This window comes from Chamaea fasciata, unplaced genomic scaffold, assembly GCF_029207755.1.
Source record: "Chamaea fasciata isolate MVZ Bird 193981 ecotype frontalis unplaced genomic scaffold, bChaFas1.0.hap1 SCAF_9, whole genome shotgun sequence".
NCBI lineage: Eukaryota > Metazoa > Chordata > Aves > Passeriformes > Sylviidae > Chamaea > Chamaea fasciata.
The window spans coordinates 19,090,038-19,234,216 of NW_027094094.1; the positions used below are offsets into that span (position 1 = coordinate 19,090,038).

A 144,179-nucleotide genomic window follows, 5' to 3' on the forward strand; every position below is an offset into this window, starting at 1 on the left:
CACAGATGTTAAGTACGAGAAGAGGTAGTAAAAAGAAGTTTAAAGTCTCTATTAGGAAGAATCAGAGACTACAAAGGTTTTGAGCTGAAAAAAGTATCCAAACTGTAAAGGGAAGAAGAAGGGGAAAGGGAATGTTCTTAATCTCTCCATCAAATTTTGTCTGACCAGGAATCCTCCACTGATCCTAGGAAAGGGTTTTCAATATTGATTTCAAAGACAACAGAAGTGGAACGCATCCTAACTGCCAACACTTCCCAAAATATTAAACTCTTACCTTGCAAGTATTTATTGAGCTCTCATGGTGAAAAACACTGAGGAGTGTAGGCTTTTAGATAATCTTTCTAATTCTTGACTGCAGTCAGGCTACAAACCAACAGTGTCAAGAACCTCAAGTAGTTGTTTGATTGGACCCTTCAGGCCTCTGTTTGCAACATCAACTCTCAAAAAAACCCCACAAACCTCCAGAGGAAGTGCAGAGGGCTGCAGTGGCTCTGTGGGATAAGCAAAGACATCTGCAAGGGAAGCACAAGGGCCAGCTGTGCACTCATGGAGAACAAGCCAGGGGCCAAGGGCAGCCCCAGCACAGGCACGCAGTGGTGGGGCAGGATTGCACAGTGCCTGAGCACAGCAGGCACAGCCAAGAGCTGCCAGCAGCCCCCATAGACAGGGTCAGACAGGACTGGGAAAAACGCTGCAATGTGGGCCTAAAGACCATGCAAAAGTCACAGCTAGCAGACATAACTGGAGGTAAACTGTGAGATGTATAAGAGGGACAGCCAGGAAAAAAGCTACTTACAGTGCAAGGCTAAAGTCTATCCAAAGGGTCAGGGAAACAGATCCACCTACTGCATAAACAGAGCAAGGCTCAGGTCTGAGCTTAAATAGACCTCCTGGGCCCCAGCCTACGGGATGTAGGGTGTGGGGCATGTGGAGGCTACAGGTGAGATTGGTCAGAGCATTAAAATCCACTGGGACATTTGACATCGTTTCTTAGGAAAAGGTACTTTGTTGAAGTAGGATGCAAGCAGCCTAACATCAAAGACCAGTTCAGAACAGAGTGCTCTATAGCGTGTGCCACCTCACAGACATCCCAAGAACTGCTGGAGTGCTTCTGCCAAGAGGAGCTCCTACTCTGTGGGATTCAGGAAACCTGGTGTGACCTGCTGGTCTCTACACGAGAGAAGATCAAACCTGCTCCTTATTTTGTCCAAGCCTGAGGAGGCAACCTAAACGCTTTGTTCTTTACCAAATTAGCAATAACCTGGTTCCCAAACCTGCTACTCTTTTTCTCTGTGCCTTCCATCTATTTTTGCCTTTGCTTCTAACCAATAACACAGAAACCCCAATGTTTTTCCTATTTATCTGCTCTGTGCTAACTTCGAACAGCATTTCTGAAAAGTATCCCATAAGGTTCTCAAGTAGGTGCTTTGAAGAAAAATTCTTTCCAAAATGAAGATTTTAGAGAAAAGACTAATCTGTATCTTTGCCTTCCAAGGTGACACCTGAGTATTAACTAGCTAAATAATGACATTTCTATTAAAATAATCTAGCCTACCTGAACCATTTTATTTTTGAAGAGAAAGTTGCATCTATTGGACTTGTTTACCTTTAAAAAATAAATTTCAAAAGGAATAGTATAACTGAAAAACATTTTTTAAAAATTAAGGGGGTTTTATTTGTGTGTTTTGGTTTCAAGTTATTCTTTAACACTGGACCATATGAATTCATGTGATTACCCAGCTGTAGACTTCTAAGAGAAAAATTATACTCAGAAATTACTAGTAATCCTGTTGTGTGTTTTTAAAGAAGAAAAATGTTTTGATTCATAAAATACACACAATTCCCATGGTCATCCTCAAACCCTATGTCAGTCATGGATCAGTTATAACATGAGATACAAACAAATTTACAAACTTTACATCCTTCTCATTTTATTGTTAAGGGTTGAGCTAGACTTTTCCTCACAAACTGTATTAGTTGAAAATACATCAAAGCTGAGAGTTGCATTTAAGCACTTGACTCCAGGAGATGGGACTGAGCCAAATTGCTCTTAGGGTGATCTAGGGGCCAGTATTCCAAGAGCTGTCAGGGCAGCTTCTGAAGGTAGCTGGTAGATAAAGCTTAGAGGCAGCCCTCACATATGCCCTGCAATGAATGCAGAAACTCCTTCAGTATTTCATTGACACAAGACTCAGGCTGAGCCTCAGACAAAGTTTTAAATGCTAGCAACCAAGGGAAATAGCTGCATCCAATCCTTGTTCAAAATGCAGCCCCTCAGCTAACAGGCACTCAGTTCATTGCTACTGTATGATTCCTTTTTCTGCTGGTTGATGATCATTCCTGCTTGCAAGTCTGATTAATTTTTATGGGCATCTAGAAGTTGGAGAACTTGTGGGGGTGAGGGGGAGGTGATTTCCAGCTTTATTTACATCCAAAGGGATTTATTTCATTAGAAAACCATCTGAGTGTATTTTCTTGACATGTACCTCTTCTAGATGCATCTCAGACTACTCAGCAAAACAAACAGCTAGGACTTGGGCACCTCCAGCCCAGCTGAGGTCAACAGAAACCAGAGAGCCAGTTGAGCTCAACTGACTGACACCAGCAGGACTTGCTCTAAAGCTGCTGCTCTGCGGAGCATCTCAATCAACCCACAGACAGAATTATGGATAAAGAGGGAAAATAAGTGCCTTACTTTCCCGTCTTGTGGACAGCCCTGAGAAGGCCTCCTGCTCACACCTGCTGCACTGCCAGCTTCCAGGCTGCCAGCAGAATACAGCAGCAAAGGTGGGCGTGGGGGGCAGAGGGACCAGAGCTGGGCAGGCTATAGCCCCATCCCCAGTGAAGTGAGCAGGGCTGGGCGATCACCACCCCTGGCCCACCTCCAGCTCTGCCAGAGGCACACCCAAGGAGCACAGCAGGGGGGCAGGGGCTGGGGACTCCCAAGGCATCACCCCCTCCCCGAAAAGGGAATCTGAAATAAAAGGCAGAGGGAGCCTTGTGTGTGTTTTTATTATTATTATTTCTGATTAAAGAGGAATTCATTTCATCTTTGCCTCCTGCCAGGGGCTGAGGTGCCGCCATTGAGGTTAACGGTGCGGAAGAATACAAAAAAATTTCATTGAGGAGGATTATAAAAGTTACTAGCTGGAACATTAACAGAAGAGTAACTTGTAAAAAATGCAATATTACAATATTCACAAGGACGGTAGAGCGTGGTAAAGCTATAAAATTCAACATTAAAATCTTCTACAGCCTAGATAACCTAGTTAACAAACATTGTATTGGAACTACTTTTTTCCGCGGTGCCGAGGTGCGCGGGGCCGCGGGCGGCGGGGCCGGGGCCCGGGGCCGGGGCAGAGCCGCTCCGCGCTGCCGGTCCCTGCGCGCCAGCAGCGCATCTGCGGAGGGGATGCACGAAGGCGTGGAGCCGGCGCGGCTCCAGCCCCTGATTCAGCACTGATGAACTTTATGTCATTAGCAAAGCGTGGGAAGTGATTTGTCTCATCCAAACCCGCAAACAGGAAGCGCAGATTCGTGTCATTTGTCACCAACCAGCACCTAGTGCCCACACAAATAACAGCCAATATCTTTCCCTGTGCTGATGGAATTCTACGGGGGGGGGGGGGGGGGGGGGGATGGAAAGCCAAACCAAAAAACAAACAACCCCCCCACACACACCACCAACCACACAAAAAACCACCGCAAAAAGAACCCCACAAAACCCAAAACAACCAAAGACCAGAAAAAAACCCAAAACTCCTACCAAACTAGCGAGGATCAGAAATTATTATTACTATTACTATTATTACTAATATTGTGCTCCTAATAATGGTCTCGTGCAAAGACATCAACCTCAAAGATAAACCGATGCCATTCTCTCAAAATCAGCATAGATAGTTTTAATCTTTAGAGTCTCCTATATCAGGCGAAACTTATTTCTCTTGCAAGAAGTAGGGACGCATTTCCCCTTGTTGTGTGTTATTTTAATGTTGTTTGTCGCCGCATCCTTTTCCCCCCACCCCCTTCCCTCTGCGTCCTCGCTCCCTCTGTTCTGGGGGCTGCGGAGTCGCGGGAAGCAGATAGTGTGAAAGGGCCGGGAGAGAGGGAGAGGGAGCGAGAATTGCTCTGAGCGACTGCGGAGTGGAATTCAGTTCCCTGGGGAGTTAGCAGACAGTTTGTGGAGATGTTACTCCAGAGTTTCAGACTATGATAAATATGATAATTTGTATAAAATTTGAATGGGTTCTTGTTTTCAGGGAGAATGCCTCCGATGATGAATGTTCATGATTTTCAGATAGATGGCTGATAAAAAGTGTATTGAATTGTTGAAAGCGATTTTAATTTTAATTCTCTACCTGCAGATGTCTGATAATAATAATGTCTCCTAATAAAATAGGAAGGTGTCAGTTTAAGCAGCAGTATTTCGCTTCACTTCATCCTTCCCATCCCCAGACTGTGGCAACATTAACCTCTTCTTATAAAAAGGCACATAAAATTATTATAATTACAGAGTTATTAATTTTAAAAAGAGGGTTAGCAGGATTTTTTATTATTATTAATAGAGCTCGCAGAGAACCCCTGCAAGTAAATCCCCGTGTGAAATGATGGATCCGATTGCTAATTCTATTATTAGGTATTGCCTAGGAATTGCCTTTCGGGTTTTTAATTAGAGTAATTGAAACTAGAAGAGGCGGGGCTGATTATTTTTATTTTTTTCCTCTTTGTTATTATTTAAAAGTCATTGATAATGCTGCCTGCATTCAGATATCGTCTTGAGAAGGAGACTTACAACAAAGCAACAAAGGGAAAACAGACAGACCCGCGGGTCTGGAGCTTAAAACTCCCAAGCCAGCAGTGTGCGTGTATTAGGTTAATTGGGTTTTGGGGGTCTGGGGGATCTCTGAGACTATCCCCAACCCAGCTCTTACTGTCTCTGAGCTGGGCTGATATTTCATGTGTGGGAGGAAAAAAAAAAAAAAAAAAAAAAAAAAAAAAGCCAACAACAACAACAACTCTGGTAACATGAAATCAATGACCTGGCAGTTACACTCTAATTAGCGCCTCCTGCGAAGCAGCCCTAAGCCAGCCCAGGAAAACCGCACACAGGCACCGCACGCCGGGGAGCGGAGGCAGGCGCGTCCTCGGCGGGCTGCGACTCTCGGTGCCGGGGGCAGCCTGGCTCCCGTCCGAGCCTTCCCCGGTGCGGCTCCCACCCGCGGCCGCAGCCGCGGATCACCCACGCGCGGCGCGGAGGGGGCTCGGCCGAGAAGCGGGGACCGGCCCCGCTCCACTCCCTGCGGGGCAGCCGCCGAGAAGCCCCCGGCTTCGCTCTCGTTTGCCCGAGCTATTTTTCTCTCGCCCTGAAAAGAGCAGACAATATTGTCCATTCATCAGAAAGGCAGGAATTTGGTGCTTCTGGTTGACTCCGAGACGGGTAATTCAGGGAGAAATGAAAGCTGGATAAATGACTCGGTAGTGTGAATTAGTGCGGAGGGTGCAAGCCGCCTGGCAGAGAAGTGCGATTTTATAAACAACGGCATCATCTGGCAAAAGGGTAAAGAACTGTGCAGAGCTCACAGCTTTTCCAAAGCATCACATTGATATTTTATAAATGGAGAAGAAGGGGGAGAGAGATACATGTGAAATATGTTCATAAGCACAGGCTATGCAAGCACAAGGGAACATTCCCGCTCAGATCCCCACACAGGTGCATCTTGCCATGTACTAAATGCTCCCTAGCTGTCTCCAAAAGAAATAGTTATATGCAATAAATATATATACATTAAAGTCTCCTCATTTTGATATAAAGATTCGGGTTTATATTATAGATTTCTGATATATTGCCACGTATTCCTCTCCACAGACGAATCTATTTCGGGCATGTGTGCGTAGTTGTGAACATAACATATATACTTATAGTTACACAGGGAATTGGAGAGTTGGCAATACGTCTAGCAACGAGAGCGCTCGTTATATATATGGTTGCATAAAGGATCGTATGCAGTTACATTAAGTCCCATTAAGATAGTGAATGTCGGTCCGCACCGTTTCGCACACAAAATTACAATTACAAGTTCTTGACTAAAGAGCAGGAGGAAATTGTCAGAAGCTGGGGTGGTCCGGTCCCCCGGCCTGGTGCCTGCGACCTCCTTCCCACTGGGGTGCCGTTGGACGTAGGAAACTGGAGATGGGGGGAAAGGTATTTATTCAGGGCAATTAGAAAGCAGGTACCGCTTCAGAAAATGGATTTATTAAGGGGAAAATAAGTCGAAATTATTGTTTAAAAATGCGCATAAACGAGTCTAACAAAGTAGGGAAGCAGAAGCATATTGGCGTGCAAGGTATCACACTGGAACTGCTTCCACTTCAGACCTCGGGATTAATCAAAGAAATCGGTGCGGCTGATGAGGAGTTATTCAGCAGCTGAGCTCTGGAAAACTGCATCCCTGCTTTCTTTATACATTTTATTATTTTCAATTGGTTTGAAAAATTAGAAGTGTTTAGAAAAAAGAAATACACATTTCTTCTTCCAGCGGGCTGGAAAGCTTTGATTTTATTCCCCCCCCCCCCCCCCCTCCCCATCCCCTCTCTCTTATCCTTCCTTCCCTTTCTATTTTTTCTTCCTCTCAAGTTTGTGATGGGGACCGCAAGGAAGGATGCTTTTGAGAAAGAAACTGAAGCGCCTTTTTAGAGGGCACTGCTCTCCTTCGCCCCACCCTCAGTATTCCTAACTCCTGTTTTTACCGACAATGCCAGCCCTGGAAGCCAGCAGCCCGGGCGTTCTGTAACCTCCGACGCCAGGCAGGGGAGAGACAGATCAGGGCTCTTCTTGACAGTTTCCCTTCATTGTGCTTTTAAACCTCCCCCTGGCAGGGCTCGGCAAACGCTTCTTTGTCCGCTTAGGAGTGGCCATGGCAGGGGGAGGCCAATGCTCCCCCTTTACACGGACATCCGTCGATGCCAAAACTTTCTTAGGAAACTTGGCGGAAGACTCGACTTCTGACAATCGGGTAGAGATGACAACTGCCAGAGATGCCCGTGGCCATTCGCTTTAACTTTCTCTGCTTTCAAAGCAGTTGGGAAAACGCCTCTTTTGAGAATGGCCATCTCCTCCATCGATTATTCTTAAGTGTAAATCTTTAATGCTGTTGAATCAGTACCTCTGTCTCTTGCCTGGCTGGCAGGCAAAGCTGACAAGCTAAGGGGATGGTGGGGAGCGAAAGTTACTGACTTGGGTGGGACAAGGCAGGAGTGGCCGCACCCCTCCGCACTCTCTCGCTGGGGTGTCACGCTTGGCCCTGTCCAGGCTCACATGGACAGCTCGGGAAAACATCCCCCGAGAGCGATTCCTATTGATCGCCGGGCGAAGGGCAGCGGATTGCATCTCTCCCCTGACGGTCGGCGACGTGTGACGGTGGAGGGTATAGGGCGGGGAGGGGACTGGGGGCGGGGGGGGGGGGGGGGGGAAGGGGCGGAGGGAAAGAGGGGAAGAGTGGAAGAGGGAGTTCTTGGGCCAATTTATCAGTTATTAAAGGACCCTTCCTGGACCTACAGAGCCCAGGGGCATTTCTCATCTCAACTCCAAATAGAAAAAAAAAATGTAGTCAGCTATCTTTAATCATTGACTCGAGGGCACATTTCACATCATCTCTCAAATCTGCATTTTTTATGAAGTGGCCAAAACGTGTGCTGTGTGCCTAATTTTCTCTCCCTTACAGGCGTTAAGAAGAGTAATGAGAAATCGGCTGGAAATTAACTTGCTTCTGCCCCTGCAGCCTTCTCCCCTCATGAGAGACTGGAACTTTTATCCCACTCACACACACTTTTATATCAACTGGTTCAGAGCCCGGGGGCTGCCGGGGTTGCGGGACAAGGAGGGGAGGCGGAGGGAGCTGCCCGCAGCAGAGTTAGGAGACAGACCTGCAAAGTTCCCTTTTCTCTACAGCTCCCAGACCATAACAGAGATTCTTGTCACAAGGACAATGGTTGTGCTCCCGGAGAAAGGTGAAAGGCACACGAGTTACATCTTCCCCGGCTTTTACTCTTACATTCAATGTTCCTCTCTCAAACATACTCCAGCCTCCAAAATACTGAAAACTCAGCGCGTTCAAGAGATCCGGGGACCAGGGAGGCAGCGGATGTAGGAGGATATTTATTTTCTGCGCGTTAATATACGGAAATACATTATCATTGTTGTCATTATTGCTCCTCTTATCATTACTAGTGCCTGGAGTCTTGGAGTTTTCCACCGAGGTTTGGAGTTTTCCACCGACGTGGACACGACGTGTAAGGGCAGGCTAACGGGCAAGGGAGAAGAACTGCTTCCTCACTTCTTGCACCTTGAGGACTATTTTTTGCTGTTCCCTTAGCCGTTGCCCAACACTCGCCCCCGCGTCCGGCAAGAGCCGCGGAGCAAGGCAGCCCAGCCGTGCCACCGCTTGCTCCCTCCCCATCCTGGGGAAAGCCATGCCCCGGGGAAGAGCGGGTTCATCCCTTCCCTCGACGCGCCGGGGAACTGTTGCTTCTGTGCACTGGCCCACACCGGCGCCTGCCAGGCAGCTGCGAGCCGCTCCTGCTGCTACCCCCGGGACCCCGGGGCTGCCGAGGGTGGCCAGGGCCGGAGAGCCGGGAGTCGCCGCGACCCCTACGGTGCGGAGGAGCCAGCGCCCGCTGCCCGCTGCCCGTCGGCCCGGCGGGAGGCGCTTGCTCCGGGGACAGCTGCTCCGGGGCACTCGCAATGGAAACTGGAAGTGAACCTAAAAAAGAAAAGGGCGGCGGAAAATAATTCTTAGAGCTCAAAACAGCGTAAAGCTGAGATTTAGGAGCTCCATAAAATGCCAATGGGGAAATCACCTCAGCGCAGGCTGCCATAAATGTTTCAGCTTTTCTATTCTAATTTTCATGTCTACCAAGTGTTTGACGGCTCTTTAAAACCTCTTTACTCTTTACTTATTTTCCTTCCTTTTCTTTTTCTTTTCTTTTTCTCCTTTTCTCTATTATTCTTTCCCTTCCTCTTCCCCCACATTCACTACTTCTGTCCACAAACGCTAGAAAGGTGGGGGGGGGGGGGGGTGGATTTTTTCCCTCTTCTCATATTTTCTTATTTTCGCCCATCCTGTCCATTTATCCATTTATCCATTTATCCATTTATCCATCCATCCATCCATCCATCCATCCCTCCCCATTTCATCATCAAATTAAACGTCCCTTTCTTTATTCAGACTTTTTTCTCTAATATTAGTAAAGATCAATGTCTCTCTCTCCGTCTACTCATTCGTCCTGATTTCCATCTTCTCACTTAGTTCTATGCTTCTTTTATTTTCACCTTCTTTGGCACATTGGCACAGGCCGTGTTCTGCTGCCGCAGTCTCTCATGGTTTTTACGTGATCTTCCATTTTTCCTTTCCTTTTCTCCGATTCTGGCAACGACGAGTGAAAGTCCCCCTCCTACGTGTCCACTTCCCTCATTCCCATCCTAATCCACGCTGGGACTCCCCAGATTCTCCAGGCCCTCCAAATTGCCGGGGCCCAGTGGACCCAGGCTGTCCCGAAGCACAGTGCGCCCACAGGCCGTCTGGCTGCCGGGTCCCCTTCCTTGAGATAGAAACTTGTGTTGAACTACCTGGAGAAGGAATAAGAGATCACACCGACGTCTCCCCAACTCTCGGGAGAGCATTGCCGCCCGCCCGGCCGCTCCCAGCCCCGCGTAGGAGGTGCGGTAGCCCCGACCCGGGGACACTTCTCATTTTGCCAGCCACCGCCTCCAAGAGGGACCACCGGCCGAGGCCGGGGAAACGCTCTGGGAAGCGCTTTTGAATCTAAACGTCAGCACAGGGCAGCGACGGATTAACACTTCCCGGCTGCAGGGCCGGAGCAGCACCCCGCGGCCGGGCCGGGGCCCGGCACCGCCGATCTGCACTGCCCCCTCTGGCGGGACGCGCGGCCCGGCCGCCCTGCCGGGAACGGGGCTGTGGCCGCCCTGCCGGGAACGGGGCCGTGCCCGCCCCGCTGCTGGGGCGTCGGGAGCCCCGAGCCAACGGAACTGTTCCCTCCTGCCGGCTGCTCCCGAGCCGGTGCAGGAGCTCCCGGCCAGACCTTGGCGGGGGACCACGCTTGCCGCAGCCGGCCTGGTTTCGTGGCCCGGGGCGCCACCGGCACGCCCGCCCAGCCCGCTCGTCCCCGCGCCGCGTCCCGGTCGGCAACTTCACGCCAAGGCCCCTGCACCGACGTGGCCTGGTGCAGCTACGCCTGGCTCCATCCCTCCTTCCCGCCCACCTCCCACCCCCGCCAGCACCCGAGCACCCCGTCGGAGAGACCCGAAGGCAGCGAGAGCCCCTGTGGCTGCGTCCCGCGGGCGGCCGGGCGGATTCCATCTCACGACAACCGCAACCCACCGCCCCCAGGCATTCACCCCACCCACCCCAAACTTCGCGCAAACCCCTTCCCACTCCGCTGCTCTGACACCAGCTCAGCTACTGGAAATTCAGCCTTTTTCCGTGCCAGCAGCATCCCTGCAACTTTGGGAGTTCAGAGAACTCTTGCTCATCTCACAGCCTCTACGGACAGCCCCGGAACAGGGGAGAGGCTCACTCCTTGCTCACTCCTTGCTCCTCACCTCTCCCTTTGTCCTCCCCCGTTCCGCCATCACCATGAAAAAGCACCAGGTGGCCAGCACAACACTAAGGCAATAGTGCGGGGCAGAGTGGCAGCGGCACAGACATCCCGCAACTCTGAAGTCACCTCGAAACTCTCGGGAAAGAGCTGGATCTGTCTGTGCACGGCTGCCGGCCGGACGAACCGCAGGGAGAGGGCTCCGAGTGCTGAAGCCCCCGGCCGGGGTCTAGCCTCTGTCCTTGCCTCTCCCTTGTCCGCTCCTCTGCAGGTCCCCTTTTCAATATCCTCTCCACCCTTCAAAGAACACCCTGCCTCAGAGACGGGGAAAGGAGACGTTGGACAAAGGGAAAGGCACCCATTTCCTTACAATGCTCTCAAGCCGAACAGCCAAGCAATGTGCATTTTCACCCCCACCCCCCCCCCCGCCCCCACTGGAAATTGTCCCTGCTCCCCGTGTCGCTAGTGTCTGCCCTATTACCTGTTGCACCACTTTCTGTCTCGGACTATGGGGAAAGAGCCTGTCAGTCTCCCTTTTGCACACCACAGCCCCATGAGGAGTTTATTCCTTAAAACACTTCGTCCTGGTGTTTCCCCTCCTAAAAGTGCAGGCAGACAAAGCCCGAGCCCGCAGCGGAGGAGCGGGGGGATTTTACCGAGTGGTACGAGCGGCCGGGGCCAGCGGGACGCGGCGGCCGGTGCTAGCTGGGAGCGGGGAGAGCCGCGCTCCCTCTGCCTCCGCATTTTCCTGGGAACTTTCTGTTGCGAAGTTAACTATTAACTGCAGGAAAGCAGGCAATTTTCTTCGGAATGCGAACTATTTCCTTTATGCAGCAGATAGATGTTTGAGGTGATTGATTAATATGGAAATTGATATTAAAATATGTGTCGTAGAACACTTTCCCCGTAGTCTCAGTCGCACGGCTACTGCCGCAAGGAGGAACAGGCGTCCAGGGCAAGCAACGCACCGAGCTGCTGCCGAGAGTTTTCCCGGTTGGCCAAGAAATGTTTTAATCGTGAAATACATGCAGATATAGTTACAATAGCTCGCATTAATACATCTAAACAGTGCTGAGTGAAAGGGCACACTGAGGGCGCACAGCAGCACTAGCGGGGGAAGAAACGCCGGGGGTCCCGCCACAGAAGGGGAAGGTGTTCGGATAATGCTTGGCGCTCCTCTCGGGAGCAAAGGCGAGGGTGGGCGACCAACGTGTAGGCAGGGTAATTACAGAGATTGTGTAGAGCCAAACAGGTACGCTATAACCATTCGTGGAGCACCAGTTTGCTGCAAGGGGAGAAACAAGAAATGTTACCAGGGAAGTCCGTAATTCTAGACTCGCGCTAGATTGTACTTCAGCACAGCTTTAAGGTAGGAAGAGTCGTGTGTCCGTTGAGGTACTCATAATTGTTCACTCTTTTTATCTGTAGCAGCACCTGCGCTCCTTGGTTCAGGGTCGCACCAAAGAGGACTGGCACCAAAGAGGAGTGTTACATACCGGGAAACCGGAAAAAGTCCGGTTCCCGTTTATCCCGGCTCCACCATGTGTTGCTGTTCTCCCTCGGCTAGCCTCGTGCTAATTAACCTGTGCCCCTTTTAATTAAGAGAGAACTCTCTCGGCGGTGCCCCCCGCTCTGCCCGACGGCGCGCAGCCGCACGTCGCCCCTGCCGCCCTTCCAGGGGCTGAACCCCCGGGCAGCCCCGGCCCTGCCGCCCAGCCCGCCCCAAGCCCCCGGGCCGCCCGCCGACCCGCCCCACAGCCCGTAGAGGCGCCTGGCATGGGCACCTGCCCTTCTCGACCCGCTCGGCTCAGCCTCCTGACGATATTTTTCACGCTTCGCCCCCCCCCCACCCCCCTTCCCTTCTCTGCCGATTCTCACAAACGTTTTATACAAGGAAGGGAGAATTTTCCAGTCTCTTTTACTGCTTCCCCCCCACCCCCCTCACCCCTTTCCTGGGTTTTCCCCTCTCCCCCTTGTTCCCTTCCCTTCTGTTTCCTTGCCCCTCGCCTCCCCCCCACCGCCGCTTGTTTGTCCCAATGCCCGGCCGATCATCGCGGTGTATGAAGTTCTAACTGGTTTGTGTCAGGCAGCTCTCTCTAAGCAGTCTGGCGTGACGGATTAAACATCAACTAGTTAAATAAAAATTAATATCAACTGCCTCCTAACTTCTAATGTCATGTTGTTTATAACTAATGAACTGATTAGGGGATAAACACATCAGGAAGACATTTCTGCTTCCCTGCTCTTTCGAGAGAGATTTGCAGAATTCAAAGTAAATCACCCAGAGTCCTTTCTGGGCTTCTCCCGCACCAGTCTGAGGAGGGAGGACGGGGATTCCGTGGGGTTTGTTGGGGTGAGGTCGGAGGAATCTGGTGCATGTGTCAGGGTTAGCTGGACTTATTTAAACATCTCACCGAGGAAGCATTTCAGCGCGGCTGAGAGCAGGGCTCGGGCTGCAGGGAGGTGAGGAACCACTCTAGACAGATCCGGCGGCTGCTGCACACCGGACTGGAGACGGCGTCTGAGGCAAATACTCGTTGCTGCAATTATTGACTTTTGGTCTCCCATTTTAATATTTAAAATGAAACTTTTTTTTCCCCTTTGCTTGAAGAGGCAATCGATGATTTTTAAGTGATATGAAAGAAAGCGTTCCCCCCGCCTTCCTTATTTTTATAGTTCTCCACTTATCTGGGGCGTGCTTTTCGCCAGTCCGCGTTGTTAACATTTTCCTAAACACTTTAGAAAAAGAAACACATGCACACACATAACCCCCAACAGCCTCATCTTGGAGAGGTCCCAAGCTTTTAAATACTGTTTGCCCAGCACCGCCGGCTCTGACAAGACAATAATAACAGGGGAAGCTTTTTAAAACCAATTTAGCAAATGCAGAAATGTAATTTTAATGAAGAATCGATAGCAGAATGGTTCATTTTTCCTGGGACTCCTTGTTGGAGCTGAGAGAGACTTTCAATCAATGGGGAGATATAAGGGGGGGAGTAGAAACAGAGAAAGAAAAATATTCATTCAGTGATGTCTTTAGCACTGGGAATTTTTCTTCTTTTCTTTAGATCTTTGTTCTATTTATTATTTATTTCTTTTCAGTCGCAAAGCCTTTATCAAAACGTGGTCGTAAGAGCAAGAAAGGAGACGAGTGGACAGATAAATGGATGGATGGATGGATGGATGGATGGATGGATGGATGGATGGATAAATAATCTCTCAGAGGCGAAAAGATAGGCGCTCACAGAGGTAGATTTCACAGGATTACCTTCTGCCACCTCCAAACTAAACGGCGGAATCCCTGTCCCCCGCCACCCCACCTGGAGTCTGCCCGGACCCCGAGCTGAGAGGTATCAGCTCCCGGGTGGGCTGCGCCACCATCCAGACCAATCCCCCGCCCGTCCCCGCTGCGCTCCCCCCACCCCCAGCCTGAGCCCACCGCCTCCCTTTTCAACTTGGAGGAAGTTCCTCCTCTGTCCCGCGTCCCCCTCTCCCTTGCCAGCCCCTCTCCGAGAACATTTTTATGGTAATAAGACAACAAATTAATCTGGTGTTGCAACAAGACTTCCCTACAGGTAGCCAGCTTGAGGGAGGGGGGCAAGGGGAAGCAGATTCAAAGTCCAGGCGTTGTCCCCCCTCCCGCAGGATCCCCGCGGGACCCCCCCAGCCCCTTTCCTCCCTGGCTGCACAGCCCTGGTACACTGGAGCAGGTGAGCCCCTCTCCAATTTTATAAGCAGCAGCGCTGCATTTGCTTTGATTGTTATTTATTTTCCCCTCCTTTTAGCCTGTCCCGGCTCAGTAGAGCGGCGTTTCTTTCTCTGTGGCTGGCGCTTTTTTTTTTTTTTTTTTTTTTTTTTTTTTTTTTTTTTTTTGGTGGTGGTGGTGGTAGTGCTCTGGTGTGTGTGTGTTGTTATCTAAACCGTTTAGTTTTGGGTGGTTGCGCCTAGATCTCGAAAGTCAGCGGGGGAAAGCAAGACACCCAAGCGGGGAGGAGAGAAACGAAGAAAAGGCCGCGGCGGATCTACTGGCTTGCAGCCGTCCCGGGGAGACGGGCCATTAGGCAGAGGAGCCATGGCTCAGAGCTCAGGGAGAGCAGGTAAGGCGGGGGGGGCGCTGAATATTCAGCAGGGAGGGATGAGACCGTCACCCCCAACTCCCTCCTTTGGCAGGAGGCAGCCTGCTTCTGCTCTCCTCCACGCACACCCTCCTCGCCTTGCCAGATCCCCCTCTAACACTTGCTATCTCACCTGCTAAATACCCCTTTTCCTTACGGGTGTCCGCTCCAGCACCCCTTGAAAACATAAGCTGGGTTCCCGTCGTGTTTATCGTGGCAACTTCGCAAGGAACCGCGGCGGAGCCCCAGACGCGAGCGAGAGCCGGGCCAAGCCGCGGTCCCTTCCCTTCCCTCCCGGCCCGGTCCGGCCCCCAGCGGCCCCGGGCGCTTTGCCTCGCCGAGCTCCAGGGGCCCCGGGCGGCCGAAACAGCCCGCTCCATCGGCCTTTGTCTATTTGCCCCAATCCAGGAGGTCCCTCCCGTCCGTAGAAAGTTCAGGGCATTGCTTAAACTCTTCTTCCACCGACTCCCTCCCCACCTCGGGAAACTTTGCTCGCCGTGCTGGCTCTAGATCTGCGTTGTCCCCGCCTCGGGGCCCTCGGGCAACCCAGCGCCTTGCCCGGGATCTGCGGGGCCGAAGCGCGGGGTTGAGGCGGGCGATGGCCGGGACTGCCTCGCCCCCGAGCGGGGGCCGCCTCTGAGCCCCCCAAACCTGCTCCGCCGACGGACGCGTCTCCGGATCGCCCCCGTCTCCCAGACAGCAATTTTATGATTTGCAAACAAAGCTTCAAACAAACCCCGCCGGAGAGGTTTTCCTCGGCGCTGCCGCTCGCGGTAAAAGCACAATTACGCGGTTTGGTTCCCTCAAATTAAGTATATAAACAGAGCTTTTAATTTAGGGATTTTTTTTGTGGGGGAAAGAATACAGAGGTTTAAAATACAAACCTCACCGACTGCTAGCATGGAGCCGCGCCGTTGCCCCGGCTGCCAGTCGTTTGCTGCAGGGGAGGCTTGGAAAAGAAAGGCTGCGGCGGGCGCTGGGAACCGAGGCTAGGAACCGGAGCTAATAGCGCTGGTTTTCCTTTGTCATTTCTGATGGAGTCGCAGGGTGAAATATCCCCCACCTAGAGAGGGCTTCAAGTGCACAAACAGAGAGACACGTACAGGAGGCAAATAAAAATATTCGCCCTTCAGAAAACCACATCTCTTCTGTCGATAGTTTCCCCATATATAAATGTGTGTGCACCATCTCTGTAAATCTCAATATTAAACACGATGTGTGTGAATATATATATATATGCATATACACGTACAAGCTTATGTTTTCATAATCGAACCAATTAAATCTATTATATATGCTGTATACTACATATAAATATGACAAAGATTCACCAAAACGTAAAAGAAAATTACAAAGGCAACGAAAAAGGCCTCCTAAACGAAAAGGCCACAGAGGCAGTTTTTTGCTATTCCGGACCAAAAATCTTCTAAGTCAAAACTGGAAAAAAAACCTTCAGAAAGTTTGTAAACCCCTCTGTTCGTTTTCCCTTCTGTGTTTTTAAAGGATCTGCCGAAGTCCCTTTGCATCTGAGGTTTAAATAGGGAGATCAATAGAAAACAGTTGTAATGATCTAATTAATTATGGCAAAATTAAAAGCGAGTAGAAAATCAATCTCTGATGGTGTTGAAGATGGAATTAAATTGATAGTCCATCTGTTCACCTCCTAGACCGTATAAATATGCAACCCAAGGACGGAGCTAATGGGATCGAGCTGCCTGGGAGACTCTCATTCTCTCTCTTCTTTTTACTTCATTCCTTCCCGAAGTTCAGCCCCATAGCCCCCGTGTTCCCGCTCGCAGCCCTCTGTTCACCCAGCGTTCCCCCTCTCGCTGGAGACACGCAAAACGCTGCTTGTGTCGGGCAACTCAAACCGGCAGCAGCAGACCGCAAATCTGAGGGTACAAAGCCGTGTGGCTGGGAGGAAAAAAAGAAAGCTGAGGAGACAGCGTTCAGTGAGAGCGTGCTCCCTTATCGTGCCGTTTTTAAATCAAACGGACAAGATGATGATGACGATGAAAACGGAGTAGTTTGAGGATGTTCTCCTCCTTCTAAGCGTCTTTTTTACATTGGTCGTGGGTTCAGGAAAGTCAGCCCTTTCTGTAGCCGGATTTCTATAAAATACTGTGTGTGTTCTGTCAGGGAGAAGCGACACATTGAATTAGTTCTGTTTGTCCGGTTTTCCGGACTGTGAAGCTCTAAGGGCAGAGACCCGACGGGAGGCCCTCGGTGCCGCCCTGTCCCGGCGCTGTCCTCCTTCCCCACACCTGCCCTGTCCCCGCCGGGCCAACTTTCCCCAAGTGGGCACCGCGCCGGGCTGTCCTCGGGCTTCCACCCGCCTGCCCACGACGGTGACATTCTGCTGAACGACCAGCGCCACTTGAAAATAAAGGAGAATCGGTGTAATTGCTAAATTAGAGGCTTTACTGAATTTGCTCGTTAAAAAAAAAAAATAGTAATAAGTACCCTTTCCCCCCTCTTTCCGCGGTAATTTCTAGGTGCGGAGCATACGCTAACAGCAGGGAGAGCTAGGGCGAGCTGTCAGGCTTGGAGGAGTTCCCCGCCATCCCGGCCGCTTTTTAATTGTGAAAAATTAAAGCTAGGTGCTGCCGTTCCGTTGGAAAATAACCAATGAAACCGATGATACTATTGCCCAGGTTAGAGCTGCGTGGGGTGGGACGGTGGGGGAGGGCCGCTTAAGTAAGTGAAGCCTAAATATAAATCAACTAAGACGGGGGGTCTCGGGCCCAGATCTAACCGCGTGTGCACACCCCCAGTATGGGGGCGAAAAAAATTGACCGTATCTCACCAAGTTGTGTCAATTTAGCTCTGCGAAACCCCGAGAGCCGACGGAGGGAGTCCCGCCGGCTTCGCCTGCCGCCCCCAGCGCCGCGCCGAGGCTGGAGCCGGTCCCGGAGCCCCGCGCAGGGTCGGAGCGGGGGAGAAGGGGAGGGGGGGAGGGCGGGTCGGGTCGGGCTCTGCCTGCGGGGACTTCCCTGCCAAAGTTTGCCTTCCCCTCACACTTCCCCATCCGGCCAAAAAGAGTGCCCCGGGGGCGGGGGGGGGTGGGGGGTAAGCAGCCTGCAGTACCAATCGGATTTATTAATTGATGTATTGAAAAGAAAGATTGATTGACATCTCCTAATGGAAATTACAACCTCACTTTCCTGCTGTACGCTGCCCTCCCGGCTATCCCTTCATAAAGAAACCCTTGAGGCGAAAGGTAGATTTTCATTTAAAGTGCCCCAGTCCTCAATTTCACAGATTAGATACATTTTAAACACAGACGCACATATTGCAAATTAGAAGCTAATTTAATTATAAATCAAAACTGGGCATAAATCTGCACTCACCACAAAGGATCCATTTAGCAAAATGCAACCACCTCCCCTAACCCTGGAAAACTGCCTTGCAGAAATAACACTACATATACATTGCCAAAGTTATGGATTGTGCACAGTTTAAAGACATCCACGGGACATATTTTTCCCCACGCTGGGGGAGGGGTAAAGCCCCGTGTGTCAGCAATCAGCCGTTCACACGATGACAATTTATTTTTCTCCTAGAGAAAGGAATTATCCGACAAATAAAAGTTTGCGTAGATGTAGAAGGTTGTAATTCTGAACTTACAGGCTGGGATGGAGTCAGAAGAGGCAGATTTTTGAAGTCCAGCAGGTCAGGATCAACAACCACGCTCACACACGCTCACACACGCACACACACCCACACACGCACCCACAGAGCCGGGGTTCGTATTGATTGGTGACATTTGGTTTGCAAACCTCAGAGAGGAGAGTAAGGAGGAAAGTACCAGGGTCCGAGTGAGGAGGAGGAGGAAAGGCAGGCACCCGGGAACTACGCTCCGCGCTCGCAAAACCTCGCTCCCTCTGTCCGTCCCTCCATCCCGGATCCGCTCGTCCTCTCTCCTCTCTGCGTGCCACTCTCCCTCGCCCGCACAGTTGCTCCCTGACTCCGCATCCCGCCCGAGCTGCCCAGATGAGGCAGCCGGGGAAACTGGAGAGATTTGGTGTCGGCACACAGTTCAGTCCTTCCCCGCCCTCTCCACCTTCTAGCTCCTTTTTATAAGTTAGAATTCCCCATTTCCCCCACCCTTCCTTAATATCTCTCTCTTCTCCCCCACTACGGTGAGAGACCCCGCCACTTCTTTCAGCCCCTCCGTTTCCCCGCACACTTCATCCCTCTCCCTCTGTGTCTTCCTCCTCAGAGGCAGTAAACTCCGAGGTCATTAACAGCTGATGTTAAAGAGGCATGAGTCTTCCTGCCACTTTTTTTAATTAGGCGCCTAACTTGAGCTTTGGCGGCTCCCAGCCAGGGGAAGGGAAGGGAAGGAGCGAGCCCGTCTTTGCGAACGGCACAGGAGGAGAGAGAGCTAAATCCGCCCGTTTTCCCGGCTTTCCCACTAAGAGGGGAAGGGGGAAGAAAGTTTCCCCACCAACTTACGACCAGTTTCTCCTGAAGCCCTGCAGACTCGCATTTTCCCTCCCGCCGCCGATTCAAGCATTGGTCCGCAGGCAGGACCCCCCGCGTTCGGCCGGGCAAGCCCCAGCCCTCACCTGCGGCTCTCGCACGGGGCGGAGGGGCCGCGGCAGGTCCTTTGTTGGTGCGTTTCCAGCCTTTGTTTAGCAGTGGAAACGAGCCTGCCTTCCCCAACCCAGCTCCCGGCGCATCCCATCCGACCGGAGAGCCTTCCGTGGTGGAGAGAAGCGTGGGGCAGGGGCAGGGCTCGCAACAGGGCTTGGGAACCACTGCCAGAAACGCGACCGCAGCAACTTTCTCTGGGGAGCTGGATTTGTGTGTGTGTAGAAATTGCTCGGACTCAGCTTGGCTGGGAAGAAAAAGAAGGAAAATAAGGAAAGGAGGGAAGGGAAGGAAGGGAGGGAGAGAGGAAGGAAGGAAGGAAGGAAGGAAGGAAGGAAGGAAGGAAGGAAGGAAGGAAGGAAGGAAGGAAGGAAGGAAGGAAGGAAGGAAGGAAGGAAGGAAGGAAGGAAGGAAGGAAGGAAGGAAGGAAGGAAGGAAGGAAGGAAGGAAGGAAGGAAGGAAGGAAGGAAGGAAGGAAGGAAGGAAGTCTTGAGGCATATCTATCACTTTCCAGTGCATGTATGAAGAAGTCTGCTTCCAGCTTTCCCCGCCGGCCCTGCGGAGGGAGTGGAGCGAAGCGGTCGCCCCTCTCCCCGGCGGGTCTTTTTGTGCGATCATTTTTGGAGATGTGAATCCCAGGCAGCCATTACCACACTTTGGCCCCTCTGACTGCTGGAATTACCCTTTCCGGGGACTTTAATGGGCAAGCCATAGGGTTTTTCGCTGATCCACAGCAGTTTTCGCTGCCTCCCCGTTTTTATGGGTGTATTATAGTTAGGGGTTATATAAATGTTTTTGCGTGTGATAACTGTAAATCCTAACATTTGCAAATCGCCCTGAGGCAAACTAACCTTGGACGGGCAGATAGAGGGAGGGAGGATCTCCCACTACTGCTGATTAAAAGGAGACTTTAATAAGCGTCTAATTCACTCATCGGGAGTTTTATGGAGAAATTAGAGGACAAAAAAGAAGACATCTCCAGCATGGGGGGGAGGAGGCAATAGAGGGGGGCTCCCACGCCTCTACCCCAGCGGCAGCCCAGGGCAAAAGCAAGAGACAGCTGGGCCTTGCCAGTGGCCCAGTCTCCTATCACGAAAGAAGCAGGGTTCACATCTGGGCCCGTTCGTTTCTGGGTCAGGGGAGCAACACGAAAGCCCCCGGGCCTCACCCCTGCTCCGCTGCTCCGGGGCAAAGAAATGAGCAGGCAGACAACCGGAGGGACTCTGGGACTGCGGGACAGACAAAAGGAGAGATCGGTGGCAGGAGTTTTGTGGCGAGCAGGAGAAGCCGGCCCGTGGAGGCCGCCTCGACACGAAACAGGTCTGGGGACCCCGCTTGCAGCGGGGCTCCTCCAGCCCGCACTGGGTGCCATGTTCCGGGGCAGGGATGGACCAAGGCCCCAGCTCGGTGCTGGGAGCCGTGTGCCCCCTCCCTGCCTGCCTCCTTAGGGTGGGAAGGGGCAGGCTGGGGTGGCCTGTGCGGAGGCCGCCCCTGTCCCCATACGTCTGTGGCCCGGGAGGCTTGGAGACTCGCCCCAGCTCCGGCCGTCCCGGTGCGCTAAGAGGCGGCTTTGTTGCAGAAGTGTCTCTTCACATTGTTGCCTCTCCCCCCCCCCCCCCCCTTCACTCTTTCTTTTTTCTTTTTTTCTTTTTTTTTTTTCTTTCCTTTTTATTCTTTTTTTTTTTTCCCCTCAATGAGGCTGCAAAAGGTCTTCGGCTTGTCTCGTTTTTGTGGCAAACGCTCTCTTGTAAAGAGGAGAGGTTAAAGTGTCGGTGACTGAATAAAGAGCAGCACACGTGGGCTATTACCATTCAGGGCAAACAAATGCAGAGAAGGGAAAAGCCAGCAGCAGGCAGGGCGAGGGGGAGCGCAGCCCCCCCGGTACACACACGCATCCGCCCCGCTGGCAGGGCCCGGCCGCCGGCCTCCTCGCGGCCCCGGCGTCCCCCAGACATGCAACCCACCCATGGCTCACAAAAGAGCTAGAAAAAGAGAGAGGGGGAGACATGAGGGGGTCTTAGATGGGAAAAAAAGAAAGTAGCTTTAGGGGGAATGTGCTGTGGAGTGTGAAATTGCAGCCCGTGGTGCTCCATATTGTACCAGAAGCTCTCCAAAAACTCATCCTCCAACGTGACCAGAGGTGCTTAGAGGGGGAGAGAGAGGGAGAGGGGAAGAGGGGCTCAGAGACACAGGGGGAGGGGAAGGATGGGGGTCTTTTATTCTTTTCGCGCCCTCTTTCTCGTTAATTGTTAGTTTAAAACCTAACTTTATATTTATTTGTTAAACTCGGTCACCAAGAGCAGTCTACTGGGTAGGGCAGCTGGGGGACGGGGAGGAGCAGCTGGACGCTAGCTGTCTCCCCCCGCCCTGCTCAGCCCTGCCCGACCCTATGCACCCCTCAGAAGTCTCCCACAGCTTCGGTCCTGCCTACCTCCACGCAACTGCTCGGCACCTCCGCCCTGCCCCATCACCCGCTACCCTCCGGTATGACCAGACCACAGCACTCCTGTGGCGAAGATGGGGATACCCCTTTCATCTGGGTGCTCGTTGGCGGGAGGCAGCAAGAAATCTCAGGGCAGAAATCATTCTGTCCTCAGACAAAGCACCCCAAAAGTCGTCCAATAATGTTTTATCAAAGCGTCCTCTAACTTGAAGGTCCCTTTGGCACTCACACACATGCCGACTCCTCTTAAATGCTCACATCTTTGTGTGTGTGTGGAGGGGGGGTTTTCATTTTTTCCTCTGTCTTTTCACAGGCAGGGATTTCGCCACCGACTTTCTCATGCTGAAAGTTAAATTAGTTGACGTAGAAACTATGTGTCAGAAAAAAAAAGCTAGAAGGTCACGTAGGTTTATTCTGTGAATTCATAAATATGGTGCTGAGAATATTTAGGGTTGAGCTAAACCGCCTCCAAACTATCAACATTTAGGCTGTAAGCGTTTGCGCATTTGACAAGGGGAAAAAGACAGGGTGTGAACCCGAGAACTTAGTGGCATCTCCCTGGTGTACAAATCCAAAACTTCTGCCTCTGCAGCACACCGTCCTGCATATTATAGCCATAGGTCGCGTTTAGCTGTTTTCCGGCATAATTGCCTACAGGCAACTCACAGAAAACAGGGAACCAACGTGGGTGCAAGTCCTGGCTCTGGAGCCAACTGCGATTGCAGGCACAACCGTTTGCTCCAGGCCGGAGCCCTCCCTGGGGCTCCCCCCGCCGCCCGACCCCTTTTGTTCCTGGGCACAGCGCCCTTCCCAAGCGGGCAGAGGAGTAGGGGGAGCCGTTTCCGAGAGCAGCGTCTGCAGAACCTGATTCCCATGGACAAGGAGAGGCAGCAAGTTAGGAAAGCCGAGGCAGCACGGAAGAATGCAAAGGACTTCGAAGGGAAGCTGACAGGGCCCTCGAGGTTATGTGTATTGGAACCAAGGGTGGGAAACAGGATCAATGGAGAAGATTTTGACTTGATCAGCTGGAGAAAGCCAGCTAATGAAGCAGATCGAAAGATGGCTATCATTGCAACTCCCCCAAAAAGTTTATTTTTCTTGAAATTTCCGCAGAGAGGCGGCCGCCTCTTTTGAAGTGTAAATGTTTCTAGCTTGGGGGAAGGCGGCGGGGGTGGGGGGAAGGCTGGGTTAAAGAAGAAGGGGGAGATTCTCAGGTTCTCTTTGAGAAAAAGAAATAAAAGCAGGAGAGAAAAAAGGAAAAGGAAAGCAAAGAAAAGAAATGATTAATCTAAAGTGGGAGAGGGAAATAAGCACATAGGGCTCGTGAAGTAGAATAGATGTAAAGCTATAGGAATGGAAAGAGGCCCGTGGTCTTGGCCTCGCCTGGTCCCTTAGGGCATATGACAGTGCCCAGGGACGCGCGGACAGCCCGGATTTTTAAATTTGGGTTGGCAGAAATTGTTCAGTGTATTTAAATGTTGACAAAGCAATACTTCCAGGAAGTGTGGTGTGGGAAGGTGCACCAGGTGATATTGTGGTATGTGTGGTGGGGGAAGGAGACAGCAAACGGAGAGCCATCCCTTCCCTTCCCTTCCCTTCCCTTCCCTTCCCTTCCCTTCCCTTCCCTTCCCTTCCCTTCCCTTCCCTTCCCTTCCCTTCCCTTCCCTTCCCTTCCCTTCCCTTCCCTTCCCTTCCCTTCCCTTCCCTTCCCTTCCCTTCCCTTCCCTTCCCTTCCCTTCCCTTCCCTTCCCTTCCCTTCCCTTCCCTTCCCTTCCCTTCCCTTCCCTCTCCTTAGAAAGCTGTCTTGTTCTACGAGGCTCAGGGCTCCTCGCTTTACTCGGGTTACTTCCATGCCGTGGGATTCAGGCTTCGTGTCGCAGAGTGCTCATTTTGTGTATTTCTCGAGCCTGCTATTCCTGTATTTCTTCTCAGTCATATGGGAAAATAGTGAGGAAACTAAGGCAAAATACATTATTGGTAGGAGGTTTGGGATTCGCCGGCTGCCCCAGCCCAGCACCAAGCTGTTATCTCCTAACCGTACAATCGTCAATCACAAAGGCTCAGAGCATCTCTGAGAGAGGGTCCATGAACTCAGCAAGTATTAGTGCGGGCGCAGGGAGTTCCCTTCTACCCGGCACGGCCGGGGGCTCCCGCCCGCACCTCCCGCTCTGCCTTCGGGCTCGGCTGTGTGCCCGAGTACGGCTCCAAGCGCGGGGGCAATCGGGGCCGCCTGGGGCGGAAGGGAGGAAGGGCGGGAGGGACTGCTGGAAGACGAGAAGCGACCTAGACCGGTCGGTGACGGAGAGTTGTAACAGGGAGTTGTAACAGGGCCGTTTCAGGCACGGGCAACGCGGGAGGCGCCGAGTGGCGGGAGGGGTTCCCGGCAGCGGCGATAAGCGGGATCCCGGCCCCGCCGCGAACAGGAGACTCTGCTGCCGGGAGGCCTCGACAGCCGCCGTTGTTCCACCGACAGATGTGCACGGGCCGTGCCGTGCCGGGCCGGGCCGGGCCCGGGATCCCGGCGGGATGGCAGCGGCCCGGGCCCGCCGCCGGCCCGTCTCCGCTCCGCCAAGCGACCGGAGGGCTCCATCTAGAGGCCGCGGTGGGGAGCGCCGCCGGCCCGCACCTGAGCCCGGCCGCCCTCAGCCCTGCGCGGGGCGGCCCCGCCGCGGCCGTGCCCGGGGCCGGAGCGGGAACGCTGATGAGGGGCCTGCCGGGTGGGCGAGCTGCGGCCGGCGGCTCAGAGCCACGGCGCGTCCACGGTGAGCAGGCCACCCTGGCCCGGCAGAGAGGCAGCCCGCGGGAAGCAACGGCCGCCCTCAGCTTGGCGTGCGGCGGGGGTTCCCCGGGAGAGATGGAGCGGTGCCTTTGCCTTCGCCAGGCGGGAGGCAGCGCAGATCCTGAGCGGGCAGGGGCCCCCGATCCCCTGGAAAATTCAGCCTGTGCAGGAGCTGCTGCCAGGGGCGGACAGGGCCGCCTCAGCCGTGCCCGCCGCGCCTGTCCGCAGCGCAGCCCCGCAGTCCCCGAGGACTCACTTCTATATAATCCCGGTGGTCTAACCAAAAAAAAAAAAAAAAATTTATTTTCCAAATCATCCTTTTTTTGCACACAAGGGAAAGAGAGAGAGGAGAGAGAAAGATAAAACATCAGCTGAAGTGCCAAAATGATTTATGAGACAGTGGAAAATATTTCATAAAGATCTCTCAGACATTCTTTACTTAAAGCGGTTAGGAAAAAAAAAAGGGGGGGAGGGCTGTTTTGTGGCAGATAAGCAGAGGGATGGGGAAGGATGAAGGGAGAAAAGAGAAGGAAGTACATTTCAGGTGACGGTAAACTCTCAAGTCTGAAAATCAAAACTGAATCACAGCAATTTTTGTCCTGCCTTTTTGCCCCTCGTTAATACCACAAGAAGGTGTTTCTTACTTGCCCTATATTGCTCTGCTAGGTCAAAGCCATGTCTATTTTAGCAGTAGACTTATTTGTAAAATACTTTCAAAACCCCACTCTAGCACTAGGGGAGAAAAAAGGAAAAAAGAAGAAAAAAAGAAAAAAAAAGACACAGAGAGAGAGAAAGAAGCAGCAGAGATGTGGAAAGTGTGAGGTTGGATTTTCTGTTATTCCCCCAAATGCATCTGAAGGAAAACTTTGCAATGACTGAAGTGGGCCTAATCTGTTGGTTTAAAGAGGTGCAAGAAGCTTGCTTGCGCTTTCCTTCCCTCTGTCTCGTTCTTTCTTTCTCTCTGTCTGGCTTCTATTTACTTTTCTTTCTTTTCCTTCTTTATACATTCCTCCCTTGATCTCTCTCTCCTCTGGCTGTCTCTCTCCTTTTTCTTTTCCTTCTTCTCTCTCCCTCACCTCCATTCTTTCTTTCTCCCACACTAAGCCGCACACCACGGAAGCCTTGATGTGTATCGAATCCCCCTCCTGTCCCGCTTTACCCCGAGTAGTCTCCGGTAAAAAGAAAAAAAACAAACCAACAAAAAAAAAAAAAAAAAAAAAAAAAAAAAAAAAAACCAAAAAAAGCGGAGCGTGAGAAGGGAGGTGAAACTAGCAAGGCGTGTGTGCTTGTGCTAAATAAGGGAGTTAAAGATCCTGAGCCGCAAGTGACAACAAAGCGGGGTTCACGTCCGTTCCCGCGGGCCGGGCAGAGGCGCCGCCGCCCCGCACACGCACGGCCCGGGGCGCTCCGGAGAGCGTGGCCGGGGCTCCCCCGCCGCCGGGTCCCGCAGGCAGCGCCCCCCCCCCCCCCCTCCCCCGCGCCGAGCGCCGCCGGCCCGGCCCTCCTCTCTCTCCTCTCCTCTCCCCTCTCCTCTCCTGGCCGCGCTCGGCTCGGCGCGCTGGCGAATCAGAGAGTGTCGGAATCTATTGCCTTTGTCTGACAAGTCATCCATCTCCGGGGAGGCGGGCGGGGGGCTGAGGGCGCTGCGGCTTTTAGAGAGACACACACCGGGAGCGGAGACTCCAGTCTCCGGCCCCGGCTTCTCGCAAGCACTTCCCACCTCGGGCGAAAGTCCGCCGGGCGCCGGATCCGCCGCCCGGCCGAGAGGAGGGGTCGCGCCCGCCCGCCGCTCGCCGCTTTCCCGGGGATTGCTACTCTGCTTTGAACTTAAATGAACTAACCCCGGATCGCGGGAGGAGGAGGGAGAGCCGCGTCCTCCTGCGCCTTCTGCCGCCTGGCCGCCGGCCGCACCTTGCTCCGGCACCCCCTCCCCGCCGCCGGGGATGCTCTGAGCCCTCCCAGCCATGACACCCACCTGCCCCCCGCCGCCGCCAGTCCCTCGCTCCCACGGACTCTGCTGACTCCCCCAAGGCCGGCGCAGCCCTTCCGCCCCCCGGAAAGTACTTCGCTGCCCGCTCCGCCGGGCCGGGGGCCCAGCGCATCCCGCCGCTCCCCTCCTCTCTCCTCCTCGTGTGCTTTTTTTTTTGTTGTTGTTGTTTTGTTTTGTTTTCCTTTTTTTTTTTTTTCTCCCCTAAGTCTTGAAGTTGAGTTTTAGAGGCGACACGGCGGCTTCAGCCGATTTCTTTCCCTTCCTTTGCCTCCCCATGGATATGCACTGCAAAGCAGACCCCTTCTCAGCAATGCACCGTGAGTACTGGAGCCCGGCTCCTTCCGCTGCTGTCCCTTTCTCATCCCTTCATTCTTCCTTCCCCAACCATCCTTCCTTACCTGATCCTCCTTCAGGTCCACCTTTTCACCCTGGCCGATACCGGGCTTAGAGAGGCGTTCAGAAGGCAGGACGGATACTGTCGGGCCGAGCAGCAGAGCAAGGATGCCGGTCAGCCCCGGAGCTGAGGGGAGCAGAGCTCCGTGCTGGCAGTGGGGCCAGGACCCCCAGTCCGAGGGCAGGGTTCTGAGTGCGGCTGTGCCTGTGCTGCGTGCCCTGAGTACGCGAGAGAAAGCCCCCTCCGAACCAGAGCTATGCTCCGCAAATACACTTTCCCCGTCGCCCCTCAGACAACAAGAGTTTATTCTGACTCGTGTTAGCCCCCGGGACGGGCCCTTTCCCTATCCGTGCCCAGCCGGGCCGGGACTCCCCGCAGCCCTCCGCGGCTTTACCCCTCAGATTTCCCCGCGATCCGATGCTCTTTGCTTTGATTTCGGATTTCGGTGGCAGAGAGGGAAGACGCCAGTTTCGAATTAATGGCGGGTTAGTCGGTGGCCGTTCTTTGAGTCATTTTGGTTTGACGAAAGGTTGGACTGCGGGAAAAAAAAGGACAATTGAGTGGCTGAGAGATGAAGTGGCTTTGGAGGCTCCCAAGAAGTCACGATCCCCCCTGGTTTATTTACCAGATACCCGGTGTGAATTTTAAATACTCTCCTGGCACTCGTGCTACATTTTCAATTTTAAAAGGCTTTCTTAAGAGGGGGACGAAAGAAGGCGAAAAGTCCCTTTACAAGAGACTGTAACAAGGAATTTCCAGCGATTTTAATTAAACCGCAGGAGAGAAAATAATTCCGAGATTTAAATTGAAGAAGAAAAAACACAAATAGAAAACCGAGATTGAGAGTTTGTTGAGTCAGGAAATGAATAATTAAGAGCAATTTGTAACTTTTGACACCGAAACTTTTGAGGACACGCCCTGCCTGCTGCATAAAACACAAATCGAAAAGATAGAAAATGGAAATACTTGAAGTTTAAAAAAATCCCGATTTTGCCTTGAGAAGGAAGGCGCAGAAATATAAACCCACGATTAAATCCCCAAACGCGGATGTAGGTGACTGCCTTTCTGTTCCCTAATAACTGATTTCCAGAATATATTATTTAAAATGTGTTAAACCTTCCAAAGAGCTTTAACACCAAACACTCCGTGCATTAGACATTATTTTTAGTTTTCAGCAGTGCGATCTGTTCCCAGACGCGATGTCAGTAATTCCGGCTCCGGTACGATCCGAAACATGTCAGCAGATGAAAGAGGCATTTCACTGCCGGTGATTTTTTAAAAACTCCAGGGAAATTCCTGACTAATTTTTGGCTACCGATTAGGGGAAAAAAATAAAACCAAAACAAAACCCCACCAAATCTAAACAAAACAAAAAGACCCCACCAACATTTGATTCGTTTCCTAAAGTGTATTTCTAGACCTACAGACCTGGATATTATTAAGCAACTATACAGATGCGGGCACAGGCTTCTGACACACAGACAGACAGACAGCAACTCACGATCGGTACGACAGCGGCACGACTGAGTCTGTGCAGATACAGATGCCGGCACTTGCATGTAGATAAATAGACGTAAATATCTGACTGCTCTGATAGAAAGAATCTTAGAAAACCACGGGGCAGAAGAAAACAAACTCGTGTGAAAAATATCCGGACTGCAATAATTTGAATTATTAATTTTTAATCTCTTTGCATCTGTTGCCTTTTAATACTTTGTAATGCGAGTTATAATAGGTGCTTTGAATTATTTATCATGGAGTTGCCGAAGAAATTGCTATCTTGTAACTTTAGAGGCAACATGTGCAGAAGGGGTTCTGAACAAATGAAGGAAGAACACAACAATATACACTCGCGGGTTTTAGTGGAGGAAGATAAATATCCCCCGTCCCCTCTGAAAGCCTAAATATGTTTTTAAAAAGACTAACAAAAGAATGCAAAAAATAATCCCGGTTCAGCAGGGAACGACGAGAAAGCCAGCCGGCGCCCCGGCCGATGGGGCTAGGAGGGAATGTGTGAAGGTGTTACTGAAGAGGTGGGGGAGATGGGAAAAACTCTATTTGTGCGAAAGGACTTGGATCGATCGCAGGGCAATGAGAGTTTCCACTAAGTTCAGAGCCAATAAGTCAGTGTCAGAAACAGGAGAGAGAAAAAAAACCTCAACGAAAATACAAACAGATCATTTTTCAGCAAACTGCAAAACGAACTAAGATCTCTTGGCGAGGAAAACACAGGAGGTTAGGGTTATGTGAAAGGAAAGCTTTAATACAGAGTGCACTCCACAGCTCTATCAGCTGGATATTCTGGAGACACAGACGCTCAGGTAGCGAAGCTGTACCGCCAGCGAGCGGGCATCTCCCCATGCCCTGGCAACGGCGAACTGCTCTCGGCTCTAATGCAGACGTTTGATTCACCACCAACAGTCTTGTTGCGTCCCAAAAGGAGACATTTCCCTTTATCCCCGTCACTCCGTTTCTCGTGCCCACACTTAGCAGGTGCATTTTTTTTTTTTTCTTTTCCCAAGTTATTTCTAGAAATGGAGAAAGACAGATCCGGATTAAAAAAGCGATCCTAGCAGTCCTATATAACAGAGAGAAGGTTTTTGCCTGGTAAGGGGGTAACAGAAGAAAACGGAGAATTTAAATTCTCCCTGAATTAGATTTGTGTGGTGGGGAAAAAAAAAAACAACCCGGAACAGTACTAGTCTGTGGTTTTTTGGGGTTTTTTTTTTCCCCTGGAATTTTTTTTTCTGTAAAGATCGAAAGCTAATGAGAGAGAGGGTGCGCCTGTAAAGAAACACCAGCTGCAGGACTCAAAATATTTTCTTTCTCTCTGTCTCTCCCTTCATTTCTTTCCCTTTTCCTTTTTCTCTGTGAGTCCTTTCAACTCGCATCCCAAAATAACGGGATAGGACTGCTTGCATGGGGGACATGCCGCGGGGTGAGGAGGGCGGAGTTCGTGAAGAACTGTAATTGACAACGTGATAGAAAATCCTGGAAAGAAAATGAGAGAAAAAGCCCAGGGGTAAAGAGAAGGGGGACTGCGGCAGAGTCCGCCCGGAGCCTCTAAGAGGTCGAGCCCTGGAGTTTGGGAGCGCATCTCTGCCTTGCTCTGGGGAGAGGAGCGGGCGCGGGCGATGTTTCCATGTTCGGCCCACCACAATGGCCGTGAGAATCCAGCGCCCCGGCAACCCGGTCGGGACCGCAGGACGAGAGCGGCTCGGGGAGGGAGGGCGGCGTACGGGAAGGTGGAGAACAATCTTCCTCCGTCTCAGGAAAATTCATTCTGCTATCTTTTCTTTTCTTTTCTTTTCTTTTCTTTTCTTTTCTTTTCTTTTCTTTTCTTTTCTTTTCTTTTCTTTTCTTTTCTTTTCTTTTCTTTTCTTTTCTTTTCTTTTCTTTTCTTTTCTTTTCTTTTCTTTTCTTTCTCTCTCTCTCTCTCTCTTTCTCTCTCTCTTTCTCTCTCTCTCTTTCTTCTCTTTCTTCTCTTTCTTCTCTTTCTTCTCTTTATCTTTCTCTTGTTACCTCTTTCTCTCATTTTCTCATTCTCCCTGTTTTTAGTTCCTTCTTTCTCCCTTTCTCCCTGTTTATCTTCTCTCGCTTCCCCACGTCCTGTTTCCCACTCTCGACCCCCCGCCATCACTTCCATCCATCTGTAATGACTGGAGATTTTGCAATACGAGTGGTAAAAGAATCCACGACTAACGGTGTGTTTCTGGTGTGCGTGGGTTGTTGTGTTTGTTTTTTTTTTTTTCTCTTTCCCCAGCAGGGCACGGGGGTGTGAACCAGCTCGGGGGGGTGTTTGTGAACGGCAGGCCCCTACCTGACGTCGTGAGACAAAGGATAGTGGAGCTGGCTCACCAGGGGGTGCGACCCTGTGACATTTCCAGGCAGCTGCGGGTCAGTCACGGTTGTGTCAGCAAGATCTTGGGCAGGTAAGGAAACAGGCAGCTCCTTTCTCTCCCCTGAGACTGCAAAGTTGCATCCCTTCCCCGCTCCAGTATGACCTTCCGCCCTTCCCGCGGCACCGGGCTCTCCCCGTCACGACCCCGAGCGGCCCCGGCACCTTCGCTCAGTGGGAGCCCGCAGCTGAGCAGGGCCCCCTCCTCCAGCTGGCAAGGATGTGTTTCTCCCCCGCCTCCCCCCTTCCCTCACCGGCGGTGTTTGAAAACTCCTGGGAAGACAAAATATTTTGAAAAGAGTGGGTGGGAGGGCGGGAAAGAGAAGGGATGGGAGAAAGAAAACGAAAGAACTACGAAAAAAAAAAAAACTAATCCAGCAAGAAAAAAAAAAAAAATCCTAGCTCACAACAAGCCGTAAGCAGCCTTACCAAATACACGGGTAAATAAACAAACAACAGGGCAAATAAATAAATAAATGCCCGCGGTAACCGATCATCGCCAGATGAGGTGTGCAATATCCCCAGGGGCTGCTCGGGGAGACCCAGGGCCCCGGCCCGGCCGCTCGGATGCGGAGCGGTGTGAGCAGGCGGCAGAGCCCCAGCCGCCGGTACGTGCGGTACGCGTCCAGCCGTGCCCGCCGAAGGCCAGGACAGAAACGCTGCCGGCAGCAGAGCTAATGGGCAGCGGGGAGTGGCCTGCAGCTGCCCTCTACGAGCACCCGCTTTAGAGGGACCCCGAGGCGGGGATAAACCATTCTCCTTCATCCGCAGCCCTGATTCGGGAGCGGCCGGCTGGGAGATCCAGGCGGGGGAGTGCGAGCCCGCCACTGCCCGTTCCCCACGCCCCCTCCCCGGCCGCCCGGCCCGATCCCGCGTTCGGCGGGCTTCGCCTCCGGACGGCTGCATCGGGGAGAGGATTTCTGTTTTATTTCCCGACCCCAGGGCCTAAAAGAAGTGTGTGCGCGTAAAGCGGGGGAAGGGGGAGGCACGCCTCTCGCTTCTAGCACACACACATACACCAAAAAAAAAAAAAAAAAAAAAAAAAAAAAAAAAAAAAAAAAAAAAGAGGGAACAAAAAAACCCAAACCCAAAACCCAAAAACAACCAAACAAAAACGGAGAGCGAGCCCTAGAGAGGCGAAGGGATTGCCTTAGCCCCAGGTCAGGCCGCCTGGCGCCTTGCGGAGCGGCGACATGCAGCGCCCGAGCGGCCACGGCCCGACGCCGCGTACCCGCGGGCCGAAGCCGAGGTGGGGCATGGGGCAGGGGTCCGCGGGGCGCTCTGAGGGCCATTGGGGCTCTGAGTGCTCGAGGACGGAGGAGCCCTCTCCGGCACGGCAGGCCACTGACCATCTTCTATGCAGGTATTACGAGACGGGAAGCATCAAGCCCGGCGTGATCGGAGGCTCCAAACCCAAAGTGGCCACCCCCAAAGTAGTGGATAAAATCGCCGAGTACAAGAGACAAAACCCGACAATGTTCGCCTGGGAGATCCGGGACAGGTTATTGGCCGAAGGCATTTGCGACAACGACACGGTCCCCAGCGTCTCGTCCATAAACAGGTAAGAGCAACCCCGAAGATCGCGGCCCAGTCGCTTCTTTACGGCCCCATAAAACCCCTTCTAACAGGGAGGACGGCCTAATCCTTCCTCGGTCAGGGTATATCCAGCCTTTTCCATTCCCCTGTCCGCAGCGGGACCCGTGAGCATGGCTCGCCAGTCCCCAGCCCGGTCCAGCGGGCGCTCCCCGGTCCCGCCGTGACCTCTGGGCCCAGTTCCGGGCAGCGGGACGGAAAACAGCTGCCCGTTCCCGCAGCGCCCGCCCCGAGCACCGGGTGCGCGCGTCTGTCCCGGGGCTCGCTGCAGCAGGGCCGCAGCTTGTGCCCGCCGCCCGGCCCGGGGGCAGCCGGGAGCCGGGGCAGTGCTGCAGAGAGCCCCTGAGCTCCCGCCGAGCAGCCCGGTACTGCCGCGAGGTTTGGGTGCTGCTCAGGCTGGAGGGGTGACAGGCTGAGGAGCCGGGGTTTCGCGTGTACCTCGAACACCCCTACCGGGGTATAGATGACCTCCAGCCTTGCCAGGGTATTAGAGCTCTGAGCCGAAAGGCTGCCGTCATCTTCTGTCAAGCCGGGCTCACAGCCGCGACCCGCTGAGCGCGGGAGGAAGGATTCCCTCGCACCCACTCCCTCGGCTCACTCCCCATCGGTAGCCTGCGGGAACGGCTAAATTTGCCGGGCGGTTCTTTACCCGGCTGGGGAGAGCTGCTCTCCGCGGTGCCTGTGGCCCCGACTCGGTCTGATTCCCGCTCTCGCAGAATCGATTTCGCACAAGCAAACCAGTTCCCCCCCTCCGCCTTCTCCATTTCCTCCCCCGGCTGCTAGGGTGCAGATTTTGTTGATTTTGTTGTTGGAGGGACTCAGATTTGGTCTCAGGATTGAGGTGACAAAAATAACCATATGACAGACAAAAAACCAGGATCGATGCAGGAGAAAAGGGAATAGATGTAATCAAGTACTGACAGACGTCAAAGCACGCAGACTGTCCACATGCCTGCACGTTCAAACATAACGCACATCAGATCTTCACACTTTGGCAACACAACACTCTTGTGCACACGGTAAAAGTAATTACACTGTTTTAGCGTTATGTATGTACAGATATCCTGAGTGTGCCCACAAAAATACAGCCTCTAGAAACAGAGTAACACAAAGATATTTGCAAAAGGTACATGCATAGGCATGAAATACCTCACCAACAGAGTAAAAATACATGAAATTTTGGATGCAATTCCAAATGCATGGCTCTTCCCAGTCAAATAAACACAGGGTATGTGTAAATAACCATGCAGGCTTTTGTAGTGTCTACTTAGATAAAATGCACAAATCGGCATACTGGCCCTTTTGATATATAGCAAATTTAGCCAGATTGAAAAAAAAAAAACCAAACCAAACCAAAACAAAACCCAAAACCATAACCTGGTGTATTTATAGCAAGGGAAGCAAAAAATAAATAGCAAGGAAAACACAGTGGTATTTTTTTGTCTTGCACTTTTCATGGCAGATTTATCAAAATATGTCTAATAACTCAGACTGTGTATTTCTAAATCTGGCATCCTATATAAATGGGTTTTAATATTTTGCAAATGATATGGAATTATCCCAAATCATCTTGAAAACAGCAGGTAGAATTAGCTAGTGGAATGTACCTTGGCTAAGAAAGATTCCCTCAGACACACTGTCTCTGTAATATACTGCTAGGCTACCCTAGGAAATTATCCCTGTGTGTGCCATCTGTATTAAAATGGTTATTAAGTTATGAACAGGGTAACATAATACTGATCGGCTAATTATACACCCTCCTAAAAAACCTCCAGGTCTCTGTTACTCTCTCAGTCAGGTATTGAAATAATAACAGTTTGACATTCAGACACCTTACAAAGGCAGCTGTGGAAGGACAGACAGCTACCCCTGTAAGGAATTGAGTTGGTGTATGGAAGTCCAGAGGAATGGCCATAGGCTCTTAGGAGAAATAGCCTGTATGGACCCATCATATTTATACTTCAGCTAGCTTAAGGGATCTCAGCATCCAAAAGTCACTGAGGTCTCAGTCTTATGCTTGCTGGATCCAGTGCCTCACATCTGGGTTGTGATGTCCCGGGTAGAAAGCTGAGCACCAGATTTGGCTCCCACCATACTACCACTCTGTGGCAGGGTTTTGGGAGTTTTGTGCCTCAGTTTCCCCACACTGAAAAGGAAAACTGATTTTTCTCAGAAGGAGGTGGAAACAGATGTCAGTTAGATTGTGCTTATAAAGTACTTTGAGGACAAGTGTTTTGTAGCTGCTAAGTATTATTATACTAGAGAGGCTCAGCTGTGACCCACTATGGCAATGGCATTTGAGTGTGTAGTCCCCAAGGCTCAAGAACATTTTAGCTTCATAAGATTCAGTCTTTTCCCATTCCTTTTAAAAATTCAGACCCAACTTCCCACTGTTCACCTTTGTAGGAGGCTCCCCAAAACTCACATCTGTGAGGAAGTGAGCCCATAACACAAGTAATAAAATTTGAAAGTCAGTCTTAGACAAGAACAGGACAGCGAACAGGGGAAAATTGCAGTGAAATAAGAAATATTGAGTATATTAGGGCCCAATCCTAGTGCTGTGGAGAGCAGAGTGAACTTCATCACTCCAGTGACTTTCATGACTCCAGCTCACAGGATTCACAAAACATAAAGAAGCTCAAAATTTAAATATACATTTTTCTCTCCTTCATTACAAAAATTCACATCGGGTGAACTCTTTGTAACAGAATCGGGTCAGTTCTTTGTAACAGCAAATCCCTCACCTGCAGTAAATTGTCATCTCTCTGAAGCTGCCCGGAGACTAAGTGTTAGATTAACTCCAATTTGTGATTGGCGATCAGAGAGATTTTAATTTTAAAACTTAGCCATCAATAAATATCTGTCCTCTTACTTCTGCAAAATGTGGAGCTTCCGATGCAAAATCTGGTTTTGCCCAGTGTCTAGAACACTTAGAGCTACATCCAGACCATTTTAACATCTTAAGGTAACTAAAAAGGCATATACAGAAAAAGAAGTTACCTATATCCCTAGATAGACTGAATACTGTGCTTCAAAATGGAGATGTCCTTGTACACAGAAAAAACCCCACTTTTGGTTACAATAAGATTTTTTGAAAATGTATTAATTACATTTTATTTTCTTTCTGAGAATTAGTCTAACATTAAAGTCTACTAACAGTAACGGTCTTTGGGTGAGAGACTACAGAACAACTGTTTCAGTTCAGTTTTAAAAGTCTCCCTTAACATTTTAAAATGCTTTTTTTTTAAAAATTTTGTGTGCCTACATTGCACTGATCTGTCACTATTGCACTGAGAATAGCAGGATGCATTTGGGACAACATGTTATTTAGTTCTGAGTTTTATCAGAAACTTCTTCATACCAAACTCAGGCGGGCAAAGGGTAAATACAAGCTCTAGTCAAAAAAACATGACTTAACTACCCTATCAAGATTCAGGAAAAATACTAAAGCCTCCTGCTATGCAGTAGATTTCATTTAATTACGGGAAAGATCTAGAGAGCATATGAGTTAATAAGCAAAGTGCACAAGAAATGACAGGATCAAGATCAGTTATCTCTACGCCAAAGTTTTCCTGTTCCCACTTCATACATTAAGTACTATGCAGTATAAACCAATTGTGTATGTGTAGGTACACACACACACACACACACAAACATGTCTATACACTTGCATGTATGTAAACTCACACACGTATACACAATGCATGTAGTTGAGAAGTAGACAAATGGCAGATGTTAATTTTCCGATAAGCAATTAATGTTTTAAGTCGCTTGAGCACCTTGCTGCCAGCCCAAACTTTTCCATCTATCATATGACTACAAACCAGTTATCTTTGGTCATTTCAAGTTAGACTATTTCAACTGAATTTAGACACTGCTAAATTTAGATGCTCTTTGTGGCAGTCTCCTAAAAATGAACTTGGAGGCAGATGTGAGAACTTTTCCTTTGTTTAGCAGAACATATAATTTAGCTAAGAACATAGGTTTCATGAGATAATAATCATGCCAGAGAAATCTTCTGAATTAGACAGTGTACATTAGTAGGAACAGAATGGAGCACATCACAGACATGTTCACAGTAATGCAAGTTATGCAATGGACATTGTTGTTTAAGCGCTATTTCCTGCTTCTCTTAAATTAATGAATTATCTTGGATTAATGAACGAGGTCCAGAAAGGCAAAGCAAAACAACCTCCCCTCTGATTTGTACCTCTCTCCCAGTTCTTGGGCAGCCAGGTTCAGTACCGGGAACTCCCAGTTAGTTCTTAGCCAAGGCATGCCAAAGGTAAAGGATTCCAGAGTTCAGTCAGTCTTCCGGATACACTTTGGACCCTGAGTTCCTGAGAGCAGACCTGACTAATACCCAGTGGCAGAGAATAGAGTTTAGTGGATATATTATCTCAATCAAACTGCTGGATGCTTTTTCGATCTTCTTTTAGGTATTGGCTATCTATTAATTTCTAGCGTTAAGCATACAGTTTAGGGAGATGTTTCCATTTTCACAACATGGCAATTGGCTAATGATGCCTAGTTAAAGTCTCCAATTATGATGTGCTTTTAAAAATACATATGGAAAGACACATACATGGACTTGGGTTATAGAGACCAGTGAAATATACTTGTACATTGAAATATTATCGAGCATATGGCCAATTTCAGTGGCTGCAGGCAGGCCTGTAGTTTAGAGCAAAGAATGGCATATTCAAAGATCAGATTTGTCTTACTAGTTCTGACATTAATTTTCTGACTGATCTTAGGCAGATCACACAGACTCCTTGGAAGGCTGTTTTGCCATCTGTAAAATGAAAATAACAGCTTTTAGTAACTTTTGTAAAACTCAGTATGATTTTCACTAAAAATGTCTGTTGAGTTCAACACATAACAAGAAAAAGTTCCAAACTGGAGCTAGGTTGTTTTACATCAGCTGAGGCTTTAGGTCGTGCAATTAAGGTACGTAAGGTTTTGAGACAAACAACTGTCTGGCAAGAAACAGGCGCAGTAGGGCAGGGGCTGTGTTCTATGCGGAAGAAATCAGTATTACACAAACAGAGCTCTCTGAGCCACCCTCGCTAGCCGGCAGCACTTGAGAATTCCCCAAAGGACATCCCAGCCAAAGTCACTGTGAATCTCTTCTTGTTTTTCCTCCTGAACAAATCTGGAATTCTTAGAGGACAGGTAACGAGCCTAGGGAGAAGCTGGAAGAGTACGGAGTATCTCTTATGGCAGCTTGTTCGTAGTCATCAAAAGCAGTGACAACTGCATTGTCTGCCGTGAACTCAGGGTGATCTGCCTGAGTTTTAACCTGCAAGTGTGTGTGTGGGTGTCACACAAACCTAACACCACTGCTGGTATTTAGTAGGCACAAGTCAGTTTTCTCAATATAGAGACCAAATATTCGACTTGTCACATAGACTGAATTTGCCTCTGTCTGACATTGTTCTGGTCCAAGGGAGGGGTGAAGAAAACTTGTCCAATGGTAGTCAACAGAGACTACCAGGACTTGTAACCTGGCACTTCCTAGCATGCACAGAAGAAACTCAGGGTTCTAGCAGGAATCTTCTCTCCCAACTGATGCTGAGTCGGAAGATCCTATGCAGTTTCCTGCATCAGGGCATGCCCTCAAGGTAGAAGACTTCTACTGCCAGTTACTTTCAGCTGAGCAAAGAATGTAATCGGGTCACACAGGGCTTCATTACAGGGAATATACTCCTTTAAATTCAGACTCTTTTCCATCAGACACAAACCTGGTATTATCTTCTTTTTATCATTGCAAATAAAGGACAGGCTCATAAAGCAGAGGTTACAGACAATGCCACTGCAGCTGAAAGAGTAAATGAATGCTCACAGCATTTCTCTTTGTCTTATTCATCCTATCTGGCCATTGGAAGGTTGTATGGGGGGAAATACAATAAGCTAGCTGCATTTCTTCTAATTTTCATATTGCAGAGATATTAGCTCAACAGAGCCAGTCAGCAAGTAGAATTGGTTGTGCCTGGGAAGTTTTGAACTCCCTCTTGTGTGAACCTTGAAGTTCAGAACTGTATCAGCCCCTTTATCACCTAAAAATCCCAGCCCTTCCTTTTTTTTAATAGATGTATAAAAAACTTGATTTTTTCTGGAAGTTAAATATTTTCAAGATTTTGCAAATACTGAATTATTGCTGCATTCTGCCATAGAGGTTGCTGCACTTCTGCACTGGGTGAGTGAGTCTTATGGAGCTAAACCTCATTTACCAGAATCAGTATTATGTGAAAAAAACTCATTTGACTTGGGGAAAAAAGAGCAGAAAATATAAACGGCTTGGCCAAGAAATGACGAAGGGGTGAGAATAATATAGTGATCTGAAGGGCACAGTCCTTCCAACAGGAAAGGAATTATTCACATTTAAACAAAGCACTATAGGCAGGAATGAAGGGAGGGAAATAAGAAAGGAAACATTTAAATGGTAGCAGAAGGTATCCCCTGATAGGGATGTCCATTTAAATGTGGAATTGCATCCCATAGGAATTCCTGATTTCTTGGAATATATATAAATAGGTGGCATTAATAACAAGCAAATATACAATAAGAAATAATCTTGTGTTGGCTAAAGAGACAGATTATGGTCTAGTAGGCCAGCTGGACCTTTTATGATGTGATGACATGGTGCATACAAAACAAAGTGGTGTTTTCAGATGTATATCAAATGTCGAAACACTCCCATCTCTAACCCCAAAGCCTATTCAAAAAAAAAAAATCACATTACTCGAATAACAGGATATTACTTCAAAACAGTTGAACAGGGTTGAGCTTCACTTAGATTCCATTGTCCTTAATTAAGGCATGGCGAAATTCAAATGGAATTTAGGCTCTTGACTTAAAATCAGCAAAATATTTAGAGATCACACTTTTGGTATTGGTCTCTATAAATGGAAACCTAGAGACTTCTAAAAGCATTTGCCATTGGTCTGACATACACATAGCTCACTGGGGGTTTAGGAAATCCCATCTGCGTGTAGATGGCTCAAACAATGATTACTACTCATGAAAGCATCAGAAAGGTTTGAGTTCTTCTCCCAAATGATTATTTTTTAAACTGAGACTAACAAGAATGAGGATTTTTTCCACCGTAATCCAAATTAATCTATTGGAGCCTATAGCTGCATTGCCGTATTTATCAGTCCCAACTGTTTAAAAATGCCAACGCAGAGCCTAAACTGTGTAATTGGCATAAGAATCATGAGCACTTGTAATACAATGTAGATTTGTTTTCACTTGTTTTCTCTTTTCTACTCTAAATTTTAAAGGGGATTTGGATATCTGACTCCTATTAAACAAGTTTAAAAACATCTTAACAATGCAGTCCTTTGAGTCTTCTGAGAGCTGACAGGTCCCCTTTCAAGCCCCCAAAGCACTGGCAACATCATTTATTAAATGAGAACTGAAATTCTCATGCTACCACTTAACTAGAGGAGCTGGAAAACCCAAAAAACCACAGTTAGGCTTGTGATGAAATACTAGACACTATGATATTCAGCACTAGCCTCCAATTTTTCCTATTGCCAGTAACTGAAGGCTGATTTTGCAGCACTTACATGGCTATCTACCCAGCTGAAAATCACAAATCTAATCACTTGGTTTCCAAACTCCTCAGGGTGCACTTACAAATATTCATTTCCAATCAATTTACACCTGCTAATATTTCTCAATGCTCACATGTGATCACAGAGTCAGAATTAATGCCAGTGCTTACTATATCTATTGCAATAGCATAAAGGGGCTCTGTGCATAGATCACAACCCATCGTCCAAAACAAGCACAGCGTAAATAGGAATTTCTTTCAAGAGGCACTTTTAGAAAATCAGTATATACACATGCCTTGGTTTACACCAGCCCCTTAGCTTCTGCTAGGCTCATAATTCAGACAGTCCTCAAGGTTTCAGGGGTCCTGAAACAAACATCTTTGTCTGTCATAGGAAATGAGATATGTGGGAAGGGCTCGCTCATCAAGTCCAAGTCTAGGTAAAAAGCAGAGTAAAAGTGGAGAGTCTTTTTCTGTGGGCTCATATTTGACAAGACGGAGGCTGAACACCAGCTAGGCTGAAGGAGCCTCCCCCCTCTTCCATGATAAGTAGGCATATAAATAAATAAATAAATGGCATCCTAACTGCACTGAGAACTCAATAAAACAATCACATCAAATATGGGGAGGTATAAATCTCATGTCTGCACAGGTAACCCACTCAATTGCTTTTATTATGGCTCAGCCTGACTCCATTTATTACCATCCGTGGCCTGGGTGAAGGATGTTTGCGTGGAGGGTGGTCTCCTGGTGAAATCTTATCCCTGAAGCAGTGACAATCAGCCCATACAGAGGTGGATTTTGGTGGGTAGACCAAAGGCAGATCCATCTGTCTGCATGAAAACTAATCAATAACCCTGTAACTAGACCCCTTGTCACTGGGAAATGGACAACACAGTAGTTCAATCCTGGAGCCATAGGAGAGGAATAGCTGTGGTTGGGGTATGAAGAATGACAGGATATATGCATGAAATGTTTGAGACCTATGGAGAGAATATGTCTGTCCACACAGACATTGAGGAGGAGTGACGGTAGAGAAGGAGTGTAGAGGGTACATTAGTCATATGGTAGGCAAATTGAAAGGTTGACGTGTTCAGGGGTGGGTGTGGGGAACAAAAAGAGCCGAAGTATACTGCAATTTTTGTACAGGACATTTATACAGGGACTCTAAGTGCAAGGCAGATAGGTACCTTTGGTGATATGTGCCTGCTGGTTGGGTATTACATGTTGGTATATGGCAGAGAACACGTCTCTGAGCAGGCATGGAGATGGTGGCACAAAATGCAGGTATGAAAAAGGAAGCCAATGCAGGAGTTCGATGCAGTCAGGGAAGGATATTCCTTTGTCCTTTGTCTGCCTTGGGATTTATGTGTGTACTAGTTTTGACAGAGAGGAGGAAGAGTGATATGCCAAAAGCCTGAGCTAACAGACTGTGAGTACACAGATACGCTTCCCAGAAAATGCTATATATGAAACACTTACCCAAACCTCACAGTCAATTCAGGAAGGGAGATTTTGGTGGCTTGTCTCTGCCTCTATGAAAAACAGAAATAGGAAATTTCTTGCTTTTTTTCATCTCCTAGCCCTGCAGTTCCTGTAGCATTTCTAAAACCTTCCCAGCATGTTGTTCCCCAGGCTTCTAGCAACTCCCTAACACATACACATATACACAGGTAGGATGGAGTTTGCCTCTAATAATTGTTCTCTCCAGGGGCAAATTTACTATTCCTACATTTAGCTCCATTTTCAACAGATCCTCCTCCTTCCAAGGTAAGAATTCTTCCCTTTCTGTATGGGTCCAAGGAATAAGGGTTAAATAGCCATCTCTGCTTGGAAGACAAATTGCTTCAAGACTAGTGATCAGCTCTGTTCAAAATGCTCATCACTGTATTTCATTTGAGAAGGGTAGTATCCATGTTTTGCAAGGCAGACTGATGTCTGTTAGCTAATTTACACAAGGAAAATCAGAGACTGCAACCAGACAGCAAAGTCACAAAAGAAACCCTCACATATCTGTCAGACAGGATGCCCTATACCACCTCTAGTTCCAGGGTAATTTGCATAGTTCTGGCAACAAAAAGAGTACTCATTTCATCAGTCAGGAAGGATTAATATTGCAGCCCTTTAAGTCCCAAAATCAATCCTCATTTGTTCCAAGCTGGGCCAAAATACAACAGCAACCTCATCACCCCACTGTCCACTTTCAAGCTCTCACTTTAAAATTGCACAAGATTCTTTGAGCACTAAGATTTGGGCTCTTCTTAAAGGGATTACTGTCTTTCAATATACTTATGCTTTTCTAAAAATTCTTTTAAGAACGAGTTTTGGTCATCTGTCTCTATAAAGAAAGACCACAGCATGATGTAGCTAGGTAATAGTGCCTGCTGTTAATATTTGCCTAAATTTAGGCCACATCTTGGTTGTTTAACTGCAGACTTTTGAACTTGAAAAATTAAACATTTATACATAAATTACAAATACACAAAAAAAAATTCATTTATAAAATCAATATGATTGGAGGAGATGTATAAGAGGAGAGAAAAGGAAGGAATAATATTTCTGAAGAATAGGATATCATGTTTTCAAACCCAGTGCATGGGGAAGCGTATTTCAGGGATACGCTACGTACAAACGGGACAAGACACTGCAAGCAGATGCAGCGTGGAAAATGTGCGATGTCCCAAATTCCCTTTCTCTATGGAACAAAAAGCAAATTTAGAGTTTAAAAGAGACAATGTTTGTAGCGCTGACTCTGACACGAGCCACAACATGAAGTTTCCAGAATAGGAAGAGAGCACAGTTGGGTGGGCTTGGATAAGGAAAGGGCAAGAGATAGGGATGGAGTGAAAGGCTAAAGCAGATTTGAATTGCATACTGTCAAAATCAGACCTGCTGTGGCTTTCCAGAAGGCAGTTTGGGCCACTGTGCCAAATAAGATGCCGAGTCATTCAGTATTAACATCCAACTCCCTTATGAGGCTTTAACAATTTCAGGCTACGCGTGTGCCTGAGTTTAGGGTCTGTGAGTATGAAGGCAGACAGGATGGGGACAGAGTAAGTAGGTCTGGCTGCATGCAGATTCTTGTGAGGGGTGCAGGCCAGAGAGCAGAGAGGAACTGCACGGATGAGTTTGCATCACTTGCACATGAGAAAGCGCATACAAATCTGTAAAAAGATGGGTGCTATGATTCTAAACCACCTTTGCAGTTTACATGAGTTCTTGTGACCTGAAAATATTTAAAGAAAAATACATGCCTATGGCATACCTATGGCTCTTAATGCCCCACAGACAAAACTGAGAGAGCTGGTGGCACAGGGAGACATGAAATGGAAGGGAGTGTGGCCCATTTCAGGTGGATGTGTACACAAGGAAATGCCCCTGGCACAGTGAAAGACAAGGGATAAAGTGATCCTGGGGAACACAGTCTATTGAAGCATGCATGCATGAGGAGGATGCCAGCCCTGTAAATGAAGCCTTAGCACTGTTCAGAGCACCATCTTCCAAAATGAAAGCACTTTCTGCACCACTTGAATATGCTCCAGGATCACTCTGTGCACAGTGAAGTAATTTGAGCACGGAAACCTGGGTGCATTTGTGCAGATAAACCTTTGAGTCTCTATTGTTCCACTAGACAATCTTCTCTGTAATGGATATTTGGGCGAGACATGCCCTATACCCCACGACATGTGTACAAGGAGGAGCATGGGCATATCACTAGGGCAACATGTCCAGCTGGGAGTATAGACTTTTAGCAAGCCGGTATTATTGGTCTGTGTAAGAACTAAGAACAGTCTTATCCATGGAAACAACGTCACAACTCTGTAGTTACATGCAGGGAGTCACAGTGGTGAGCAAAGGCACAGCAATACGTGGGACTCTGCACGGGATTCTCTGCCACTGCATCTTGATGGCCAGAGAGTCTTGTAAATGCACTAATGAGCTACGGCTCTAAGCAGATGCAGGGGGGAGTCCTAATAGTGCTCATATCCTTGCCAGAAGTTCTTCTGGATAGATGTGGGGATAAGGTGCTTTGGCAGCCATACCACCAGTGTGCTGAGGAAACACAGCTGGGGAGACGGGCAGCATCAATAACACAAACACGTGTGCAAGCGTGTGTATGACAAAGTGACATCTGCCGAGATGTGTGAACACAAAACATGTATGGCAGGGCAAATACGTATATACAAGAAAATGCCATGCACAAATGTAGGGACGTGCCAGTTGTGGGTACCAAGTGCAACTAAGGGACTGAGGGGCATATATGACATGATACATTTGTCAGGGAATGGATGTGTGGTAGCTCACCTGATACATGATGCAAGAAGAGGATATCTGGGGATAGTGGGGGCAAAGGAGGTTACACTAAAGGAGATATTTCTAATTATAGCTATAGTTTAATGCACTGGACTCTGCCCTTCTCTCCTGTCCCCTCCCCTTGCACTCTTTTCCTCATTACCCAGGTTATCTTGTTTGGGTTAAGAGGCCAATTTCAACAGACTATAATTGAAGAGTGAAGAGAATCTGATAAGATAAGGAAAGGACATCATTCCTCAAGGGATCAATAGAGGTTTCATGTTCCTCCTTCCCCTGCTGTGTCCCTAACAGGCTAACACTCTGTATCCATGGGCCTGGTTTATTTACTCTGCTTGTCTGCAAGACTGGAAAGGAAGTGCAGGAGTAGAGGGGGAGTGTAGCCCGTCTGTCACACAGCCAGAACAGGGAAGGAGGCATAAGGAAGGGACCACAGTCTCCTCTGGGACTCATAAGGAGGCAGGGAGGTGACAAGTCTGATACCCTCCTCACTCTGGTAGGGGCACAGATTAACAGGGGAGGTGTTCACCTTTGGCCTTTTATTCTCATCGTTGTGCTCTGCAAGGAAAGGACATTGATAATTTTCCTTGACTTAGACTTGCTTTCCCTAGCATCCATGTGCAGATAAGCTCAAGCTTTTTATAAGCAGTCACAGGGCAACCTTGCAGGGCTCCTCAGGGTGACTGAGGCATAATTACCCCTTCCACAAGGAGGGCTGGTAGCTGCTCCTGAGTAGGTTTATGTTAGTATCTGAAGTTCAGGCCCGACAGACCCCGTATCTCACAAGCTGTTCTTAGTTGTTTTTGGACCAAACTGGCATGTGAGGATCCCCTTAAGAAACATGAAGCTGTCTCAGCATTGAATCCAGGTCCTCATGGCAGGGCTGCTGGGGCTCCCACTCTGCAAAGGCAGAGTTTGTTCCATTCCTGACTCATGCTCTTTGGCAGGAGGATGCATAACTCACGGAAGCAATGTGAGATCCGTAGGAAGCCATGCCCATGTGAGATGTCTATGAATGTGCAGGCAGCATAGGCACTGTGAAGAAGTCCTTCCAGGAGGCCCAGCCCCTCACATCAGGCAAGCTCAGTGGATGTTCCCCTGTCCCTGCAGCCAGCATAGGAATGCTGAGGCACAGGGAGATGAGCTGAGAGGTCAGCACAGTACAGGATACAATCTAGATCCCATACAACACAGGGCTGGGCAAGCTGCTGGAGAGACTGAGACACGGAAGGGTCTGGGGCTGAGATATCTTCTTCCAGCTGATTTCTCTTTTATTTTTAACACCCAGAGAAACAGACACTGAGAGCAAGTCAGTCATGCAGTGAGCATGTGGCAGAGTTGGGAATACAACCCAGATCCCCTGACTCCCAACCTCAGGCTTTAACCACTAGACCATGCTTCCCTCTAAGCCACCTTGAACTTTCCTCAGTGAGGATGGGGGCTACTAAGCCTCTGTGGGCTGCAGTTTACCAAGCTGTCAGGAGTGTGCTCACTGGACCGCCTCACCAGAGACAGCCTTCCTCACGCATGCTAAAAAAGTTGAAAAGAAATTCATTTCATGGCCGGTGGTTGCTTAAAAAAGGCGATTCCAGCATATGTATGTGATAAATGTTAACTGTGCATTAATCGCATTAAAGAGGACCCTATAAACTTTTCATTTCTAATTAAATTCTGGCCGGTGATTCTGGCGAAGCCAGCTCACTCCGGGCCTTTGTTTATGTGGAAAATTAAAATGCAAATACAATGGAATTTATTTCCATTACTAGAGTGATATGCTGGGCTCCTCTGTTTAACAGCCTCCAATTATTTTTCAAACAGGTCTCTCTCCCTCTTTCCCTCCCCTCTCTCCCTTCCTCACTCCCTCATTTTTTTTCCCTTCTCCCTATTATCCTGAAGCTGCTACCCCAGTCTGAGGGGTGGAATCTGGTAAAAGAGTGGGTGGGCTAAGGATCATGTAATCTGTTCAAGGTCAAATTCAGGCCAGAACACACAGGAAAAAGTGAGGGAAAGAGCGTGAGAGCACAAACAAGGGAGCAAGGGAAGTAACAAGGCTTGAGGTAATGCAAGGATGAGTAAGGAGTTACCTGTTAGCAACCTCACTGAAAAATATAAGCTAAATAGCTTATATAAACTTATATAAGCTTTTATATTTAGCAAGTTTAACTATAAGCTTGATAAATCCCAGGCATACAGATGGCCTGACAGAGAGGTCACAGACCTTTCCCTGATGAGATATTTTCATGAGAGGGTACAAGTGACAACTCTCTCTGCAAGTTTTCTGGATCTCCCACAGCCTTTTTCATGGACTTTGTCTGGATATGACTGCTGCTGGGCTAAATCCTGATGGCTGAGGAAGGACAGAACAGGCCCAATGCCAGACACATTGCCTGTGCAGAGCAAATAAATTCATGCAGCAATGACACATAATCATCAGCTGAAAAATAACTGAACTCTCTTGTTCATTTCCAAGGGACCAAATGTGGCCACATTGTCTTAAAGCATTATTGCAAAATACTCGCACAAGTCAGAAGCCATCGCACAAACCCAGAGATTCATTGTACGTTTAAAATTTCTTAACACATATATTTACTGCTAAATGCTGCTGACACAGAATCCCATTCTTTCTTACATATATGAGAGACCCAGGTCAATTCAGACTTGGGAACATTGCTAGTCAGTCACACAGAGATTAGAGGCATCTGTTAACTGACACAGATGCCCTTCTATGCATTAATGTAGAAAGTCATACAAGAAGACCCTTGCAAAGGCAAGCATGCACTTCACTGAAGACATGTAGTAATTTATAGATCCTTTCACAGACTCAGTCAAATCTATTTGAAACTGCACAGAATTGTCTTGCACGTAATTGTGAAGAACCTTATTCGAAAACGTAACTGAAAGGTCTTAGCAAAATCCTTCAGTACACCAGAAGACACACACACACACACCTTTGAAGCATGCAGTTGACAACCAGCCAGACATGCCACCCCACGCGTCACACACGCACGAGAAACATACCTTCAGCATGCCGCGTGGGCAGGGAGAGCTCGTGAGCCAAAGGGATATGCTTTTAGTGCATGTGAGCATCTTAAGGAATCACCTAGTGTAAATGATCCTGCCCCAGCCGAGACAGGGAAACAGGAGAAGGACACATTCACTTACAACACTGAAAAGAGGCCATTACCCAGTCAAACAACCCAATCCCTGACATCATTATTCAATACACAGGAGCCCTGAAATGCACACTAACTCAATCACACGATTACAAAATAATACTGATGGAATCAATGAGACAGACATGCGGTCATACAAAGCACACCCAGCCTGGTGTTAATACACAATAACAGCTGACCAACAAGCGAATACAAAACAGCCATTCACGACCACGGGGCAAAGCACCAAAACATGGGGCCACATTCTCAAAGGAGACTTGAAAACTCTGGTAACAAAACTCACCCTTGACAGAGGGGTCTTAGGGTATGGGCAAAATCTGGCAGATGTCAGTCTAGTGAACAGCAAATAGTAAAAGCCTCGTTGAGCAGCACAACTGAGAACATTCAGGTCTTAGTGAGGATGGTGGACTCGGTGGACTCCTAGGGCACTTAGAACCATTCAGGATTGCACCCACAGCCTTGAAATAGACTCATCTAGAGAAATGACACCTGCTCAATGACCAAAAGTAACATGCAGGCACTCTTAACACAAGAAGGGGTGCATGACATTCAAGCCTCACCAAAACACAAGCCATCAGAAGAAAGGAAACCCTATAGAATATCACAAACAAAACAAATCACACTGTGGACAGATGAAAATACTGTTCAGCACCCAAAGCCACAGAACCATCTTACAGACGTGCCTCTGCAACACAGCCAAATCCTCTTCCCAAACCACAAAAGCATCCCCAAACCTAACACAGCACTAGTGTCTTTCCTCCTTAGAGAGGAAAAAAGCAAAGTGATACATAGAACAGGCTCACGATGCCACAAAAAATCAACCTTCCTTGTGCCTCGCAGATTGTGCCAGACCATGCTAACCCAAGTGCTTAACACACTGCCCAAACAGCCAACTTTTGCAAATCCTGCATGATCTTCTTGGGAGGGAGAGGGGGGAACTGGACTGCAAGTCCTTTCCCTGGCACAGCAGGCAGCAGCTCATAGCAGGTTGCGTGCACAAGAATATGCTGTTACTGAAAGAGCCAGCAAGGCTGGGGGAAGGCTACTGTTGGCTGTGTATGCCTGCGTGCGTTGTGTGTACAGGAATTCCCCTTCCTCTACCCAGTGCTGCTGCTTGTAGCCATTAAAAAGCCCAGGTCCTCATGCTGGATGTTCAGTGAGTATTGATTCGGTCTGCAAGCAATTTTAATATTTCTTCAGGGACTTTCCAGCAACAGCACAAGTCATTAATTCACCCTCCCAAATTGCTTATTCAATAGAAGGAACATGGCTCCTGAATAAAGTCCCAGAATTTATGTGACTCACATGAGTCAGGAGGTCAAACAACTGTTATGGAGCGAAGTTAAAAATCCAAATAAAATATTGACACTTTTTTGGGAGTGAGAGGAGGGGGAAGGGGGAAGGGAAAGAAAAGGTATTTAAAATAGGGTTTTGTTGTAATGCCCCCAGGATAAAGAACGGAAAGAGATTGAAGACAAACTGGAGTTTGTAAAATCAATGGGATTTATTGCATATCCGCTTGGCATTTAATAACTCCTTCCTTTCCATCTTCCCCTGCTCTGTTTGTACATGCGGAAGATAAAAAACTACAAATAGCCAGCCCCAAAGTACACGGATGGACACCCTAAACATGATCATACAAAGGCAGGCACATGCAGGGATGAATGTTACTGGAAGGCAGTGGCAACATCAGAAGGTCCTCTCACAACTCAGTATCTTGACTGAACTAGATAGAGCCATTCACACAGGGAACTACATTATGCCGATATAGCAGCAGGGTGTGTGTGTCCACAGTCTCAGTTTAAAAAAGGCTGGGAGAGAAAACTGAGGCACAGAGTGAATTAGAAGACTCTGCTCACTCAGAGCTCATCAACAGGGATCCAGGTCTCCTTGTGCCCAGCTTGTGTTTTTGCTGCTGAATGATGGTGCCTTTTACAGGAATGAAAGCACTCACTGACTGAGATCAGGCCTCAAGAAGGCATCCATCTCACAGGAAGGACACACAAACCACACAAAGGAATGGATCTACAGACACCATGCAAGCCCATCCATATGCAGATAGATGCACACACAGATACAAATATATACATGCTTTTACTAAGCTCATTGATATTCAGAAAGCAGCGCAGCCAGATCACATACAGAAGTAGGAGCACACCTGCAGACAGACAGACCTGCAATAGCCTGTGTGTACAAACCCACAAGCACATACTTACACACACACAGATACATCAGTACAGCCCCGTAGGGCAACACAGCCACACTGAAAGTCACTGCTTCTGCAAGACTAGATTTTACTTACAGCAGTATCCTCTCAGCTAGCTGCACATAAATGGATGCCCAAATACACTGGAGTGCATTCTGCACAAGCATATTAATATATAGGACTGTCTCCTTATTGCATTATACCGCGTCTCTTTCAGTGAAACCATGCCAATTTTCTACCAGTCAAAGATCTGAGACTGCTGTACACATTGAACAACACTATTCATAAGCAATAACTCCATAAAAAACAGCACACAAAATATTGCCTATCCATCTAATCAAACAGTACTGGATGGCTTGGGACATTTAAGTGACTTTCTTTGGTTTCTTCTTTTTTGTTTTCTTTTTTTGTCTGGTTGGCTTTTTAGCAAAATCTTAGGACAGGTGCTTTCTGCGATGAGATTTACCAAAAGGCAATATATCAAGGGCTTTTTTGCATTGCGATAAAGACATCTGACGGCATTTCCTTCCTAAGGTATCTTTTGACCAAATACACAGTGTGTTTTAAAATTAAGGAAGGTAAGGAAATTTTTGAAATTTCCATAATGATGCCCTAAAAATATTAATATTCTTGCATTAAAATATGCTTCTGTCTTATTTCTAAGGTTATTTTGTTCATGATTTATTTCGAAACTGCCTTTTAAAAATGACTTGATAGAATCTTTGGTTCACCTTATGATACCTCCTGTCTTCTTAGACTACAATACATTCAAGAAAAAATGTAAAGGGAGTATAGTTTTGTAAACACCATTGCCTATGTCCCTCTGTATTCCTCTGCCTATGAATCCTGATTGCATCTGATCTTGTTGAATTTAAGTTAGATAAAAAAAATTAAATACATGCTGATTTACAGCTGGCGGCATTCTGATTCATTAGGTGAACAAGTACTTAATTCAGATTAAGGGGACCATGTTTTGAAATAATAGAACTGAATAGAATCACTAAAATTCTCTAGAATATAATGATTTGCAGAAATAATATAACGTAATTTGCAATATTGTATTACACTGCAAAATTTGAATAATTCAGTATTTACAACTCAGGTCTTCAGATAGTGCTAAACAATTGCTGCATCTCTTCTGTGTTTACCCCAGCTAGTGCCTGGTTCAGCGAGTCAAGCTCTAGACAAATCAGTCTTAGAGATCACTAAAGCTCACTGGGAGAAAAGTTGCCTGCATGGGGATGTAGGGATAAGGAAACACTTGTGTGTGTGGGAGGATCATTTAAACTGCTCCTCTTGGGAGGTTGGTTGTCAATTCAGAGTTGTTGAAGGAGTCTCAGCTGAGATGGTTTCATTGAGAGGGAATAGAAAACAGGCTTGTTTACAGAGGGGCAAAGAGGTAAATTAATTTGAATTAACTTTGCAAGTACATTGGTTAAAAGCATTAAAACATTGTTCAGGTGCTCATTCAAAATTTGAGTGTCCTAAATTGAATTTAGTTCACTTCATTTCCAAAGTGAATTAAGCTAAACTAAATTAAAGCTGCCTTAATTCTAAACAAGGGAGTCAGAGGTGTAATGCAGTTTAACTAGACCACTTTAATTTCACACATGCAGTTAATTCAAATTATTTTGCAGAGCCTTACGTAGATAAACCCTTAATCTGCTAACTCCTATGGAGAGAGACTCTCCTTATCCAGGAGCCAGGAAAAGGGGACCCAGAAGCTCAGGGTACTCTACCAGCCACTGCAACTGTGACAGAAAAGGATGGACATAATAAGTTGGTAAAGGCTCACAGAAACCCACAGTTCTGTAGTTAATCAGATGGAAGCCAGATATGTTTTTTTAAGAACAGAGCAATTCTGCATTCTCAAACTTACACAATTATGCAAATGTACACACAGGTATGTGTCTTACAATACCGCAAGGTTCCACATAAATTATGGATGAGCATTCAGATATGTTAGATATTACATCACAGATATTACAGCCTTATTAAAGACTACTGCTAGGTGATTGTGATTTATTATTTGTAATAAGTGTGTGCTGTACACAAACATCTTTATAGATAGCTGATAATAGTTACAAGCCACACATCTGAATATTTTCCCATAAAACTCGATTAAAACTTGAAATGGTCAAACAAATATTTACCAATTCTTTACAGGGCCTGAATATATAATATGTGACCCAAATGTCTAACTCCATGTAGCCACAGTTATAAATGCAGACCAATAGGTAAACAAGTATACAGGCTGTGTATTGCAAGTATGCTGTGTGGTGAATTAAAACATACCATGAAACAAACACTAATCCATTTGCCAAGACAATATGGACACCTAAAAATACAGCTTGTAACTCTAAACACTAGACCTGACAGTGAGCCAAATAGACTGGTTACAGATTTATCTTTTCACTATATAAAACTGGCTTTGTCCTATAAATATGAAAACTAGACGGTCTTCTACAGAGACAGGCACCAACTTGATGCTGGGTGTCTATGTAGCACCCACATCCTGAAGTGATCACTTGTGCTTAACTGCTTTGGGTGACATGATAAAGCAAGGAATAAATTATACCAAGAACAACAACGACTAGAACAAGAAGGGAAAGATTCTGGTTCCTGTGAATATTTTCTATGTGTTTTTGAATCAGAACTTTATTAAAATTCTAAATTTCAGTATAGTTGGAACCTGCTTTTTCAATAAAATTGAAAGATATTATTTTTATTTTTCAGTATGTCACCAATTCACCTGAAAAGGGTAATTTTAAAGGGAAAACCCACATTTTTTCCATTCTAATAAGACTTACATTCTTCTTACAATTTTGTTGATTTCTTTAAAAGCTGAGGTAAAAATACCATTAGATTACATAGACACATCCTCAGCACTGTTTTTTTGGTTGGTTGGTTGGTTGGTTGGTTTTTTTATTTTGGCAAAAATCTTCTGATGGAAAAAGGTCCACTCTGAAAATTTTCCCTGGTTCTAAAAAGTGCAAGAGAGGCACACAAAATGACATCCCTGTAAAGGGAAACATTTACTTATCCAACACATGCAAGCACGTACTGCAGTGCAGCACTCTGCAGGATACAGAGATAATAAACAGCTAATACACAACGCTGCCAAAACCAAAAGTTAAAAAGTCCAGAGTCAATACCCTCCAAATTGAAGAGACTGGCATAAAATTCCCAATGCTGTATGTAAGAATTTTTTTTTCCTTTGCCTCCAGTTCTGGCCCCTTGGGAGGCAGCCAGGTCCCACTTCCACCTGGTCCTTGCAGTTATAAAAGCCAGAAATACCTTGGTATTAAATGAAAGCTGAACTAATTGTTTATCTTCAAGATCTGAGGCTTTACACAAAATACCAGGTATGGCATAACTTGCAAGAGGGCTGAGAATGTTATCTACATTTATCTGATTTCTCCCAGTTCAAGACTCCCTTCCTAGCGCACACATGTCTTCTGTTAATCAAAATGAATGTCCACAAGGAATTCAGCACAGACTCCTGAATTTTAATAACTGGAAATGGGCTCAAAGCAAAGCTTTCAATTAAAAGTTCCCATACTCCAGATTAAGATATTTAACCTTGGCAAGCCCATGTGTTTCTGTAGGTCTTCTTAACTCTCCTGCTGGCACAGCCGCTGTTGTGACAGCTCCGGCCCGCGCTGCGTGGCAGTCCCTGTGTGCTGGCAGCTCGTGGGGCTGTGCCCTATGCCAGCTCCATGCTGCTGCAGCAACACTGCTGGCAGGACTCAAGCTGGCCAGTCTAGAGGTAACAGAGGATGACACCCTGAACTGCAGAGCTGACACTCTGAAGTACACATCATTGCAGTGTAGGTGGTATCAGAAAACAATTCTTAATTCTTAAGAGGTCAAAAATATCTGGACCTTTTCATGGCAGGAATGTCTTCCTAGTGAAAGGGACTTCAGCTACTAGTGATGCTTTTCTCGTGTTCTCTTCCTGTGGCTTGTTGGTTTTATAGATTTTGGTCTTCCGTTGCAGAGATTATGAATTTGTTGAGGGGGAAAGGTAGATCTGTAGATACTTTGATGGATATTTTGATGGATGCTCTGAGTGGAATGTCTGCTCCATGGTTGCCTATGGCATTAAAAGTTTGGACTCAATAAGCCAGGTGGTTCCTCCCAGGCCTGTGTTTCTACATCCAAGACCAGTAGAACTCTTTTTGTTGTTTAAGATTTCCTTAATTCACCTTAAAACCAGGATGTCAAAACCCCAGGATCAAGTTTGTCTACAATATTTTGTTGACTGTATGATATCTTCTAAATGTCTGGATTTTAATGAATTTCTGGAAGAAAGCTTTCCAGACATGAACTGAATGTAATAAAAGTAGGAACACCTGCCTGAGGACATATCTATGCTGCAGTCACTGCTTCAGTGCAGCTCGTGTAGACACTTTTTACTCTAGTCACCTTTAAGCCAGCCAGCCTGGGTCCTGATGGCTCTGTAGCCACAGCTTTGCATAATACAGCAAATATTCAAGCATACCTGATTCCCAGGTGGGCAAATGGTTTCTACAGCCTCATGCAGCAATTCATTCTAGGAGGTCAGGCCAGGCAACTTATAGATGTGGGGCTGACTGCTGTCAATCATCAGTACCAGGGGCATGAAGTTGCATTTTAGTGCTCAGCAGAATCAGGGGGCAGGCCAGCCTCCTGCCTGGCACATCTACTATCAGAAGGCAGACATCTTCCCCTTTCTTTCCTTGTACCCCTCTTCCTTTTGTCTGCACTTGTACCATGTAGCACAGCAGAACTGGAATGGGTAGAGATCTGCTAGAAGCTGAACGTTAATGCTCTGCTCAAATTAAATGAAATAAAACCATATGGTGTCACCATAGGTCACTGATTTAAAAAAAAAAATCAAAAAAAATCCTAGCTCCACGTTAAGCCCTTCAGATAGTAAAACTGATGCTGTGAATTGTGTGTCTTCTTAGAGTGCAGTCAAGAAATGCAGTGAGAAAAAATGGGCAGGATTGGGCTTTCTCTTGCGTTCATAGTGAGCAGACTAACCTGGAACAAAGTGATACTTTTTTCCCCATGTCTGTGAGCATGATGTCAGTCTAGCCCCAGTGAAATTGATGGACCTACACAGATTAACAGCAGATACAGAGTCAATTCTCCTCAAAGAGGGCTGGGATTGTGTTTTGGGATATGTAAGGCATCTCCATTTTGACCTCTTATCTGTTTGGAAGCTTTGGGAAAACTGATGCACCTTTTAGGACTATCAATCTAATCAATCTAATTAACCTATCATACTTGTGTGTATATATACTAATATAGTACATGAACACCCCTCTTCTCTCTCCTTTTCCAAAAGGTAGGGAGAAGAAAATACAATTTTCATTATAGAAGCAAGTTTGAATGTGTGAATATTGCTTGTGGCCCCTGAATATGGCAGAGTTTGAAGGCATTCTGCTATCTTGGCTGGGAGTGCCAGAGCCTCAGGCCAGCTAGCAAGGAAGCTGCTCCTGCCAATGTCAGCTGTTTTTCTGCGGGTTCTAAGTGTTGCAGTAGATTTTGAGAGCAGTAGCCTCTACTACTCCCACCCTATACTTCCTATGAGAAATTATGTTGTGGCTTTTATGTAGCAACTGCAGCTCTGATCTTCCCAATTACATCTGCTGTTGCAAATTCAAACACCACCACGGAAGCCTGTGCAGCTGAAATACAATTCCTGTTGCCTTTGCCCATTTCCCTTCACATAAAGCCACTGTCAGCAGGGTACATGTCACTTCTGCTTCAAGCAGGAGAACGAAGCCAATACTGTGCTACAGCTCGCTGAAGCACTCACTTGGCCCCTGTTTATTAGAGAGTCTGAGCCCTTCACTCCTCCTTCCAGCTGTCCTCACTGTGCCCCAGGTGGCACGGCAATGCTCCTATCTTCACACTTCAGGCAGGAAACAGAGCACAGAGAGAAATGCCATTTGTCCAAACTCTTGATGAGAGAGGTCCATGACAGAGAAAGAACTGAAGCCCTTCCCTAAATCGGATTAGGCTCTAACTATCAGACTTTCTATTTCCTTTCCCTCACCCCCAAATCCCTTGGCTGTTTTTCCTCACCATGTTACAAAGCCTGTTTTCCGTTTTGAACTTTGGGCAAACAAGATTTTCCCTCCCCCCTTCTTTTTCTCAACCATGAATTCAGCTGTGTTTCAACTTATGCACAGAAACATAAAACTGTCTCATATTCGAACCGAAGCCTCGTTCAGAGCTCTTTATGCCTCTGCAGCACCAGTCTGCAGGTGGGATATTGTTGACTCCATGGGGGCTTTCACCAAAGACCCCAAAGCTGCCTCTCCTCATCCCATGTTGTCCCTCTTGGCCTGCATCACTGGGATGGTCACAAGCCCTTTTGTAGGAGGCCACGAGATGCAGAGAAGGCCTCTCTGTCACACTCAGCCCCGCTCCGTGTGCCCCGCAGGCTGCCCTGTGCGCAGCGCCGGCGCAGCCCGTGGCTCGGCACTACAGCCCGGCACTAATTAAGCAGTGCGACACAGCGGGGTGTGTGTGCCTTGGCCATCACAGCCTCCCCTGGACACAGCGCTGAGAAAAGGCTGAAGCTTCACAATGTTAGTCTTCCAAGAACCGCTTTAATTGCCCAGTAATGCACACCCTGGGGTCTTGTAATGTGCTTCTAATACGGAGCATTTAAAATATGAATACTCCAAAACAATTACAAGGAGTTTGGTGCTCTGCTGAGTGTATCCTTCCACTCTCAAAAATAATCCACGACAAAGGAATATGATCAAAGCGAGGATACCAACACTTTCTGAAATCTGTCAGGGTCTTCTTGAGGCAGCAGGATGCACCAATCTTTCCTTCAACTCAACTTCAGTCTGTTCTTCCAGCATTAAAAGAATTGCTAGATTGTAATTCCAGATTATTCAGTGCTACCCTATCTCTCTCTAATCAGCCCTAGTATGATTTTTTTATTTGAGATGCTGTCAAAACACTCTGCCCGCCACAGCAAGATAGAAGAAACCACACTATTTTAGGCTATAGGAGAGTTTGGATAGAAATGTCAGAGAAGCAAGGTGAGTTTTCTATGATCTGTTGTTCTTTTAGCAATTAATTTCTGGACAACTTTAGAAGTGATTTTCTACATGCTTATTTACAAGGAGTGAAAGTTCTTCTCAGAAAGCACTCTGGCTCAGCTAATTTTAACTTCTGATATTTCTTGTTACATCTCTAGATTGGAGCTTGTTAAATTGTAATGCTAGAAGAAAAGATTTTTGTCTGTCCATCTGTATTCAGAATCAGGAAAAGGAATTCCATTAAAACTCACAAAAATAATGAAATCAAAATCAAATCTTGGAAATTCATGATCTAATGTTGAACATTTAAGAAAGTCAAAGGCATTTGGAAATAAGCAGTTGGTTTCAGCTGGTGCTGTATGTAATATTAAGTCTACAAGGAGTTACTACAAGCAAACTATGGCAACTCATGAATTCCAGGATGGATGTATAATTCACAGTATGATACTATTTACTGTAATGACATTATATGCCATCACTTAACATGATATTGCATATTAAATTCAGATTGTGAAATGAAGTTCAGTTGCTTTACCGCAAAGATTTGTAAATGTCCTGTTGCTGAAACTTCAGAAGGTTATGTGTTAAATCTGTTTACATTATCCAAAACTCAAAGTAGTCAACTTGTGCAAAAATCTCCCACTGGAAAATGAAAAATGGGAATTTACAGTAAATACCAGTTTATGTTCCTAATTAAATACAAATGCTGCTATTGGAGTCACTGATTTTGATGGAATTAGAGCAGGGATGAATTTAGTCCAAAGGGTCAATTTCTCCTGGAAAAAGATGTTTGAAAATACTGACATTTATCTCAAGAAATCAGCACTGCTACCTGGTATGGCAGGACTTGTGTCCCTTCTGCTTTTGGGAAGGGCTGAGGATGTGATCTGCAAGACTTGTCTTTCTCCAGTGTCTGAAGGCAAGAACAAGCCATCAAAGGCACCAGGAGGTGATTGAGGTTTTGTGACCTCTTATACAGCCCTAATCCAGAAATCCTAGATTTCAGGCAGCAGAGCTGGCTTACTGCATATTTTAATCCCTGGTAAGGGTGAAAAGCATTCAGCAACATTGAAGTTTAAAGACAGCATTATTATGCTGCATTTGTTGCTACGGGGCCAGGTCAGCTCTGTTCATCTTTCATCTGCTGTTTCATTAGGTGGTCTTGTGTAGGACAGACTCACTTGAAGCCTCTCGAAGCAGCAGCAGTGCTGCTTAGCTATTCTGCTGTTTATCACTGTCCCTAAGTGAATCGACTCAGGGGGATGCATTGCTGTGTACTGTACTGAGCATTAGGATCCTGAAATTTCCCCTTTCCTTAAAACACTGGAGTTCAGTCACAACTTTAGGGCAAAGGAACACTAGCGGGGAGAGTCTTTTCAAGACCCGCCTCTTCTTTTAGCCATAGAAAATACGTTTTACCAGATACCTCATTAGGTTCACTGTGCATTTGATGCCAAAAATTATTTGACCCAAGCCACTGGAGGCTGCACAACCAGAACTGCTCTCCTCTGCTCACAGTTTCTGGACACTTTCTTTTGACATAAAACCAGTTGCATTCTTGGGAAGGGAATGTTTTTGAATAGAGCCTTTCACCTCTGGGTCACTAGCAGAAATCTGGCCCTGCTTGGTAGTGACCGAAAATCATTACCAGCTGACAGCTACTTGGTGCAATGGGCTGGTGAGTCTCATTCCAGTTCCTAATGGACACATCTCAGTAAACACAGTCACAACTGGCACTAACTGGTGTTCTCAGCCAAGAGACCTCAAACTGAATGGGGAAGGAAATTGAACCTTCCTCTTCATCCCCTGCCTGGGTTTTGGAATATTATGGACAGGCATTTTATACCTGCAGAGTTTCACAGGCTGTTTTTACTCTAAATGGGGTTTTGAAACTTTGCAATTTTCATGCAGCATGATTCAGCACAGCCTGATCTGCCATCTCAGTATAATTAGACTCATCTTATGGTTCCCCTCAGTAGAAGCTGAGCTGTCTGGTGCCATCTCCCAGTACAAATGGTAAATCTGATGTCATATCTCAGTATGAATGGAACCATCTGATGTCACCTCAGTGCTAACAGGACATTTTATAATGTGTCATCTAAGGCTGTAGGGGAAATCTTCTAATCCATTCACTATGCTACAGTACAATAGAACATAACACAGTATAATGTGTAGGTTAACTTAGACACCCTCAGGCAGATTTTGGATAGACGGATAGATGAATGGATAGAAACATTTATACAAAGTATACATATATTATATCACTCTATTGATTTTAAAAAAGTTCCAGGACTGCCTAGCTATAATGAGATTTTTGAACTTTGTGTTGCGATCAATGAGGGGAATATTATTGGCGTGGAGAATTGATATACCCGCTCTCTGTGGCTTGTTCTGCTCCTGGACTGCCCCTGCCCCCAAGGTGTACGATTCCATCAGACACTTAACCTCTTTTACAGTGTCATCAGGCTAAAAGGAATCTAATAGTGACACGGGACTTGTGCTCAGCACTCTGGCACTATTGCTTTCCTGTCACAAATAATTTATAGCTTTCTATTTCCATCCCTTTGCCTGCACCCCATCCCCTTTTTCTGTTTCTCTGGGCTGGGGGAAATCAATAAACTCACACAACCAGAGTGGCACTTCAGGGGGCTTTAGGGGGAATGTGAGACAAGTGGGGAAAAAAGAAAAAACAGAAAAGAAGAAAAAAAGTTATATAATTTGCTGTAGCACGCTTTTCAGATCAGCTCTTCACCTAGTACAAATTGTATGACCTCAAAATCTGGCCCTGAGGCCTTCAGACACTTTTTGTATAGGTTCTCAGCAGCTATAGATTAGGACATCTGGTACCAGTGATCTATATGGAGTGAGGATCTGGATCTCCATTCTCAGCTAGAACCTTGACATTCTCTGTCTCCAGCTATGTCCCAGGCACTCCAGCTACTGGTCAGGCTTTATCACACATGTAGCAGAGTTTTCTAACATGCTGAGGTGAGATGTTCTCTTTCTTCTCCTAAGAAGACTTCACTCTCAGAAGTTGTGGTTTTTAAAAATTGCTCTCACAATGTCTCTGTCTATCTCTATCTATGCCATACCACCCACTAGCCACACATTTGCTCTTTGAAGTTTTGCCAACTTATTCTTTAGAACAAATTTTGAAGGGAAGCTCTCAAGTGGGGAGGAAGAATCTTCTAATTGCTTTCACTTTCTGGAGAGATTTTTGGGTAGAAAATAAAGCTAATATAATGTGGGGCTAAGAGTTCCAGAAGCTCAGGCTGAAGAGAATCTACAGCCTACACCCTGACTGGAGTGGCTGAAGAGAGGAGAGGCTTGTTCAAATCTCAGAAAGGAAGTTGGTTTCCATGAACTTCACAGGTCATGGCTTATTTACGGAGTTCCTTGGTGGAACAGCTGTTCCCAGCTCACAAATACCCAATATCCGCCAGTAGTAAGGGACCTTGCCAGTCAGGTACTAGGTACTAGTGATTTTCTTTCACCACTGACCTCAGCTGGATTTAAACCAGTGACCTAGAGGTGAAAGATTTCATGTAACAAGAAACAGAGCAGTGACAATTACAGTTTAGTTTGTTGTCATTCTGAGCTACATTATAAGCTTTGTGATGTCTTTTTGACTTCCCATGCTGTGTTCATTCACCACCTGACAAACACCAATTTTTGCTCTGTTTGATGGACTTTGTTTTCCTGGTGATCTATATCCCACCACCACTCCCTACAGATGCCTTCTGCTTTTACTACATTTATGAAGGGCAAAGGCTTTGGGCAAGCCTTCCACAGTACAAAGCATTTAGTCAGTCAGAAGGGTATTTTTCAGGTAGACAACAAAATTAAAGCTATACCATTTGTAAATTCAGCAATGTGTCTATTAGCTGCAAAGACTGCATTGTGATTATGCCCACAAATTAGACCAGAAATGACAATGCAGCTGTAAGCACACAGAAGATCACTGCTTTCTCACTGAACACCATCCTTATGCAGCGAACACCCAAGTCTGGGATAAAGATGACGGAGCAGAAATTGGATGATTCTCTGAGAGCTGGACTATTAAAGCAGTAGAATCAGGACCACAAGGCAAATGAAGCCACTCTGCTGCACCGAGAGCTCAGATCAAGCCTTCAGGTTCTGAAAACTGGGACTGTGGGCCTGCAAAGGCACAGAGAAAGTGCATTTGAGTTCTGAATGTCTTTCCTTCTTTTCCAGGATCATCAGAACCAAAGTTCAGCAACCTTTTCACCCAACACCAGATGGGAGCGGGACAGGTGTGACTGCACCAGGACATACTATTGGTAAGTAGACGGACATGAGGGGTGGTGACAGGTCAAGTGGAAATGGGGATGAAGCTTAGTTGAGGGAACAAAGTCTGACAAGCAGATGCTAAGCACAGCAAAAGGGAGGAGGGGGTGGGGGGAAGGAAGCCTCGATGGAAATCAGAGTTTTCTATTCTTTGTCTCCCCTGTTGCATTGCAAAGTGAATCACACAGAAACTAGCCCAAAATAGGGGTTTCCCCAAGTGATTCTACTTTAGCGTCCATTTCACGTTCATGCTCTCTCCTTCATCTCCCTATAGGGAAGTATTTACCGCTGTCCTGTCTAAGCATCAGTCTTCACCTTCTCTCTTGTCCTTACTCTGACTCTCTTTTTCCCCCCTTAACAATTTTTCTTCTCTCTCTTTTCTGGAACTGGTCCATTTCTTAGTGCTAGTAATGCAAAAACATGGGTAAGATATTCCAGCTGCCTCACAACTAAGTTTTTTCATTGTTCTAGCTCTGCAGTCAGGTATCCCATGGATGTGTTTCACTGAGAAAGTGCAATTTTTTTTTGTTTCCTGGGGTAGATGTTTTGCTGGTTTGTTGAGGCAATGGAGGCTGTAATACAGTGATCAAATGCCTCCTAGTCTGTTTAAAGGTACTGTGTTAGATGTGCGATGAGATACTTTTTAATCTGTGAGGTGTGTGGTAGATATGTCTGCTCTTGCTAGCATAGCTTTAGTGACAAACTAGAGCAGGAAAAACATGCAGTATTCTGGGATACTGTGAAATAACGTGGCTTATTTGTGGCCCAAGACTTTCTTAGATTTTGTTGGTTACTAAGAATCTGCTGCTACTCAAGGATTTACTGGAAAATGCTCACCTACATGGAACAGAGCTGGTAGATATAATCCTGTACACAAACTGTATTCAGGAGTACAGTAGGCCAATATGGAAGAGCATTTCTGGATGCCCTTTTAATATGGACTTGCTCACTGGACTGGCAATCACTGATCACAACAGATGGAGCTGGCAGATATTCCTTCTTGGAACAGCAGTGCAATGTCCAAGGAATGCAATGGCTGAGCTGGGGTACTGATTGTGAGTGCTTCTAGTGGAGTCTCTTATTGCTCTGGGATGTACTAGGAAGTGTGGGTCTACATTGGAGAGTGTTGAAAGGTTCTGCTCCACCCTGAAAGGCTTGAGTTGGACATGTTGATTGCTTCAGGTCAGTGTTTTATGAGCTGAATAGTGGCCTGTAAGAGAACCGAGATATTCTCTCCGTTACTGGGACACACTGGGACACAATAGGTATGCCTTCTGGATGCATAGGTCTACCTGTTCCACTTTCTAAAGGCCTGATTTTCATGAAGGGATCATTTCTAATCTGGATTACTTGCCACTTTTGGTATTTTGGAAATTCATGAGCAATCTTGGACAGCCAAGTGGCCAGAGCATTCTGTCTATTGATATTGGTCAGTACAAAAGGAAGGCACTAGATTTTAATTAATCTGGGTGGTAGCTTGTATCACCAACCACTCATTCCAGTGGGGAACTGAATTTATTAGTGCAGCACTAAAGTGCTCATAACCTGTGCTAAGAAGGTAGTTTTTCACTAAGTGTTTAGGGTGGGTATGTAAGAGGCTAGTCTGCCTAAGACAGAACATGTGCACTCCTGGTGAAAAAGTACTGAGAGGAAATGATCTAGTAAAATACCGATGGACTATGAAGTCACTAGAGAATATGGCCTATGCAGCACTTCACTCGATTCCTTGAAAGCCTGCTCTGAACTGGGATGTAACAACCTTTGGCTTCTTGATGGAATACACTTGCTATCAATGGCCCTGTACTGGAAGGCTGTGAAGCTACAGTCTAGAAGTGGACATGCAAAGCTGGGATGCATCTTTGCTGGGATACAGTAGCATGTATCCCAGTAGCAAGTCCTTCAGCATGAGGGACTGGGAATCTGCTTAGTGCCCAGGGTTTCCTATTAGGCTGGTGGCATGCATAGCTTTCAGCTGGGGATCCCTGAGTGCTGTGCTGCTCTCCTGATGGCCCTTTTTCCCTTTTCCTTTCGTCCAGTACCCAGCACAGCATCCCCTCCTGTCTCCAGTGCCTCCAATGATCCAGTGGGCTCTTACTCCATTAACGGGATCCTGGGGATTCCTCGGTCGAATGGCGAGAAGAGGAAACGTGATGAAGGTAGGGGGAGGGGAGAAGCTCATCCTCCCTTTTATATTCTTTGTCCCCACGTACAGGCTCCAATTTCAGGCCAAGGTTTGCAGCTGCTCCAGGGGCTAGATCAGTTTTAGCAACAGAGACCAGTTCCCCGTCACTGCCCTGCTGGCTTGCAATGCTCTTCTTCCGAGGCCCTTTCATGACAGGCTGCATCTCCAGACATCTGCTCAGCAGGCAGAGAGCTGTCTCCATTGCTGGAGCTGATCCCGAGTTCATTCACTGCTGGAAATGGCTGGAACTGAACTCCCCAGATGCCAGCAGGTGCCCGGACTTTGAACTGTGGGTAAACATGGTTTCCCTGACTCACTCGATTTCAAACTAAATGTCATCTTGGAGAAGCAATGTGGGAGTTGTCTTTCATTCCCCTTGCAAACAAGTTCCTGCCCTGTGATGTGCCATGAGCTACATTAGCTGGTGATCACAAGGGCCCAGTTTTCAATGAGTAGCATCTACTGCAGCAGAACTGTCATGCTTACAACAGTCTGAAAGCAGAACCGGAGGTCTTCTGAGTACTGTGATCCTAAGGTTGTTTCTAAGGCTTTCACTAAGGCTCTAAGGAAATAGGATTGAGCTATCTCCTTTTGCTCCCTACTTGCTGTGAAGTATTCAGGGCAAAGACCCTGAAATTAATCAAAAGCTGGAGTGTCAGGTCTAACTGAGTCAGGAGAGGTGGGTAAGGTCTTGGTGTTCTTATGGTGGTTTTCAAACACTTTTCCTTAAATCTGTCTCTTTTAATTTGATTTGTTCGAAGACTGGGGGCCAGGAGGTGAACTTTTTAAAGAATACTGGCTGACCAGTTTGTTGGGTTCAGCTCTGACATCAGTATGTTGTGTTGCTAGTTGGATGGAAAGACCTCTTAGGACAGGTGGCTCGGTGTGCTGTGTGTGCACTGTAATCCCAAGGCTATGGAGTGCAAGAGAAGATTAGAGTTCTCTCTGATTTGTGGTGAGAAGAGAAAGCTCTCCTGAGATAGATGTTGTATTTTGAGGTTTTGCTAGTAATTTTCTCAGCATTGGTTCTGGTGAGGTTGACATCTGTAAGTTTTTGATCCAAATAAACATAGTAATCCTAAGAATAAAAGGCAGTCATCACGTTCCCTTTCTCCCTAATACAAAGTAAAACTAGATGCAAGGACCCAATCTAGCTTCTGTTAAAGCAAATGGGAAGATTTTTGCTGATGTCATTGGAAATTGGATCAGGCCCCAGAGGAAGATCCATTTCCCAGCTAGATGGCAGTAGGGCCCAGCTAAGAGAAAAGTGTAGCAATGGAAGGGCTGAGTCAATGCCTCAAAGTCAAAAAATGTCAGGAATAAGAGACAAGTATTGCAAACCTTTCCAGCATTTGCCATCATTGCATATACAGGAAATAGTGACACTTCAATCTGAATGACAAGTCTCTCTAATGGTTGTGCAGATCCCCTGGCAGTTATTTGGGGATTTTGTGAATCCCTGTTCACAGTCCAACGTGGTGATCACCAGCTCTCAACATGGTGCCTCCACATCTCATTAGAAATGAAGCTCTTCAGTCTGACTTTAGCTACTATTCAGGGTATACCTGGAAAGATCATCCCACTTTAGATGCAGCCACACAGTCACTTCCAGCCTCAGAACTTAAGCTTTCTTTGGAACAGTACAATTAAACACAGAAACAATAGAGCAGCCATCTAAGAGCATGACACTTCATAATGATATATTGATGGTAAGAACTATTTTTTGTGTCTGTCCTTAATTCATTGCAGATTCGATTTAGGCAAGTGATGCTATGCAGCTCCTTGCTTTTGGCTGAGCGCCCACATATCCCACTAGGAATCAAAAAGGTACCAACCAGACAATCCTGCAGATGTTGCTTGTCTTTAGGTCTCAGAGTTTTAGGTGGCAGTTATATGACATAGTTGCAACTGCCTTAGATGCCTTAATCCTGCCATCCCAGATATCTGCTGCAGTGACATATTGTGCTTCTGACCCAGAGAAAGCTCACATGGGACCCCCAGCTAGCTGCTGAATGTCTCTAACCATGAGTTGAGTTATCTGGGCTCACATTGGCCTTCAGAAATGCTGAAAAATATTGTCCCTTTGCAGGGCTGGGTCCTAAGGTTAAAAGGGTCCAAGGGGAAATTTTACAAAGCCAGTGACCTGCACTCATTCCTGGGCAGTATCCTCTTAGCTCTGAACATTCTAATTGTTTCTAGTTGAGATAGGAAGTTGGAAAAGTTTGTTGAGAGATACAATGTGAGTATTTATTTCATGTTCATGCTGGATGCATACACCTTCTCAGTGTTTCCCAGAGCTTCTGAACACTTTGTTGCAGTTTCTTTCTTATCTTCAGGTTTTATTTTCACATTGAAAAGCCCTTGTGAGCTTTGCACATCTACTTTCCAAGCATTCAGGGAGTGGTTCTTCCCTAAAGGAGGCAGCAGAAGCAGCACTGCTCTCTTTCTTTCCGCTCTGTTGGACCAGCTCTGCTGCAAGGATTCCTCTGTGAGGAATGCAGTTCAACAGAAAGGGGAAATACCAAGCTATTCCTGAATCACTAGTTCTGAAAACCTTGTTAGCAAACTCTGTGATGGCTGGGGGGAACAGGGTGGGAGAAAGACAGAGAAGCTTCTATGTGAGCACACCCCCTCCCCCAGGTCCTCCTTGCTGCAGCTGGTGCCTACATTAGACAGTAGCACAGATGATTAAGAAGAGGAGACATAATTATGTGTCAAGATGATGTAGCAGAACTCCCGAGTTGGACAGAAGGAGCCAGACGGATGCATGAGGTGGGCTCAGAGATAGACGCTGACAGCCAGGTGTGTCCCTCACAGAGAGTTAGAGGGAAGAGTGGGAATCCCAACCTACCAAATACACTGGTTGCAAGTGCAAGGGTGGCCTGGGAAATGTATGACATTGAGAGAGAGCTAGCTGGGAAGCAGGTTTCAGTGTCAAAGTCACAAGAAGGAACTGTCTGGCCATAAGTCTTTCCTCAAAACACAGTCTGTCTTCCCCAGGGGAATGTCAAGAATGGGTGGTCAGGATCTGCCATGTTAAGACCACATTACTCTTTTGTTTCAGTTTATAACCAGTGATTGCAGAACTTCTGACTTCTGTGATAGACAGAGTTGGTCTCCTGTGATTTTGAAAATAATTTGACTAAAAAAGTTCCCCACCATTTGTGTAGCACAGCGTGTGCCATTTCTTGTGGTCTGTGGGCATTGCCAGTGGAGTTGTAACTTCCCTCTGACCTTACACCCACCATCACTTACACCTACCATCTCCCAAAGGCAGAGGTGACCCTCCAGCATGTAATGACTCTCCCAAAACCAGTGAGGGTCTTACACTATCAAGTTGCATCAGAAAACATGAATTCCTGGATCTTTATGGTTTGAGTGTTGTAGTACTCTGTGATGGCAGGCCAACCATGCTCAGCCGGGTCACTGTCACACTAAGCTGCAATATAATGTCCAGAATGACAAAGGGGAAATATGTGCAACTATTTCTGCTGTTTCATAACCCCTTAATTGACAGCTAAAAGAATGAGAATTGGGGTGACCCAGAGGCACCAACAAAAACTTAGTATCACTCACATTGTAGTCTTGAGCACTGTACAAGGAGAAAAAAGGAGAAATGCATAGAAAGAGAAACATAGATAGATAGACAGATAGATAGATATAGACAGACAGACAGACAGACAGACATAATTAGGTAACAGGAAAAGAGTGTATCAAGCTGCTGCTGGCATACCTCAGCATCTTCAGCTGAGTGAAACTTGGGTGATTTTTAAAAAATCATTCTTATGAGACATGACCCTTTCTTTCCATAATAGGCTGCCAACAGACTTCCTGTCTAAACCCAAATTCTCATTTGGGATTCATCTTCCAGTGAGGTTGGAGCTGTAACATTCTCAGCATTATTAATCTTGGTCCTTGACAGTATCTGTAGTATTTGACAGCATTACTGGCAATAACATCTGCAGTGCTGACAATGGCAGAGATAATATCCCCCAGTATTATCGGCATTAGCGAGGATCATATCTGCAGCCTGTTATTGGTGAGAGCAGACGTAATGCGTCCACTATTATTAGTATCAGTAGTAATAAAACCCAAAGGCTTGTTAGGGTAATCAGTGCTAATATCAGCACTAGGTTTGTGGGAGAGGAGAGGACGGAGTGATTGCTACCGTAAATGGCAATAATACTCAGGCTGTTTGCAGTAAAGGAATCCCCAGCAGAGATGGGGGAACAAACCTGAGAAGGCAGAAGTGTCTCCTTCCCTTTCTTCACTTGTCATTTTGATGATTAGAGTGAGTTACATTGATGCCTAAGTAATGCAGGGCTGTGTCAGTGCAGGGAGACAGTGAAGAGTCACCAAGATTTCTACAGATCTGGTGGTGTTTTCCAAGAAGTGTTAGCTGTATCAGTGCAGATGGTTCACCATACGCTTCAAATGGGATTGAGCTATGCCAAACAGGGTGCTGCCCACTATCTGGGAGCATCTGCACGGTTAATCCTGTAGCTATAGGATAGGTATTATCACTGTCCTTCTCTTTGGTGCTGCTTATATCATTTTCTGACTGTTATTGCCACAACACCATTTACTGAAAATCAGTGCTTTTGTTACAAGTGGTTTTCTCTTTCCTCACTCCAAATGGGAGGACTCCGAGTGCAGAGCAGGGTCTTGACAGTGTTTGTAGCCTGGGTCTTTTCCTACCTTGCCATGATCTCATTTGTGTGTTGGGAAATTACAAATGCCTCCTTCCAGTGGAGTGTGACACAGGGATATCTGTGACAGTCCCAGTACTGAAAGTTGTTTTGTAAAATACTGCCCCAGGACATAAACTGTTTTAAAGACTTGAGTTCAAATTTTCTTCAAGTGGAAAGCAGCACAGAGTGGAGACATGTGTAATGTGTCTAAGTTTTTGAGCAGATATACAGCAGCTGAGTATGCCACTGCAAGTATGATCCCATTTGTGCTGTTCAGAGTGGCAGGGATAATATAATTTGAGAGATGTAGCTCTCAAAATGTCTCAGTGACATTTCAGATGACTGTCATTGTCACTGGCACACAGTATGTGTTTGCGGGCAGTTTGGTTGTGGTTATCCTGTTGTAAGTATCATTATAGGTTGTGGGTTTGTGACAGTAATGATGAGATTAACTGTATCACTACTTCTCTGCTGCCCCATTACACTCAAGGCCATTACACTCTTCACAGAAGCAGCTGTGAATTGTTTCTTGTGGTACATTTGCATTACGGCATGCAGTAAGGTTGTTTCAACATGGTAATTGTTGGTTCACTGGTGCAGTTGCTACTGTGCTGTCACTGCAATTCATAGAGTTGTTACTGCAGCTGATGTAAGGTGTTGGTTGAAAACAGACTGTTGCCTGGCCGTGACAGTGAAGTCAATGCAGCTGTGTCACTGCAGCACCATGTTCAGAATGGTGTGTTTTCATGAAGTATGATATTGGTGTTCCACAGCATACTGGGGTCATTTCAGAACATCCAGCGTGCTTATGCTGTCATCTGCAGTACGGTGATGCTTTGCTTGTGCTGGAGTTGTACCAGAGCAGAGGTCTAGCCTGGAACTGTCCTGTGGGGAAATGCATTCATTCATTTTTCTATTATGCTGCCTGCATATGTTTGCAAAGAATATGAGCGAGTCATTCCACTTGACTGTGTCATGGCCTGATGTATGCTAATCTCTGAGCATATTAGGTGTATTTCTGTTCTCCTCAAACCCTAATAATTGTTGAGGACAACATGGTGTGTTTGGACCCCTGCAGGTGATGGAACAGCACTGCTGTCTGAGGCAAGCCTGCATTGTTTCATAGTGTGATTTTTTGTCACCACAGCTGACTTGTTTGTGTTATTCTATATGACTGCTTTATTGCAGGTCAGCAATAGTCTTAATGACACTGGATACACATGCAGTTATATTGCCTTAGGTGCTAACCCCATGTTCCAACCATCACACAGAGTTGTGGGGCGTACACACAGCAGTTTATGGCTGGGCAGATGGGCTGAGCACATTCTGGAGTTTTTCACACTCTCACAATGCCTTTCTCCTACTTTCCCTGGGACTGTGTTGTTTTATGCAGCGCAGCTGAGTTTCTAGTGCTTGGCAGCTTGCAGCAATGGTGTATCTCTACAAACAGGAATGGTCACAGGGGACCAGCCTCACTGTGTTTATACGCACAAGTCTAGGTAACACTCCCTGCCATTCTAGATGAAAATAAAAATTGAAGAGGGAGTTTATTCTAGGTAATCACCCACTTCTCCCTGCAGAAGGTCTTTGGCTAGTGAGACCCCTGGAAGGACATAAGAAAAGCACCTGCTACTCATCCTGCACCTCTCTAAATAAACTGCAGGAGGATGTCAGAAAAGGGAGAGTATCTATGGGAAAAGAGAGGAGGGGGAAACTGGATGAAGCAGAAGACAATGAATAAGCAGCACAGCACTGGCAGAAATGTGGGCTGCTGCACCAGGAATCTGGAGGTCAGTCTGTAAGCAGGAGAAAGAGGAAATGTGTGTTTGTTTGAGTGTGTCTGCACACACGCTGGGAGTTTGGGGAGTATGCATTGCTCAGGAGGAAGTCAGGTAAGGGAGAGTTAACAGCTTACATCACAGAAAGCAGTTTGGACAGAATGCCCTGCTTCTAAAGCTTGTAGTGCTGCTTAGTTTGGCAGGGGTTGGTATTCTCTGAAGACAAGCTGGTCTGGCTTCAGTTGTATTTGTGTGCATCTGATTGTGTATTTGTGTCTCTAGGAATGCATGCCTGTTTGTTTTTCTGTATTTCTGTGTTAGGATCGCTGCTTTCTACTTATCAGTGCTTATGTACTGGGGTGAGTGGCAGGTTGGACCCGTATTTTTGTGCATGCCTATGGAGACCTGGAAAATGTGTATTTTAAGTTGTGTGTAATATTGCCTAGTAGGAGGATGCATACTGTGGATCATATGGATGCCTGGGCATGTATGGCTCAGTATTAGTGCTATGTATTTCTATGAATGTGAGGTATTTGTATTCACATTTTGAGCATACATGTGAATGTTGTATATTTGTATGTATATTCTGAGTGTATGTGTTGTTACATATTTGGATACATCACTGTATCTTTGTGGTTGCTGGATATGAATATGTAGCCTGCTAGTGCTGTGCACTTCTGTATATAGTTTGTACAGATGTGTATTTGCATTGAGGTTATGTATTTGTGTGTATGTTATAAATATATTTATATATACACATATTGTTTGTTGTTGCCTGTACAAAGGCTGTTAATGTAAATGTTTTGTATTTGTTTACATTATTTGATTCTGTACATGTTAATTTAAAGAAAATACTTTGAGTTACAGGTTTTCACTTAGTGTACATATACTTTTGTAAGTTATTTGTTTATTCAGAGATTACATTTAATTGACATGCACCTGCATTAGTATCTCTGTGTGTCCCAGTTTGCATTCTTGTGTCTTTAATATTCATTTGCTATGCTTTGTGGGTGCTACTTATGAGCTTTGCTTTACATTTATTTGTGTGAGTATCATGAGTGTGTGCTTTTCTCACTGTTTATTATGGGTATTTAGTTTTTGGTTAGATATTTTTCCACTTTTTGACTCATTCTTGGGAGGGGTTTTAGCAGCTAATGTGTCAACAGGAGTCAGGCAGCTACATCTCCTCCCAGCATCTCTACCTCCTACATGATTCTACCTGTGCAAAGGCTGCTCCCTAGGTTTGCTAGATGCCTGCTTCTCTGGATCTTCTTGTTCACTTTAGATGAGTTTTACATTAGGTCTGCCTGCAATTATGGAGGTGTCTGTTCTATGTTCTCATGGATGTAAGGAGTATGGGAGTCAGAGGGAGCATGGTGCCTGAATCCATGAGGATCCCAGGTTAATGTGCAGTGAATGACAGAATCAACAGCAAAAGGAATCAGAAATAGCTGGCAATGTGCAGGCAAATGGTATTTTAGAGGGTTGTTGGTATAACAGTGGATGAGGACGCCATGACAGTGAGAGATGACACTGGTTTGGGGTCAAGTGACATGGCAATGAGTCATAAGGGCAATACTACTGTGGAACCAAGGTGACATGGCACTGAGACAAAACATGGGTCACAGTGACATGCCAATGATCCAGGTTGATCTGTCAGAACAGGGAGAGATGGAATCTGTCCTTCAGCTGAATAAGGCAAGGGAAAACTGGAGGAGGAGGGTAAAGAAGATCAGAGGCAAATCAACAAAGCAGCACTTGGACTGTAGGACCCAGGTCACCAGCAGTGTGAGACATGCAGTGTCTCCACAGGATGAGTTGTGTCCTGGTGTGAAGGGCTAGGGCAGTCTGTTAGTAGTGGCTGTTTGCTCACAGTGATGGAGAGCAGGGCTAACAGTGATGACATCAGGTGGTGGCCATACCCTGTGAAGGTAGCCATGGACCATGGGGACTGTGTGGGCAGGGGCACTATTCCCAGTTGCTGGAAAAACAAAGAACCTAACAGGCAGTAAAGCAAAAACAAAGGAGACTTGGAAGCACCTGACAGCCCTAATTCATCACAGCCCAAGATTTTTTCCCCCCTCATGTTCCCATTATATTTGTTTGTAAAAGTGGAAATCAATTTTGAAGGTAATTTTCTGGAAAGAATGGAAGGGAGGTGGGAGGGCTGGATAAGGCAGAGATGGCAAGAGGAAAAAAAAAATTTAGGCCAGGCACAGCCCAGGGGCAGCTCTTGGCAAGGTGAAAGAAAATTGCATATTCAATCTCCATCCATGAATCTCCCTTGCTGCTGCCCGCCTCCTGCTCGAAAACAATGAAGGCTTTCTCCCCTACGCTGCACAACGCCTGAGTATCAGCGCTCACTTTAACTTCAGGGTCATTAATTCACCTGATTATTGCAGGAGAGGAGAGGGTTGCAGAGGCATCCATTCTAAAGAGCCCTCCCTTAGCTCATCCTTTGATTAGTTCAGGGTGGGGGGAGTTGAGATAATGTGTTGTCTTGGACACAGTTTAAAATGGGAGGGGTTGAAGAGGGGGTGGAAGGAGGTAAAGGTAGAAAGGGAAAGATGTGGCCCAGCTTGTTGTGGAAGGGAGGGTTGGGAAGCAGTCATTCTTGCATCTCTCTGCTGTGGTGTTACTGCAAATTAAAAGTAGCATGTTCCACTTCGTAGCTATCTTTCAGGGAGGGGAGGGGCATGGGTATATGTCGGCATGGGGATGGGGGGGATCTTATCATTGCTTCCTCAGCAGCCCAGCGTAGTGTCACCCTGTGAGGTGACATTTGAATTTACAATTCCGCAGAGAAAAGCCATTAATTCACAAATTAACATTTCTCCCTCTCTCTCTCTCTCTAGCTCTTTCTCTCTTCCTCTCTCTCTCTCTCTATCTCACATGGATGTGCAAGCAATTGAAAAGACAAAGGAAATAGCCTTAAGGAAGAGACTTTACTGCTACTCTGTCTGTGCAGAGATTGCTACTACTGCTTCTAGATAGATAAACCAATTACCTGAGCTGCTCTGTTCATGGCAGCCTGCTATTACGTCCTTTTGTAGAGCTGATTCCATTGCTGGATTACACTGTGTGTATCTCATTAATGTAAACCAGCATGATACTGGGCACTGTTTCTGACCCTTCTTGCCGTAGCCCCTTGCTCTGCAGTGGAAGAGGAAACTGAGAGAGGAGTTGAAGAGAGGTGACAGTGGGCATAATGTACTTCCTAGTGCAGGCTACACGCAGAGCTTGTTAGAATAACTGTGCTAAGCTTAGGGGAGATGGGGGCTTCCCTTCTATGGAGCACATTGCATGACATTAACCCTGATCACCATGTCTTGGTGAGGACTGAGGGTGCTGTGCAAGAGGCCTTGTGTATGGGCACCAGGTATGGACAGTCCCTTGCATACTCAGCCCTACACAGAGTTTTCAACAGGTGTGGAAATGTGTGTGGCAAGCAAACAGAGGTGTGAGTACAAAAGCTGTATCCATAGCTATAGCACAGGAGTGACTGCACCAGGAGCTGACTGACTCACAGAGATACACAACGGAGCTCAGAATAAGAAGCAAGAGTAAGCACTTCAGCTTACAGATTGAGAGGGCCAGATTTCTCTGTAGTGCAACTCCATTAAAAGCAAGTAAAAGATGCCTGTGCAGATGTTCTTGTCTAAGACAAACACTAGACACTACTTCCACAGGGCCCTGTTGTCTTCTAAATCCCTCTTGTTGCTCTTTCCTGCTGCAGTCTTTCTCACATACTTACTCCTGCTATCACAGCTGCTGTGGCTGCTTTGACAGCACATATACAATATAGACGCACACACAATAAGCACTCAGCCACACACTGGTGCCACCCCAGGCACATATCTGTGCCACTGTCAGCCTGGGTATGCAAACTCATACCTCTGCAGACACAGCTCCTCTGCACCTCCTCTGGTGAGGTCTCTTCAGTGACTTCAAGCCCACCTACTGTGGGGCACACTGGCAGTCAGCTTTTTGAGCACCGTCTGGTGCTCTCTGCAGAAAGCCTTGTAGGAACATGCTGGCTACCCTGCCTTTTAGCCTGGTCACACAGCTACGTGTGTTTGGGGAGAAAATATCCAAGCAGTGTTGTTTACATAAAGACTTGCACATACTAATGTGCAGTTATCCAGGTAAAAGAAAAATGGATCAGAATGGCTATTTCTAGAAGCCTGGTCTCCACATGCTCAGTGGTTGGAGCTCATGCCTTTCTTCAGCAGTGTCTTGGGTTCTTAAATCTTGGGTTCTTAAATCTTCCTAAAAACTTATCCTTTTAACAAGAGCATCTGCCTCTCTGACATTCCCTGTGCCCCACACAGTGCACAGCACATGGCTGGGTAGCATCATCCTGCAGCTGGTGCTGGAAGACAGATCATGATCAGTGGAGGAATCGGCAGGCAGTGCCAGTAATTCAAACCATCCTGACCGTTCAGTGAACCTGAACCTGCTGACCTTGACAGCACTAGACAGCAGCGGCCTCAGGAATCCCAACCTTTAGAGAGGCGTTGGCTGGAGGATGACTCCTGCTCTCTCCCTTTCTTTCTCTCTTTCTCTTCGTGATCACATCCAGCAGCCAAAGGGGCCCAACAGTCAATCCCCAGTGCACCAACTAGCTCCTAATTTGGCTATCTCTGCACTCCCAAGTCTATGCCAATGTAATGTTAAGCATTGCTTGCTGTTCGTAGATGTAAATCATTCCTGTAGAGGAGTGTCTTCCTGTGCTAAAGGAAAACACTAAGCACCTTGTTCTCAGTCAGGGCCACTGAAACCCCTCCTCCCAAAATGGGAGCTGCTGCTGCTGCTGTTTGGAAGGAAAGCAGAAGTTCTTTACTTCCCTAAGTGATAGTATCAGATCCTCTATCCTTGTTTCACTGGGTCCTGGGGGAACAACAAGATCTCACCAAGCGATTAGCCCGTGAGAATCTTGGTTGGATAGATGAGGGGCAAGGAGGCAATTTCATTGGAGGGGAGAAATAAAAACCAGTGTGTTCAATTTTGTCACCAAACCTTGCATTAAAAAAATGCAGTTTGTGAACATTTTATGATGCTTTCAGGGCTTTCAGGACTTCAGCTATCTCTGTAGCTGTCAAGCAAGACCTGAAAAAGCAGCATTTTGTGTTGGCCTGCAGAGGCTATGCTAAACTCTAGGATATTGCATATGAAGGACAAGTCTGTCAGTAGTAGATGGCTAGAAAGAAGCAGTTACAGATATATATTTGTATCTATCTGCTGACACACCAGACATGTTCTGTCTTCTGTCTGTCTCCATCCATAGCTCCTTTAAGGTGATTTTTCCAAGCATCAAGCAGATAAAATAAAGGATGCTTTAAATAGGTGTCTAATGCATTTCATGCCTGTCTTAAGGCCCTTTAAAATGTCAGAGTTTTGTTACGGGGACTAAAAATAATTCCTAGATCTACATTTCCCTTTCACTTTTCCTTCATTCATCCAAGCATCCTACTGCTTACATCCCAAAAGGTTCTAGGTACAAAGGCCTCTTCCCACAGAGGTCAACAGCTACAGGAAAACACACAGGAGTACAGTGCCAGAACAGGAGCTAGGTCACGGATATCACGGTTTCCATTTGGACGTGCATCAGGCCAGGATTTCTTTCTCTCATTGGCCCTGGCTTTTTTTGGTCAGAGGAGCTATTCTGTTTTTGAGCTAGGGGATCTGCATTGGAACAGATTTCTAGACAGCTGATTAAACCTTAATGGTGTGGGTATTGTGTATGAAATGTCCATCAAACCTTGAGTGCCTTCTACTCCTCTCTTAAATGCTCTGGAAAAGGCTGTTACAAAGGACAGGTATACTTCCATGCCTGGTTTCCCAAATGACCTGGTGTGCTTTTGGTTTGGCTTTTGGCGTCTCATCTGAGAAGAGGTAGGCCTTGAACAGAAGGGGTGACTTTCCAAGATCAGAACTGTTCTAGAGTTTGGGACAGCTTTATTAAATCCCAGAAAATGAAAAGCAATATTCCACTAGCTAATCCTCAAAGATAGTTATGGCTCTTCTCTGCAGAGACCTCACTTGTTTGTGAAACCGATTGCTGCCCATGGCTGGGCCCTCTCTTGTTTGGAGACTACTTCTTACAATTTGGAACACACAATGGCCTTCACGTGACCTCATGCAGAAAGATGACAAATTATTCAACTAATGGTTTACCATTATTATAGGAATGAGAATTCAAAAAAAAAAAAAACTTCGCATAGTGACATTTCAAGCAGATTTCTGCCTATTGCAAGCCTGTAGCTCTTTTATTACATGGCATTTCACAATTATCCATCCTGTATCATATGTTGTTTATTAACCTTCCCATTCTTAAGATCTCATTTTCTACTGAAATGTGGCTGACTCTCAGGTGGACCATGGCAGATGTTGAACAATACAGAGCATCAACTGTGAAATTTTGCTGTGCCATGTCCAAATGAAACCACAGGAGAATTAAGATATGCTGTGGGTAATCATTCAGGCTGGATTTTGTTCAGGACAGCCAGGTTAATGTCTGCACTCTTGCAAAAAATGCCATGGGAATTTTAATGACTCTGAGTGATTGGAGCCTTTGTTTTATGGCATGTCAAAAATGGCAGCTCTAAAAACACTCTGCTTGAATACTGGTTTAGTGCTGACTCAGAAGAGCTTCCAATAACATGATTCACAAGTATCTGGCTCAGGGGCAGATACAGACTCCTTTGACCGGTGAGGTTAAGGTGCATGAGGGGAATACTGTGCATGAGGGGAAAATAGGTGGAATGAAAGGAAGGGAAAGTCCAGAGCAAGGGAAACAGAAGGAATGGAGTTATTAAGAGGCACATTAGTGGGGGATCACTATTATCATATTAGTGAAGACAGTGGAACCAAGAAGTCTAAAAAGGAATTCATGTTTTCTAGCCTGTGCATTAGAGGTGTCCATGGTCTGACCTAGATCTGCTGACTCTCTACGCTGGTGTCCTCTCAATGCTCTCGCTCTCCACTGGAATCTCAGGGATTCCCAGAAACTGGGAGGGGGAACTGGATGGTGACAGTCCAGCTCTGGGCTCTCTGCCTTGTGTCTAGCAGTCCTGATAGCAGCGTTGATTTGCATGTCAGGCAAAGCACTGCTTGAAGAAAAAAAAACCCTCCAAGTGTGGCAGTGTCAGTGCTCGCTGTTGTTCGACAGTGTAAAATTAAATTAATAAAGCCCCCAACACAGGAAAACATAACAGGAAATTAATGGCCTTTACTGTCGCTCTGATGCAGTCATTTGCAACCCTGCTTTCCGCACCAAAGACTTCATAAATGCAAGCAGTTTCTCTAAACAAGCATAGTTAGGGCTGCATGCGATGTAATTTTTTGTGTTGCTTCTGTCCTTTGGAGCTAACAAAAGCCACCCTTTTTATATGCTCACCAAGGGTGATCCTGCCAAGAAGCAGCTCCCCAACAAACATGCTTGGGAAGATGAGAGAAGAGAGTTAAGTCATGTCAGTGATGCTAAGAGTATCATCTTCTCAGGCAGAGGGATAGCATAGCTTCTGGAGCCCTGCTTCCCTGCAACAGCAGCTGTCCCCAAGGGCACTGCACTAAAGGCAATGCTGTGGACACCACAATAGCATAAATCAGGATAACCCTTTCTGATGACTTTTAGGATGTGTAAATCAGTATAACCACAGAATGCAAGAGACTTACAGATTTACACTGACCAGAGGATCTAGCTGGCTGTGTGAGAGTGCTGATTGCTACTCTGTCAACATAAACAAAGCCAGTGTGCTGGATCCTAGAGGCAGCTGCATTTCTGTTTGTCTAACAGTCAAGCCTAATAGCACTAGTAAGAGATACTGGACCTGGGAAACTACCACCTAGGCTATAACCCCTCACCTGCACACCCACACATGCTGTAGTACATGTTGTATACACATCTGAGACAGCTTCTTGGATCCTAACACCTGGAAAGACTTTTGCTGGCATTTTCAGTAAGGCTGGATGTGCTGAATATTACCATCCAACAGATTTAGTTTCCCAGATGCTCTTGTCCAAATTTGCAATCATACACTTAGATACAGTAGTAAATACATATGATTTTCATATGCATATACACACTCACTTCCTTAAATGCATTTTGCATGCTCCCATGATAATCCAAGACAGATCTGAGCACACACTTCATTACACATTTGCACACACAATTCATTACATTTACATTCTCATTGAACACTGCCATTTTTGCTCATGTAAGCCCTGTATTAACGCTGCACTGCCCATCCCTGCTCCATCTAGGGTGCTCAGTCATACACAACTCCTGTGTTAAAAGCACTGCTGTCAGGCACCAGCACACATCTCACTCTTCCGCAGGCAGGCACACTCACTTCCCTGCATGAGCAGCCTTCCTTACTCACCAATTCCTCACTTGAGGTATACCCTCATTTCAAAACATAAAATCCTTCATTTCTGAGCCTTTGTGCTTTAAGCCTGAGCATGTAAGAAAGAAATACACACAGTTTATGTGTTGCTGACACACTTAAATTACAGAGACACATGAACCAGCACAGTACTATCAATTAGCATACTGAAATTCAGGTTTGTGGATTCCCTTGAGGCAAATGGACACAAGAATCTGAACAACTGTAGCGTTCATGAAGGCTGATGGTCTTCCTTGAGGTGATAATCCTCCAGTATTTATGTCCCACTATCCCTATTTCTGCAGGATACTGTACATAACCTGAACTTGTATTGTATCTTCTTTCACCATGGCAACGTAGATCCCTGATAACATTCCTTCTCTATGCATTCCCGAACCTTGCCAGCCCCTCCATCATCTCTATTCTGCACTCACTTAGGATCCTTCCCATTTGAATTTGAGGTTCATCTCCACCAGTTATCACAAACAAAGCACTCAAAATTCTTGCAACACTACTACATGCTGAAACGCAGAACTGACCCATCTAGAGATGACATCTTCTTTCACGCTGTCTAAAAGACAACAAAAATTCTCCTAGAAGGAAATGTAACCCCAAATTTACAGCCTTCCTTTTCCAAACCTCTAACTAGTAGGGGAAGAAAGTTACATAGGTGAAAAGATCGCCACGTTAGGACTGCCAGTCCTTACACTTGTCCTTACTGGGGGGAGTACAGTATTAGTCTAGTAATTATTGAGGATGCAAACAGTGTCTCTAGAATCATTGTGACAGCTAGACTGGATCAGTTTGTGTAGATCAGGACATCACTACCAGACAATGCTGGCCGTCTGAAAATATGTAACCCACTACCTCAGGACAAGGTCTTTGTCTTTAATCTCTCTCTCAGCTGGGGGTCAGTTCAGACACAGATGTGGGAGGTCTGCTGTTCCCAGCAGGAGCTTGACCCCAGGGTTTGAAGGCCAGCTCAGCAGTGCTGGGGTCCTTCGCGGCCCTGCACTGAGCGCACCGCGAGGGTCTGCGCAGGGCTGGCTGCTGTGAATGACAAGCACGGGCTATCGATCGCGTTCTGAACTCGGCCCAGCCGATAGAAGGTAATTAATGACTCCATTTGCCTCAGTACCGAGGAGAACAATTGAGTTTGAAACTGCAACAACTGGCAGTGTGGGGAAAGGCCCCCGGGGATGGACAGGAAAGCTGCCTGACAGGCCCAGGCTGTGTGGGGACACAGGAACACATCAGAGGGGGAAAAAAGAGAAGAGAAATCGGAAAAAGGGAAAGAGCAGTCTTTACACAAAAGTGTGATTTGGGAAGGGGCAGCACATGTAGCCACAAATGCTCAGGGAGTGGGAGAGGGCTGCTCTGAATTAAGCACCCTGGCAGGGATGCTGCAGGCAGGCTGCAGGAGAGGACAGGGCCACCTTGCTGGTGCAGAGGGACAGCATTGCAGCAGCCAGCTCAGCACCACTGCCTCAGACAGTTGTGCTTCCCTCGGAGCCTCTGACAATTAGATGGGTTCTGCTGTGTCACCTGGCTGGCAGTTCTCATGCCAGTCACATTCGCTTTTATTATGACTGTGATTTTTATTGGTAGAGCTGCAAGGGCCCAGCTGAGATCAGGGCCCCACGACACTGCAGGCAGATATGTCATAGGGATTACAGCCCCTTCCCTAAAAGAGAGCAGTATCTCCACATTTGTGCGGTGGCTGCACACCTTCTCATGACCTTCCTAGATGTTTCTGTGCCACAAAGATCTCCCTATGTCAGAAATACTTCTGGGTTATTTGTTGAGATGGTCCTGTCCCACCATGAGCAAGAGTTCTGTCTGTCGCTTATAGCCAGGGAAGCAATGAATTATGCTGCTTTGTGCTACTTGTACATTATGGTGTCCTTGTGGCTTCCAGACCTAGAATGTCTCTATTTTGGAATTATTTAATGGGCATATTCCCTGTGTTAGATGTAGTTAAGGTTGTTCTGTTGTTCTTTGGCACACCATTTCCTTGTTATCTGTCAGAATACTTCTGTGACACCTGTGAAGCATTTCTGTGTCTTGTGTTGAGGGTTTACTCTGAACATTCACTGTACGTACTCCCTTGGCTGTCCCTCAGAGGAGAGATATTTCCTGTCACATGTGCAAGGCCTGATCACACTGACAGCAATGTGTGCCTTTGTGAGGGACACAGTGACTGAGGCCATGGTTTGCCTCTCAAGCTGTTTGTTAAGATTCTTACGATTTAGAAGAGAGGTTTCTCTTGCCACTAAAAGGGAACTGGGAAAGGTGATGGTGCTGCTTCCTACTGGGTACAGTTATCACAGTTACCCAGGTGGCATCCTCAGACTCATCCTACAGCTGAAGGATTCCTGCTTCCTTCACCCCCTTGAATGGGACCCCTTCCAATATCTGATTTCTTGGCAAATCCCTGTCCCTTAAGTTTTTACTCCTGGCACTGTTCTTCATCAGCTGAAGTGACTGTTGCCCAGCACAGTGCCATTCCTTATGGGATCTGCTACTCTTTCCCAATTCAAATTTTCCTCGTATGCCCTTTCTTCACTAGCACCCACAGCCCTTTGATGGACTCCATCTCTTCCCCTAAGTCCTCTCTGGTCTTTTCTTCCACCTTTGCTCATACCCACAGGGCTGTCAGCTCTCATACTTTGTGTATTTGAAGCTTGTCCTGATAGTCCAGCTTATAGAGTCACATGCTTAGATGAGAATTGCAACTTTGATCTAAAACCAGATATAAGTGTGTAGCACTTGCAGTTTCAGGGAAAAAATGAAAACACATCCTCCGTAGGTTATGACACCAGAAGATAAACACAGGGAACTTAGAATCATTTGGCTTTGAAGAGAATAAAACAATCTGTGACTGTGAATGTCTCAACATTAGCAACACAAGATATACAAATCTTTCAGGATCACCTCTGTGAAACCTTCTCTGCTTCATAAGTAAAATATATATGCACAATTCATATAAATGCTCTGTGAAGTTACAGATTCATGTGTCCTACCATTATTAAGCCAAATATTACGGCAAGCTGTTAAGCCAAGATCCACCTCGAGGTCCCCTACAGGCCTCTCAAAAGTTTCTTTCCTTTTGCAGATTTTAAAGTATAGGCTAGGGCAGAGTGACCTATCCCCCTCCTTCCTCCCTCTCCACTCCAGGAATTTCCACCTAAACTAAAGCACTGTTGTTCTCCTTACAACTTTTGCACCCCTCTCTATTCATTTGCTTGCTTTGATAATTCTTATTTCTTATTTAGCCCCATTCTTTATCCTTCTCTTTCCTTCATCCTTGTCTTTCATTTCCCATAGACTGTACAGATCCTCGCTCATCAGCTGGTCCTGGGTTCCCCAAACACACATACACGCTTATGTGTGCTCGTGCACACGCACACACTCTGACATAAATAAATAAATAAATAGAAAGGTCAGTGAGCAGAGCAGCAATAACCCCTAAAACAGTACTATCAGAGGGACATGATTGATCAATTGAATTCCATAGCGGCTCAAAAATGTGGGATTAAGTAGTGTATTATACGCACAATGAGTTGAGGCATGATGTTCATTTCAAGTTCATTTCGCCAGCCCTCTGCCACCAGATCAGGCAATCAATAGGGGCAGCAGATATCATATATCACCTCTCTCCGTGCTAGGCAGAGAGCACCATAATCTCTCGCAAATTTAGAGTGACAGATTTGTCAAGATCTGAAGGGCCCCTGAATAAATGAAGGAAAAGAGGCTCTTACAGCGACTCGGGAAAGCTGTGATTTCAGCTTCTTCACACAAAGGCATGGCCCGTGCACACGCGGAAGACACACGTGCACAGGGCTCTGAAGGCAGACAGAATTGCAAATACCTGTGCATGTCTGCACAAATCTGTGTAACCACTCAGGGCAACTCACTAAGGGTAAAATCTAGTTTAATGACAATCAGTGAAAGTTTTACTGTACATCCCTCCACTCACACCAAACTGCCATCCTTGAAAATCAGGTACAGCCAAAACCAGCAGCCACAGACAAAAGCCTGGTCAGCCATGTACTGTGATGCAGAATCTAAAGAATAACAGAATAATTATTTACTGCAAAAATACCCATGTGCATTAGTGTCATGGTGTGTGCAATCATACACACTGACACGTGGAAAAATCCTCAAAAGCAATGAACTTCACAGGCTGCAGATGGGTTGAGACTGATACAGAAACTTTTTTTTCTGTGTCTGGACCCACAGGTTCTGAGCCAGCTTTCTGCAGGGAAGACCAGAGTTCTAGTCCTCCTGAAAGTCACCACCCGCAGAAACAGCCCGGTCCATCGAAAACATGAAAAATGTGCCCACCCACACAGTGCGCAGTCCACCAAGCCTGATCTTTGCTTTGTTTTCCTAGTTAAATCTGTCATGAGCTCCAGATTTCAGGAAATTGATAACTTTCTCTTGGGCAAATAAGCCTGGGGAGAGGAGAAGACTCCAGGGATCAGTGCCAGTAAACAGCCCTGCTCTGGCTTGGGGTAGAAAAGAAAGAGAGAAGAGGCTGCTTGAGGGAAGGCTGCTGGCAGGGACAAATCAATATGTAATATTTTCTATGTTCTTGTGAGTGGTACTGTACTATGCTACTGTATATAATGTACTATTGATTATATCATATCGTATAATCACCTATAAACGGATATATCTCATAGCCAGAAGGCAGCAGGCTCAGTCATAACTCTGGGCCACCAGCTGGGCATTAACTATGCCAAGAAAATACCATCTTGGCACTATCTGTGAGGTAAAAGAGGAAGTAGCAGAGTGGCATTGTTCTGGATACTGCACAGTGAATGTCACTCCAGGTTCCTGGGAGCATCATGTGTCCATGAGCACCTCACAATTTCATGGAGGAAGGAAAAGGTCTATACAGCACCCTTGACCAATTTCTTGACAGACAGCAGGTTTCTGGAGGCCACTAAGAAAGGCTTAAGTATGAGGCATGTTAGTGAAAAATCAGGAAGATAATTACAGCACTAGAGGGAGAACCTGATCTTAGGTTAGTCAGGGTGATAAGGCAGTCAGATGTGTCTGATAAGGCACAGTAGGTAAGGATTCAGCATGGAGAGTATGGAGGTATATCAGCATGGATGAAGTAGGAGATTATAACCAGGCACACCAAAGTTAGGCTGAGATGTGACAGCAGAAAGATACTCAGCACAGCTGGAGGAGATTATAATGAGAAGACTTGCCTCAGATGAGATGAGGGATTATGACAGAGGAAGATTCATTTCAGATGGGACAGGAGGTTATAACAGACAGACTCACCTTGGATATGACAGATGCTAATAGCAGGACACTCACTTGAGAAAAAAAGGGGTTATAACAGAGAAAAATGCACCTCATTTGAGCTGGGGGATAACAGGGAAAAAAAAAAAAACCCAAACCAAACCCAAACCCAGATAGGTGATCAGATGGTTTATCACAGGAAAAAAATCACATTGGATGGGGCAGGGCATTTATGACAGACTCACAGCAGAGGGGATGAGTGGGCTGTAAGAGATGTGGGATGGCACAACAGAAATAGAGACACCCTGGAGCATGACAGGAGGCACTGCTGTGAGATTGGACTGTATCAGAGGGCTGTTGTAGGGACAGAGGGGCACTTCTAGGGAAGCTTCTACCAGAAGGCAGATATATTCCTAGTAAGAACAAAGTAACACCAGGAAGGCTGATTCCCACTGAGCAGGACTAGGTTTTGTAATACAATAATTCATTTTGGGTAAGAAGGGAGACTGGCAGAGACAAAGATTAATCTCATTTTGCAGGGAGTTTTATAACAGAGATATGGGTAAATCGCATGATAAATCACAAGCTACACATAGGTGAATGGGACAGAAACCAACATATGTTGGTTGGGACAGTTGCCCCACAGGGAAGGATTTGTCTCTGGTGAAACATGGAGTCAGAAACCAGATTTCCCTGTTATCTAAGGGGGATGAAAGACTCATCTAGGATATGATCAGATGAAAACGAAATTATTACAGTGATAGCTGCTCATAGGACTGGGGAGCTACAACAGAGACTGGCTTCCCTTCAAACTGTAAGACAGCCTTTTTCCCATTGCAGGCTCCCTCAGTCCTCTCCAGTCCAACCCATCCTCAGCACTCTTGTTTCTCTCTGGACTGCCTCTCCAGTGGTCTTCTAGCGATGCTAATCGCTGTGCTTTGCTCCCATTTTATGCTCAGCAGTGGAGATTTGGCAATTTTTAACACTGAAAATCAGCGGAACTGAAACTCATCTCTGAGCTAAGCACCATTCTCCACAGCCTCACTCATCCTGGGCAGAAGAATCCCACAGAACCCACTGGAGCAGCCTGGCCACTCCATCAGAGAGGAGGGGACTCATCTTGGACCCCTGCAGCCTCCTCTTCCCTCAAGAGTGGCACAGCTACCTGGGTGGAGGCACAGAGCCTCCCTCTTTCCCACTCTGTCCTTGTCCTGCATCCGTTACCAATTCAAGCCAGGGTGGTGCTAACTCCCTGTTTTCTCTGTCTGTGCCCTGCAGATGTATCCGAGGGCTCAGTTCCCAATGGAGATTCCCAGAGCAGCGTGGACAGTTTGCGGAAGCACCTTCGAGGCGACACTTTCACCCAGCAGCAGCTGGAAGCTTTAGATCGAGTTTTTGAGCGTCCTTCTTACCCTGACGTCTTTCAAACATCAGAGCACATCAAATCTGAGCAGGTGAGGGCCTGGCCTGGTAATGGGAACCCACAGGCACTGAGAGGATGATGGCAGGAAGATTCCATCACCAAAATCCCTCTCCCCCTCTCCGTCCCTTGTTCTGACACTGACCTGTTATTGCACGTACCTTTTACAGTCCTGTCTACTTGTAAATGTATCACCGTGCTGATGCTCATGTATACTCAAGCTTTACCCCCTCTCATGAACTTGCCATATACATGCACACTGTGCTCTCCCTATGTCCCCATGACCACTTTTCCCTCTGCACACACACCTCCCTCTATGCCAGCCTATTCTTGCCATGAACATTGCCTACACTCCCATCCATGTTCACTGGCAGGCAGCACTGCACACAAACACCTGCACCCTGAGATCACACTGGTGACCAGCAAGCCACAGGGTTGGGTTTTAATAGATCATTTTCCTTCATGGCCCAAAGCTGAGACTTGATTCTCATCTCCAACATAGTTTTCCACACTTCCTGCGGCTCTGCCCACCTTTCCTTCACTCCCCCGCTCTCCCCGTCTTTTATCCCAAAAGCTGTTTGTCTTAATAAAATGAAAATCAAAAGTCTTTTTAAACCGCCCCAAGCCATAAACCAACAAAGGAAGAGAAGGAGAGGCTGGCTGTGGACTCCCTTCATCCCAGAGTCCCTGGGTTTATTACAATGAATAACCTTTATTTACTTTCATTAGACTATTAAGCACCAGCACAGTCATTTTTCCCCCTGAAACTCTGAGCAGGGCCCATAAAGCAAATCCAAAGCCTAATTGAGTTCATTTTAATTTCTCTCCGATCACAGCGAATTACTCTGGTGATAAATCAGGGGGCAGGCTCACCCCCAGTAGAAGGCCTAATTTGCAGCTAATTACAAAACTGATTTCTACAGGAAGATCAATACAAGAAGGAATTGGAAATGACTAGGCAGTCCTAGCCAAGCAGGGACAGGGGCGGGGAGGGGGCAGCATGCGTTGAACCTGCTGGAGGAGGGGAAGATGTGGGGAGGGGGTTGGGGAAGTTCATGGAAAAAAACGGAGGAGAAAGAGCAGAAAATCAGTTTTAATTTAACGTAATATTAATCAGAGCAACTTTTCCTGCTGTTTTGTAACCTTCCTGGTTTCTCCAGCTCCTGTGTCTGGTCTGGAGGCTGCCACAATAAAAAGGCAATTATCAGAGCCTTTCGGACAGGACACCCTTTCAGATTCAATGGCTCTCCCCCTCCCACCCTTCTGTTAGCCATGTGGCTCCCCCCTCCCCAATTTCATACCCCAATGCACAGAGTGACAGAGGCAGGGGATGAGGCTTCTTTGTTTTTAAAAGCTAAGACAGAGGTAACAGTGTAGGGGAGGCAGGCAACCCAGGCAGAGACCCTGGTGACAGTGGGCCAACACTGGCTGCTTCCTACAGCCTGCCTGTCCTAGTCATGTCATTGTGGTCCTATGCCCCAGCTGTCCTTGTCACCAGGGCAAACACCTCCCACCTCCACTCAGCTAAGAGGAGGGGATGTGGATTTCCCCTTTCTTTTCCCCTGGCGCAGACAGCCATCCGCATCCCCACAGCACCGAATGAAGGTTTAGCCATACCACAGATAAGAGGCCAGACCCCTCACCTCTCTTCCCTTTCACAGCATCAAGCAGGAAGGTGGGATAGTTCATCCTAGGATCCCACAACCCCCCCCACCCCCCCGCCACCGCCCCCCGTCCTCCTCAACCCTCTTGTCACTTTATCTTCTCCATTTCCTCCTCCTCCTCCTCTTCCATCTGTGCAGGGGTTTGCATCTCTCCTCTTCCTCCCCCCCATCTGTACACCCTTCCCTTTCTCCCATCGCATCAATAGCGAGCTGTCTTTCTCCTCTCTTCCCCAGGGTAATGAGTACTCCCTCCCAGCTCTGACCCCTGGTCTCGATGAAGTCAAATCAAGTCTATCCACCTCTGCTAACCCAGACCTGGGGACAAATGTGTCAGGACCCCAGACGTACCCTGTGGTGACCGGTAAGCTGCCTGACCAAACAGCAGAACCAAGCTTTTTATTTATTTCCTTCATCACCATTAGCTTCTGCTTTTTCTGCTAATGCAAGATACCCCTCTGTGGCAAACAAGGAAAGAGACAGAAAGACTGTGGAGAACATAAGGGTTCAATAGAAGTTTGAAATTCAGAGTGTTGGCAGTTTTGGGTACACTTAGATGTGTCCAGGTGTGACTCAAAGACAGGCAAACCCAGATGTGAATCACAAATTTGTGTGCCCAGATGGGGCTTAAGGTTGGGATGTTGGTGGAGGACAAATATGTCCAAATATGCACTGTGATTTTTTTCTTTTGTATCTGAGAACAGGGTCATGGCTTACCCATGATCTCTACTTGGTTTTCTTTTGGAAAAATAATAGTTTAAGTTTTATTCAGCTCTGGCATTTGGAAGGGGCATTTGCAAATTAAATACTGAGATCTGCTGAACTGCGAGTGCTGAACTCCCTCCTCCTTAAGCCCACGAGTCTCTTGGGAAACCTGGCAAAAAAAATTGTTCACAGGCTTTCCTGACGTGTGGGCACGTTAAACTCAGGTGTGTCTGGAAGAGTAGAAATTGTAAGCAAGGACATGAAAGCAGACAAACCAGGACGCAGGGAAATAGGAGGCAATCTCTGTAGCAGATGCTTCACTGAAACTTCCTTTTTGCTGGTGGCACGTGCAGAACCTGAGCGGCACAGGTTGGCTTGGGGCCACGGGTCACTCCCAACACTGTCCTGATCCTGGTCTTAGACTGCCCGTCCTGTGTGCGTCTAGAGCCATAAGGAAGTATTCTGGTGCCACAGCCCTTCTTCTCGAGGCTTTGGTTGCCATTGGTGGTGGCTCACTAGCCTTGCAGACTTGCAAGACAGCTACCAGACTTGCACATCTCCTCCTGGCTAGCTAAAGTGGCTGCATGGCTCAAGTGACTTGGCCCTGTTTGATATATCCCCCTTTCTCAACAACTTTCGTAGCCCCTCTAGAAACCTCATGGCAGAAGCTGAGAAACAACTCATGACAAAGAGGTCTAAGTCCTGTTTTCAAGGGAAGAAGCTTCTTGCCCCTTGACCAAAAAGTTGTCCACTGATGGCACAGAATCAAGAGCACTGGAGTTTGTATCTCAATTTTTTCTTGCAGAAGCCCCAGCTAATAGCCCCTGATGTAAAAGCAGCCCATGAGGCAGGTAGTCATGACTTGTTCAGCAAACACTGAGCAAAGGCATATAGTTGCACACAACTTTTGGCTATCAAGCATGTTGGGACCAGGCAGGACTAGTAACAGTTAACTCAAACGCAGAGAATATCCAGTGTGAGGTCTGCAAAATCTCGTGGAGAACATGGAAGATGAGCTATATATTCAGAAAGTGCCTAGAAAGCATTACATCCCAGACCTTTTTCATGGATTTTACAGCTATGAGGCTTGATTCAGAATCCTTGTAGCCATGCAGTTTCTTAGCCAACCAGAAAAAGAAAATGGCTTAGCTGTGGTGAAAGTGTTCCACCTTTCTTTGTATTCACAAAACTCAGCTGGCATTCATCTACTGTTTAGCAGACTCACATCTCTGACAGGAAATATCTTCTTGTCTTTGAGGGGCAAAGCCAGTAGGAGAGAAAGGCAAATCCCCACAGCTAAATGTAAAGGTGATACGTCTACAATCAAAGTTTAAAATTCAAAGAGGCCATGAAAATAGCTCTTTTTAGTTCTTCTCCCCCAGTGAAGATGGTGTATTCCAACCTGTTAATGTGAGAGGAGGCTTCCTGAAGGCTGGGACACTACACAAGCCTTGGACATGACTCTCACAAGGGCACAGCAGGAGACAGATTTGGTCTCACAGAAAAGACTGCAGGCTGAGGAAAAAAATTTTCTTCATGTCCCTCTCACCCTGTGCTATCCTTACTCTGTTCCCTGCCACACTCCCAGCTCAGCTTGAGAACATCCCCATCTGATCCATCTGGATTCAAGAGTGAGAAAAGTTCATTTCAGACCCAGCTTGACATTCCCAGGTGGCAACTTAGCACTAACATCTCAATCTGTATGCGACATTTCAATCAGTGCAGAGTAACAAAAGCAGAACTATTAGCACTGGGAACTGTTCACTGGTGGTAATGATGGAGAAACTCAGAAACTGGAAATGAAAAGGGGAAGAAAAAGCCCCTCAACACCCTGAAAGGCATCAGGGGAAGAGGGGTAGAGAATTTTTCCTGTACACTTAGGCCAAGATCCAATGTTTGGATTAATGGTGCCATTACCCAAGAAAGGACTTCAGATAATGCTCATTCTTAAAATGTTTTTGCTGGCAATTAAATGGTTGCAGGTATTGATCTTCATTGATCTGATGTTCTCAATTTGCATAATCTATTAAAGATGAATGATTCATTATATGTTTGCTATGGGACTGGGCAATGCTTTCAGGAAGGACCAGAGAGGTGAGGAACTCAGTGCTGCCTCCTGATCTACCCCAACTAGGAGATTAAGGAAGAGGCATGCAGATTTCTTTGGTATCACCCAGGTCCTGCTCCCAGGAAGGGATATTAGAGTAATAGTGAGTATTGCCTCTTTTGCTGCTGTGGTGTCATCCTTGAAATGCCTCATACTTTTGTCCCAGGGGAGTCCGTGAATTCAGGTGATACCTGAAACAAATGTGAAACAAGTCCATCCCTTCAGGGTACAAATTCTGTGTGGAGTCACTTCACAGTGTGAGATTTAGAGCTTCAGTCTACTAGCAAGTCTCCCCAGCTTAGTCTTCCCAGACAGAAATAAGTATCACTAAGTCTTTCCAAACTATAGCTGTATGATAACAGATCCTTGTCCTTCCTGAAGACTTAAGAGAACATCCTTCTCTCTGGCTCATGACTAGCTGTTCTCAGCAAGCTCTTTCAGCTCACACCATTCTGAGACTACACCCCTCCAAAAACCACCAAAACTTCAACATTATGTAGCTATCTAAGATCTTGAAATGTAATGAGATAATTAAGGAACGGTGTTGCTGAAGTTCCTTTATCTGTCTGGGAGCTTCTTGGAACTGAAGAGCTGGAAGTGCTGCAAAACAGGCAGCCACCTTTTCAATGTGCCAAAGGCCTTCCTCAAAGTCCTGGGTATCTATTCAAAGACACAGTCTAGCACCCTAGCTAAGTATAGCCCAGCCTTGCCTAGTACTGCTAATATCAAACACTCAGACAATTATTCTACTAAAATATCTTAGATGGGTCGTTTATTACTCAAATCTCTGAAAGCAAGTAAACAAAACCTTTTTATTTATTTTTTTTTTTTTTTTTACTATGAAGCAGACAGGTCATCCTTATTTCTCCCTATTAAGTATGTGCAAGGAATTTTCATCAATGAGCTGTCACTTAGGGACTAGCTGGACACTAGGCTAGGAAACATACGCTGCTGCCATTCATATGGAACAGACAATGCAGAAATTTTCAACTTCCTTGTGAAGATTCAGAGAGAAAAAGCTCTTAAGAGTTGCTTGAGAGCACCACCTCACCTCCTGCACACACAGGCCAGCAGGCGAGCAACATCTTGCCTTGATGCTGCTCGGCTCTCATAGCTGGATTGGTGTAGATCCCTCTCAGTTTCTTGGACAGTATCTTTGGACACCAATCAGAATTCCTAGAAGCAAAGATCCAAGCTCAAACATGCCATGATAAGGCAAGTATGTGCAGATGAACACCGTTACAAGAATTCTGTTGTTCAGACTTTTTCTACTTCAATAATTTCTATTGAAGGCAAACAGTCAAAGAAGATGAGTGTAAATCTGTACAGAGCTAGGTAAATCTCAATAGCTTTCTTTTATTCACTTGTTTCCATGGACCTTTGAGTTTGGAAGGTACTCAACAGCCAGGAGGTGAGTGGTGAAGATTTTGGCACTAGCAGTTGGAGAACTTTAAAAGCACAAGGATGTTCACAGAAGCCTTGAATCAAGAAGAGAACAAAGGTTAAGATTCATCTTTAAGCATCACCAGAAGTCACAGCCATTGGAATAGTCATGCAAAGAAGTGAGATGTCTTCAAAGCAAGTTACGAGTTCTGGGGACTTAGATAAATAGTTCAGGAACAGAGCCCTTTCCAACTCAATTATCTAGCCCAGGAGCTACCCATCAGAGAGGCAGTACTAGAGCACAATGGACTTTTCATGTATGGCTTGAAACTTTTAACTGACTACTAAAGGGGAGTAGCAGGATTTACCTACTGGATGGATCATAAATTGACAGCAAAGGTGAAGAAAAATTTCCCTTAAGTGAATCCCAGCAGTTTTAACTGTTAGACGTTGTTTGCCAGCCCACTATAATCCATGAGATGTACAAAGAAAAAGAAAAGGTAAAAGACAAGATGAAAACAAACAAACAAACTTCTACTGTGACTGAAATGGGAATATGTGTCCCCTTCTCTTCTTTTGAGGAAGTTTATGAGTGCTTCTCTGCTACAGTTAGCACCTATTAACAAGAATAGAGAAGTTTTAAAGTCAACACCAACCACCAAAGCAGCTATCATGTCCTACGTGGAAAATGTTTCCCTCTCTCTGGGAAATGTTTTTTTTTTCCCTAAAGCAACAAATATCATCCAGGGTGAGAAATCCTGATGACAACTCATGATGTATTGAACAAAGACACCACAAAAACAAAAAAGTTCATGGATTTTACTTTCCTCCAGACCTCCCCTCTCTGGCACAGAATCAGATTTTTTCAGTTTATTTTTTTTTAATTTATACATGAATGCATGCAAAAAAAAGTTGGAATTACTGACAAAAAAGGATACTTGCTATACTTGAAAGACATTTAAAAAGTAGTACTCAAACAGCATCTGATCTCTATGAAAGTTTTCAGGAAAGCTGTGATGCTAATTATGGATAAGTCACTGGCCAGACACTTGGCAAAATTTTCTGAAATGCTAAACAATCCTTTGAGAATTTTAGCCTCCTGCAAGGTGAAAAGATACTATTTCCTTCATTTCAAATTAGTGAGTGAATTTTGTTCAGTTCAATAACCTGGTCGTTTAAAATGAAGAAACAAACTAGGATTTGAAAAAGCAGGAACATTTGTTTTCCTCAAATTAAGTGAATTAGAGTTGGAATGAGAGGATGAAATCTATTAGCTTTAAAATAGGGTTCTTAAACCAGTCCAAATTCCTCCTTATAGATATCCTTTCCTCCAGTTAATAATTTTTTAATCCAAAACCTGTTTAGAAAAGCTTGCTTCTTCTGTTCTAATATATTTAGGAAGTCAGGGAACTTATGGTCATTTTATTTAATTAGCATGAATAATTACAAATACTGTTTTTAATTCAATTCTAATTTCCATCCAAATATAACTTGACACAGATAACAAGTAAAAAGTTAATAATCTAATAAAATAATAATATGGACACATCATTCACTATTTTGCCATGTAATAATATGTGAAGACAAATTATATTAAACAACATAATTGCTTAAATAAATGTGCAGTTCATCTACTTAGCAAAAACTGAAATAACTATGTTTAGGGTGAATTTTATATTTGTCAAAATATTTGTTACCTCCCATAAAATTCAAGCTTGTAGAAAACAGCCTCACAGTAGAAATGCAAAACAAGTTGATCCAGCTTGCTGTTTTAAATCCTGACTAAAACTGACCATAACATTCAGTTGTACTTACAGTGTTACAGTTAGAGGGGAAGTATTTCCTTCCCCTTTTCCTTGTTTGTACTGGTGAAAAATTCCTGTTTGACTCCAGTCTACTTCAGCCTTTGATACCAGCGAGCAATGGCCCTGGCCAGGGCTTGACTAATATGACTTAGAAAAACCTGTTTAGCAAACTGCTGGGGGGCCCAAGTTGGCTTTGGTGATGGCAGATCCCACAGACTCAGCAGCCCAGCAGCATGGCTGCAGTCCCAGGCAGTCAAACAGCCTCTTGGGCACATCTCTGGATGCTCCAACGCTGTGAAAGTGGAATATGCATCACCCATGCATCTGCTACATGGTTGTTACTATCCTGCCTCACTAAATGAGGGTAGTATTTTCTGTGAGCAAGCCTCTCACATTTAAGATGAGGAACTGGCAAAGGCAGAAGTCCACAGGACCTCCAAGTTTAATCAACTGTTTCGCCTCCTTAAGAAGAGATAATCTCTTCTTATCTAGTCAAGGAATTTGTAAAAGCAAAAGGTGTTACTATTCTTCTCTGGCACCAAATGGCTGAGAGTGATAGATGGTCAGATGAATGATCCCTGAAACAGACAGGAATGGGGTGGAGGAGAAGGAATCACATAAACTATTTATATGCATTCAGTGGAATTTTCACTGGCAGTAACTTTATGATGCTGAAGAAAGCAGCTGGTGGGCTTTAAAGGCATATTCAACTGAAGAACACAGAAATGGATGGGCCCAAAAGAAATAATACCTTTGCTTTCCTTAAATTAGCATTTAAGTGAACAATAGCAGTGAATGAAAATAATGTCAATATGATGACAATAGCAGTGAATTGGCATTCCCAGTCAAATTTTCTTCAGCAAAAGGACAGCATTGCAGGCTGCCACACTCTATGCTGCTGGACAAAAGGGGAGTTTTTTTAGAGAAAGTAATTGTATCATACTGTCTTTCCAGCAATTCAAGTTTTGCCTTTTCTTCTGAGGTTGAATGAAGGATTCAATGAGTATGATTTTGATAAAAATTCTTACCATGTAGACATTTTCCCAGTGTAGCAAAGACTGTGCTTTATACCTGAGTTAGGCAGACATTAATAACTTTTGGTGTCCATTAGCTGTACTGGATTTAATCAGGCCCACTTCCTTTGTAACCAAAATTGCCCACTTCAGTCTTTCAGAGAAATTGACAGCTTAGAGTAATCTTTGTCCCATCTTTTTAAGTCTACAACTGCTGTGGGCTACCAAGGAAGATCTACCCTATCTTGTGATCAGTAAAATATCATTATCATGAAACCTTGGAGTTACCTATAATAAGGACTGTGTGAAAAACTAACAAGTTCTAATTGCATTGCCCAGTATATATTTCAAAAGCATCTTGTTTAAGAAGTAACACTCAAGTCGCAAAACAACAAGGAATAAGCACGTGCAACATTTTAAGACAGGCAGAACTTGTCAAATCCAGTGGGCTAGGACTCAATAAAAGGGAAAATATAAACTCCACTAAACTTCTCTGTCAAGTGCACAAGTTGCATGCACACCTTTCTCCCCTCCACCCAGGACTCCAAAGAACATCTTCCTTCTTCAGCTCCATCTTTAAACAAATGTACTGAGAACCGCATGAAATAGACTTCAGTGGAGTTCTCGAGTGATTAATCAGTATTCCAGTAGCTTCAAAGAGTAAGTCCAGATCACAAGTCTACTGGAAGCTCCATGTTTTACTCTGTATGAAGAGTATAAAATTTTCTCTTCAAAGTTACATAGAGAGTTAGCAGGTCTGTTTACTTGGAAAGCAGCAGTTTATCAGATCAGACATAAAATCTAGATTTATAACATTCAGTTTAATGAAAAAAATACAGCAAATAGATTACAAAGTTTGACCTGGGGTGTGATGTCACAACAGCTTTGACTCTTAGGGGAAAGCAGTCCAAGGTTGTTTCTTTAAACATGCACTCAACAATGTGATGGGCTAAGAACGTGGATAAATGTGTGCAGAACAGAAAATAAACCTGAACACAAAAGGCTCACTCTCCAGTCAGTAGAAGACAAGAAAGGTAAAATGAGTAGTAGGTTAATCTTGGCATGCCTGTAAGTTCTTTTAGCAAAGGTCTGTTATGATCAGAGAAGAAAAATAAACAGGACAGTTATTTTCAGTGCAACTTTCAAAATGCTCTTGCAACAGAAAATCTAGGAAACTAAGAATACAAAAAGTGGTTCTTCTGATATGACAGTAAGCAAAAGTAAACAATATGCTGTGAGTCCTGTCTGGTCTTTTGTATTTGGAGGCTTTTGGAATTGGAGGCAAGATTCCCACATGGGAGAAAGTGATGTAACTCCACTGCCTATAGTGTAAACTCACCAGTCCATGAGTTCTGAGGACCCAGTCCCATTCTGTTTACCACAGTGAAACTTTTCTAAGGAATAGAGAACATAAATACAGAAAAAGATGCTTCAAAGGTGGGTACAAGGATAGAATTCAAAACACCTGAGACAAGATTCAGTTTTGGCACAGGGTTCTTACATAAACTTGAGTATTCTTCTCTGGGCTCAGTTCCTCACAGATAAAAGAGTGATCCCTAAGCAATGCTGTAAGGATATGTGTTGTAAAGGGTGGGGCACTGGGGTCATACAAATATTTGATAGAGGCCTCAGGAAAAGACAAAGAACAGGAAACACTGTCAAGATGATAGGCAATGTTGAGTGGGTGTGTAAAAGCCATCCCTCGTGTGTGATGTGTCAAGATGTGCCATTTTGGTATTCTTTGTGTACTATAAAGAAAAGGAGCACTGGATGCAGAGAGCTTATCCTCCAGGAAGACAGCAATGAAAAACAAGCAGCTTATCTAGTCCTGCAACCAATACCCCCCGCCCCCCTCGTTTCCCTTTCCTTCAGTGGGAGAGAGCATGATAAAAACTGAGATGAGCCTCTGTAGGAACCGAAAGCTGTGAATCTTCCTCTCACTCTGTCTGGACAAAATCCCTTCATTCGCAGTAGGAATTTAGGCTAGAGATCACCAGTTCTTGCTCTCCGCCAAAGTAACAGAGGAGAGGGTTAGAATGGAAGAAAAACAACCGTAAATCAGAAAGTAGAGTCAGAAAGAGAGGAGTAGATGATTCACAAAATGTTGTCCTCTGCTATGTTTCCAGCTGCATCCTCACCCTGCTGACTTTCAAGTTTCCCCCACCATGACAGTGGGCGATATTTTTTTTTGCCACCTATAAACAAGGATACTGTTTGCCTTTTAGAAGACAAAGGGAGACTGGGGCAGGAATAGATCTCTCCTGCTTTGGAAGGGGGTTGCAAACTCATTCCACTCCCCTACCATTTGATTACACATTGGTATTCCAGCCTTAGGAGCAAGATATACCTTGGGATTTGCTGAAGGAGCCTAACTGAGGAACACTCCCAACAAAACATAGACAAGCCAAAATGGCACTGCTCCACAGCTTGCTGGCAGTAGTGGGACTTAGGATAGGCAGGGGCAAGTTCTCCATCACAAATATGAAAGAAGTAAAGAATGGAGAAAATCAAAATTGAAAACATAAAAGAAGCAGCTGAAGTTTGAGGTGGTTAAAATGAAAAATGGGACTGTGCCATTTGCAGGAGGATAGATAGATCAATCAGTTGATTTCGTATACAGTGACATGCTTTGGAGCTATAATTCACTGCTGGGGCAATTACTCCAGCAAAGCAGTGGCAGGAGTTATACCAGAGACAGAATTCAGGTGCTTTTAGTCAGTGGAGAGTTGGACAACAAAGGAGTAAAGAATAGTAAATGCCATCCATCAGTAAAGATACATGGGATCTAAATTATGTCTGTGCAGTTGCAGAGTGTAGAGGGAAAGATAGACAGACAGATAAATAGACACATAAAAGTCTGAGTTTTGGTTGTGCAATCATTTTCCGTCTGACCTTATCCTCGCCTCCTTTCTACTATTCTTAGAAAGAAGAGTGTTTAGCATTATTGTGTTCAAGTCTCTTTGCCATGTTACTGTTGACTTCTTTACCCCCTCACACACTGAGTAAGTAGCAATGCCTCTGGAAGGTGCGAGGAATTTTTCTTCATAAGCCTTGATGTGTTCAAGAGAGGGCTGGGCTCATCTTCACTGTGAGTCTGACAGGGGTTTTAACAGCCTCACAACATTGGAACAAATAGCTCCTGGTCCCTTAACCCTTCCCAGCTTTGCAAGCCAAGGCCTAGCACTGTTGTTCCCATTGCAAGGGCTTTACACAGTCTTTCAGACTGAAATCCTCTCTGTGGTGGCTGGGCAGAGCGGAAATCCAGGGGCTGGATCAGATTGGCCTAATGCTATAGCAGCTTAAGCGGTCTGTTTTACCAGAGATTATGGTTTCACTTACACAGAGCGCCTGAAAAATGCTGCGGTTTAGGAAGGATTATCGCTGAAAATTCCATGCTTTAAAAGAGAAATAAAACAGGGGAGGGACTAGAAAACCCAACGTGCCTGGGGGCTGTGCAAACAGGATTAACCCCTGCCCATAGCACCTCTTGCTTCTGCCCACCCACGCTTCCATGTCCACCTTATTCTCTGCCCTTTCCACTTTAGCAGCTCACCACACCTGCTGTGTCTTGTATAAGAGAGTAGAAAAAGGAGTATGCAATATGCTCAGGACCAAAGTGTCCCTAGTTTATTTACGTATCACTGTCAAATAACTTCCTTGAAAAATATCACTTCACTCTCAGCCTGTGAAAGCCCAGGGAGCATTTGGCCCTCTGCCTGCAGATAGGTCTATTCATCTAAATTATCTTGTAGCAACATTATTTGGATAAAGGCTTCAGGCACTCCCAGAATGCTGGTGGTGACTCTGCCTGTTTGGTCTGAAAGTAAATCTGTGCATTCCTTCTCTGATGACAGAGGATGCAGGAGAAAAATAGCCTGGGGGGTTCTTGATCTACAGAGACTGCCTCTGGCACATGAAGGCTCACTAGTGGGATAGTAGGACAGTGTACAGTTGTAAAAAGCAGAAGCTGGGTGTTGATGTGCTGTCTACTCTGGGGACTTTTATTAACTGTAAAACAAAATCCAGATACTCCAATTTCCATTCCCCATATCCTCCATAAAAGGTCCTTGCTAAACAGGCTTCCTAGTAAAAAGGGAAAAGAAATTACAATCCTCACTTAGCATACCTGTGACTTCACTTAGTAAACTAAATGAAGTGTATCCCTTTTGGCCAAGACTGATCCTTCCCAATTAACTGAAATCAGCATTCGTCTTTGCTGCAAAGAAGTCTTGGTGATGAGAGACCTTTGCTGGCCACCCATGTTAGAAGTACTTGGAGGAGAACACAGATGGCAAACTATCATTTTTTGCCAGGTAGCAAATCTTTGGGAAACAAATATCTCAGGATAATCAGCATTCACAGAGAGAAATTGTCCAGCCCTTTATTGTCTAGGTGAGCACTACAGCCTTGGAACAATGTGCCTAAAGTTAATTAAGCCAGATCTACATTAATGAAGTCAGATTTATGACCTAATTATATGTCACATTTCTATTTCTCTGTATAAATCAAAACCACCAGAACTAACTTATTTCATAGGCCATTGGCAATAGCTGCCATCACAGCAGAGAGATGGCTTTCATTTATTGGCTTGAATTTGTTTACCTGAGGATGGCTGGTTTGCTAGATAATTTGGATTGGATCTGATTACATCATCCACGCTTTGCTTTCCGGTGTCCAAATACAGGACTCTATTACTGCTGACCCAATGGCAGTGGGTGTTCTGGAGTACCCATGCTTTAGGTCACAGAATTCTCCAATTCCCAAACATCCTACTTGGCTGCCAAATTAGGAGCAGTGTCAAAGCTGATTCTATTTTGCCTATGAAAACCTGCACCTCAGAAATGGAGGCCCAATGCAAACCACAATGAAAATTAGACCTTTTATAAGTCCCCCACATTTCCTCTCTTCCATTATGTCTCTTTGTCAAGGTATCTATCTGGCAAAACTACACTCTGGGAACAGAGTCAGCCCTGACTGCTTTTATGGTTAAATCTCCAAAACATGCCACCGTGACCAAGATCAATTGATTGATCCATCTATCTATCTATTAATTGCACAGTCCCATTTGTATTTTAACTTCAAACTCCTGCTATACCATTTTTGTCAAACTTTTATGACATTTGGCTAGAGAAGTTTTGGCCATTACACTCAGCAATCTGTTTAATAGATGCTTATAGCAAAGGTGCTCTCCTGAGGAAGGTTACCTTGGGTTTGAAGAGAAAAAGTGGTGCAATTCCTTGGGCCAAAGTAAGTGTAGCATCTTCATATGCCCTTGGCCAACAAGAAAAAGAAGCAGGAAAGGGAGCACAAAAGCTTCAGAGCATTCTTCTTCCCAATCCTATGCTTGTTCCTGTCCTCCCTCTCCTGCATGTCCCCTCCCTCACCTCTCCTCTTCTTGCCTCCCATTCCCCCCCTCTGCCACTGCACTCCATTCCCCTCATCTCCTGCTGCCCCGCAGAGGCTTTCCTGCAGTCTGAGCCTAGCCCCCAGGCACATTTACCGCTGTTGTCTCAGCACTGGCTCCTCTGATCTACTCCTAGCCTTTTTATTTTTATTTTTGTTTTAAAATTAATTTCCCTGTAGATTTTAACCACTCCATTTTCATTTACCCATTTTGTTCTTCCTCTCCTCCCTTCCCCACCCTCCTCTTCCTTCCCCTGTTCCCTTTGTCTGTCTGTGTCCATCCCTTACCCTACCACAGAAAACCTCTCCTCTCCCCTCAGTATAAAGCAAGAGCCTCATGGAGCCTCTCTCACCCCTTTCACCCCCACCACGCCGGTCGGCTCTGGGCAGGCTGATCTTCAGCCCTTCCACATGGCCCTTTCAGACGATGCGTCCACGCCTTGCTACAGTGCCTTCCTTCATCATGGTGCCCACTTTGGGCAGTCCAGCAGCCAGCCTCTGATAGCAGGTAACCGGTCTTGGCCACAAACTGAGTGGGGATGCTGTAGGCAAGGGGTTCAGTTTCGTCTGATGGGGAGGCCAGTAAATGCTGCAAGCTCTTTGAATGCATGTGGGAACCAGAGCAACCACATTCCAGGTCTGCATCTGCAGCATATGTTCTCAGCTCCATGAAGAATCAAAAAAGTTTTCATGACTGTCCTTCATTTTTAGAATAAATATGGAAAAGAAGCTGTAACTACCTAGAAGTGACTTGGTGTCCGAGTTGGATTGGGTTTGGGACTTAGTATAGAAACATGCATACAGCAAAATCCTGTGTTGCCTCAATGCCATAATATCCCTGAGCATTACAGGCACAGAACACGGTGTGCTAGCCTAGGGTAGATGACAGCAGCATGAAGATCCCTGCCAGCTCTCGGCCTGCCTGGGTTGTTCAGCATGGGTTGCAGCTACTAAGTCAGATAGACACGGGCAGTTGGTGAGCACTGCCATAGCTATGCTGTGAGCAGTATTTGAGTCACCTGGTTTGGGAGTGTCAATGTGAGCTGTTGCCTTCATACCAGCTGGTGCAGACCAAGCAGTTAAGAAACCCAGCATCATATCTGAATGTCAAGTGCAGGAAGGATATGTGAGAGACTATGTTTTACAGCCAAAGGAATACAGAGCTGAGGTAGGTGGCCTTTAAGGGAAGAGCAGAAGTGAACAAATAGGTTGCGGAAGATGGCAGCATTTATGAGGAGCAGGCAGGAGGGAAAGATGAGGAGGAAGGTCAAGTTTCAGGCAGCTACTAAGGGAAACTCCTGAGCAAGGTGACAGAAGCAATATTGTTGCAGAATCTCAGGGGTGACTTGGGTGAAAGAGTGGATATCATCTTGGGTGACCACTGACCATTTTTCAAAGGATATAACCTGCACTTTTTCAGAACAGACAAGTCTTAGTGCAGACCACAGTTCCTAATACTTAAGAAACATATCTTACCTCTGCCTCCTTCATGCTCTGATGTTATTTTTCTCTTTTGACTTAATATCCTTCGTATTGTCATGTGAGATTTCCATTTCTAAACCTCCATGAAGGAAAACAGCAAGTAACAGCAGAGAAGACTTGTGTTTATAAGAGTGTCTTGGTCCTACTTTGGTCCTACTTACTGCAGCCAGTAAGAACCTCTGAGTTCTGGGCACTTTCTAAGCCAAGAAGTCTCCTGACTCTCCAACAGTACAGGTGTCTGGAGATGCTGTTATATATGACCATGTTCTAGCCTAGAAGGCACTGTGTTTCTTAAGAGGCACGTGCCTTAGGAGTCTTATAGGGAATTATACAGGGCACAAAGCGTTCAAAAGTGCAAACAATGTCACAGTGATTCAGGTGCTGTTCCTCATTCAGAAGGTTCTTGCAGGAGGAAGAATGGCTGCAGCTGGAAGCATGTTATGAGCTAGCTGCCATACAAGAATTTAATAATCTGTTTAATTTAATAACCTGTTTGTAATGAGAGGAGGTTATGGAAGGGGCCTGTTTGTATGTAACAGCATTTTAAGAGTTTCTCTGTGAGACTCTTACTTATGTTACTGATGCAGCACTTGTTTGTTACCTTCTTTTTCAAGACTGGGATTTTGACAGATGATCACCTCCCAACAAATGTTGCATGCTCAATTTTGAACATCAAGCTCTGTGTGCTCATGTCTGAATAAAAACACAGAAGCATATGTGCACACATCAAGTAGCAGAGTGAGCGTACATGTGATCCCACCTGAATGAAAGTGTCAAAATGAATTAATTTTGCCTGCAGCTACGTAATGTTATCTCTAACTTTTCAGTGACATCGTTTTCTCACTCATCACTTGTTGTTATTTCTCAGGTTAGTCAATAATTGAAACTAAAACCAAGAATTTTAAGCGTAAAAATTTCTTGCCTTAAACCAAAGTGAGAAAAGAAATAACTACATCTACTAGGTGTTATTCATACCGTTTAACATACTACATACTACAAGCTACAAGTCACTAAATGAATGATGGTGACAAAAGAGTAAAAGAGTGTAGAATATTAATCCCTGGTACATTAGGTATTTATTTTTATCAGTATTGGGGAGTGGCTGGAAAATGGCTTAGCTGTTGTCTAAGAGGACATAAGCCAGGACCATCAGCCACTGATCAGGAACCTCTTCAGGGAGAAAGAATGAACTTGTATTTCTGTTTTCTTGAATAAATCACCTCAGTAATCTTTACTCAAGAGCTGTGAAAGCAATGGCACTGGTTTAGCCTACCTCATCCCAAAGAAACTTCCTCCTTTCAGGTTAATGTTCCATGCTTATTAGTTTTTGCTTTGCCTTGTAACTGTTAATTATTTCTGATTCCCCAGCCAAGGTTCATGCTTGTTCCAGGGCCTGCTTTTATCAGTTATCATTCTACTGGTAGTAGAGCTAAAGAACATTGCTTCTTCTTTCATTGGCGTATCCCAGCACGGTTCCAGTGACTCTGATGGTGTTAATGGGCTATACTTAACCTGTCACTCCTAAGGGCAAATTAGACTCTTACCCTCCAGTTAGAACAGACAGGAGAGGCAAAATTTAACAAAAGAACAACAAATAGCACAAACTTCTTGGTGAGCTACAGTTCACCTAGGGAATGGGAAAGGCTTTCAATGCCTGGAACCGGCTGACATCTCAGTAGGCAGTGTTGGAGGTTGAGCTGTAAATCTCTCAGCAGCTGTGGGGGAAAGATTATCTTAATTTATTTAGCTTTTTGTTTTGTTTTGTTTTTCTTTGTTTGTTTTGTTTTGCTTTGGCTTGAAACTCCCAGCAGCTTCTGAGATTATTTTAGTTCATTTAAATGCAATAAGCACTAACAGCAAATGCCCTTCTGGCTGGCCCATTTTCAGGCTAACCAGTCCAAATGAGGAAATGCCTCTGGCATCAACCAAGAAGCCCCCAGCTGCACTTCCTAAGAGAGGAAAAATAAACTACAATCATACACCCAGTCCACACCCCTCTCTGATTCTTTGGTGATGAAAAGAAATCACAACTTAAAGTATTATAAACAAAAACTTGTACCTGTGATGAAAATGAAGTGAGACCTAAACTAATTTGCATGATCCTATTATTATATATAGTACACTAGAACCTGGAAGGAATCCAACCAGTATTGGTCTCATGCTAAGCACTGTGCAAATGTACTAAAAGTGTGCCCTTGCACCAAAGAGTTTGCAGCATAAAGAGAAGCACAAAGAGGTAAAGTGACTTGCCTAAAACCATCAGCAGGTGAATGGCCAAGGTGGGAAGAGAGACAGGCACAGAAAACTCTTGGATCACTTCCCAGCGCCTTGCACATTGATCATGCCCTAAAGCAACATCACCACAGTTTTGGAACTGCATCCACTGCATATAGACAGGACCTCAGCTACTCTGGCAATGAATATCCTGCCATTCTATGTGCAGATCAGAGCCATTTTGATTTAGTTAAAAAAGATCCAAAATCTACAATGAAACAAACCATAGTCTTTTGAGCCTCATCAAAGCTAAGTTTTAAAATCCATCCTTACAGGGTGAAAACAAAAGTTCCCCTGTCTTCACCCAGAATTTTCAGTGGGTGGACAGAATTTATGTAAGAGAAGGCTGTGCAGTAATTGCCTATCAAGTCGTGTGACAGTGGGACAAGAGGTGATACCAAATCAGTATTGAAAGATCTTATCTGTATTGATCACCTGTCCTGATTCTCTCCCTTTCCAGGTCGTGATATGGCAAGCACCACCTTGCCTGGCTACCCACCCCATGTTCCCCCAACTGGACAAGGCAGCTACCCAACATCAACTCTTGCAGGAATGGTTCCTGGTAAGTCAGCTGCCACCCCTCAGTAATGGTGCACACGTTTGAATGGTTACCAGCATTGTGAGAACTTTCCCAGCTGGCTTGGCTATTGCTTTGCTGACATGAAGAGCTAGTCTTTTCATAAAGAAACCGTCAGGTGCCTATAACCAATGTAGCTAACAACCCTTTTTGTAATGTATCTCTTTCTCCCTAGTAACTGATTCATCGCTGCTATGGGCAGCTAGCTAGCTATAACCTGTGGCAATTAATTGGTAATTAATTAACCCTAGTATTCATTAACTAATGTAATTATTTTCCAATGACCCATGCAGATTATTATGTACTGCTCATGGCTCAAGATACTCACCTATCCACTAACTAAGGGTGACAACTCACCTTCTGTCTAAAGCCATGGCATCAAGCTGAAAATTATCAATGGTAATTTAATACGGCAGTATTTGAAGACCTACTGTCTATTGTTATATATAGCACACTAGAACCTGGAAGGAATCCAACCAGTATTGGATTGTCTATATATCCTAAACTTACTAAAAACTCAGAAATTATTAACAGCATTTCACAAGAAACTAACTCTTCACTTTTAACAATTGACTACTTAACCACCTCCTGTTTGTAAAATAGTGCCTCCAATCCAAGAAACTATCAGCCAAATCCTAACTTCAAAGATGAACTCTTTCTTTGATACCCAGTGCTTTGGAGAAATACCTTATCTCAGCATATGGATTCTCCCACTCTTTTGGAAGAACAGAAGACCACTTACTCTAGGACAATTGAAGAGTTTATTACCTCAGGCTCTATTACTTACTCTCTTCTGATGACAGTTGCCCCCAGTAGATAGAAGAGGCCAGATTTTCTTTCCTCAGACATAGTAGGTCAGAACTCAGAACTCATCTGCCACTGATTTCTGCTTTTCATGGCCCATGGTTGTGAGTTGTGAAGATTAAGGGCCAGGTACACAGCCCATTCTGCAACCTTTCCTTCTGAAGAGATGAGTCCAGAACCAAAGCAGCAAAAAGTTGAGGACAGAAAGCTCTTAAATTAGTATCACATGATTTGCCAGGGCTTAGGAGTGGAAAGCCTAACTTAACCCTCAGATCCAGATCTCAGAACAGTCAGCTAAATGAACATTAACTTCAGTGAGGACAGTGAAAGTATAACTGTTAGGAAATGTTTTCAGGTCGAAGTCTTAACATTTTTAAGTGACAAATCATAGAATGGCCTGAGTTGAAAGGGACCTTAGAGGCCAACTAGTTCCAACCACCCTGTCATGGGTGGACATCTTTATAGGTTGTGCAAAGCCCATCCAGATAAATTTTAGGGCATGTCCTAGACTAAATTATTCAGGAAGATTGTTTGGCTCCAGAATCAGACAAACACTAAGACAATATAAAATCAATTAACACCCCTCACACAGTTGTCCCCAGTAACAGTAGGTAAATACAGTTGACAATATTCAGATCATTTATGGTCAAAACTTATAGGAGGTCACAGCATATAGAAATTATTAATAATATCAAATAGCTGGCTCTTTGAGTAGAAACTTTCAGTGATTACTATGTAAGTTTAATGTCCTCATGACAAGGATGATGCTGACTTCTAAACTGGGACAAAAATTTTAAGACCACTAAAGTAAGGGATCAGTTCTCCAAGAATAGGGTGTTTCAGCTCCTTCATGTGGAGGCTGCATATAAGACAGTAGCATCCCCCAAAAAAACCCCAGAAATATTCCCCAATAGAAAAGGAACAGAATTATACAGAAAAAAAGTTAAGTTATACTTCAATGCAAAAAAATTATTCTGGTCAAATGGATATATTCACATTAAATCTGATGTCAACATTCAATCAGAGGGACTTTTTCCCATGGTCTACTTGGGCATCCTGCTGTATGTACTGCATCTTTCAACAGAGCATCAGTCTCTGGCTGTTTCAGTCATACCCCACTGGTCAGACCCAGCCAGGGAGCCCTTTTCTTCCTGTTTTCTAGTGTGACTGAAGCCAACAAGATGGAGATAAAGAGGCTTCCTGGGAAGAAACAGAAGAGTTAGCTTTAATGGGTCACTCTGCAGATCTCTGCAGCCACTACTTTTTGTCAGGGGCCAAAACTGGAAATATGAGGAAGGGTGCAAGAGTAGAGCAAGAATCTATTGGTACTTTCTCGAAAGATCTCCCAGCCTCCACGTTGCAGCTAAGAGACTTTCTATGCCAGACTTAGTATCTTTCTATTTAATATTAAACCCTTGATAGGTTTTCCCTCTGCAAATATAAAAAATGTCCCTTGAACCCATATAAGCCTTTAACATGCATAGAAACCTTTTGCAAGAAGTTCTGTAGCTAAACTACATATTTTGTGAAAACTATATCCCTTATTTGTTCTGAACCTGCCACCTGCTAGGCTCACTTCATGCCTCATCGTTTCTGTATTAGAGGACTAAACCAATAAGATTTAAATACAGATGCCGAGAAATAGTGTTAGTAAAGATTCCCTGAGCACAGATTGCACAGAATATAGGCCTCCTGAGATCAATCCTCCGTGCTGACTTGCAACCTCTGTTAGGAGTCCAGTTTGAACAACCAAATACAATGGTGCCAATGGTTTGTTATGTGCCCTCAGGCTAAGAAAGTTCAGGGGTCACTGCTTTAACTACACTGGAAATAAGAAGCCGGCAAGATGACTACTCAGGAAGTATCTTTAAGAAACATACTAACATGCAAACAAACCTATTGTTTAGATGTGAGAAAACATGGGAAAGAGGCTCTGTCTTCTCTGAACAAAGGTCCAGAACTAAACACACTACTGTTCAGAAACCAGATTTCTAACCCATTCAGAATTCTGATTCCTTGATATTTGTTTTCATCTTGCATTGGTATGAGGAGTCAGAACCTTGCAACAGTTCAATTTGCAAGCATCAGGATGAAACATTTCGGTAACATCAACATGTTCTAGATGTCAAGACATATTAAAATAATGAAAGAATTGAAAGGAAATTAAATGAAATGAGAAAGGCAAAATGAAACAAAACAAGAAAGTTGAAACATAAAAATTTGTTTCAATTTGAAATAACTTCAGAACTTTTCTTTCCAAATCTCTATTGAAGCTGACAAGCTTGAGCAAAACATTTCCATTTCAATGAGACAGTATTTTCCAGTGGAAAACTATTTCTGCGAAGATTGTTTAACCAGTGCTAATCAAAGCTTCTATGTTCTACCCATGACAACCTTTCATTAGACTTCTACTTGCATAGTCTAGAGAAAAGCTTGTCTCTTGTAGCACTACATTCATGCAACATGGCCAGCAAATGCAAATGTCTCTGAGGTTTATGCACATGATGTGACAAGATACAGATTCCTGCATTTGCCCTTCCTTTAACTTCAGGTTCCCAGACTGTAAACATGGACAAAAGCCAGTGGTCCTGAGCGCACACTCAGAAAAGCAGGGGTTAGTCACTCACAGAAAGATGAATCAGATATTTGGCTGCACTTAACCTACATATCTGAGAGAAGTTTCCTGAAAAGGTAACAGAATACCTTTGATCCCTGTCTCAATTCTTCCTCTTTCCCAGATAGGATGTCAAGTTTCTGTAAACTGTTTCAGTGAAGTAAGCATCCACTGAAGGAACTGAAGTTCTCACAGAGCAGTGCAGAGCCTGCAGAGGGCTGGAGGGCTGGGGACGGCAGCAGCAGGGAGTCGTTAAACAGAATCCAATGTTGATGAGGAAATTACACTTGTTTCATTAGTGATCGGGGAAGGCGATAGCTCAGTTCCTCTTGGTCACAGTTGAGCTCAAAAGCTCATTATCCTGCTGCATGCATGCTTTCACTCCTCGTCAATAAACACTGTTTCCAGTGGCTGCCCTCCCTCCTCCCCACGCTCCATAGCTGTGGCTCTTTCTCCTGTGCTTAACCCGTGCTTCAGCAACGCTATAAACAGTTTAGGGTGTCAACTCAGCAGGGAGTGAGAGAAAAGTCTTGAAATATCAGAACAATTTCTCTCCATACAGTGAAGTTATGTCATACGAAGCACTTCAAAACCAGAAATTCTCATAAGGATAGTTTTTTTTCTCCTTCTTTGGGAAGCAAACTCATTCCAGTATATTCCACAGATAAGTCAATTCAGTAGAGAAAAATCTGGACTGTGCATGGTGTGGTCATCTTCACAGGTTTCACCTATTCTTTCCCAGCTAGTTATCAGATTTTCCATGCATGATGTTTCTAGTTCTGGAATTATGCTGAGTTATTATCATTAAAACAGTAGTTAGCAAGATCTCTCACACAAAATGATGTTTCTTGCTGAAACTAAAAGCTGCTGTGACTAAAATACCTTTGGATGATGATTGGGTTTGATTCATACTCATTTTTACACTGACTACTTTGGTTATCACCCTGAGTACCTCTAAAAACCTTGCTGGAAAGATTCTTCTCAAGTTTAAAGCAGTACAAATCCCCTAACTTGAACAGACTTCATTTCCACCATCCTGAGAATCTGTGGTTTTGGCTTTAACGCTCCAGTGAGAGGAGATTTGCAGAGATTATGCCATAATTAATTGACATTCTTTGGTAATTGTATTACAGGCATCCATCCCATCTTGCATTACCTTCTTTTCCTGTTCTGTAGTATCTAGCAGGAACTGCCAGGTGCTTTTCAAACACTTCTGTTGTAACAATTCCACCTCTGCCTTTGAGCAGACCAGAAGCCAATACCCACACCATTCTTCTACTGCCTTTTAAGCACATAAGGCCTTTCAGATGGTGTTAAGTGTCCACAATCTGTTGTTACTGCATTAAATTGAGCTTATGATCAGATCATGCCATGATTTTCCATAATATAAAGATAGATGTTTAAGTTTGGGGAGATTTGTTTATTTTGAATGCAGCACCATACCCCTTCAGTTAACTAATACCCTGCACAGCCTTCTAAGAAACTCAGGCAGTCTCAGGGAGACCCAGCTCCTTCTGCACAATAAAATGGAATGTTTTAGAAGACTCTGCACCATTCAGATCTTGGTTCAGAGTCTTACTAGATCACAAAGCTTGGAAGTATTTTGGTTTGGGCCCATTTTTCTAATGTGAAAAGGGGAGTTGTTGCACAGCTTATCTTTCAGATTCAGCACAGTACCTAAAGTGCTTATCATTAGAAATTATTTTCCAGAGCTAGAATGCAGCAAGTATTCTCTAGAACTTGCTAACTAAGCATAAAAGAGAGGTTAATAATGTATGAATCACTTTTCTGACTAATACCATCATCCAAAGTAAGAAAGAGAGTTATTCATGTGCTTTCCATTTTGTTTTGTATTTAAGCATAGCCAACTCAGAACATTTCCAAAAATGAATGATACTGTTCTCCACAAGTACACACACCATCACCCTCAGTACCCTAACTAAAAAAAAAGAACAAAAACTTAGCAAGACATATTGAAATCAAAAGCACTGCTAGTTCCAAAGAGTTTCTTGTGAGCTTGTCCCATCAACCCTCCGTGCCTGCTGTCTCGACACTACTGGAGAACCTTCAATGTTATTCATAAGAAAGCTGATAATTAAGTGCATACAAGCTTGCATATGCAGTCCTACTGGAGTTTGAGTATTGGAAGACAGAAGGCAATAAAAAAAAAAGGAAACAAAACACCCCTACTTTAACAATTTCTTTGTATTATTATTGAATTTGGACTGATTTCTTGATTGTGAAGAAGTCAATCTTGTGATGTTTAATGGTATGGGTAAGCAACTAGCACCGCAGTGACTTGAAGGGAAAAGTTCCAGCTAGACAAGGAAGCCACATACACCAGTTTTCCTGCCAGCAAACGTATTCAGCATGCACACTGGTCTGATGGAATAGTAGATGTAAATCTTTATCCCTAACTGTGTTTCACACCTTCCTTGGTTTCTTCCAGGGAGCGAGTTCTCAGGGAACCCCTACAGCCACCCTCAGTACACCACCTACAACGAGGCCTGGCGGTTCAGCAACCCTGCATTACTAAGTGAGTACCTCTTTCCCACAGCACACCCCTAGCCTCGCGTTCCTTCTGTTTGTCTTTGTTTTCTTTTCTTTGTTTTGTTTGTTTGTTTGTTTCTGAAGAGGGGTTTCAAGTATTTGGGTAGGTGAAAGGCCTTTTTCCTCACTCTCCAGTCCAGTTTGAAATGGGTATATACTTCATGCATGTTTTGTATCAGTTCTGAAGCCGATTCCTCTTTCATGAGACAGTTCAGAACTCCAGTTCAGCTCTGGTTTCTCCATGGGCTGCATCCACAATTTATTCCAGATTATATCAAAAGTTAAATTGAGGTTCTGCTACTCTTAGGCCACAACCAGCATACTTTCGAGGCCTGGTTCAAAATTCAGATAAGGTTGCACTCCTCTCCTAGGCTAAATCCAGAGTCAGTTCCTGGGAAATCTTTAAATCCCATAGAATTTCTTCCAACTGAACCAGTTGGACTAATGTCTAGAGTGGGAGACAGGCTGAATCACAAGATTTATAGTAGCCAGTAGAGTTCTCTTGCAGGGATATATATCCATCTCCAGTCACTGATATGCTCAGAAATAGTCAGGGTTTTTTTCAGAGGGGAAAAAAAACTCCTATGAGACTTTAGCTTCTAATACAACATTTCTTTGCAGGGGAATAGGAAGAGATTTATTATATGTAAAATAAATCATTTGTGATTATTACCTATGTATTTACTGAGGTTTAATAACTGGATGATACATGCACATTTTATTCCAGTGCTGTTAAACTTCAGTAAATGTGATCTTAATAACCAATCACTATTTAACACACATTCGATAACCATCTAAAGAGCATTTATGCCAAAAGCGACCCAAATCCCAAGTAGCAAAATACTGTAATTTTGTTTCTTCTCCCCTCCTGGTTTTAAAGTGACCCATTACACTTTGTCAAGTACACTCAGAACATCTGGCCCTGACACTTCTTTTGTGGCTACGGATCAGGTGTGGCATATTTGTGCTGCAGTGTTTGTTGTGGTTTAGCCCCGGGCATTAGCCAACCCCCATGCAGCCACTCATTCATTCCCCCACTAGGAGGATCAGGGAGAGAATTGGAAGGATAAAAACTGGAAAACTCCTGGGCTGAGATAAAGACAGTTTAATAGGGAAAACAAAAGCCATATGCACAAGCAAAGCAAAACAAGGAATTAATCCACTGCTTCCCATTGGCAGGCAGGTGTTCAGCCATCTCCAAGAGGGCAGAGCCCCATTTTGCATAATGGTTACTTTGGAAGACAAACAGTGTCACTCCAAACATCTCCCCTTCCTCCTTCCATCTCCGCCTTCACAGTGACCATGATGTTTTCTGGTCTGGAATATCCCTTTGGCCAGTTCAGATCATCTATCTATCACAGCTGTGTCTCCTCCTGGCCTCCCATGTGCTCCCAGACTCCTCACTGGCATGGCAGTGTGAGAAGCAAAAAAGCCTTTGCTCTGTGCAAGCCCTGCTCAGCAGTGACAAAAACATCTCTATATTATCAACTCTGTGCTCAGCACAAATCCAAAACACAGCCCCTTACCATGCACTGTGAAGAAAACTAACTCTACCCCTGCCAAAACCAGCACAAATGCTCATGGGCTTACTTACTGATTGTCAGAGAATGCAAAAGCATCTCCTTCCCGTAGAGGGGCATCCTATCAAGAGGCCACAGTAGCATCTATTGACTGAAGTGTGGCCCTCAGTTGGCGTCCACTGATTGCCTTTCCCTAATCCCATTAGGACTTCAGTCTCCAAGTTCTTCTTTTGGTTCTTTTGCTTTTCTTTCTTTCTTTCTACCTTTCTTTTTGTTTTCAGTTGTCCTTTATTTTCTTTTCTTAGTTTGATTGTTTCTGTTTTTTGTTTTGGTTTGGTTCTTTTGTTTTGTTTTGTTTTTGTTTACTGTTTGTCCTTTCAACCAGTCCATTCTTCTCCTGTGTTAACTTTCAGGTTCCCCTTATTATTATAGTGCCACATCCCGGGGCTCCGCACCTCCCACTGCTGCCGCTGCCTATGACCGCCACTAGTTACCATGGAAACCACATGAAACTGCAGGGCGACAGCTTAGGCCTCCACATTGTACCTGTCTGATCACCTCCCTCCATCCCTGGGAAGGGTGAAGAGACCTTCTCCGTTCCTCCCTACATTCCAGTTCCTTCCTCTCCGCCACGAAGGCGCCGGACCAAGCGCTCACCACATGAGACTGAGACCCCCTCGTTCCCCCTGCCCTCCGCCCTGACCGCTCCCCCCATGCCAGGAACAGCCTGCGGCCAAGTGGCTTCCCCTGCAGGAGCCCTTCAACACCCCTGGGGAAACCTCAGCCATGCAAAGTCCCCTCAGCTTCCAGGACTCCAGGGGGACTGGGAAGCAATGCAGCTGGCAACCATTGCCTTACAGGACCCCTTTCTGGGAGCGGTAAGGGCCAGGGAAACGGGAGAATGCTGCTCGTGAACCACTGTTCCCCAAAGATATACTCTTCTGTGGTGGACTCTTGAGTGTGTGTAACCTGTGATGCTCACCCTGTTTCCCAGGACAGAGGGAACAGTCTGGCTAGGGCAGAGATGGCAACACAGAGACCTGGCCCATCTGGCAATGAAGAAAGGACCAAGTAAAGATCTGCACCCCATGAGGGGTTCTCTGTGCACCTCATCCCCACTTTCCAGCATGGATTCCCCCAGAGTTGGTTGCACCTCATGGGTGGTGACTTTGCAGGCCAGTTGGGAGGAACCTCACACATACACCCTCAATTTCTGTGACACACAATCAGCACAGACAGGAGGATGGAGCAACATTTACAAACCGACGAAATGAAGAAATATATAAATAGATATATAAATATAACTGTGTTTTTATGCTTTGTCATGAAGGTCTGTAAAAAGGAACAAAAAAATCCCCAATTTTCTAAAAAACCCAAGCAAACAAAACCAACAAAAAAACCAAAATAATAATTAAAAAACCCTACAAAAATAAAACTCCAAGCCCCATCTCTCCCCACCACCTGAATGGCAGACGAGTTCCTCTGATGTTTGACGCTCCTCTTTCACTCTAGGGTTTTGTTTCCTTTCTGTTTTGCACTACAATGGGATGATGGTATTGGAGAGGATTGGATGCCAGCTCCACCCGGTCGCCTCCTCCTCCCCCTCCTTTCCCAAATCCTATCTCTGGGGAGCAGTGTGGACAAGTCACATCTGACAAAGTTACCAATACATCAGCCGACAAAAAAAAGCACTCTGAGGCAACAAACATTTTCCATGTCACTGGCTGGCAAACAAAGAAAACAAGCCCAGCTGCGCTCTCACTGTGCTGTGTGGTGGAAAGTGTGGGGCTTCATGTGGGCCCATCTGATTGCCCTCTGGACAGCTGAGACTGAGATGGACAAATTCAGGATTGGCTGGGATAATTGCTTGGTTCCCTAGTCCTTAGCCTTCAGTCCTTTTACCTTAAACTCCGTACCTGTGATGACTTCAGTTCACCCACATCCCAACTTTTGCAATTTTAGATATGCCCAACACCCATTCTCCAGATCTCCACTGCTGGTGACAACCACCTCATTATCTGTGCCCAACACCTAATTTCCTAACCATTATAGCCCTGCTATATGGGCTCCCCTTTGATTCCCCACCCATCTGCTCATATACCTACTAATTTATAGGCCCCCATTCAAATCCATATGCTTGCATCCTACCAGCCAGACCCAGTATACAGCCCCATCTTTTCATCTTCAATCCTGTATTGTGCACCCTAATATCTACCCCTTATCCCAAATGCTCACCTGATGATTCTCTAGGGATTCTCTGCTCATTTTGGTTCCCAAGTGATGGACAAACACTGTTCTGCAAAAGGCTAACTGTCAATAGAAATGCTTATTACTCCTGTATTGTCAGCAAACTCATAAACTGTTCCTTGCACTGACACTTCCTCAAAATTACTCAAAGAAAACCTGAAGGCAGCTATAGCCTGTCCCCAGGGCACCGAATCTGCCAAAGTAGATCCTTGTTGTTTTAGAGAGGTTTCAGATAAAACTCATGGACTATGGTCCATGGACAAAGACAGGATTGAGAATAAAACCCCCGAAGGGCATAAAAGTGAACAGTGGAGCAATCTGTACAGCCAACATCATGTATAAAATCCAAAGTTCCAAACCTCTGAGGAGATGTGGTAGTGGACTTGGTATTCTGTCTCGAAGTTTAACTTGTATGTATAAAATCCACCATCAGTAAACAGCTGTGTTGATCCCAAAGGCCCCTTTCACCTAACTTTTTCAGCCTTTGCATGGCTTTAGCTGATTATAGATCTGTGTCTTCTTTAATGGGGTGCCCAAATGATAAGGGTATTTGGGGGGACATTTACATAGAAGATAAAGAGCTAAAATCTGTTCCTGTACAGAATAAAATCATAGAGGTTACTCCTGATCTATTAAAAGTGTCATTCTGCACATCTTACCTCTGAGTAACCTGCTGCAAATAGCGGAGTTGTTACACTGTCACCAAGACCAGAATTTGGCCTGTTGTCTGATCTTACTCTATGAGAGAAGAAAATTCTGTTCCATTTCTAAAAATATGCTTTCACCACTCCTTCTGTTTTCCTTCACAGACACCAGATAGATGCTGAACCCTGTTAGAATGGTCTCTCTTTTAGTCTCTTGGTACAACCTCTGCTCTACTTGTGCACCACCCAGATTCACTGAGCAGGTAGTCAGTGCAGAGGCAAGAAATCCCAGGACCAGCAAAGAGAAACTCCCGAGGAAGCTAGAGAAAAGGAGGCTGTCACACCTCACACTTGGCCACCTGCAGCCCAGGGCCTAGGTCAAGAGAAGCCAGAAGCTCAGAAATGCTTGTTTTTATAATGGTGTTTCACAAAACTCGAGGACATGGGCTAGAGTTTGAATGCAGGATTTAGTTGTCTCACTCATGGTTGGCTTGATTTGACCCTTGGAGGGCCAAATCTATTGTTGGTTTAACTCCACTGATAAAAGAGGATTTCCACCAGGCATTGGATTGGTCTGGAAAGTTCATAAGTACAGCATGTAGTTTGACCAGGAAAATTCAAAGGAAAGCAGAATTATGCAAAGGACTGGGCAGTCTAATCCTCTTCCACCACCATCTGTAGACCCTCATGCGAATGTACTGAATTACATTTGCCAAAGAGTTTCTTGTGTTGGTTGTTTTGATTTACAGTCGGTGGATGCATTGTAAAGCAGTATTATAGCCCAAGTCTAGTAGCTGACATGGGGATTTATGTGGTGATATTATGCAGAAGAAAACCATCAATATTCATCTAGATTCCATTAGACTGGACTATGCAGGAAACGCAAAAATTCTACCAATTATTTAATATTATGTTATTTGCAAAAAAACAATTGCTGCTTTGTAGGAAGATAATGTGTGTAATGTGAAGGCAATTCCTCTTGTATATAAGTTCATCTCCATCTTCATCATGGTAGTTATTAAAACAGCCTCGTCTCATCCTGTAGATAAGGAACACGCTGTGTGTACTGTGCAAGTCTCGTTGTGCTCACTGAAAACAAAACAATGTGTTCAATAAAGCACAGCAAAAATCCAGAACCTGAGGGAACAGCCAAACCTTGTAAGGACCCTTTCCCCAACAGGCCAACAGCTGCTTTGTTATAGGTGGGGGGTTTTAATTATTTTTCCTTGAAAAAATGTTACCGGAAAAAATGAAAAAGGATTGGAGGAAGAAATCATTTTGCAAAATCCAGTGAAGTCTATAACACAAACCTCTCCTCCATTCTGCTGTCTCTTACCTTTCTCACATTACTTTCTCATACCCTCTTTCCATTCAATTTCTATCCCTCTATTTTATTATTTCCCATTCCCAATGCACTTTTCTATCCAGGGAGGGAAGAGCATTATTGATATGAGAGCAGGTATCTGGGACCTCAAACCCTAGTTCTCCTTGTGGCTCTAGAAAACCTTTGTCAAGTCCAATTTCCCCACACACCTCAATTCCAACACTCTGTAAAATGGGAATAACAACAGTTTCTAGTTCACAGGGGGATTGCACAGCTGAATTAATTAGCACTGGCTCAGTGCTTCGAGATTCTGGATAGAAAATTCTATCAAAATGTTAAGCATTATTGTGAATAATAATTAATGTTTCCATGACATTTCTCTCTCTTTTTTTTTTTTTTTTCCTCACAAATCATTCTTTGTTTCTTTTTTCTTCTTCTTTAGCTCTCCTTTCACATCTTTCTTCTCAGGTCATTCTGAGTTTTGTTGCTATGTTTGCTTTATCTAATGGACCAAGCAGAAATGTTGTGAGACTGGGTCTTCTCTTTCTCTCCTTGATCATGGGGGAAGAATCTCATGAAATCTCAAATGCTGTGCTTGGCTGGAAACAACAGGGACCATGGCATTCAAAACTGGGCAGTACCTTTGAGTTCTGCTCTCTGAAGCTCTCACATCCTTTTGGCCCAGTGGGATGTGGGGAGGATTGCATGAGGTGGATGCAGTAAAGCTGACTCTTGTGGCCTGTAAATCTGTTGGGGAGAGTTGGTGGCAATGAGCCCTGCTGTGGAAACAGGGAGAAGTTTGCATGTTTTCTGACCCATGTAGCGATGATTCAAGCTCAGAGTAAGACTTTGGAATTAATCACAACATAAATGTGAGGATGTTAAACAAGAAAAGGAAAACAAAAAGCCCTGCACTTCTTTCTTCACTTGAGTATAAAATTATATATGCTTATTAACATTCTCCTAAAGGAATTTTTGTTTTGCTGAACTGTTGGAAAAACTCCACCCTTTTGTCCATAAGGAAAAGCACCCCTCTGGAAAAAGAAATAAGAATCATAGCTGAGCTGCCCCCTTTGGCACTGACAGAGTGAGGGCTTCTGAGGGACCCACAAATACCACAGTGTGCTCCTTGGCTGAGCCCAGGATGGTGGCAGACTTGCAAAGCAGGAAGGAGGGACCAAACTGACAATTACAGGACTGATAACAAATGTAACTGTAGAGCAGCTCTGCTGATGATCTCCAGGCTAAGCTAGACATGAGACCAGGGAGGGAGGGGGCCAGCGCCAGGTGCAGGGTCACATCCATTCTAGGCTTCTGCAGTCCCTCTTGGCTTTTCCTCATCACTTCAGTTCTGTTTGACTCTTTTCTTTTCTCTTTTTGTGCACATGAGAAATAAAAGCAAATTTTTTTTTTCTATGTCATTTCTGTGGCTTCTGGCTTGTTTCTCTTTCCCTCTCCTTCTCTTTCTCTTTCCCCACTCCCCCAACACTTCACTCTTCAACGGATTCCCCTTGAGGTCTCTGAGATGTTACATTTGTTGCACCTGGCACCCTCTGGGCACCATGTAAACAACATTATGATTGTTGACAATCACCACGCTGCGTGATGGACGGCACTGCACATGCTTGCAACACCCCACAGGTACAATCCAGCCTCTGAGCCCCCACCAGCCACCACACGCTCCTAGGCATTGCCCAGCAGGACTCCCTCTTCTATTGATCTCACTCAATTGATTCCAAATGATCCACAACGCATCAGGTACCCCCAGGTAGTTCAGAAAATCAAAACGCTATTGGGTAGCCACAACATCAGAAAGATGTGGGGTAAAGCCCAGAGACTCCTTCCCCTTTAAGCTTATTCCCTCATAGCCCCAGCTGGCAGACTCTGGGAGTCTAGGTCAACTGGGGAGCAAAACCCAATGTAAATTCGTAAATATCCCATTCTCCAAGCTATTAATCACCCACCTAACAAACAGCTGGCCATTGTATTCAGGTTATATAATTATATAAACACACCAAATATTTGTCAATTTCTCCTCAGTTAAGCATTAGTTCTCCAGGAAGTCCTATGCAGTTTATGGTCATAGAGGTGAACTAAAAATGTAGCAAGAGGTCAGACTAAACCAAACCAATTTTGCTCCTACAATTTTTAGCCATTATAAAATATTTTCACAGCACCTCATGAAAGTGAGTGGGCCCCATTTTCTGCTAGTGCATTTGTGTTTAAGGAGAGCTTGTGCATAAGTGCTGTCATGAAATCAAATACTTTCGCTCATCAGAGAGTTAAAGCATTTCCTTTTGTTTATTTTTTGTTTATTTTTCCCTTGCGATATTAATAGCATAGGCTGAAAATCCCCCAACAGGACATTTTCTGTAAGTGAAAGTCAATTTGTTGAAATCCAAACAGACTGTAAAAACAATTCAGTTTTCACAACTCTGCAGCAAAACTGCCTGGCAACTCTGCTGAAGTTGGAGGCCGCAAGTTCCCAGGGTTTGCTGCCTGCAAGACAGACAGGTCTGGGATGTGATGTAGGGATAGGCTTGCACTCAAAATTGGACTAAAACTGGATTCTTCAATTCTGACACTTTTTATGCATCAGAATTCTCTTTCTCTACCAACGTTTAAGGATAAGAATCAAACAGCAAATTGATAGATGAATCCTAGATGTTAAATTGATGAGAATCAAAGGAAATTATTAATGTACATTCACTGTCAGAGGTGAAAGACAGGTTAGGAATCGCCATATAGATGTGTCAGACAAATGCAAAATGGATTTTCAAAATTCATCCTGGTAAAATAATCTGAAAAGAACAATTTAGAAACTAGCATGATTATCTCATTTGCATCACAAAATACAGCCCAGAGATCTTCACCCTGACATTCCCGAGTAAGTCTCCATAACTGGCAGTAGATCTACAGCAAAACTTCTGCAACTTTCAAGAATTTATATATCTTGCAAAAATAAATACTTGCATGAAAGAGCTATTTCCATCATTCAAACCAGTATCATGTTCCTTTAATAATCCTGCATAATCAATGGGAGTTCTCAGTGTGAAAATGTTATGTGATAAAACTAAAAAGAGCACCACAGTCTATCTCCTAATGAGGAAAATGATATTGTGAAGGTTTATACAACACTAAGTAAAGAAATCCTCTTTATGATTACTCTGACAAGAAAAATAAAGAGAAGTTAGAACATTCTGAGATGATTACAACCTTCTTTAAATACACTCTTTAATGAGTGTAGGCAAGAAAAGACAACACACATTCCTAGGTATTCATTTAGGTAGCAGATTAATTTACTGGACCAACAACAAGTTCTGAAAAACTGTAAGGACCCGGGGAGTGGCAAAAATGGAAGAGCAGCAAACATAATACCAATGTTTTAAAGGAAAAACATAATTCCTGAAAACTATAATCTAGTAAATCTATACAATGATGTCTGTGTCCAAAGAAAAATGCTTTAAAATATTAATGGAAGGATCCACTCAGTAAAATGTAGCAGTTAATGAAGACATGCCTAGTAAACAGTCCATATATTAATTTTTCTCTGCTTTAGAAAAAAGCTGGGAATATCTTCAGGACAGTCAAGTTACATGATTCAGGCACTGTCTGCAGTGAAGAATGTTTGTATTGTCAGCACCTCATACTTACAATTCATGATCCAAGTACAAGCAAAAATCACAAGATACATTAGAAACAATGTAATTTGTATATAACACCATTTTGTATATATGTATATTTATATACATGTATATAAAATAAATACAAAAGAACTTTTATTTGACTTCTAGTTTCAGTGTTCTCAAGACACCTACAGCTACATTATTAATGGTACCTCTTCCTCTCTAAGAGTCAGAAATTTACTTCTAGTGAAAAGGAAGCATCTCACTGCATCACAGGGACCTTGTAGCTTAGTGCTTTTGGAAGCAGCCCAAATGTCACAAGACCTGGAAATGGCCCAGTAACTCTTGGCAAGGCTGACAGGGCTGGTCTGATACCAAAGCTTATCAAAGGCTTGGGTTTTTTCCTGTTTTCTACTCTGTGACATTCTCATGGAAGATGCCATCCAAAGCCTATTGGATAATTTCAGGTTCAAAATTCTACCTGGAAATTCATTCTGTAGTAGCAGCTTGGAAAGGACTCTTTTCCACTGGTTCTTATCCATGCAGCAGGAGAGCCCCTCTTGTCAACCTTGGCTGCTTCTTCCAGGCCCTGTCTCCTGCCACGCCTTTCCTTCAAGATCGCTTTCCATGCCTTCCCAGTTCTGCCCCAGGCACGTTAACCCCTGATAGTGCTCATGATGAGGAAAACACAGATTCTCTGTAAACTCCCTTCCTCCTTCTCTGCCTCCTAATCTCCCACGTATAACCTCCCACATGTGTCTCACACACACTGGGGAGAGCATCCAGCACCCCACATTCCATGCACAGGTACTACTGGTTTCTCCACACTACTCCCTTTCTCCCACACATCCAAAGGACCTTCTCTGTCCTTACTGTTTTCGTTGTTCTCCACAGTCCCCTTTAGTAAGGAAAGCAGGTTTCAGGAAGGAGTCAACATTCATCTTTACTACAGGCATCCTAACTTTCTACTGCCAGAGCTAGTGAGCAAATGCTGACCCACTGAAACTGCAACCACCTGTGGCTTCTAAGCATTGGAAGAAAAGCTGTAAGGGACTGTTCTGAGAGGGTTTGTTTGGAGTTTGGGGGGGGGTTTCAAACTGAAAGAAGATAGATTTAGAGTAGATTTTAAGAAGTAATTCTTGACTGTGAGGGTGGTGATATATTAGAACAGGTTGCTCAGAGAAGTTGTGGATGCCCCATCCCTGTAAGTGTTCAAGGGCAGGTTGGATGGGAGTCTCAGCAACCCGGTCTAGAGGGTGGCATCCTTGCCCATTGCAGGGGAGTTGGACTGAGACAATATTTAAGGTTCCTTCCAACCCAAAACATTCTATGATTCTATAATGACTTTTAACCTGAGACTAATTTCAAACACATCCTGTTGAACACCCACAAAAGGAAGACAAACAAAACCCACTCAGAAAACTCAAATGGACTGAAAAAGGTAAAACTTCACACAGAAAGAGAACCTTTCTACACAGAAGAAAGAAGCAATTTTTTCCCATGTCAGCATCCATGGGAATCCTGTTTTAACAACAGAGCTGAATTTAGAACCTCCTTAATACACCAGCAATGGTTAGTTACACTGTCTAGATAAACAGACAACTTCCACATATATACTTCACAGACTCATATATGAAAGTCAAATAGTCACCAAGCAAAACAATCCAAAGCCCCCTATTTTCATGCTGCTTTCTCTAACATCAAGACCAGCAGTTTTTAGTGCATGCTTTTAAAATCACTAGTTTATTTTTAAGGAAAATGCTTTTAATGTAACTGGGAAAGGTGAGCTTATGGACATGGATGCACTGTACAGGCAGATATTCTTCTACTGCTTGTTTTTTGCTCTTACTGTTTCCTCTTACTAAAGACTGAAAATCATTTCTCTAGATATGCTTCAAATCTCAGAACCTGGCATAAAATCCAGGAACCTAAATTTTAGCCAACAACATTTAACTAACAGTTAGCTCTCTAACCCATCAATAAAGTTTATATGTCCTATGCCCCATCAAAACTGAGTAGAAATAGGATAATAGCTTGCTAATGCTACCAAGTGAGCCAACCTTTTATCTCAAGCAGATACGGTCCACACTCAGAAAGTTCCAGACAGACTCTGCACAGAATTTTTCTCCTTATAATGTCATGAATTGTTTGAACTTGAAAAGTCGCAGAGGAAAAAAAAAAAAAAAAGAGCCGTAGAAGAACTGAACCAAAGCTACAAAGCTGGATACTCAAAACTTAGAAAGTGCCAGAATACAGGAAGACTGGACAGAACTCTGCAGGCAATGTGCCAGAGGGAACAGGAGAGAAATTAAATCAACTTGTCATACTTTTTGCTCTCTAACTTGGTAGAGTCTATTAGTAACAGGGTAAGATTAGCACAAGAGGTTTGCACCATCATGAACAGAAACTCTTTGTACACTCCCTACCATCCACCTTTGTCCAGCAACCCATTAACGTCAAGCAAGTATAATATGCTAGCAGGTTAAATTTTCTAATAAACCAGGATGTGAGCATGTTATAGCTACTTAGTATTCAGTTTGCTCTTTTATAAATGATTTGGTAGAGAATCAGGCCCTCCTCTCCCTCTCTAGCTGACTCTCATCTGATTCTAATTCAATTTCTCTGCCTATTGTTTATTTCACCGCTCCCCTGTGAAGTGTCAAATGCTGATGTTCCGTCAGCCTAGAACTGTCGTTTATATTTGTCATTCAGTCCTTGTTAAAAAATAAAACAGGACTGCGCCTGCCTTGGAGCGCTCTGCCTGGGAATTCCCTGTGGTAAAATTAGTCCATTTAGATGGAAAGTTTTGTGTCACTCCCCTGTCTAAATTGGCAGATCTGGCTCTTTTGCAAAAACCAATAAACTGTGAACCTTGATGCATCTGTCAATCAAACTCATCTTTCGTGAGCAAAGCCAGATGACAACAAAAGCTGGGCAGGCTCCTCCGATTGGTTCTTCTCATTTAGGCATATCAGGAGGCACCTGTCACTCCTCTGGCTCAGCATCATGCTCAGAGGGACTCGATTCCCAGAGAGATGAAGCCTTATTGGGGGTTGGGTTGGGGCTGGGATGGGAAAGGAGAAAGGGGGAGTTCACCATTCTCACTTTCAGTAAAATCTGCAGCTTGGCTCTTTCTTCATAGCACTGGTGAGAGGCAAGGAACTGGCATCACCTTTTGTTCTGGAAATGCTTTTTTCACATCTTAAGCAAGCTCTTTGATTTCTCAAACTGCAGGTTTTCTGATGGCTAAAAGGATGTAGAAGAAGCAGTAAATGTGATATGCCATATCCCCGGGGCTCTGGGAACTAACCCACAATACCACAGACGAGAGACAGGACATATTCCAAACCCCTCTCCAAAGCTGCTGTGCCACCATGCCTATCTGGTCACCCACTGAGGAGAAGCAGAGAAGGTATTTCTACCTGTCTGCTAGGAAAGAAGGGGATTGCAAACTGTTTGCATGTCAAAGGAAGTATTTCATATAAAGGCATAAAAGAGAGAATAAAATGGCAGCAAAGATCAATAGTTCACACCACGGGACTTGCAAGGAGCTGGCACAGAGGGAGCTCATGATACTCTGAGAACAACCTCCAGAGAGAGCAGAATTTCATAGGACATCTCAACTTGCCCAGTTTTCACTGGAAAATTCTCAGCCCTGCTGTCTGCCCAAAATAAGAGGAGCCAATTTTTTTTTTTCTTTTGCTTTCCAAAAACTGATTTTAAAATATTTTTTGAAGTGTTCTCATTTGCATACTTGCTTTAGGTTACCATTGAACCAATCAAGACACTTTTTTCCTCCACAGAGCTGTTGCTTGATGGTGGATTTATATTGCCTCTTAGGCACCTCATCACAAACCTCATCTCAGGTATCTGTATTTTGTATTTCTACTTTGTTTTGCTCAGAACAGCTCTGCCTTCGTATGTCACTTACACTGTTTGCAGGTATCTTTGTAATTATCTTGGCAGTGCAGTAGCCAAACAGTTCTCTCAAAATCAGAATACGGTACATGACTGTTTCGCACAGTTACCTTACAAGTCTCATCAAAGTTTTGTGCTTTTGCTCCAAGAAGGATACATGATGAAAGACTGAAATCTCAGCCTCCCTAAAACAGTTGTGAGTTCTTTTGTCAATTACAGGCTCAAAAACAAAGGACCAAAAGCTTAGAATCAAAGTGCAAAAAAGATCTTTATAACATTAAAGCTCATGTCATTATTCTTACTGAGTGTTTGAGACTTGCCAAACTGGACATACAAAGTACAGATTTTCATGTGAGATGAATCTGGTAAAATATTGACCAGGTGATACTAGTTAGCTTTCATATACACATTTATTGGGCTACACATATAAGGTCAAAATACAATCTGTACATCAGTGCCTGAGGTCTTGAACAGACTGCTAAAACACTGCTTTCAGCAGGCAGGTTACAGGGTACTGTGTGAGTACACAAAGTAGCACAGCCAAAGGCTGCAGTCTTGGAAAGGCACATTACAAACTGTGACTATGAACCATATTAATATCACCTACAGATACTGAGAGAATGACTCTGTGCATTATGTAGTGTACACAGTAAGACATCATTCCTGTCCTGACCAGCTTACTTATCATCAGACAAAACTGAAAGGGAAAGTGACTCATTCAGTGCTGCTCACCTGATCATTGACAGCAAAGGAGCAACACATAAATCTCATCAGCTCTGCCAGCACACTGGATCCTCCTGCCCTTTATGCCATCATCAATTAGCCTAGCTTTTTTTTTTTTTTTTTTTTTAACAGATTCTTGAGAAAGTAAATGAAAGAAAAGATCATGAATCTTTAACATGGGTTTTCTACCTGCCGCAGCATTTTCTGGCAGGGGAACACATACATGTAACACACAGAATGTCTAAGCAAATGAACTGGAAAACACTGACAAAATAAAAGAGAAACTTTATAATGCTGCATTGTGGAAATAAAGCGCAAACAGAGAGGTCACAGAAGCACACCAATAGGCCAAAGAATGGCCATAAGGTTGTTAATTAATTTCAAATTTTTGGGAGACACTCAGCCAAGATTCCCAAAAGCAGCTCTGTCAAATGTAACTCATACTCAAGGATCTAACCAAACAGCACAGGTTTCCCAGAATCACCTGACACTTTCCCTGTTCATCTTTTCTTGTTGTGAATGCACGCAGGAATGGAATTCCTTCCATGATTTATTTCCCTCCCAGGACTCTGCTATGAAGGTTCACTGCCCAAATACTATAAGAAACTGGCCAGTATTCTGGCCAACAATCTTCTGTTAATTGGTTTCACCTTTGTCAAAATATTCCAGAGGCTCAGTCTCTACAGGTGTGACCAGCTCTTCTAAAGGGCCCAAATGTGAGTTAGGTATATAAATATGTACAGCTCAGTATTTTTACCACAAGACTTTGAAAAGTGTACAGACACTCAGTTGCACATTATATGCTGAGTTTTAGCTTTTTTGAATTTTTTTTGTTAAAGATCCGTGAAAATCTATCCATTATTTTCATCTCCATCTACTCAGACCTTAGCTTTAACTAATTCATTTATTTTTAACTTGCTCTTCTTTGAAAATTGTGGGGTTTAGGTTGGTTAGGAAAAACGTCACCCTGTTCTTCTACCAACTAAATTACATATTCACCATTCAACTTCCTTTTAGGTTCTAGTATAAATCAGAACAAACTTAAATTATGCCGTGTGCTCCAACTATTTCACTGTGCTACCCCTTCTGTCTGTATCAGCTGATCACTCTCACTAGATTTAGATATTACTGCCTGCAGCCGAAATTCTCTTGCTGCTTTGTGTTTGCAGAGCAGGTACCATCGTGGGCTCCTGGCCCCCTCCAGAAGTCTCAAAGAGCTCCCACAAAATAAACTTTGAACAGCAAAATACTCTTGGAGAAAAGGCTACAAAATACCATTGTTGTGAAACATCCAGGTGATGCTGAATATATCTTTCTCTAGGAGGTGAATTTTCTGAAATTACTGCCTTCCTGGAAAATCTTGCTCTGGGTCATAGTGCCAGATGTGAAGTTCCCACCAAAAGAGGGGAGAGAGTGGAAACAAAACTAAAAGTAACTCAGAACAGTCTTTGATTCTGAAAGTTGTCACAGTCTTTATCAATATCTCCGATATTGTCAAATATGCCTTTCTAGTTTTGTCTTTGAGTATGGATTGCCTATTTTGACTCATTATTGTTTGTTTGTCTGTTTATTCATGTGTTTTACATCTTCATTTGTATTTTGCTTGGATAATACAACAAAACTAATTAAAAAAAAAAGAAAATAAAAAAGAAAAAAAAAAGATTTTTATTTGCTCTGATACCTGTTAGCATTCCCAAGCTGAGCCTGAGCACAGATATCATCTGTTCCCTCAGAAGAGAGGGAGACACCAGAACATTTGAGACCCACGGTGAAGAGTCTGCAGGGAAAGGAAAATGTTTCCAAGGTAATAGCACAGGGGTGGACCTCATTTTTGTGTTCCATTCTAAGGCGACTGGAAGGCTTTTGGAGTCTTTCCTTCTAAGTGAGTCATACATTGGCAAGGGTACTAGGTTTTTTGTCATCTCTGAACTGCCAAGGTTTTAATTCAGGAAAATCAAAGCCTTTGTATATCTCTTCCCTTGCACAACCACTCAGAACACAGAAAAGTTGAATTATTTGGTTGCTTATGCACAGAACATGGTTTTTGTGCAATATGTTTCTATCTGTGTATGTTAACAGTGAACATCAGAGCCCACATTAAACGGCCAACTAAAAGCCTCTGAAGGCAGCTGAAAGCTTAGACTAATGAGTTTGGTTTATGCTCCAGAATAGTTCTTAATTTGCCAAAACAGACACTCAGTTTGAAATACCCCATGGTGCTACCAGAGGAGATACATACTGACAACAGTCACAGAGATACAAGAACTTCTTATGCTCCTTCTCTTCAGACTAAGTGTTGTGATTGCGGGTCCCCTCTCACTTTGTCCCATTAAACCTATTTCAAAGTGTGGTAAATCTGTAAGCCACTGATCATCTGGTTTGCTTAGCAAAGACAGAAAACATTTTTCCTGATACTGTTTCTCCTTTGGCACCCAAAACTAGTGAGCAGTCTGTCTAATATGGCTTCCTCCTAAACTGATCAACCTTGAAAAAAAAATACAGGATTCTAGTTCTGGTTAGCAGAGCTAAAATAATAACAACATGTTGTTTCTGCCATCTATCCGTATTGTATTATATTTTTCCCCCAAAATGAGCTTTTGTCAACCTCTTATTTAAATGCTCAGCAAGTCACCTAAGATACAGCCCAGACTGAAGAAGCCAAAGTGAGAAGAAAATGATTATTAGAAGGAGGGGAAAGAGTTTAAAACCAAAAGCACCAGCCACATCTTCTCCATGGAGGACTTAATATCCCTTGAATAAACACAGTGCTGAAGAACTCCTTCATGCTACTCTCTGGGCTGAAGTTTCTGCTGTGAATTCAGGCACAACTCCAGGGTTTGAGAATACATGATATAGATAGCAACCAACTTGTATATGCAATCAGTTATACAACTTGAACAATGAGATTTTGAGATTTTTGTCCTTTCGGTACCTTTTCTCAATCCTGCAGGTTGTTCATCTATATGGTGGTTAACTCACTCAGACTCATTGGAGAGTTCCTATCGCTGTTCCTAACAGTCTTAGTTAACACTGCAATATTGGTATGACAAATTACCTGTGCTGTGCTAAAAACAGAGGTTGACTCTACAAATGTCAGTGAGAATCTGTCAGTTCTGCTCCTGACTGAGTATCTGCCTGGCCATGAGGTTAGTCCCCTGAATTTCATTTTACTAGCCATAAACAGAGTTGGTTGAAGACAAATTGCTATGCAGACCACTGCCATCTCCTGCTTGAATCACAAGCACACCAGAAGGCACTCAGGGATCTCTCATCTTCAAGCAACCACAATAATTCTCTCTTACAAGTCACACATGGATAAAAACCTCTTGTTTCTGATTAGACCATCTACAACTTTCTGTAAGCCTCCATTCCAGATTAGTCACCACATAAATGAGGCATAGCATTGTTATTACTTCCTCCACCAAGTATACAAGAATCTTTACATAGTTTTTCAAGGCTCCAGGCAGAAATCTCAGCTACACAATTCACTCAAAAATCCTTCAAAATTCAAATGCTTTTCATGTCTTCAGGAATTTTCTGTTCAAATTTATAATTGTGACATTTTCTTACCTTTATCTGTGCTCCACATGGTCTGTTGCTGTGCTGCTCAGGGCATTCTTTGACCTCTGCATCCCCTGGTGTCAGAAAGACTCTTAATTGGAATTCATTAAAATGGTTCCTGAACATCCCCCAAAAGGTAAGTCACAGGCTTCCTTAGCAGAACCAGACTCTGCAGGTCACAGGAACACAAGAAAAGGATGGCAATTGATTAAATTACAAAGTAGTAAATTAAAAGCTGATTAAAATTTTTCCCCACCAGTTCGTGTTTTGACCAACTGAATTTGTAACCACAGGAAGTTACCAAGATTCCAGTAAAGACAAGACAGCTTTATAAACAGAAAAAAATCCAGGGTTATGAGCATTCAACAAGCATTCTGCAGATTATATGAGCTCACAACAAAGTGCAGGAGATTCCTTTGTCTGCCCATTGCACTGTTCTACCTTCCTGTAAAGAATCTGTTGAAACTAGTGCTGGAGATGGTTGACCAGGCAAAACATGAGCCTGTCTTACAAATCCTGTACTTCCAAATCCACAGAAATACCATTAAAAGAGAGGAAACAGCCTACAACTTTGGCTTTTATTTAATTGTGGGACCTGCAGCAGGAGCTGCATGTTGAATAATTTTAAGTAATTTGTCTTGCTGCTTTAGCTACATATTATATCCTTGTTAGTTCTAAATGCAACCCTCTTGGAGGTTATTTTGATTCATTTTGTCTCCACTATTTTATACAGAGTTCAGTTTTGAATCATTGCCTCCAGCAACAGGAGTTTTTTCATCTGTATTTCACAATGCAGAAAGATTTGTATTTTTTCAGGTTTTACTCTCTCTTTTCAATTTTTAGGGGTAATTTTTTAATAAAATTGTTTGTGTTCCTGTCTCAAAGATTCAGTGTTATGAGAGAAAATTTGCCCGTTTACTCCTTTAATGTGTCCTATGTCATGTTCACCTCACTGGCTCAGGACAGCTTGATCATAACCATTTTTCTCAGAAGCTTGGTTTGCCTTCTGTATGCACCACTGTCACTCAGGCCTCTGAAGTCAAAAGAGTAACATACATGTAAACAGTGTGCAAGTGAAACTGGAATCAGGCATTGACTTTTAAGATAGCTGTTTTCAAGTTCATTGCCACAGCTACCCCAGAGGAGACTCCTCTTGCACTGTGATCATCTTGTCTGGCCTCTGATATGGGGTACCCATAGGGCTGCTCGGAATTAATTCCTGCTGTGGGTCCAATAGCTGAAGTTGAAGTAGGAGAATCTGTTTTTCTGAGGAACATTTGCTATCAGCTGTAAAGGTTCAAGTGCTGGAAAATACCGTGAACCCTAACTGTTATATTTTGACAGCTGATTACCTGCACTGTTGGAAATATGCACATTTTTTTCTGGTTGAATTTACGTGGTATCAATTTATAGGTGCTAGAGCTTCTCAGATACGAAACTGTGATTGAACTATGTTGCAGAGTTCTTTGCTACCAAACTACATGTCCTTCATTTTTGTTCATATTTATAAACTGTTAATACTACTAATCTTATTTTTAAGGGGGAAAAAATCCCTTTATAAATAACCTGAATTTAGACTTTATTTAGAGTGGAGTCACTCTAAATAAGAGACAACTTCTATGTTCTTTCCTGTACACTTGCGCTTAGCACAGTAACTTTAAATGTCTTTCTAACTGACAGAAAACTTGGGGGCTCTACAAAAAGACTGTCTCAAATCCTTTGCAGTTTTACTATGATAACTGCTGGCTTCCTATATCTCCTTGCCCAACCTACTTTGTTTTAGCACCCTACAAGTTCTGATGCTCATATGTTGTCCAGCAGGATGCAGGCTAGAGGCTAGACCCAACCCAGGGTAAAAACAGCAATGCAAAGCCAACCACGAACAAGCATTCGGTCTCCTCAAAGCTCAGTTGCATAGTTTTTACCAGATGAGAATTATATTTGCATTTGTATTTAATATGACTGAACAAAATAAGAGAGAGACCATCTACCACATACTGTTGTGTTTTACCACCCCCAGTATGAGGCTTGCCACTCAAATTCAGTTCTGTCTCCAGGCTGTTTATGATATGGGCACTCATTTTGACAGCTGGACTGATGAAACCTTGGGTCCCAAGGCAAAAATGATGACTGAATGCTGGTAAACTGAGCCACAGTGCTCCAAAACCATGTCAGGCCCCACTAGCCTGCAGCTAAAAGTTCTGGATGGCCATTCCAGAAATGCTGAGCTCCAACTTAATGCTGCTTGCAACGAGATGAACAGGAAAGTTACTGGTAACTCTTCCACTGATCTCAGCATTGAGTATTTGGATACATCCCACTTGCAGTGGAGAGAAGTTCACAGGAGGACACTGAGGAGAAGATGAAGATAATGAAGCCTGTCCTCTACCCATGCATACAACCAACATTTCACAGACCTATCTCCCCCTGACCAAGTCTGTAGTACAACTCTTTCGGGCACTCAGAAATTCCTAGAAGATACATAATTTAAAAATTCATTTAATATTTATGCAAATACTTTTGTTGCACTCAAGTTGAATTTCTTTCTGTCTTTGGTTGGTTTTAACATTATCCATGCTGTAGCACATGCACGTGCATGCATATCCACTCTTCTGCATTCAGAAGTTGTGAAGTCAAAAACACTAAAATGATCATCTACATTGCTCTGACTAGAAACTGAATCCATATGCCAGAGTCCTGACATTTTAATGAAAATGTCATGATGATGTCATTTTAAGTATATTGGGAAGTCCTGCATTGTCTCAATCTTGGACAATGTGAAATGATGTAATCTGGGATCATCAGTGGCATATATGGGACCAGGCACCCCTTTCTGACCCATATAGAGAGAAAACTGGGAACCCAAATCATAGAATTTGTTTTTCATGATGTGATTCCTCCTTGAATGTCCCTGACAACGACAGATACCAATGCATCATGAGGTGCTAGACATCACTCAGTACCTACTGAAACAGTATTTGGGCACCTATCAGGGTTTTGAGGGCTAACCAGATGTGTCCCTAACTTCCCACTCACTCTGGTATGAGGGAGAAATAGAGATGTAGGCATTACAGGTGGAGCCTTCTGTCTGAGCCCCAGAGACACCACAAGACAACTATGAGCTTTTCTTGTTGGGGTTTTTCTTCCTTTTTTTCCTCCCAAGCCATGGTGCTATTTGTGGAAAAGCAGCATCGTGACTCCCATTACAAGACAAGTAGCACTCGCTTCCTCTCCCCTTCTTGTCCCAATCCTTCTTGTGCATTATCCATTGCACTGAGTGGTAACGAAGAGTGCCAGAAAGGAATAGGATTTTTCTTCTGTCTTTCATTTTATTTTTTAAGCAATCTCCTCCTCCACCTCTTCTTTCTTCTACTCCTCCTCTTCTTCATCCTCCCACCCACCCCCATCCTGTCCATCTCCCCTCACACACCACTCCCCCCCTTTACCGGTATCCAACACTGTCAACCCAAACACATGATAAATTGCCCTGTCAACAGAATTCATTCAGGGACCAATTAATTCCACAGAAATGAACCAGGAGCCATCAGTTGCTGAAAAACTCCAAGTGCAGGGAGCGAGGAAGCTAGCTTTGTGTGTGTGTGTGAGAGAGAGAGAGAGAGGCTTGGGAAGTTAGTCTGACAGAAATTGGTCATTTAATGCTTAAGTGCACCGTAGACAGCCCTGTCATAGCAGCCGGCATGGCAAAAACTCCCCCAGTGCTTTATTTATTAATTATGTGGAGCAGCACGGGGGTCACTTCACTGTCTTGATACAGACTCATCAACTTTACTTCTTGTCACTGGAAGAGATCCCACAGCATGTGAGATAGAGGGCCAGGCCTTTTTCTGGCTCTGTCTCCTGCCCTCCTGCTACAATGCAGGATAGAAGCAAGTTTGGAAGAGGACCACTTGTGCCCTCAGTGAGAGTGGGCAGTGGCAGGTGGGGATACGAGAACAGTCAGAAGTGGGAGGCATACCATTATCCTGCTGCTCCCCAGCTCTGGAGCAGGGATGGTCAGAGCTTGGAGATTTCATTTGCAAAGCTTCCTCATTATCCTCCTTCAAACTCTCCTTAGCCATGATGCCTGCAAAAATCTGACAGCAGTTAGGCTGCTGATGTATTATGAGTACTGCCTATCCTGCTGATCAATAGCGTCTCATTGCTCCTTACTGTATTCCCTCAGCTGTCCATACTAACCATTGCTTCTTGGCTCATAGTTGTGAGCTCTCTGAGGGCAAGATCATCCTTCTCTCACACACAAGTACAGCACCAGGCAATGCCTATAATCATTACAATACAATATCAGTTAAAAAAGCCCAGTCATTTTCCAATGGGAAAAAAACCAAACTCAATGACCTCAAGGATCGCTGCTAGTTCTGTTCATTTCTTCCCTGGGCTTCATCTGAAATGTGATGGGAAAAACAATTAATTTAAAAAGTGAAACTTCAATATACAATTGTCATTTGTGGGCCTTCAAAAACCACATATTCAAGTGTTCCGAAAAGGGATCATATCACAAACTAATTCTCCTTAGTTGAAGATAATATTCAGAATGGAGCATCTGACTAACAATTTTCAGTAGATTATAGCTTCTTTGTATTAGGAATCATGAATTCCTTGAAACCACACGTATTGCTGATGTCACTCAGATATTGTAGTGATACTATAAATAACAAAAACAACAGAAAAATAAACATTTTAAAATAATCCTACTTGGTACCAGAAATAAATTACCCTTTCACAGAGCAGGCATGACAGAAAAATCAGACAGGAAATAGTCTTGATAGTGGAGGACCTGATAACAGTCAGGTCAGAAAATTTACTTTTGTCTTGGATAGACTTTCTTATGGAGATTCTGATTGCCTCCGTTATCTAGAAAGATAGGCAATGAAGATTTCATTCCATGTATGAAAGGATATTTTGGACTTCCATTTGCTTACTCCAAGAAACATCTCCGTTATAGCAGCATCCTGTATTTTGCTGTTATAAGTTTGCTTGATACTTTGGCCTCAAGGAACTCTCTCTGCTGGTCAAAAAATTCAGTTAGTGTGTCCTTGCACTGCACCATTAGTGTGGACATCATTCTGCACAGTCACTTCCTCTCTGAAGCATGCGGATCTCCTCAAAGTATCTTCTAGTACTATGTGGCAACTTACCTGCCTAAGCTAAAACACAACAGGTCATTAGTTCCTACTGTGAAAATTTCAAACCACTTCACTGTCTATTGGGGAATTACACTGTGATGCAGCTGATAATGATTTATGAGGAGGAGTCTGGGGGTTTCAGAGGGTACAGGCAATCATCATCCACACTTTTGCACATGAAGGACACAGACTTTGCAATATAACGAATAATGACAATCAGGGAAAAGAACCCCGTGGTTCTAGGAGATCAGTGTGGACTATCATGAGCACTACTATTGCTGATACCTTGTCTTGTAAGTACTCCTCAGGCTTCTAACTTAGTCAACAGCAGAGGATGAAAAGTGATATTTTACTGATGAGCTTTGTAATAATGGGGCTTGCTATCTGCAAACATTCAGCAAGAAGAAAACAGCCTGAAAAGTCCAAAAGCAAAAAACAACAGGGATGACTGAGTGCTTCCATCTTCCTTTTAACCTTTTCACCTTTCAGTTACATGGCTAGTAAAGCCACATTCTTAAGTGAAAGTTACTTTTTAGGGTAATAATTTTTCTCCTGCTATTGACATTTAAAAGAAAATACGCAACTAAAATATTACAAAGACATCACAGTTTATAATGCCAGAGTCATTCCGGCCTTGGATGTGCAGAGGGCTTAATACGCAGAAAGTAATATGAAGACTGAACATAGTCTCTCCTTTTAAGATAGCTGCATCTGCCCATGACACCAAAACAGCTCTTCCATTACAAGGAGTTCTGGACTCACTCCCCAGAAGAAGTTGCTGTTGGTAGCTTAAAGGACAGCAGAGAGCTCTGATTCCATCTCATCCTTCTCAGGCCATTTTTTCTATTTTAAGCTGCTGTGTGCTGCTGCTCTCAGAGTGTGGGGGCCAGTGCCAGGGCCCAATTACTTCAACAGAATGTTTACAGCATGCCAGCACAAAAGATCACACGCTGCCCTCGCCCTCCTGGAAATCTCAAGGTTTTGTTATCTTACATTGTTTTAGGCTGAACTGAATGTTCTTCACACTGATATAGCTGGAAGCACTCCACACCATCCAGGTAGGTTTGCCGGTAGCTGTTCTTAAGCACCTGTATCTCCACATGCCCAACACACTGGAGGAGGCAGGATCAAGACTGCAAGGCTGGGCTGAATTAGGTGCAAAGTACCTACTGAAGCCTGCAAGGACTGAGGGCCCACACACTTGAGACATATAAGTAAGACCTGGTGTAACAGGAGGAGAGAACTCTGCCATAAAGGTGGGAGGAGCTGCTGTCATTTTGAGAGCAGAGGAACCTTGGTTTGGCCCTGGAGCTTACAATGAGTACTTGTTTTCCAGCAGGGAAAGCCAAGCTGCCTTCACTTTCTGCATGATGAGAATTCTCAAAGAGCACCTGAATAATTCAGGGAGGCTTTGATCTGAGTGCAGATGGACACAGACATAAACTCTTTCCAGAGCCAGCTGGGAAGCAGTATTCCTGGCACTTCTCACCTCCTGCCAGTTCTCCTTGACATCCGATCCTAGGCCAGCAGCTCTCCCAGCTCCCATTGTATCGGCAGCTCAGTGACATGTTTGGTGTCAGTGGAGATCCCACAGCCTCTCTCTGCTACTCGTTTACCACTTGAGAAGCATGATGGGGCATGAGACTGCACGCTGCTGCTCAGGTCTCCTTTCAAGGATGGATGAGACTGTCCTTGGGGAGAAAAGGTCAGTATGTCCACTTCACTGCTTGACTAAAACTGCCCCTGATCCAGAGGCAAAGGTCTCTGCAAGGGATGCTTTGGGTGTATTTTTGGGACAGTCCAAGTAGGGGTAGATGTTTTGTGCAGCCATGAAAGAAGGTGATGAAAGGAGCTTTTACCAAGTCTCTGTGGTCTCCCTGTTACTCCCTTCCTTTTCCAGGTAATTCTGCATCTTGATCACGCTTTATTCAGCTTGTCAGGGTTCACCCTGACCTGAAAAAGATCATCTGTGATATACATCAGTCCAACCAGGAAAAGAATCTAGTCCTTTACTGTTAAAAAAGCATATGCCTTTCATAGTGTATTTACAGTTTCTGGTGTAATTATGACTTGATGCTACAGCAGTGACTTGATTTTTGTTCAAGTACATGGAAAATATACACTGAAAATAATTTTATTCTTGTTGACTTTAACAGAACAATACTGGATTTATAGCTGTAAGTCCACAAGGAAAGTGAGAATCAGAGTGTGAGCTGATGCATTCAGGATAGAATTTTTATTTGATTTTTTGGGGGATTTTTTACAGTCACTTTCCTATGATCACTCTTTAAAGATGCTTTTTGTTTCTTCTCTTGTTCTCTCTCCCTGTGACTAAACTATTAAATTTAATATAAGCCATGGAAGTTTTTCTGATTTCACTATATCTCCCTATACTGCTTTGTGGGGCTGGACCTCCACTGTGTTAATGAGTCAATCGGCAATTCTACCTTTCATTGAACTGTTTGTATGTTCTGACACAAAAGGATGGGGATGAACAGAGGAAAAAAAAAAAAAAGCACAAGTTAATATAACTAGAGGGTCCCTATGCAGTCCTTGTTTCATATAAAAGCATTGCTCTGTCGTATAAACAAGACACAATATAATTCTTTCCACTCTCAGTAACTGCCTTTGTAGCAGCTTTCTAAGGACATGTTTGAATGGATCCCACCACCACGGTTTCTCAGTTCTGCACAGGCACTGCTCACTTTGACTCCAGACTAACACAGGACTTCCCAGGAACTCAGAACCTTGTCCATTTTACAGCTGGGGACCTGAGGCATAAGAATTAATTACTGTGTGCATGGTCACACTGCAACCCATAGCTCAGCAGAGAATCGAAGTAATGTCATTTAGATGCCACTTAATGTCACTTATTATTTGATTCGCTAGAGTGTTCTTCCCACAGCTGATCACTTTTGTATGTAAATCAGCCACTTGAGCTGGGGGAAAGGCGCTGTAAACTTAGATATCGAGAGAGGTAAAGAAGCTGATGAAAAAAATGTAAACAGAGAACTATATGGCAGGGGTTACAAAGGGGAAGATTATGCTGTGATTAGCAGCAGAATGTGCAGAAGTATGGAAACTTTCTTTTGTAATGCTGATGGCTCTGCTCCCTAGAATTTTCTATCACCTTTCAGCCAAGCAGTGACATATATCTGTGAGTCCAGAAATGCGCTCTGTGTCCCAAGATGAACTGAATGTCCTTCAGAATGAGGACTATATTTTGTTGCGTGTTACTGTTTACCCAGTGTGCTCTGGTTCTCACTTTTTCAGGAATACCAGAAGTGATAACTTGGTGGACAGGCTGAATACACCCAGTCGTGCAGTTCCCAAGGCTGTTTTCTGCTTGTGGATTTACCTGACATGGAATTACAAGTTTCATAGCACAAAGGCAAGAATTAGAATCTGTGCCCTGAGAAGAGAGGAAAGGTTTTGAGTAGGACTTGAGGGATGAAATGATAGAAAATAAACAGTCCTGGAGTGCAAAGATGCAGGCAAGCAGTATTATCTGGATGTGTTGACCCAATCAAGCCCGTAAGTCTATTCAGTGGAGTACTTTGTACATACACAGTGTTTGCAAACTCAGGCCATGATTAAACAGCTACATGACATGTAGCAGCCTATGAAGGAAAGCAGCGGGTGCTAAAATGCTTAGCTGTTTTTCTTTTGAGAAATCAAGTGTGCTTCAAAGATAACAGGCCATGAAGATTAAACTGCTACCGCACCAAAGGAGGAGAGCAGATGGAGCCACCAGCACTGCCACAGATGAGTACACAGAGATGTTTAAAGGCTGGAGATTTTATCAGCCCTTGCTCAAGGAGGACTGTAGGTTTCAGCTGTGGAAGCTGAAGAGAGGCAAAGAGGAAAAGAAGGGGAGGAACATGAAGTAGAAGGATTTCATTAATTAAAAGAGATTAATTAGCACCATAAAAGCAGGCACCATAGATTACAGCAACTGTCAGCAAAGAGCAGTGACAGCTGCAGCAGAACTGGTCGGCCACTCCCAACCCCAGCCACTGGCCATGTCCACACCTCAAGCAGTAAAGCCAGGCAGCTCAGGTGTCAGAGCGCTCCCACAGTGAGGGGTAACTTAGAGGATGGATCTCAACTGAACAATGGAATGAGCTGGTGCTGGTTTTTGTACATTCCATGTCACCTTGAGCAAATCACTGATCTTGCTATGCTCCAGTTCCTGAAATAGGGAGATAATTCTTCTGAACTGCCAATTTAAATTGTAAGACCTTTGGGGCAGAGAGTGGAGCACACCTTCTATTATATTTATAAAGGATCAGTAAGCATTAAAGAAGCGCTGCAGTAAAGAGCTAGTTAGCTGGTAACCAGAGTCCAGATACACAAAGCTAGAGCTAGAAAAAATGTTCAGGCACTCTCCCTTCACCCCTCAATATACTTTTCATATCAATGCAGTATTTCATAATTTAGCTAAGCCAAAGGTATTTTTAACTATGAACCTGGAAGCAAATATTAGCAGTTTATTTTCTGAAAAATGTTTGCACTTCTATTAAGAACATTTTCACTTTAAACATTTTCTCCTATTTGTAAAACACCAAAATACAGAAAGGCTCTAAGATTAATATCGTCTTAATTTTGCCAAAGTGAAGCATTTACATTGCTATTAAAATTGCTTCATTCTTGTTTAGCCCAACTTCTCAAACTGTTATGGATCACAGAATACTTTTGATTCCCAAGAAACTCTCTATCTACAACTGTTATTATGACTACCTCCAGCTTGTTCCACTGCAGCACTACAAGTAACGCATACTATTCACATGTGAACCATTTTAGTATTTGCTATTCAGCATCTATTAGTCCTGTAAAAAGATATTCATTTTGAAGCCAAACAAAGTGTGTTAGTTCAATTCTGTACATGAACAGCACTGGAGGATTTGATCTCCACAAACAGTCCCATTTGTTCCTTAAAAGCACAGCGTGTTCTTCTGTGTATGTCAGAAATGGGCTAGAAATCTTGCAGAGCGGGGGGAGCTCTGGAGCGGCTCCTACTCCCAGCTTTCTAACTCTCAAAGGCACAGAAGAGTCCTTAGAAGAGACATTGACTAACTTCCCACTTGCCTCGGTTTCTCCACATACAATAGGAAGATAATACAGCTTCACAACATGTTGTAGAGCAATGTTGTAGGGCAAATACATATTTGTCTCTGCCTCTGGAGCAGGCAGAGGCTTGGGAAGACAAAGCAACAGAAACAACTGGTATCTCCTAGTACAGAAACACAGAGTTCCTCTTCAAAAACCTGAACATCCTGGGCAGACTTCAAAAATCTTTCAGGACAGAAAACTAAACTCCAGTAATAAGCTGTTTTTTCCCTATGCTCTCAGATGTCATTGCAAGTCACACACATCATCTGGACTCCAGCTTGGGGGAAAGAGAATGTGAAAACTGCAGATACATTGCTGTTCACCCTACCATTTGGATTGCAACTTGTGTGGGACTCATTCTTGGCTCCAAGCACAGGGGCAAGAACTACAATATGAAGCTGCGGATTTACTATGTGACACTGGGTGAATCACTTCTTTTTCCCTTGTCTCAGTTTCCCAATTAGCAAGAAGAAGGAGGGAGGTAAAAGACATACTTCCTGGAACCACTAGAAGGACATAGTTCACCCTCATCCCAAGCACAGTGTCTCCAAAATAGATGCATCATATGCTGATTCTGACCTGAACACTCTGTTATCCATGAGAGCTCTCTGCTCCTTTAGGATGCTGAAGCCAGCAGTCCTGTAAAGCTCTGTACCTGCCTGCTGTGCACACAGCAGCCATCTCAGCACGGAGTGTCAGACTCTGGGCTGCTCCAGTCTATTTTATCACAATTTACTTGGTAACAGGTTACAAATGTGGCATCTGATGAAAATAATGAGCCTTGATGTCACTTAGTGCACGAGGCTCCCTGCATATGTGCAGAGAATAGCAAACAACAGCCAGCCTGGCCTCCTCACAGGTGTCAGCACAATTGGTCCCATGGCAGCATCCTCTTTCTGTGCTCTGCCTCAGCAAACCTCACCCACCAGCCACATTCAGGCACCATAAAAAACTCACTGCAGCATCAAGGTCAAGCCCAAGGCAACCCAGAGCAGGACTACTCTCTACTGTGACAGGTCCATGTCTTTTGGAAACTCACCCAGTGGCCAGATCTCAAGGACACTAGTTACGCCCTCAGGTGTATCTGTGTCCCACTTCCAGAGGCACAGGTCAGTCAGGAGCAGGAACCAGCCCACTGAGAGGAAATGATCCCTCTTTTCACCTTAGCACTCTTTCTATGATGGAAAAATTTTCAGTGTAGAAAAATCCCACTAAAAATCTAGAGGAAGGTTATCCAGCTCTTAAGCGCCTAAGTACCCTTGGTCTTAAAGGCTGGTCAAACCAAGCGAACACTTGCAAGACGGCTCCTACCCAAGTCCCTTTGCTCTTCTGAGTCCTGTTTTTTCCTGCTGCTGAATGGAGACAAAAGTGCTCCTTATTGTACATGGGATGGCCTTGAGGGTAAATCTGATAAAGAACAATCTGGGGCTATGGACAAAGATAAATTTCTTTGCAACTGTTGGGAAGGGTACAAGCAGCTGTGATACAGAGCAGAGAGAGACACACCAGAGAAGATGGGATAACCATGGAAAAGATCATGGAACAAATGCTAAAGCAGATATAGGAATGAAAGTAAAAAATTAAAAAGGTAAAGGTTGTGGAACAAAGCCATAATACAGCTCTTCATTCATACTCTGTTGTTTTGCCTTTTTCTTTTCTTTTAAGTTGGGATTTCCCAGAGTGTTTTCAAAGTTCCTACTTTACCAAAAAAAAAAAAAAAAAAAAAAAAAAACCAAAAAAAAAAAAACCTTAAAACCAACAAACCAAACAACACCACAAACCCAAACTAAAAAAAAATACTCCCAAAACCCCCAAACAACACATGCCTTGAGATGGAGAAGTAGGACTCTGTAGTTTTGGATGCTTTGGCTAGGTGTCTAGACTGATACCTGGAATGGGCCAGGTTTAAATGCCTGAAAATCCCCTAGAGCAGTCACCTGATCAGAGGAAAGGAGCCTTGTAGCCCCTAACATTTACTATAACCACCATTAGAGTTTCATTTCACTGTATAAAAATATACCATGACTACATACAGACTTATAGTCTTTTGGGAACGGGAGACAGTATAGAAAAACACCATCTTACTCTTTTCTGTATTCAAATACCATATAAAAGTTGCCCAAGATGCAGAAGGATCTTGCAATACCAATGCTGGACTAACAGGCAAGATGTAAGGGTTGCATTGCAGTTCTCATTTTGCTCCCCTCTGTGTTTCAAAACCCACATACTTGATTTCCTATGTGTGAGGATACAGTCTTCCCAAATTCCAGATCAGTTGGATTACAAAGCCAAATTATTATCTGCTTGCCTTTTTTTATTTTTTTTTTACCAAGAGACAAATCCTATCATGACAGAGGCTCTGATCTCACGAGAGCCTTTCATTGCTATTGTAATATAAACACTAACCCCACTCCTCTCATTAAAATCTCATCTTCTTCCCCAGAGCTTCAACACTGCTCGTAGCCAGGTCACTGAACATAGCCCATGTGTAAAGGGAAATGGCAGCAGGACAAGAGAGGGTGGATGAGGACATGCTGAATACTTACGTTTGTTTAGCTGGTCACAGTGACACCTAGCTTTTTTTCCTGAGTTGACAGCATAAAGCATACAAGAAATGTAAATCACAGCTTTGCGTGTGCATAATCTTGCACTGAGTCTAACATAGAAGTATCTCAACAGAGGAGAAACAATGTATATAAGGCTTTTTTTCAGTCTTGCAGAAAAAAAGCTTAACAAAAAACAGTGGTTTAGAAGACAGAACACAAATTCAGATAAAAAATACACCACTCTGTTTTAATTTACTGTGATTAGCTATTGAAACAAAGTGTCAACTGAAATAGTGAGTTCTTACTCTCTTAATGTAAACTGTACAATATGTGCCTCAGGAGGTCAAAGTAGATTATTTCAGGATTCCTTCTATGTGCAAATCTATTTTTTCTGTTACCTACTTGTCCACTGCTCACATGATCCTTATCATCTTTCCTGATCTTGATCAGCGCACCAAACTTTGTCACACCTGCAAGTTCCTCTTACATATGCTTATTACTTTTTCAGATCATTAACGAATATATTAACCAATGGCAGCATTATTACAGATTGCTTGTTTTGCCTGAATACTTCTTTCAGCAATATGAGAATTCTCACCATGCCCCTTGCCAGTCTGCCTCCATGGACTCTCATATTTGGAGAATATTTTCTTTCTACTTATTTTTTTTCTACTATCACTACAGTATGCGTGAGTCTCCAGAATACGTTAGCCAAGGCATCTTCTGTAAAGTTCTGTCCAGAGTAATTTGAGAGTGCCCCACCTGTAAGGAAGTCTGAGCATTCCTATTTTGTAGATGTGTAAGTATACCACAAGAGACCTAGATCCAGATGCACAAAGCATTTAAATGTCTAGTTCTCACTGAACTCTTATCCCTTATGGATAAAATCTCAAATGACTGCAGGGAGAGCACTCTACTTAAAAATCTTATGTCTTAGGCAAAATGCTTTAGAAACACAAAAATAGACTCCTAGCTCCACAGAGCCTCCGTGCTTACCTACACATTCCATTGTAGAGTTAAACAACAGACAAACTAAAGCCAACAGGTGAAGTAGTCACCGTCCTGCTTCATCAGCTCCAGTCTCCAGTTGTGAAACCACCAGCCTTGAGCCACTGGGAACAGCTGTCCAGATCAGGTGGATCAGCTACTGAGGACCTGGAAAGTCCTGGCCAGTGTGATGGTCTGTTTGAGCAACTGGAGCAGGGCTGCAGCCTCAGCATGTCAGCAGCTGGGGAGATTGGCATGAAGAGACAGCCACTGAGCAGGCTGTGTCTGAGCCCCACAGCTGGACTACCCACCTTTTACACGTGTGGGAGCCATCGCTGCCCACAACACAGAGGGCAAAACTAGGTGAGCTTTAAGATCCCTTCCAGCCCAAACCATTCTGTGATACTCCTCAAAACACCTGCATAACCAAGGCCAGCTCAACCCTGCCCAGAGAACTCTCTGTCTTTACACACTAGAACCCCTAACCCCTGGGGCCTGCTGACTGCGACAGATAGAAAAGCTCTCTGCAGCAGTGTCTGCCGGAATGTTTTTTAATTATCTCTGGAAAGTATGGACTGTGTATCATCATTAACTGGACTAAACACTGACGGTCAGTGAGTCAGGTACCAGTAAACGGTGCAATTAACAGCCAGAGGAGAGAAGTGTATTCAATCTGAAAGCTTTCTTTCTCAATCCATCTCCACTCATCACCCAAAGTGCTGAGCAGCAGACTTTTACTTTCAATTACATTAATCAGGTTAATTCCAAGTTAAAGTCAACATTTTAATCAAGAGGCAGGGAAGTAGAGGACTGAGGGGAAGAAAGGGAGGAAAAGAAGGGCAGGAGAAAGGAGGAGGAAAGGAAAGATGCAGGAAAAGAAAGCAGGACATTAAAGTGACAGGCACCACAGAAAAAATAAAATTAAATAAATAAGGAATAAGCTTCTATGTTGGACCTCTAAATTAAAGGGGTTAGCATTTACCTCCTGTGTAACTTTGGTATACTGGGCTGTTGCAGGGGGAAACTGGAACATATCAGAGCAGCTTCAGGAATGCTGTATTTTATGGAAAGAACTGTCCATAGAAATATCTCTTCAAAAGAGTCTGTAATGACCCAAGTCACAGACCCATCACACCATGACTTCTGTTTGCCCAGGCATAGCTCTCCTGCATGCCCTGTAAAGCTGAGAAACATTGCACGCCTAGAAAAACTACCAAGTGCTCCATCACACTGAACAGAAGTTCCACCTGGACCCACAGCTGAATCAATCACATTAGCACTACTGGGGGATCCCCCATTGCAGAGATCGGGTACTAATGACTACAGAAATATGGCATTAAGTCTTTCAAAGAAGCCTGCTCTGATGAGCCCATTGGATGTCCCTGCCAGAGATTTTTTTAACTATGTGAATTTAGTTAGATGCCCAACTTCCACTGGATTTCAAAAGGACCTGGGAGCCTAATTTCCTTGAGCTCCTTTACTGATCACATTTACAGATGATCCAGATTTGCAAAGGAAACCAAATAAAGGATACTGAAAGGTTCATCTGGGCTGATGGTTCTCACTCTTGCCAGGTGAAACAACGTGTATGGGGTAAGAGGCAGAGATTCAAGAGTTTTGGTTTCGGCCCATCACACCCTTTCTTTCACAGTTGCATGAGAAAGTTCAAGGTGCAGCTGCTGTCCTAGAGAGCCCTACTGAACCCTGAGTCCTGAGGAGCAGTCTCACTGGCTGTGTGTTTCATGGCTATCTCCTGGACAGTGAACCTGCAAGTGCTTAGACTGAATCACTCATTTTGGGCCTGAGCAAAGTCTGTTAATCCTTGGCTCACAGCACAATGCCAGTTTCTTCTCTTGGAGTCTTGAACAACAATCAGAGGGAGCTTCAGTACATGGGAAAACAAAAGCTGGAGGAAAACAAACTTGCTGTAGGAAGGAAGCATATGATAGAACAGACAGACTACCAGGAACACTTATTCACCTCCTGACTCTAGTACAAACCTCACCCATGACCTTGGGTGAATGGTTTCTCCCAGACACAATTTAACCATGCAATGGAGAGAGCAGTGCCTCCGCTGTTACCTTTCCAAAGCACTTTGACAAAAAAGCTGTAATTTAGCATTATTATTGTTGTTATATTTTATTATTAATAGCAATTTTAAAATAAAATCCTCTCAGGACCATGTCACACCTTTGAGCCAGCTAGATCATATCTCTGACAATTCTCAAGAAAATCAGAATAATCATACATTAGGAATTCAGAACAACAAAACTGGGCAAAGGGATTGAGAAGCACACAAGGGAAAGATACACATAAAGTGAGAAAAAGCTCACGGTGTGAAGATGCCTGTATGTGTCACCTACTAAAATTCAAGTTTTGGGGTCTTGGAAACAGCAGCAGGTTCTGTTCCCATGCGTGTGAGGTTTGACAGCATAATAATAAGAACCCCACGCCCCAACCAAGCAGAATGGTACCTGCTTTTGGAAGGGAGTGAGACAATGAAAACGTTCCCAAAAGCCACCAGGAGCTGAGCTCCAGGACTTTCTCCCCAGCAGGAAATCAGTTCCAGCACTTCTGATTTAAATTTTAAAATGTTACTTGCCGTTTCACTTGAATAAGGAAACAAATCATGCAAAAATAGAAAGACGGGAGTAAATAAAACAAGAGCAAGCAGTTAATTAGTGGGTCTGATCAAGAATGCCCTGCCATGCTCATTCTTCCTCCAGCTTTCTCCACTCCCACTCTGTGCTCGGCACTCTGCTCAGACCCACACTGCAGCAGTAGAGGCCCCTGTGCTGCCTGCTCCCCTCACCTCAGCCCACCAGCTCAGCTCTGCAGCACAGCTGGAGCTGAAACATCTCCCTGTGCCACGTTAACTAGCAGTCCCGAACACCCAAGTGTCCCAAAAAACATCCAATTCATTTCCCTCCCTCTTCTCACTATCACAACCAGAAAGCACAACAGGTTTCAGCAGTGACAGAAAAACACCTTCTTCTTAGGAGTAAGAAGAAAGGTAGGAACGTGACGATTTAGCAGAATAATTTGGGATCTCAACAGATTGTGTACTGATAAGGAAAGATGCTGCCAGGTCAGTGGAAACAGCAAATACCCTTTGCCTGGAGGCAACCTCCTGAATCTGAGACTCAATGCTAAAGTCAGCCAGGACCACCAGAAGTGTGAATTTTGTCAAATGAGAGCTGTAGCTCTGGGCACATGATTCTGCTCCTGAATACACCACTGAACTGTTTGTAACCACAGCTCAGTCACTCCACCACACCTGTAACCTTTCCTAGGCTGCACACCTCTCATGGAGCAGCTCTGCAAAGAAGGATTTAAACTCTGATAAATGGATGGTTGGCAGAACCACACCTGAAGATCAATAGTAATAGCAAAAAGTGGAGTTATAGCCATAAATGGTTTCACTTGGATTCACTACAGAGCTCAGTGAAGCTTTTCTGTTGTGGTTGCAAAACTGGCACGTCATCCTGGTGTTTCTACATCATTAAAATCTCTGCATGTACATATGGCTTTACCACATGCCTGCAGATAACCCAGTTCTTGTCAGACTGATTCTATAGACTATTGAAATGCTACTAAGAATAGGGCACCTTCCTAAATAAAAAATAACCCACACCCTGAGTGCTGAGGAACTCCCATGCCCACCTCCATCTGGCCTGGCAGTCTGACACATTCTTC

At 44.8% G+C, this 144,179-nt stretch overlaps 1 protein-coding gene across 12 annotated transcripts; it reads left to right on the plus strand.

Annotated features, from left to right (window-relative positions):
- The first annotated feature begins 13,848 nt into the window (after positions 1-13,848).
- Positions 13,849-113,556, plus strand: PAX2 (paired box 2). Of its 12 annotated transcripts, none has more exons than XM_066191317.1 (13): positions 13,849-13,863; positions 14,563-14,711; positions 26,744-26,854; positions 30,695-30,863; positions 32,193-32,390; positions 60,941-61,026; positions 63,070-63,189; positions 84,612-84,787; positions 86,652-86,778; positions 99,129-99,338; positions 103,047-103,148; positions 109,031-109,117; positions 111,084-113,556. In XM_066191317.1, the coding sequence occupies exons 2-13, from the start codon at positions 14,687-14,689 to the stop codon at positions 111,203-111,205; spliced, it is 1,533 nt and encodes a 510-aa protein (XP_066047414.1). In that variant the 5' UTR covers positions 13,849-13,863; positions 14,563-14,686; the 3' UTR covers positions 111,206-113,556. The 12 variants fall into 12 exon arrangements, with proteins under 12 accessions (XP_066047414.1, XP_066047413.1, XP_066047416.1 ...); XM_066191316.1 differs by lacking the exon at positions 13,849-13,863 and adding an exon at positions 14,276-14,324; XM_066191319.1 differs by lacking the exon at positions 13,849-13,863 and having other exon boundaries at positions 14,501-14,711; positions 111,065-113,556.
- Positions 113,557-144,179: the final 30,623 nt, after the last annotated feature.

What these genes read in the sequence shown, in the direction of transcription:
- PAX2 (XM_066191317.1), top strand. Translation starts at nt 14,687, where the DNA reads ATGGCTCAGAGCTCAGGGAGAGCAG. An exon ending in AGCGTCTCGTCCATAAACAG is followed by an intron (nt 32,391 to 60,940) that starts GTAAGAGCAACC and finishes CTTCTTTTCCAG; the next exon opens with GATCATCAGAACCAAAGTTC. An exon ending in CAGCAACCCTGCATTACTAA is followed by an intron (nt 109,118 to 111,083) that starts GTGAGTACCTCT and finishes TTATTATTATAG; the next exon opens with TGCCACATCCCGGGGCTCCG.